Source organism: Zingiber officinale, chromosome 4A (genome assembly GCF_018446385.1).
Source record: "Zingiber officinale cultivar Zhangliang chromosome 4A, Zo_v1.1, whole genome shotgun sequence".
NCBI classification, from domain to species: domain Eukaryota; kingdom Viridiplantae; phylum Streptophyta; class Magnoliopsida; order Zingiberales; family Zingiberaceae; genus Zingiber; species Zingiber officinale.
The window spans coordinates 3672849-3790805 of NC_055992.1; the positions used below are offsets into that span (position 1 = coordinate 3672849).

Below are 117957 nucleotides of genomic sequence, written 5' to 3' on the forward strand. Positions count from 1 at the left end.
CCTGTTTGTCCATTCGTCCAACCGGCCCATGATATCCATTCGTTTGACCGACCGGGTGATCCGCTCGGCCACTCATTTGCCGACCGGGATAACCAGACATCTACCTTTGGCTAAGGCTCTTTCCGTAAGTCCTGACATTGACCGCCTTGACTTTGACCAATACCGTGTCAATTGACCCGTGAAAGGTGGGCTCCCCTTTATCGCCGCATCAATATCAAATATATTGACGATCTAAAATTTACCAAATAAAAAATAAGAACGAAAAACAAATTAAGCGAATGCAATGGATTTTTAGCTTTTTAAAAGAGAGTGATGCGTTTTATATTAATGAACTCCGTATGGATAGGAGAACCTTTGCGATATTATGTGATATGGTAAGAGATGTTGGGGATTAAAAGACAAAAGAAATGCATCTGTTGATGAAATTATGATATTTTTTATCTATGTTCTGCACATCACAAGAAAAATAAAACAATTAGTCTACTTTTTCGTCAAAGTCAAGAGATTATGAGTCATCACTTCAATCTTTGTCTTCATGCAATTTTGAAACTTCACCACATATTACTCAAAACACCAAAATATATACTCGAAGACTGTGAAGACAACAGATGGAAACCATTTAAGGGAATAAAATATGACAAATATTTAGTAACATGTTAGGACCATTATGTTTTAGTAGTCTTTCCAATTATTAACTTATTGGAATATTAAAGGGTTGTTTAGGCGTGTTAGACGGTACTTTCATTCCAGTGACACCTTTTACAGAAGAAAAATGTTATTGCACAAGAAAGGGAGGTATAACAACAAATGTGTTAGGAGTATGTTCCAAAATATGCAATTTATATATGTGTTACCTAGATTGAAAGGTTCTGCTCACGATCATCGTGTTCTTCGTGATGCTAATAGTAGACCTACTGGGCTTAAAGTTCCTCAAGGTATATAAAAAATGTCATGAATTAACCAACAAATCCAAATTTTAAATTTCAAATTAAGTTGTTTATTGTAGTCTTCCATTTAGTTTTGTTTTATTGTTGAAAGTTATTAGTACTTGGTTGGTGATAGTTATTACAATTCTTCTAGATTTCTTGCGTCTTATCGTGGGCATAGATATCATCTTAATGAATTTGATGGTCATCGACCCGAGACTCCGAAAGAATATCTTAATATGAAGCATTCTAGAGCAAGAAATGTAATCGAGAGGTGTTTTGATTTATTAAAGGGGCATTGGAAAAATCTAGCATCCCCTTTTTTTTCCCAATACAAACCTAAGTATATATTATTATTTCCTATTGTCTACTCCATAATATGATTTGCAAATTTATGAGTAAAGATTATTAGGAATCTATAGAAAAATGATAATCCCAGTTAGTCTCATTGACTATCCCTGGGATGACCGGATCTGCCCCACGGAAGTTTTCCATTGGCCACCAAGATAAATCGGGAAGTGCACGCGGCGGCCAACCCAGAAATCCAACATCCTTTGGGTGCGCCCCCCATTTGGAGGAAAATTTCTGCAAATATGTCATAGCTGGGGATCAAACTGCGGGTGCTTGGGTGACAACCTGAATGTCCTACCGCGACACCATAACCCTAGGGACACCTCAGGAATCTATAAAGGACGATGAAGAAAGCGAAGATGAGAAAAGTGATGATGATGATGATGATGTGGAATATATACGAACAATTGCCCCAACTGACTAGTGGAATGCGTTAAGGAATAATATGACAATTGAAATGTTTAATAGTTGGAAAAATAGAGTTTTTGATATGGGATGACTACTACATGTGTTTGTGCTTTTGTTGTATTTTGATTAAATCATTTTCAATGTTATATAGGATTTTGTATCACTCTGCAAGCTGCCTTATGTACCACTATACCTTTTTCAACAATATTTGATATTTATGTTTTTGAGTTGTTATATAATATATATAATTACATTATTATGCTTTTGGAATTTATATTTCTTGAGCCATAGTATGAAGAATTGTAGTACAATGGAGGATCATAACCAAGAGACAAATGATGTGGAATACGGAAGAGGCAAGAACAAGCGGTTTTGGACCGAGGAGGAAAGCTGGATCTTAATTAGATGTTTACAAGATATGGTCATTGATCCTCTTTGGAAAACATATGGTGGTTTTAAGAATAATTACATGAACGAGATAAGAAGGTTGATGGTGCAAAAGTTACCCCAGTTGACAAACAAACTGAAGCACATTGACTCTAGGATCAAGTATTTGAAGGGAAGGTATCATGCTACTTATGAAATGTGCAAGCAGAGTGACTGTTCTTGGAATGATGTTGAAAAAAAAATTTGCATGTGAATTTACATAGTATGCTAAATGGATTAAGGTATGCTAATTCATGTAATCAAAATATACATAGATGTATATTTTGATTACTTCGATGATGAGTAAAACGGAATACATGTTTTATAGGTTATGATTTGTGATTATGTTGTACCCTGTTGTTTTATTATTTTTTTTTTACAAACTCACAAAGATGCTAAGCGCTTGTATAATGTCTCATTCGCCTTACTTTACGGATTTGGATATTGTGTATGGCAATGATCGAGCAACGACAGATGTAGCTGAAGATCCACTTGTTGTTGAGTAGAATTTAGGAAATGCTGATGTTACTTTGCCTGTGATAGATGAGATTTAAATAATGAAATTGAATTTTTATCTACCATATAGTTACTGCCATCTAATTCTTCTAATGCACGCACTTCAAAAAAAAAATTCCTCATCAAGTTTATAAAACTTCAAAGAAGACTATGTTTGCACCGGTGAAGAATGTTGAAACTAAGTACAAGGAATTCAATGATGACGTTTAGGGTTTTATAAAGAGTCTTGATGGTCACCTTGACACAATGTCAACTTGGATGAAAGGTACAACCTCAAGAATGTCACAAGTTCTTGAATTGCTAGAAAAGCATGGGTTCAATGTTCCAGATAAGTACAAGGCTTCTAAATTAATTTGTTAAGATCCTTTGAATGTCGACTTGTTATTCAATTTAGATTCTGCTGAAGTGAGGAAATATGTGCTCACTTTAATATAACTATAGTCTGTTAACATCTTGATTTTCGAATTGTTATCTTCAACTATTGAGGCTGATGTTTTTTTGGGTATGTTTATATTTTGCTTAAGTCTCATAGTTGATTTTGCATTGAGACAATCATTTGGGTAACTCTCATTTTGTGTTAAACAAGTAGATGATGTTGAAAATGGTAATGAACGACATTATTACTAGTTTGTTTTTGGTAATATTTTGAATATGTTGCTTGATGTGCTTAATTTATTTCATTTTGGAAGCACTAAAGCAAGTAATCACAAATGACATATTATATATGTTGAGAGGCTCATAACATATATATATTGCATATGTTGAGAGGCTCATGACATATTGCATATATTGAGCTCATGTAAGTAATCACAAATCAAGCAAGTAATCAGGTGGTTGGAAGCACTGAAGCAAGTAATTACAGATGACATATTGCATATGTTGAGAGGCTCATGACATATTGCATATGTTGAGAGGCTCATGACATATTGCATATATTGAGATCATGTAAGTAATCACAAATCAAGCAAGTAATTAGGTGGTTGGAAGCACTAAAGCAAGTAATTACAGATAACATATTGCGTATGTTGGGAGGCTCATGACATATTGCATATATTGAACTCATGAAAATAATCATAGATCAAGCAAGTAATCAGGTGGTCGGACGACTCTCATAATGTATTTTAGTTTTTCTTTTGTTTAAAGTTTAACCATCCCATAATGTATTTTTTTTCCTTTTTCATGTGGTGGTTGTGATTTTATTTTTTTAAAATATGAATAATTATTTTTTTAGAAAACATTTATTTCAATTATAATATTATGGTAATGGTTAAAAAGGAAACAGTAAACTTTATTTTAATTATAATAGCATAGTAATGGTTAAAAAGAAAAAAAAGGAAAAAAAATAAATTAATTAATAATAAAAGATGTGGAATACATAAAAAAATAAAAAATAAAATAAAATGCATTTATCGATAATTTTAAGGTGACATTTATGTTATTTTTAAAATAGAGAAATTATTTTTTAGATATTTTTTAATGCATTAATTAATAAATGTAAAATTGAAAAGTTGTTTGATTCTTATTATTAATGTTGATTCAAAATAAATATTTTCAATTATAATCCTATTCATTCTAGAATTTGAATCAAATACAGAAAATGCAATCATGATTTGAAAAAAATGACTTCACTTTTAAAGGAATATTAATTAATTTAATGGTAGATGACTAGGTATATGAGTATGAGTTATTACTATCAGCTCATGTCGTCAAGGCTATCGTGAGAGATAAATACAATGACGTTAGCTTGAGCAAGCTTAGGCAGCTGACAATTAAATTTAATAGATATAAAAAATGCTCGAATGTTATCATGACCCAACATTTGAGAGAAATAACTAATATGATTTGAGAGTTAAAGATTGATGGTCTTGAGTTAACTAATGAAAATAGGTTCAGATAGTAATCCACTCCCTTCTTAATTAAATTAAATTTAAAAATTAAATTAAACTTAAACTTAAAAATTTAATAAAACTTAAAATTAAATAAAAATTAAATTTAAAATTAAATAAAAAGGAAATTAAAAAATAAAATAAAAATAAAAAATTAAATAAAATTTAAATTAAAAAATTAAATTAAATTAAACTTAAAATTAATTTAAAAAATTAAATTAAACTTAAACTTAAAAATTAAATAAAAATTAAAAATAAAAATTAAATTAAACTTAAAATTAAATTAAACTTAAAATTAAATTAAACTTAAAATTAAATTAAAAACTTAAAATTAAATTAAAAACTTAAAATTAAATTACAAACTTAAATTAAATTTAAAATTAAATAAAAATTAAACTTAAAATTAAATAGAACTAAAAATTAAAAATTAAATAAAACTTAAACTTAAAAATTAAATTAAACTTAAAATTTAAAATTAAAATTAAAATTAAATCAAAACTTAAACTTAAAAATTAAATTAAAACTTAAACTTAAAATTAAATTAAAATTTAAACTTACAATTAAATTAAAACTTAAACGTTAAAATTAAATTAAACTTAAAATTAAAAATTAAATTAAACTAAAATTAAAAATAACTTAAAATTTAATTTAAACTTAAGGCGGGACCCTCTGGTATTCGACTCCGGGTGCCCGGAACATGCTCCAAGCACACCGCCCCGCCACCCCACTCCAGATGCCTGGACCTGTTCGAGCGCCCGAACCATCCTGTAGAAGGGGCGGCAGGGGTGCCCCCAATGCCTTGCACCTCTATCTTTATTTTTTGCAAAGGCCTTCACCAGGCTTTAACACAAAAGGAATAAAATTTTAAAATTTTTCCTCTTCGTCCGGTTACTACGCCGCTACGGAACAACCGAGATCATCAATTCTAGTACTTTTAACGATGTGTCGGTAAATTTTCTTTCTTTCCTAATTTTTTTAAAAATTATTTTATTTTAGTATTTTATGCTTAGTTTAGTTTTCTTTAATAAATTAGGAAACGTTCTAATCTTGGTGTTGGACCCTCTACTGCTAGTAGTAACCCTAGATTTCCTACTGAGGAACTTAGGATTAGGTTTGCACCACTCAGCCCCGGCCCAGAGGCCGGGCCGTCCTAGGTGATTGCCCAGGGCCCCAAGTTTGGAGGGGCCCACAACTGTTATATATTTATATAATATATATATATATATATTAATTGTTTTAAGGATTAAGTTTTGTAAATGTATACTGTTACACCTGCTCTTCCGCCGTTGCACAAGCTGAAGGCTCAAGTTTTTGGAGGGGCCCATAATTTTAAATAATTATATATATATATATATATATATATATATATAAATTGTTTTAATGATTAAGTTTTGTAAATATCTACTGTTGCACGTGGTCTTCCGCCGCTCAAGTTCTTGGAGGGCCCACAACTTTAAATGATTATATATATATATATATATATATATATATATATATATATATATATATATATATATATATATATATATATATATATATAAATTGTTCTAAGAATTAGGTTTTGTAAACCTTGCACTGTTGTCTATTCTATGTTGCATCTGTTCTTTCGCCGCCGCACAAAGCTCAAGCTCTTTCAATTTCTACCGACGATCTCCTCTTTTGTATTCTCTCTACTTCTCAGTTTTCTCGTGGATTTTTTGTTTGCTCTCCTTTCTACCGGAGACTCCGCGAGACTGCGACGGCATCACAGCGAGTGAACGAGGTTGCACCTTTGCCACTTCTCTACACGGCTGCACCAGCACCTCCGGCACGCTGCACTTGAAGTTTTTGAGCTTACGGTGCGGAGGTTTGCGAGTTGCGGTGGTTGCGGTTGTCATCTACTCAACTTTACAATTTTATCTATTGAAAAAGAGATTTTAGAAAATCTTGAAATTAATAATATTATATAGATGATTTTACATCTAGAAAAGTTAGAAGAAGTCATTATAAATAATTTTTACTTTATGAAAAAAATTAAGGGTCTATTTTGATTGTTTCGCCCCGGGCCTCCTGATTGTTAGGACCGGGGCTGGCACCACTATCTATATGACTATATGGACTAGGTGTCTAGATAGATAGTTTTTATGTGTTTATGTATTCCTACTGTAGAGGTAATGGACTATTACAGTTTGCAGCGTCTGGTTTACTGTACCAGCTCAGTTAACATAGGTTTATATGTTGAACTGTACAATAACCTAGTTAGAATAGATGACCTTACATACACCACTAAGATAGCTAGTACTGATATGACACTATTCCCTACTGTCATCCGGACCTTTCTAGGATTACGTCCATCTGCATGCACTTTTTTAGTGTTATCCCCCTAGGGATCCACCATTTGGTGATCCGTACTCGTACATTACACTTGATACGATCTATTCATATTTTTTGGGGACAGAGCGAATACCCACAGTTACCCTATTTAGGTCAGTCTCCCTTAGAGTCTAGGACTATGCCCTTTATAAGATCTTAGTCTCTTGCATTTTACTGTTGACCGCTCGCGACATCGCAATGATGCATCATTTTCACTCATTTTTACTGTATGTCTTCTGTCATATATTAGATATAGATATTAGTTTACATATTTTTCATGTCATTCTTTATTCAACTGGACTCATCAATAGTAGATGGGTTCACATGCCCTATTGCCACATCTTGACCGAATACATTGCTTCTTTAAGTATTGATGTCATCAGAGGCGATGTCAGAGCCCTGACTGAGTTTGAAATGGTAGGATCAAGGAGCTTTTTTTAGGTGATATTCATATAGATGATGAGGGTGTCTTATATGGAGGGGGGTAGCACCAGCTTGACCCGGACGTCAAGCCACAACTAGATGTCGAGGGGGAAGAGGCAGAGGTGGATGAGTTCATGGTTGTGTTTTTTGGCGATCCCTCTGCAACACGTCTCGCCCCTCGCACTCTAGCCTACCGAGTTACCGACCTTGAGTCAACTGTGACTAGCCTTTGGCGAGATGTCTCCGATCTTTGACAGGACCTGTCCAGCTCTCGCGAGGATGACCGGACTTGCTACACTAAGTTGATAGAGATGTTGCGCTCTCTGGGTTCTGGACCACCCTCTTCATCATCATAGTAGATTAGGTAACTATTGTCTTCTTGTATTTGCCTTGATTATTATTACTATGCATTATACATTTTTAATTTACTATTTACAATCAGTTTTTCTCAGTTTATTTGTTACAATTAGGAATGTGTTTAATAGACTAGAACTCTTAATTTCAAAATTATTTTTTAAAAAAATTCTAAGGTCAAATTCTTTATTTATTTTTCTCAAAACTTCCCTTATTTTTAGAATTTTTAAAATTACTTTTAACTTTAGTATAGATCAAAACCTTTAAAAAGCATGCTTTTATAGATCTAGAACTTGAGCATCTCACCAACACACTAGGACTACCTTGTTTGAGTATTGTTAAACTTAGAAAGAGGTGAGATGCATAGACAGATTGTCTGGACTTAAGATACTTATATCAGTGCATCAATACAGGTCTAGCCATTAAATCCAAACTAACAGTAATCAGGTTAAGTTTTTCAGCTTAGTCAAACACTAACTTGATAAATTAACTTAACCTGATTAACTAAGTGAAAACTGTTATCTCCTGATAGTTAGTAAGTAACTAATAGTTAGACAGTTAAAGATATTTTTTAATTGTCTATTTTGAAATAATGTCAGGTTCAAAGGGAGGATTAATAACTTAAAAATTATTTTGAAAATTACTTTATTTTTTTTACTACTAGCATTTTCAAAATTATAAAGTTTGTAAACACTTCAACTTTATCACCCTTAGCATTTTTAAATGATAGCTTTATAAATCAGTTTGACCACTATTTAAGTTTTTAAAATATCATTTTAAAAGACATTTATGAAAAATAAGTTTTTCAAATGTTTTCAAAAGTTATCTTAAAACAACTAGCTATTTTTAAAATATTTCTTGTTTTTGAATTTTCTAACCTTAAAGGTATTTTTGCAAAAACTTTTCTTTTGAAAACCTTATGAAAAATTAATAGATTTTGAAAATAATTTTAGAATTTATAATCTTTAAAGTTATTTTTACAAAAATTTAGAATTAGCAAATTTTTATATCTTTTGGAAATCTTATATTTTGAAAACGGTGTAGATTTGGAAAATAATTTCAAAATTACCTTATTTTTGAAAATCCTGAATTAAAGTTTTTACTTTTAAAGATCACTTTATAAGATGTCTTTAAAGATTCTCTTCAAGTTAATTAACTTATTTTCTAAGCAGTTTTTAACTCACCCAAGTAATCCTGAAAATTTTCTATTATCAAAGTTTTTTTACTTAGCAAATTTTTTCCATGCATTTGTCTACTCCTATTTTTTGATAAATGTCAAAGGGGGAAGGTTAGGTGAATTAAGTTAGCAAAATACCAAGCATAACATCAAAACAAGACTAACTTAAAAATTATGTCATTTATTTTTGCATATTGTTTGTTCCTAACTTAACCTAGGTTGTCATTGTATCAAAAAGAGGGAGATTGTTGGTGCAAATTGCACTAACGGTCTAACTCATGTTTTGATGAATGATAAAGTAAGTTAAGTTAGATTTAATGTGATCTAATGATTTAACAAAGTGTACAAGAGAAGTCCAGATAGGTCGACGGGCTGACCGAATATCTGACAAGAAATCCAACTAGGTCGACGGGTTGACTGGATAGCTAGTACGAAGTCCAGATAGGTCGACGGGCTGATCGAATATCTGGCAAGAAATCCAGCTAGGTCGACGGGTTGACTGGATAGCTAGTACGAAGTCCAGATAGGTCGACGGGCTGACCGAATATCTGGCAAGAAATCCAGCTAGGTCGACGGATTGATTGGATAGCTAGTACGAAGTCCAGATAGGTCGACGGGCTGACCAAATATCTGACACGAAGTCCATCTTGGTCAACGGATCGACCGGATAGCTGGCATAAAGTCCAGACAGGTCGACGGACTGACTGATGTCTAGCAAAGTAGTAAGTTAAGATAAATCACTGGAGGAGAGTGATTTGGTGAGGACGTGTTCCCCGTTTGAGGGAACAATAAGCGTCGATCCAATTTAGATCCATTTGGGAAATCTAAGTCGAGAGCTTGACTAGATTCTAGTCTCGATGAGATAGAATTTAATTACTACTTTTGACTATAATTGTGCTAACACTTGTTTTGCAGGGTAATTTAAGTTTTATTGTCTCGGACTAACTTCATTTTGTAGGAAATAAAGGCTGCTGGAAAAGTTGGTCCGGGCGCCTGGAATGCCCAAAATCAATCTTGTCGTCAACTTGGAGCACATTGATTGGATGGTTGACGTCACATTCCAGGCGCCCAAAAGGGATTCAGGTACCCAGAACTGCCTATAAAAGCACCCTTCCGCCAGGAGCACAAAACACAACTTCTCTCTGCAACTACTTTCTTGTGCGTTGCTCCAAAGACGCTCCTACGATGCTGCTCAGTTTTTATTTTCCTTGTTATTGGTAACTGTTTTTTATAGTTCTTGTACTTATTGTGTAACTCTTTTATGAACTATTAATGAATTGTCCAACGAAAGCACTCTTACGTGCGGACCTTGGAGTAGGAGTCAACGAAGGCTTCGAACTAAGTAAAACTTGGTGTGTTAGCATTGTTTTCATTATTATTTTCCACTGCGTACTTTGACTTGATAACAATTTTTCAACTATCGCTATTCAGCCCCCTCTAGCGTTCTTTAAGATCCAATAGATTGAAGTCTGTTACGATTCCGCAAGTGCACGGATTTATCGTCAGTAATAAAGATTCTCGATCCCACGAGAACTGATTATAAGCACTAACAATGGTTCACTTAGGATTAGCTAAACCATCGATGGTTGTAAGTTATCTAAAGAAAAGAGATTAGGAAGCAGAAACGAGAACTAGTAAAAAGAAAGTAATTAACTTATTTTATGAAGAGTTCTAGGAGTTTGGTTTCATTGTGGTGATATTGATGTATTACGTTCTATCCTTTACTCATTGTCCATCAACATGCATTCGCCAGAAGCTAAAGCAACATTTTTAAGCACTAAATAAAGAAGATCCCTATGAAATTCTGTTATGGTTAACCCTTGTCACTAGAGCGCCTCGGTAGATCACAAGAACGCAGCTCTAATTGATGTCATTAAGGATAGAAATAAGGGTTTTGTTTTGTCTCTTACTTCCTTATGGAGAAGTTGCCTCTCCTTTCAAGGAAATAACCTAGATGTCTGTGAACGGGTTACCCCTGTCACTAGGACCCCTTGGGCATATGATCTAAAATACTCTCTCTACGAGGTTAGCAATCCCTACACAATCAATTAATACAATATAGAAATCTAGCAACAAGTCTCATGCATAGTAGTTGAAACAAAGCAAGCGAAATCATTCAATGAATAAAGGCGTAAATATGAGTCTTACATCAAAACCAATCCACAACTACTCTCTAATCCTAGAACAAGAAATCTACTCCATAGATGCCGGAAAAAAAATCGAAGATATAATGTAATTAAGTATAGAATCCTCAAACAAGAAGAGAGAAAGAGAAAGGATGCTTATCCAACGACGACGAGTGATCTTCAGATCCAATTCTTTGCTTCTAGAGTTGATGTGGTGATGAAGGATCACTGGACGGAGGTCCTGAATGGCGTGGAACAGTACCAAGGTAATTCTCCCTTTAACGGCTCGCTTCCCCCTCCGAGGATAAGGGTTAGAACCCTTTTTATAGGCTAGGGCACGGCACCGCGGCACGACCGTGTAGATGTGACACAGTTGTGCCTTCTTTTGCCTTTTGGCTGCGCTGCACGGCTGTGTCAATTGGCACGACCGTGTGGATCTGGGGCACTGCTCCGGGGGTCGTGCCGGGGGGTGGGGGGGGCACGGCCGTGCAGATTTGCACGGCCGTGCATGGATCCATCTTTGTTTGGCCGCACGGCCGTGCATTGTTCTTCCTTTGTTTGGCCACATGGCCGTGCGAGGTTGCATGACCGTGTTCTCTGCCTCATTCTGGTGCATCGACAATCACTATTTTTGCTCTGAAAGTTGTCTCTGTCAACACAAAACCAAACAAAGAGCAGATCTCCAAACAAAAGAGTATTTATGATGAGTATATGGTAAGAGAGACGATCATGCAAAGAATATATACGCATAAAGCAAGTGAATGTGCGTTAAAACATGTATAAACGATCATAATATTTACGCACATCAAAGTCAAAGGAGTTGACAGTTGCAAACTCAACCTATGTGGTATATGTATATTATTTCCATATGATGCCCCTTATGCTCTTGAGATTTGATGTAATCTGATTCCGTTACTAGTTTTTTTTATTTGAGTTATTGTATAATCTTTTTCAGTCAATGTGTGGAACTTCAAATTAATTATGTGTTAATTGAATGTGATTATATAACGAATGATTTCATAGTTCTTGGTATAGAACCGAATATTAATTATGGAATTAATGGTTATTTTTCAGACATTGTGGCAAAAGGCGAATACGCTCGCCCCCAGCGCCCCCGCCAATCCGTCCCAAGACCAACACGGAGGAGATAAATCACGGGTGGCTACTAGCCTTTGGAATAATGACTAGCACATAAGAGAGGTATTTATCTCGGCTTTGCCGAGATTCGAACCTCAGACCTCATTGTGGCAACACCTCATGCGCTAACCACTAGACCCATCCGAGGGGACTTATTATTTTTCAAACATTGCTCTTACTAGTGATGTTGATATTCATGATGAAATTTGGCATGCTAAATTAGGACATATAGGATAAAAACAAAAGAATAGATTAGTTAAAGAGGATCTACTTGACACTTATGCTAAGGTTAATTTGTCGATATGTGAGCATTTTCTTGCTAGAAAAGTAACTAGAAAATCATTTGGTAAGGTCATTAGAGCTAAATTATCATTGCAATTAATTTATTCAGATATTTATAATTTGAAGAATGTGAAGGCTAGACATGGAGGTGTTGGCGCAACGAGGCCAGCAAGAGGGAGGCAAATTGCCTGTCGAAATAAAATAAATACCTTTCCCATTCTTTCAACTCTAATTAAAAGCAACTATAATAATAAATAAAAATAACAACTTAAAAGACAAGACACAAGATTTACTTGGTTACAACCTACGTGGTTGTTAATCCAAGACCAATGAAAGCACTAAAAGAAAATCTCCTTCGTTGAAGGTGGAGAAACCTTTTACACTCATTGAAAGCTTAGAAAGTTGCTAGGAAATTAGAACAAGAGTTGATTAATTATTTCCTAGGTTCAGAGATCTTTTTATAGCCTTGGAAAAAGTTATCCGTGGCTGGACGGTGCCTCCAACAGGTTGGAAGATGCCTCCAGTGAAGCGTCAAAGGATAAAGCTTTATCCTTTGGTAACGGCTAAACTCAGCTTGGTCGAAGGCGCCTTCCATAGGGCTGAAAGAAGCCTTCGTACTGTTCATCAAAGGCGTCTTCCAGCCATGGAAGGCGCCTTCCACAGTGAAGGTGTGGAGGCACCTCCGGCAGTATTTCTAGCTTTCTTTTTGCTCTTCTGTTGCTCTGATCACTTGAGTGATCACTGCCATCCAAGATAGAGCTCACCAGAACTCATTTCTTGGTCTTCTCCTCGAGCAGGCTTCTGCTCCGACTTCTCGTCCCTCAGAACCTTGTGCAAATCCTTCTCGTCAACCAGTATACTCTTCCATAGCACCTCATCTCTCGACTCCCTTCCCATATCATCCTTCTCACTAGCTGCATCTTCCGCTCGACTTCATGTGTTCCTAAGCTCCTGCACACTTAGACACAAGGTTCAAACACAACAGAACCTAACTTAACTTGGTTGATCACATCAAAACTACCACAGGGTTCCAAAAATCTCTCCCTTTTTGATGTGCATCAACCCATGTTCAAGTTAGGAAAAAGTCAAATAAATTACAATAATACAAGTTTTGTAAAGAAATTGCAAAATTAAGTTAAGCATTAACATGCATTAAGTTACAAAACTAAAATGTGATTTTTAAAAAAGTGTCCCTTACTTCCCTAAACTTATACCTATTCCTTCCCCTTTTATCACATCAAAAAAATAAGGAAAAGTAAAAAAAAAGTTAGAAAATTTTAAAATTAATTTTTGGGGGGTAGTTAAAAAAAATTCAAATAAAAAATTCCATAAAGATATACTTTGACTAAAAAAACTTTAACTTGTTAAAAGATTATAACAGTTATCAGTTAGTCAACTAAATATTTATTTTAATAATTGACTTCCAAGCTGTGGCGAGACACTAGGTCTTCTTGGTTATTAGAGCAACAATCACTTTCTAGACAAAACCTCTTAAAGAAATTAAACATTTAATTTCTTTTCTAAATGCCCAAAAAATAATTCAATTCAAATATTATTTTTGGAATTCAATATAGGTTCCTTTCTACTGGGTTAACTAAAAAGTTGGGAGGTACATAACTTCTGAGAATTTTTCTAAGTCGTACTTGGTATTTTCTAATGTACCAGTTTACTCTACCATACTTTCTAAATTTTGGTTTGCTCAAACTTAAACATGCATGGTTATTTTTCAACTTTTCAATTCCTATTTTTAATTTATCATTTTCTAATTTAAAATTATCATGTATTTCTAAGGGACATGATTTAGCGAATTATCTTTTTAAGTTAATATTTTCTTTTTCTAATTTGTACAAATTTTTAGAAAGCATTTTGATAAAATTAAAAGGCTGCCTGGGAGATAGTGCATGTATCTCACTTACTTCGTGATCTGATGCTCCCCCTTCTTCGTGACTTTCCTCTGATGTTTCTCCTCCTTCATCGATGCTCATTTTCTGAGTTGCTTTCATCTTCTTCTCGGTGGTCATCCAGTAAGGTTAGTTCGGCGTATTCTTTGATCTCGGACTCAGAGGACGATGATTCATCCCATGTGACCTTTAAATTCTTGTGCTTGGATCTTGTTGGTTTTTTACCCTTGTCATTCTCCTTTTTCTATAGTTTAGGGTATTCATATTTGATGTGTCCTTTTTATTGCAGTTGTAGCATCTGACCTTCCTTTTGTTTCGATAATTTCTTTTTGTCTGCGACTTAAATTTATTAGATTGAATAAACTTATTAAAGTTCCTTACCAATAGTGCTACTTCATTTTCGTCGATGGATGTTTTGGAGTCAAGATCTTCCTTCTTGGCTTTCAAGGCAATATTGTTGTTCGACTTTTTGATTTCTTTAGAATTTGCACATCGAGTTTTGTGAAGTTTAAAAGTAGAAAACAAATTCTCTAGTGTATTTACCTCGAAATCCTTAGAGATGTAGTATGCATCTACTAAGGATGACCATTCTGGAGTTCTCGAGAAGGCGTTGAGAGCATACTGGATTGCATCTCAGTTCGTTACCGATTCTCTGAGATTGTTGAGCTGAGTGATGACTTCTTTGATTCGTGCTTGGAGTTGCGTTATATTTTCTCCATTGTTCATCTATATTTTTATTAGCTGGGTTCGAAGGATGTCTCGCCTTGCTAACTTCGCTTCTGAAGTGCCTTCGTGGAGTTCTAGAAATTTCTGCCTGAGCTCTTTGGCGGAGTCGTAGCTGCCGATTCGATTGACTTCCTGGGACGGAAGGGCACTCAGCAGATGGAACTCTGCTTTACCATTCGCCACGAAGTCGGCTTGCTCCTTCTTTGTCCACTGATATTCTTCTTTGTCTTTTGGAACTACAAACCCATATTTCATAGTTAACAGAATTTTAAAATATGTTTTAAAGAATACCTCCATCTGTCATTTCCATTGTGCGAAGTCTCCCTCGGTGGGTGAATGCTTGCACTGACCATCGTCTCATTGCTTCAGTCGGCGGTTAGTCCTTCTGAGATATCTTGGCTTTGATACCACTTATTGGCGTAGCGGGACCGACAAGAGGGGGTGAATTACCTATCGAAGTAAAACAAACACCTTTCTCATTCTTTCAATTCTAATTAAAAGCAACTATAATAATAAATAAAAATAACAACTTAAAAGATGAGGCACAAGATTTACTTGGTTACAATCTAGGTGGTTGTTAATCCAAGACTAATGAAAGCATTAAAAGAAAATCTCCTTTGTTGAAAGCGGAGAAGCCTCTTACACTCGTTGAAAAGTTAGAAAGTTGCTAGGAAAGTAAAACAAGAGTGGATTAATTATTTCCTAGGTCCAGGGGTCTTTTTATAGCCCCTGAGAAAAGTTATTCGTGGTTGAAAGGCGCCTCCAACAGGCTAGAAGGCGCCTCCAGTGAGGCGTCAATGCTTTGGCAACGGCTAAACTCAGCTTGGTCAAAGGTGCCTTCCATAGGGCTATAAGGCGTCTTCATACTATTCATCGAAGGCTCCTTCCAGCCATAGAAGGTGTCTTCCACAGTGAAGGTGTGGAGGTGTGCGGAGGCACCTTCAACTCCCTTTGAAGGTGCATCCAACAGTATTTCCAGCCTTTTTTTTTTGCTCTTTTACTGCTCCAATCACCTGTGTGATCGCGACCATCTGGGATAGGCTCACCCAAACTCATTTCCCGGTCTTCTCCTCGAGCAAGCTTCCGCTCCAACTTTTCATCCCTCGGAACGTGGTCACGTCCTTCTCGCCCATCGGTGTACTCTTCCACAACACCTTGTCCTTCGAATACACCGAGCTCGTCGGCTCCCTTCCCATGTCATCATTCTCGCTAGCTGCATCTTCTACTCGACTTCTTGTGTTTCTAAGCTCCTGCACACTTAGACACAAGGTTCAAATACAACAGGACCTAACTTTAACTTGATTGATTACATCAAAATTATCACGGGGTTTCAACAGGAGGTTCTTATTTCATTACATTTATTGATGACTTTACATGTTTTGGTCATGTGTATTTGATCTCTTATAAATTTAAAAACATTAGATTACTTTAATCACTATTTAAATGAAGTTGAGAATCAAATAGATCATAAGATTAAACTCTTACGCACTGTCCATAGGGTGAATATTTGTCTAATCAGTTCAAGACAATATATAATGATAATGAGATTATTAGACAATTAACTATCCTAAGAACTTCACAACAAAATGAGATTGTTGAAAAAAGAAATCAAACGTTTCTAGATATAGTTAGGTATATGATGGCTTAACCGAGTGCCTTTTAAATATGTTCCATTTACTCCATATAAATGTTGGACAGGTAGAAAATCAGGTTTGAATAATTTGATACCTTGGGGGTCAGCTGTCTATATTCATGATAAGACTCACAAATATAAAAAATTATGATCCAAGGGTAAAAGTGTATTTTTATAAGGTATTTTGATACCTTTAAGGATTATATTTTCAATTGTGAGCAACAAGATGAAACGATCTCTGAAATAAAGTCAAGAGATACTATATTTCTCGAAACTAAATTCCCAACAAGAGGTAAAATTGATAGAACAATTCCTTTATTTGCAATAGAGGAGGATAATATTTCTTTATCAACAAATCATATATCTTGAGAGATGTTTGAATCTAGTCAACCTAGTGGGAGTGATTTGTATGAATGAACATCATATTATTCTTTGAGAAGGTTTGACATTAAGAATGAGGCATTAATGATTCATCCAGTTAACGATGAGAAACCTCGAACAGTTAAGGAAACATTGAAATGCTCAGTTAGAGAAAATAGAAAGTTGCAATGGATAAAGAAATAAAGTTTATGAGAAAGAATCAAATTTAAAATTTAGTTGATCTTCCTCTGTGCCGAAGGGCTATTGGGAATAAATAGATTCTTAAAATTAAGAGAAAAGCACATGGGTCGATTAATCAATGCAAAACTCGTGTAGTTGCAAAAGGATATATCCAAATGAAAGTTATTGATTTTGGAGAGACATTTTTTTCTGTTGTGAAGTTTATATCAATACGTGTCATCCTAACTATAATAGCACATTTTGACTTGGAATTACACTAGATAGATATTAAAAATAGCTTTCCTTAATGACAATGTTGATAAAGAAATCTATATGGTATAACCAGAAGGTTACATTGCTAAATGTCAAGAGAATAAAGTATGTAAACTTAAAAAGTCTATATATGTGCTAAGGAAGCATCAAGATAATAAAACATAAGATTTAATATAGTTATTTTATCTTATATTTTTTAGATGATCAATGAAGATCATTGTGTTTACCGAAGAAATGAGAAAGAAAAGTTGATAATATATTATTATATGTTGATAATATATTAATAACTGGAAATGACATAAAATTTGTGATATAAGTCAAATCATGACTTTTATCATAATTTGGTATAATAGATATAGGAGAAGCTGAGTACATCTTAGAAGTAAAGATCATTAGAGATCAATTAAAAAAACTTCTGGTTTATCTCAAGAGACGTATATGACTAAGATGCTACAACACTTTAATATGTCAGATTGTAACATTGAACAAACACCTGTAGTGAGATACACTGTTCTGAGTAAAAGTAAGTATCCCAAAACTCTTGAAAAATAGCCGAAATAAAGAAAAAGAATCATATGTTAGTGTCATTAGTAGTTTAATGTACACAATATTGTACACGTCCTGATATAAGCTATGTTGTTGGCTTAGTCAGTTGTTTCTAGTCAAACCCAAGATCGAGACACTAGAAAGCGGTGAAGAGGATATTTAGATATCTGACAGGGACAATAGATTATTGTTTCTATTTCCAAGGATCTAAGATAAGCCTAAAGGGCTACACAGATGCAGATTGGGTATGAGACCTTAATGATAGAAAATCTATATCTGACTATGCCTTCTTGCTGAATTATAGCACTATTTCATGGAATAACAAGTAGATTTGTATAGTATTGTCAGCTATGAAAGTTGAGTATGTGGCTTATGCAACGATGGTGCAAGAAGTTGTTTTGTTGAGAAGGTTCAGGAAGTATCTGAAGATTACTAGGGACAATGGAAGTCCTGTTTCAATGTACTATTACAATCAACCTGCTATAACTTTTTTCAAAGATTCCAAATATCACAGTAAAGACAAGCATATAGAGATTAAATAAATATTAACGTCTCCGCTATGCACTTTCCACCTGTGTACCTGCATTTATCTCTCTCCATATCCGTGGGACCGGCTCTAGGGGGGCCGCTGATGTGGCGGTTCCACATTTTTTTTATATAGAGATTAAATATATTTTGTAAGGTATATTATTGATAAAAAAAAGATAATTATTGAGTATATCCTTACATATATTATACTTGTAAATCATTTTACTAAGTCATTGGCTAAAGAGTCATTTCGTAGATATGTAAAGTTTTTAAGATGTCGTAAAATGTAACAAATTATAAAGACAATTAGATATATAAAATGTCATAATATATTCAGTGTATATGTTGTTACATATTTGGATAAAGTCTCGGCAAGCATGTTGGTAGGTTAATATTGGTCTACTCATGTGGATAATCATCTCTATTTGTTTAGTATTAATAGAAGTAAGACTATTACTTATAGGAAAACCAATAAAGTTGTGAATGAAGATGTACCTATAAGTTAGGATCGCCTTGATAGTTGTATCAAGATTAGATCATTTATGAATTGATAATGATTGAAGTAAATGTACCCATTATTTATTGAACCTGTAAAATGTCATATTAGAATTTATGGGTTGAATTCAGGAGTAGACATTGCAAATGTCTAGATAAATATTTGTATGATGTTAGCTTTGAGAAAAATGCACTCTTTATTGGTAAAAAGAAAGAGATCGTAGCATGTGATTCATATCACATGTGATATGTGTTATATCGACAAAAAGAGTAGCTAGAGATTAGATCTTTACTTCTTTACTATGTGAAACCCTTGAATTATAAGTTAATCTTAATTTTAGCTGAGTGACTATTTAGCTGTCTACTTGAAGTTTTAACAGTTACTTTAGCATGTAACCTACTGACTATAGAAGATTTAGTCAATGGAGCATAACTAGGAAAATGACTAATTAGAATGAATAGATTGTAGCTAAAAAAGAAAATTAAAATAGATTTACATCCTTGATATTTATTCACTAGTCGACCAGTTATATTTTTTGTTGAATACATAAAATATAATTATGAATAATTATATTGATTAGATATATTGAATATGCTCTCGACATAATAGTTATTATGAGATATTAGAGATGTTCATATCGATGTAAATGATTTAATATAGAGTAAATGTAATATATTGATATATTCAATTTGTTTTGATGAGCAACTATGCAAAGTGTAACAACTTTCTTAACATCAATCGCTCAATATGTTTCTTATGGCATGAATCATTTTTCCTTAAGTATGAATTGAATGTTTTGATATGATATTTGTGACTTAATTCTTATATGATGTTTGTGACTTAACTTGGACGAGGGAAAGATGTTATGGACTTGTCCACAAAGCTCGCCCACTATTTCGCTTTTTCTATAAAAAAGGAGCTCGTCCAAGTTGAAGGAGTTAGTTGTTGATATCACAAGAGAAGTAGAACATCTAGGAACGAAGAGGGATTTGGTTTGTGCATGTTAAAAGACAGTTTAATTTTTCGTGATTACTCTTCTGACAATAAATACGGAGAATTCAGGATCTATCGTCATCAATCCATTATAAGTATTTTGTGATTCATGCTTTAGAATCTACCAAAGTATCTTAGTTAGAAAGGCAAGATTCCTATAAAAAAAAAAAATCAAGCGTTCAAATCTCAAAAATTTCAGGCTTTCTTCTTTTGACCGACACATATTCCGATGTAGTTTTAGTTGTAGATAATTATTGAAGCGCCGTTTTTATGATAATAAAAATAATAGTTTTTTTTATTAAAAAAAATCGCACAATATTTATATCGGACTATTATCTGCAAGTGACCGTGCGTGCCGTGCGCCCGGCAGCTTAAAAGGGCCGATTAGGCCCGCTCCGTGAGGCCCGTCTCGGCCCGGCCTGATGATAGGATTACATGACTAGGAGTCGAGGTAGGTTCCTCGGCAAGGGCATGGAAACGGAGAACGCGCCAGGTCCGTCGAAGATGGCGTCGAATGCGAAGGCCAAGCGAACTGGAGGAGGCCGGAGGGAGTTTCAATTCTGCTCGGTGTGCAGGTGCAACCACGACCAAGGGAATCGCCACAGGTACTTCCCCGGCCACGTCCGCGCGCTCACCACCCTCCTTTCTCGTTTCCATCGCAAGATCTCCGATCTCCGCTCCTTTGTACGAAATCCTTCCCTTCTTCTCCCCGAGCACGACGCCGCTCTCAATCGCCTCTGGTGCATCTTCTGCAGTTGTGATCTGCACGAGACAGACAGCCTCTTCGCACGGTAAACCCCTTCTCTTAATCTTACTTTCCCCTCATACAGTGTTGCTTAGGGTTTTCAAGGTTAAATTGGGGCATGTCCTTATGAAGATGGATGCCTTCGAGTACGCATGTCTGATAGCTGGGCTGTTTTGCAGTAGTAATGCGATCAGGCATCTGGCGAGCTCAATGCATCTGTTGAACCTGAAGAATTTCCTAGAGAAACACGGAGGAGGGATGGATCGGGTCGATTCTTTTAGGGTCTCTGAAGCAGATCTAGTGAAGGTAACTAACTTTTCTCTTTGGTCTAGAATGTATTAAATTGATTGAAGGTGGCCTAAGCACTGATATTTTTTTTTTAAATGTGCGGAGCACAATTTGCAAATAACCTTAGAAATAAGTAGAAACATTGTGATATAGAACAATACCTTTTGGTAAATTTTATAATTTACATTCATATCGGATGGAAAATTAATTCCGCCCTTTTTACAGTGTTTGTGGACCTTACACATAGTTTCTCTTATGGACTCCAGGAAAGCAGAAAAATCTTAAGCACTTGCAAAATAAGATTGCGTGTGAAACTAAAGGAAGTTACAACAGAACATGACCATTCATATATCAAGACACATTAGTTTAGAAGGAAAAAAGACCGAAGCATGATTTTAAATTTTGTCTTTGGTCATATCCTGCATTAGCATCGGCACTTTTCTACGCTATAATACAGTCTATACTAGTTGGAACCTGGCTTTTGCACTACATATTCTCTTCTTTTCTAAGTTACACCATATTGATATTCTATTGGATTCTATTACTAGTATTTCGTAAGTCAATAGAAAAAATATGTAAATCCTTAAGACTGATTGTTGATTTTCCTTATTTGGAATCAAATTGATCTTTGAAAATGTTTGTCTCATGTTCTGTTATCTTCTCACTGACTCTTTCCTAGGTTTCATGGTAATTTGTCAATTTGATCACTCGATGTTTTGCTTCAATATGGTTCTAAGATTCCATGGTTTCAAACTTTCATATTTCAAAGTCTTGTTTACCCTACCAAATTTCTCTATTTTTTTTTGGCAACTTGTGATGTTTTCCAACCTTGATCAGCTCATATGAAGTTCTATATCTTGAAGAATTCAAAATTAATTTTCTAAAGCTGCATACAGATTAGATTATAAATGAAAGGATGTTTCAGTTAATTTAGTTTATAATCGTTGACAATATATATATATATATTAAGATTAAGAATGTGCTCTCTTCATTGTTTTGATTTTACTTGGTAACTTTTTCATTATGAAATTACAACTTCAAAGGAGTATGAAGTTGAAACTGAATTTTCTAGCTTAATAACAAGCTAGATATACATTTAACCATTTTGCTATAATTAAAATATTCTCTTATCATACTGATTTTTCTGACTGTTTTGTCCAGCTTTTCTAATGCATGTATGTTATGATGATATTATGATTATATTACCGATTCTCTGAATTATGTATCATACCTTTATTTCCCACGTTAGGCGCTCCACCAGTATAGCTTTCTATTGTCTGCATAGCTTTATATTGTCTGTTTCAAGCTCCATACCACCCCTTATTGAGCTTTGCATTGCTTGTATTGCCTTGTACCGGTAGCATGCGCAAAAGTATCATGCATCACTTGCATCACAGTTGCTTTAGTCTCAACATAATGTGAAATGTTAACCATTGTCTGTACTGTCTTATACAACACTAGACTTAAATCCATAATCATAAATGCTTATGTTATTAGGTGGCATTCCTACACAAAATATGGTACCTTTGGCTCTCTGTTATTGGTACATACACTTATTCATTGTTGTTTTTAACTTCATGCAACATACTCTCGTTATTGTGATTTTCTGTTTTTCTGTTATTGTCTTTCATTGTAGGTGTTGGTGGAGCGCTTGAACTTCATGGACTGTAGGTTACAGTATTTTAGCCAGTGTTAAATTCAAATGTTTACAATGCTTTTATTTTTCAATGCATCTAGTTTCTTGATGCTTTTTAATTGTTATTTTATTATATTTCATCAGTCAATGCTGAAAGTGGGTTTTAGTAATTATATTATTATTATTTATCTATGTAGCAAAAATATTATATATTACATTCTTCATTTTCAATTTCTTAGTTCATTATATCCGAAATGTTGGTTTGCACATCATCACTTATGCTTGGAACATTTTCCTGAATTTTAAGTATAGTCAAATTGATCAAATTTATGATAAATTGTTAAATTTTAAATGCTTCCTGGTATGTATGCCTTAATGTTGCAAAACTAATGATTTCTTAGCGTTATAGCAACTTGGTGTAGTTTGCTTTCTACAAAGGAAAATGATAGTTACTTTGTAGTTTCTGCAATTGCAGTGGGAGAAGGGCTGTGAGGCTTTAAAAGGTGCAGTGCCATTTTCTTGCAATAGGACTATTGAACCATCGCTTGGCTCATCAAAAGATATCCAACATGCAGTTACCTCTAACATTGAAGAAAATTCTGTCCATTCTACTTTCTCATATATTTCTGATTCTGTTATACCTTTACAAAATCTTACCAATGAGAATTACGTGGAATACCATCCAAAAGTTAATGGATTCCCCATCAGTGGCTCCATTTCAAATGCTGCTACTTCCTGTTCAATAAGCATGGAGGGAAATGATGGCCTTAATAATGCCTGTATCTTTGGAAGCCCTTCAAGGCAATTATCAGGTCAGGATTCTTAAATTTGATATTTTTGTTCTGTCTCTTCATTTCTTAACTTATTTCATCCTGAATGATGTTATGTTTATTTCAGTTAGCACATCCACTTGCAATGTGAAGAACGTGATTAGACTGCCTCCAAACAATTCAATTGTAAGTTGTATCTTTTAGAATGTCTTTAAATTGTTTTATGATGGATGCCATATTCTTTCTTTCTAACATTTCAATGCACAGTGTGTTTTATTTCCGATAGCAAGCAGGACTAGTTCTTAATTAGAACTTGATCTGGGATTATCACATGATTCACACCTATCTCTTTCTTTAGAAATTGAGAAATATGAAGATGATTGGTATGCATGCGTAAAATTGCATGGGAAATAATGTATTATACTAGAAAGTCATGAATTTTGGATGGAACAAAAAGAAGCTAATATACTAACTTGATATTTTGACTATAGTGGATCAAAGACTATTATTATAACATATCCTGTATGCTTGGCTCTACCAATGGGTATCCCTGTACTTTTTATGTAAATACTTCATCTATCAAACTTGTAAAAGGATAAATCCACTACTCTCACTAACTGGACACTAGTATCGCCACTAATTCCACTTCTTCACATAATTAACTATCCTGTATATTACACTGCTGTTTCAGAAGTACAAACCCTTTGCTTGACACTTTATCATCTCCTTGTTTGATGGTGGGTGGTTAAGAGCCTTTTGATATGAGTGTACCTTGCTGGGGTTGGTGCACCTTTTGATTTAAGTTAGGCGGCAACTTCTCTAATTCAAATGTATTTTTATGTAGCAAAATACTGATGTTAATTTTATTTTGCATAGGATAAGCGAATTGGCTCTGCTGGAGATCCCAACCAGGGTACTCCTTGTCTCATAATTGCCATTTTCCTTTATTCTTGTCTCGGTCAGTGTCGACAGACCTATTATACTCGACCAAATTCACTTTCTTCTCTTTACGCAGTGTTGCCAGAGCCCACTCTAAGATCCTTGTCTTCAGAAGTCAGCCAACTGAATGTGCATGCCGGTGGTCCACCGCCTTGGTTTGAGATAAGCGAAGGCCAGGGAAGCAATGTAACGAAAGAAGATACAAATACTAACACACTAGCCTCTCAATCATTTCACTCCATGAAGTCAAAAGAGCTAAATCCAAAACGCGTGGGAGCTGCATGGGCTGAAAGAAGAAGAGCTGAACTAAAGATGGAGAAGAGAGAAATTGTCTCAAAGAGTTGGCTTCCGAATTTTGGTAGTGTGTGGCAAGAAGGTACCCGAAAGAAATCTCGAAAAGAATTTGAAATGAGAAATAGGATACATTCCGGTAATGAGAGCCCATCCGAGATTTCACCTAAGGTGCAGCCTTACATTAGCAAAAGACACCGCTCATCTGATTTGCCGGTGGCACCCGACATTTAATCCAGCAGTTCTGACTTTTACTTGGGATCAAACGATTCTCGGGCTCATCCCTCAGACCTTGCATTTTCTGGAGCCCTACGTCTTGGAGCTTTCCTCTTGAAATTTCAAAGAGTATAATGAAGTTTTGCAAATGTTGTTGTACAGCTTTCTATTATCTGTTTACCTGCTTCGAGACCTTCACATCTTGGGCATTTGTAGCCAAAACAGTTAGTGATGCGACTTAAAAGCTGACGTGTGTTGATCTTTCTAGCTTCTCCTTCTCTGGGATCGGAGGCGCAAAGAGGAGAAGTGGAATCGAAGGTGTCGTGCGTGAATCCTCGTAAAAAAACCCGAACGGGACGTGAAATTGGAGATTTTTAATTAAAAAAATAGTGAAAATTTAAAATTAATTTTTTTTTCGAAATTAATACGTGGATGAGCTAGTAACTAATTAATAATGAGGTTTAATATTTATATGGAAATATTTTAATTGTAGAGTGAAGTAAGTTTTTTTAACTGAAGAATACCGTTTTGTTGCTATTCTTGCTGGATATGGTAAAACTGCAATAATTAATTCTTAAGTACTAGTTTGTCATAATTTTATAGTTCATCATTAAAATATTATTAGAAATTGAATCTTAATCCTCTCTGAAATCTTTTTTTAAAATTTTTATCTTTGAATAAGTAATAAAAAAGAACATTTATATCAAAATAAAAAAAAATATTTGATTTGATTTTAAATTTCCTCTCATCAGTAAATAAAAATATTATTTTAGGTACCCTCACCCTGTAATTCTCAAAGAAAACGAGGGCATTTTGGTAATAATGGCTTTCGACGCGCATTATGGATCAGAGGACGAGGGTTTTGCCGTCTGCATCGCGAAAGTTTTCGCCCCTTCTTCCCTCCCTTCTCTCGCAGACGCATCGAACTACGCCGCCGCTTCCCATCCTGCTCCTGTTCGACCAGCCAAACCCTAGCCTGATTTCTTCCCCTTCGGACGCGCTACATTATGAAAGTGTAAATTCTCCCTTCCCCGAGGAAATCCTTTCGTTATCTTTTTGTTGATTCACGGTCGCGCATGGTCGTAATTGATGCGCCGCAGGTTACAGGCAAATGCCGGGGCGCTCACCAACTATGAGGTTCTCGAATTTTTACGCGGGAGAGGCGCGACGAGCGACCCTATGGGGTGCCTTGGTGCCGTTACGCCTTCCGAGTGCAAGGTGAGATCCGACGTTCTTTGATGTGAATTCTCCAACCCTGTTAACATTGCTTCGGTTATTGAGTGAGCAGGTCTATGATTGGCTGGTACAAACCGCTGCTTGCAATCAGACGAAGGAATCAATCGATGAGTTTTTGAATAAAGCCGAAAAGTTCAAACTTGCAAAAGCTGAGAAGCTCAATATCATAAACCTGCGGCCATCCAACCTAGCTATTATTGATCCGGTGTGTCTTTTTTGCTTTACTTTTTATTTTTCTGACGCACATTTATCCTTCAGATCATCAAATCATTGATCACGTGGATTAATTATTTACGTTCATGTTTTGATCTGTGCAAATAATTTTCATGCCATACCTCATCGAAGAGCATAGCATCATAGTATATTCACTGATTACCTCACTTGAAGAGTATGGCCTAACAAGTATTATTAAGGGCTATTATAATCTCCACTTCCACCTTCTTTTGTTCTTAGCTTAGCTGGGACAAAAATTCAGCATTAGAAGTTAGTTAAAGAAGTTGAGACTTTCACATTGATTAGGCAGCCAACTTAAGAAATCATATGCTTGATTTTATTGACTCTAACTCATGATAGATGAGGCTTACTAGTGTGGTAGGGAGCTTCTCTTTCATACCTTTTGTACACTGTCTATGACAAAGCTTTCTGTTTACAAATTCCTGAGAACTTGCATTAAATGTCTATTTAGATGTCGGTATATCATACACACTTAATAGTAAGATATAGGCATGTTCAATTTAAGATGCCAATTTCTGTGTGTAGAATTTGAAGAATGCCAAAAGGCATTGACAAAGATGATTCTAGTACAAGGAGGATTTTATAGTTGTTTCATGTGATTATTACTTAATACTTGTTATTTGTCTTCTATAAGACCTAAGCAAGGACAAGGTTTAAATGATATATGTAGGCGACATGTGGTAGGGCTATCTTTTATTCCATATGTAGTATGTGGACAAACATGTGGGGTGCATAAGTGGTTATTTTAAAGAAATTAGTCAAAAAGTTTAATTTTTTTTTAAGAATTTAATAAGAATAATATAATTGGCATCTACCATGAATAACACAATGAAAACCTAATGAGATATTCATTATTAACTCTTATCAATAGGCAGAAAAAAGTGTGAAACTAAAAATTTCCAAAGAAGCATAATGATTAAGTTCCTTATAACCATCACACTCTTTTCTCTCTTCATATTACAATGTTCTAATTAATTTCTATTGTATGATATAAGCGATCTTGAGATACTTGTTTGTCGAGATGACTCATTAACTGACAACATTTTGCAACTTAATGTTGCACCAAGCATGATACAAGTCTCCACTCTCTATTTAATCAAATAAACAGTCCATTTTACTCGTTGAATCTTTTACAATCAATGTTTCTCTTTTCCTTTTTACTTTGTCGATACTTTATGTTGCAATAGATTAGATATACACTTGATTAAGTTGTCTTTTCAGGTTTCTAATAGAATATACTTTTCAGTCTATTTAATATTTAGTTCAGGCTCTCTAGTGCTCATTGAGCTTAAAGGATTTACTTTAGGGTAGCCAATCATTAAGCAAAGTAGAAAAGCCTAAGTCAACTACTTGAGTTGATCTGATGATATGTTCTTGAAGAGGCAAGGTTTTAAAAGCACTTAAGCACACTTACTAGATTTGGAAGGGTGACACTGTCATATTGTTGTTCTACACCTTAGCGAAATCATGAACTGATTTTTTTATAACAATAATTCCTTTTGTTGTACACCTTAAAGAATCCTAAAATTTCATGTATCTTTTTCCATGCTCAACATATTGATGTTCAAACATTTCCTATTTGGAGTTTACATTGAAAAGACAATGCACTGAAATAAAGAGTAGGACAGATTTAAATAGGTTCGCGCCTATTGAATTGAACACTGAAGAATGAAGATGCATTTGTTCATTGCTAGGAGAAAGTTATGTATATTTCAGGCATCCTGTATAAGAATCAAGACCTTGCCTGGAAGTTGGAGCATATGTTGGATTATTCAAATTCCAAAAACTTTTTCCTAATGCAATATGCCTTTTTAGGAGCTCTTATCCAAATGCATCTGCTATTCACTTTTGTATTTAATTCAATACCGTGAATGATCTACTCAATTTGATCCTCAATTTGTCAATGTGGAACAACTTGTACCACAATTAAATTTTCAACTGGGCCACTTAACCTAGATCTTTACCATTATATATAAGTGATTAAGCTCAAAATATTTTGGTTCATCTCTAAATATCCTCCTTTTGCTCCTCGTATAAATTTATCTGTTGCTCTTTTACCTTTGCAGATTATAGAATACGGTGAGAAACGTCTAGCAAAAGACGAAGCTAAAGGGATAGACGAAGTTCAGGAACTTGTGGGTCTAGTGCTCGAGGTTTTACCACCGCCGCCGCCAAGACCTGAAGATGAGATGCAAGGTCAGGAAGAGATGCCCACTGAGAAACCACTGGAAGAAGATTAGTTTTGTTTGCAACAAATTCTTAGTTCAATGCTCATAAGCGATTGTACATGGATTTCATCGGGTAAGCTAACTGTTACACTGAATTAATGAAGTTTGATACTGTAAACAGACTAGTGTTAAGTTATTAATTGAGATGCTGTTTCTAATTTTCTTGGACAACTGAAATATCATTTTGGAGATTCTCGTTTCATTCAAGAAACAATACCTGTCAATAAATTATTGTTCCCTCAACATCAATTAGTCCCAATTCATTATTCTTCATTTTTCATCTGGCCTAACAAGTCATTATTCTTCATTACACCCGACGATCACTCCATCGGCAGCGGCCGATTGAAGGTCATCGAATCACATACCCTCGAGGAGGAACTTGCCGCATTGCCAAAGTAACAAGATGGCGTTTGATGAAAAATTTTCGTGGGACTGAGCCGATCATCCTAAAAATAGTCAATGAGATTAACTGAGATTATCATTCTTTAGGCCGATTTTATTATCTTGTCATTCGACTACTAAACTCCTCCAAACTCCTATACCTATTCAACTAGTTTGGCTCTTCCGCTACTAAACTCCTCCAAACTCCTATACCTATTCAACTAGTTTGGCTCTTCCGGATTCAAATCCTACAGAACTGCCACCCGATCCATCGAGGTCAGTGTTCACGAGTTTAACATTAGAGCTTGAGGATGAGATTGAATCAATTGCACTTGCAAGGTCAACTAATTTTGGATGGAGTCACAAAGGCAGATATTGATTTACAAAAGTCACAAGTAATTATATTTTCGGGTGGACAACAAAATAAAGTATATCCATTTCTCATCCACATAACGCAGCATTAAATTATGGGAGGAATTAATTTATTAAATGCAGAGTTGCCCATAACCATAAAATCTTCAACAACATAACCATTAATTATGAGAACAAAATTGTTCATACATATTTTGATAGCACTACAATATTTCGACTATTTCTCGTACTCCAATCTCTTCTACCTGGCCTTCCTATCGTTTCTATTCTTTTTTCTCATCTCCCTTTTCTCTAAATTGTATTCCTTTTTTATCATCATGCTGCGCATCGACAATTTAACTGCTGCAGCTGCTGCTGCTAAAGTTGCTTCTTCCTGAGTAATATCTGGAGTTCCCTGCAGTTCTGAGAGGAGCTTTTGCCCTCCTGGTATTTCATTGTCCTCCAGAACAACAGGATCATGGCTGTAGTTGAGTGATGGATCTTTTTCTGGAACAGAGATGACCTTGAGGCGGGTAGGTAAATGGGTTGCGCCCACCATAGGAAGATTCGATGCGCCCATAATCATCCACAAGCGTCGGGTCGAGGAACTCAGCACCAAACTGGTTGGGAAATAGGTCTCTTCAAAAGAAACAACCTACATGGAAGCAAAATAGTTAAAGCAATCTTTGGAACTCGCTTTTAGATGAATTTATTAGATGGAACTATGATCATCATTTTAGGAACATATGGAGTATGGTTTGACACCAGAAGAATGCATACATATAAGACTTGCTCAAAATAAATATAGCACATCGTGCAGTATAGTAACTACTACAGGCATTTGAGATAAAATTAGATTTAGAAATGAACCACAAAAAAAATCAGATACAAAACTATCCTGTAGTCAGAAGCACATCATTATGATATTACTTTTGCTCTTTCATTAACAAAAAGAACAGCCCGGTGTACAAAATCTTGCCATGCAGGATCCCGAGGAAGGATCCATTGTACGCAGTCTTACCTTGCTTTTTGCAAAAGGCTGTTTTCAGGATTCGAATCTGTGATCTTTTGATCACATAGTAACAACTTTACCGTTGCGCCAAGGCTCCCCTTCTTTCATTAGCAAGCATTTAGCAAATTAAAGATGAATATAGTGGAGGCATATGTTCTGATAAAATTATTACCTTGGCAACTGAAAGATTTCCATTTGGAAAATCACAATTCAAAAGTACCACTCCGTGCAAGCTGCAATAGCAAGTATTTCAAGATTTAGATAGCAGTGCATATGTAGCAACCAAAATTTCATCTGAATTACAAATGATATGTTTTAGTTCTACAAATCTACCCCATGGTTACCGGCTTAGCTACGCCCTAGGGGCAAACAATATGTTTTAATGAACTTACTTTTGAAGGGCAGCGACAATTATAGAACCGTCAAAAGAGGCGCAAAGATCAGTGACTGGTGAATAAATGTCCAGTCCATTGGATTGTAACTGTCCTGCCTTAAAAAGGTAAAGAAACAATAAATCATCATAATAATCGATTGGATGAATAAAAAAATAGATGGGGCCTGGATTCTCTTATGATGCATGGTTTAAGGATGACAATGGATCAAGAATAAATGCAGAAACTGAACAGATTCATGTCATTTGGGCATCCAGAAGCTGGAAACAGATGCACAACCTGATAACTAAAAAGAAAGTTGCTAGGAAAAAGAAACATATAGAAAACTGAAGAAAAGGCACATAGAAGAAAAGGCAAAATAAATAATCAACAAAAGGTTATTTCAATTCAATAAAGCATCAAAAATACCTCAAGGCATGTGCTCATCTATTTTTCTAATATAGGAGAAAATAAATGTTTAGTATCTAGTGTCACTTTAACCTTAAAATGGTGCACACTGGTCAATTCACAACAGCATATGAATCGAATGATGTGATGCAAAGACCCAAAGCAGAAAACTTTCAATTTGACAAAACATCTACTACATTTAGGTTACCAGCTGGCCATTTACTGCTCCCTCTATGAAATAACATGGCTTCCTGGACCTCTTCTAACCCAAACAAAGTTAGCTGAGAAATGCATGCTGAATTCTCATTAAGTCTGCGGAGCATCTTAAATTCACCAAACTTTGTAGTAGTCTACAGACTCTACCATGGCACTACCAGATGGAAAGGTAAAATGACAATTTCTAATTCAAGAACTGTACAACTAAATATGAATATTACATGCAGCAGAGGCTCCTCCCCATTAAAAAACAAAAAACGAGCATCACCTAAGTTACCTTAGCTCTAACTTCACAAGTAGCAAGCAGAGTGCCAGAAACAAAATCCCATAACCGAACCTACACAATGGAAAATGTTAATGGCAGACATACTTTGCATACTTCAGGTCAACAAGGTGCACTTACAGTTGAATCTCCGCTTCCAGAGAGAAGAAAACCATCAGCATGACCAAAAGGACATACAAAGGCAAGACAAGAAACAAAGCTGTAACAAGGACCCAAATTGATAGTGATCAGATTTTAAAGAAAAAGTGAGATCCTGTATTACAACAAGAAAAAGCTGTAACATAGAATTAGCTATGGAACAATTTAGCCAGCTTGCTTCAGATTAAAGAACTGACTATCAGTATAATGTCTTGAGAACATTGTCAGATTATTAGCATCAACATGCTGCCGTTTAATATTTCTTATGTGACCCGTTTATTCTTGTAGTACATTTGGCAATGGCCTGGGAAACACTAGAATATTAGTGAAGAAGACATCAATATCCAAATTGCATGGATTCCTTTTATCCAATTACAATAAAATTGCAAAAACATCCTACTTATTCTGGTATGCCAATTAGAGTAAGAACACCTGGTCCAGCTCAACTTGATGCCATGGTAACTGATCTCGGACTAGGGAATTGTGAAATTTTTTTAATAACCAAATTTGTGTCATTAAGTTGAGTGTGACAGACAAATTAGACTTCAATAACATATCATTGAGGAATTTTGTTGACTGTGATATAAAATTTTCTACACGTTAAAAATAGAGAGAAATCCAAATGAAATTTAGCCCACATGGAAGGCAATTTTGCATATAGGTATATCCAAAAAAATGCATAGGAAGCATTCATGTTAATCTCACTCTGTGTGACCAAGGCAGAAACTTTGTATTTCATGTGCACCATTTAGTGGTTCTTTAGGGAACCCAGTAACCTGCAAATGACAGTATGATAACACATACAAGGACATCAATTTTCAAAATTCTTAAAAACTACTACACTAATTCTACATATGACCAAATGAGCACAGGAAGAGTGTACATACACGAATTTTGAAGTCCCGATCTGCACTTACAATAAATCTATCGTCTGCTGAAAAATCCTTCAAAGAGAACAAAAGGAAAATAACCATAAACAGGTTTACAAACAAAATGAAACATACAACCAAACATATAAGAATCAATCAATTTAAGTTTTTAAAAAATACATTGAGGTCATCATCCATTAAAAAGGTTAAACTAGTTCCTTTGACATCTGAGATCTTCCAGATTGAATGCAAAAGAGCAGCTCAAACAAAAAAGAGTTTAGTCCACATTGAATTCAGGCTCAGGTCACAAGTCAACCACAAGGCTGAGAATTGTGGCACATCCTTAGGATGTCATGGTCTGTATTATATCTTTCTTTGCAGAGCAAAATCCAATGTACATTGTGCAAGGAACAAATTTATTTTGTAATTTAATTCTAATGTTTAAGTTTGCGAAATGCTTACATGGAAAAAAAACACATTTGCTGTTCATTTAAAGGAAAAGATATCCTATCCTCAGCTTGATCTTATTGAATCTAGTTAAGAGAATTTTCTAAGACATAAATCTTCTTTTTTATATTTTTATTGTAAAATATACATAGATATCAATAATCATGTGTTTCAAAAAGGGTTATTAACATGGCACTCCTCCCAGCTCATTAATGTGGATAACTTGGATTGCAGAACTGGAGAACCATCTCATGTCACTTGATATAAGTATAACCAATTCAATTGCAATGCTCCTATAGTAAATTGTAAATAAGAAATAATGCCATCTACTTCAAGATCAACAAATAAAACAGACTATAACATACAAAGGGAACAATGGGATCATATAATTATAATTATTATAAATAGTGGAATGTCGAAAATTAATACCAGTCTAGAGATAATGCTACAATAGTGACCAAGAATTGGCACAGGCTTGCTGTCAAATTTTAATCGTTGAACTTTTTCTTCATCAATTTCAATCAACCATACAACACCAAACTTATCAGCGAATGCAACATAATGACCACTGTGGCTAATAGCAACAGCGCTAACTCGTTTATCAGCAGGCCTGAAAATTGAAAATTGAAAATTGCAGCATTAAATGTCTCATCAACACAAACAATATATTTATAGAACAAAATGTTAAGCATTGAAAAACTCAACAAACCATGTCATATACAATAATTAATTTGTTGGCGCATTGACAAAGTTCACTGTATGGTTGATCAATAATAAAATCTAACTCTGCTAGTAATAACTCGCTCAGATTTTTGCACTGCACCACCGCCCATCACAAGATAACACTCAGAAGTAGAAGTAAATTATTACCCATGACTATTTTGTGCAAAACGAAGAGATGCATCAATATAGGACAAAAAGAAGGTGATAACCAAGTTCACAATGCAGCATAAACTCAGCCCTATTTTGGTCATCTCACCAGTGTACTTGGAATCTTAACTCTAAAGAGGAAGGGCAGGGGCAGTATTTAACAAACAGGTCATGACTCATGATCAGATAAAATTTTGATGTAACTATGAACATTCATGTAACTTTTACAAGTAAATTCAAGACACTGTTCACTGGAATCTCTAGAGAACATTCAAATACAAACTACATAAAAACACACAAATAACATTAATCACTTACACAGTCCAGATGCACCGCCAAGGATTTGTCACCCATATCTTGACAAGTTTGTCATCTCCAGCAGATGCAAACAATCGCCCATTTGCGCCAAATTTAATTGCTCTAATAGAATCTGTATGGGGAGACCCACCTGAATCATCTATTAATGAGACTGAGCAGTCACCTCTGTTGAGATTTGAATTAAGACAATTTTAAAAAATATCAGAGATGGGAAAGACATTATTGCTAAATTTTCCAACAAAGTTGACAATTCTCCAAACGGATGGTCTAAGTTAAATTTACCTTCACTATCAAAATAGTCGATGAAAATATTAACAAACAAAGAATTTATTAGCACCAAATGGTTTCAAAAAATACATAGGAAATTCCTAAAGGAAAATTCTTATTATATTGACAAACAAGACATAGATAGCAAAACTTAAAGAGCTCTAGCACTAGGTTTGTGCAACTATCCAAATCTAAATATCAGTATGCCCATAGTCTGAAAGTATTGATTTTATCTATTAAGATTTAAGAATTTACAAAGCTTACTCTAAATCGAACAGCCGGAGTTCAGATCCCACAGCAACGGCAACTGATTTCTCATATGGATGAATTGCAATAATTGCTGGAGAGACTTCACCATCCTTATTTTTCTCCTCTTCAATCAATTCATTTTCTACATCCTGTTCCCAAAGGGAAATGGCATTACAGGTCCAGTATCAAATTAAAAAAAAAAAAAAGCAGGAGGGGGGATAAACACCACATAATAATAATAATAAAAAAAATACATGCGTCTTTCTTTCCTCTTCTTTTAACAAGGACTGATTAACCAAGTTAGCATGTAACCCCCAAAGTTGTTAGGTGTACGATGAAAGAGCTGAAGTTAGTGTCTAGGACATAAATAATGTGGGAGAGCGTAAGGATTTATCCAAAATAACTTCTTTTAACCTGAGAGTACATCTAAGTAGTCTTATCTATCCAAGCAAAATCATTCTATCATAACACTAACCACAGCTGAACACCAGTTTCTATCGACCTCAGTTCGTGATTAAAATGAAAGAAAAGTTCACTTATTGACGACTCCTCGATATCGACCTCAGTCCGTGATCAGCTAGATCGAAAGAAGTGGCTAGCGGGAGAATAAAAGAGCAGAACAATCGACGTAGACAAAATTACCGCCGCGGTAGAAGCAACTTCCTCGCCGTCCCCGGCAACGAGTTCCGCCTCCTCTCCCATGACGCAGTCGAACTCGCCCACGGCGCTCCTCTCGTTGCGCTCGACCTCGCATAGTGGGGCGGGCCGGTTTGCCCTAATGTACGGGCCGCATCGCTCGCACCGATCACGTGCGCGGTACGTGAAAATTGAAGAGCAGTAACGGGTCGGGTCGGGTGGATCCGTCTAATTAAAATTCTAATTTTTTTAATTTTATTTTACAATTAATTTTACCAAAACGGCGTGTCGTCCACGTGTCACATCCCCAACGGCCTACTGAAGCCGGCCTCCAGAGACTGATGCATGGTTCACGTGCCGGATAGAGAAGCGGATTAATATTCCGATCAAATCTAAAAAAAACTAATTAACCATTTGTTTTAATTAATTAAAAGAAGAGATTAATAAAATTCGAAAAACACAAAACGAAATAGGGAATGGAAACAAATTTCTTTTGTGGAATTTCCATTTCGTTTCGGCTGTTGTATGAGGGGCAAAAGTGAGGCAGAGCACAGGCGAAGGTACAAGGAAATGGCAGTGGGGCTGCTGCTGCTGCTTCTGCTGCTTTTGCTCTTTCTCCTCCTCCTCCACCACCAGCTCCACCATTTTCTCGGCTCACCCATTCCCCAACAAAACAACAAACCAAAGCCCCATCAAGGCCACTTGGTTCTCCCTCGTATTTAAATCCCTCCCTCCCTACCCTTCTCTTTCTCTGGCCCATCTCCCTTTCCCTCTCTTACCCCCCTTCTTTCTCTCCATATATAGCTGGCCCGAGTTCGTTAGCCTCCTCCCTCCCAAAGGACGCTTCTTGCTGCGCCAGGCCGATTCCGGAGGCGGAGCGGATGGCGTTGTGCTGAGAAAGTTGGGATTTTGGACGCAATTGAGCCACGATTTCCTCGTGCCGCCTTGCTTACATGGGGAGGAGGGAGTACGACGGAGGCGGGGGAATGCCGGGATGGCTGTGTGGGCTGGTGGAAGAGAGCTTCTTCGTGGGTTGCCCCGCGCACGAGAGCCGGAAGAAGAACGAGAAGAACATCTTTTGCCTCGGCTGCTGCACCAGCATCTGCCCTCACTGCGCCCCCGACCACCGCTCCCACCCTCTCCTCCAGGTTCCATCTTAACCTGTGCCTCTCTTCTTCTTTTGATGTTGTTTCGTTGCTAAAAATGCCGTCTTTGCTACCTACTGTTTCTTCTCGAGTTCATGGTTAGAAATCACTTCTCAGGCAGTGGTTGAGGAATTGTTGATTTGACCGAGCTGGATTTTCTAAATCTTCGCTACTTCTAGCTCATAAAACTAGGCGATTAGGGAAGTTCCATGAAAATTATTTTCAAATGTTGTATGGCTTTTAGTATAAGCATCGGAAAGGAGGCAGGACTAGCCTGGTCGGAAAATAAGGGTTAAATTTAACTATGACCATCTTGGTTAGGTTTTGTTTGACATCAGAAAGCAGCAATTATTGCTGCTTATTTTGGTTCCTTGATTCTTCTTCCTATGCCAATAATTTTCTCCACCGCATGTAGTGCAGAAAGAGAGATGACATAGGAGTATAGTAACTGTCAGTAATGGATTTGCAGGCAGAGCTTCCCTGAATGGTGATGGCAGTAATGGCTCAAGCTCACATGTTGGTTGAAATATCAATTCATTTCTCTTTTGGTCATTGTTCTTTAATTGCACCCCAATCTCCTATACAAAACAGACGACCACAATTGCCACCGTAGACTAATTCGAGTCCTCTTCTAAACTCGACATGTTGTTCATTTCTCTTGCATGGGTTTGATCTCCAACAGCTAACCCACCATTGCTAACTAGACCTAGACCTGCCTTTTTTTCTCAGGATAAGTTCTCCTCCTCTTGGCTGCTTCCCTCAATTGTAGCCTTTCCTTCTTCTTCAGTTTCCTGCACATTTCTACGACTGTGGTAACTCTTTTGACCATACGACGACCATCATTCCCCCATTAAATCCTGTGTCCCTTTTTAGACCACCAACTAGCTTGGCCTATCCTCTATCTCGAGGGACGAGTTTACCATTTTACCTGCTTGAGTAACATGAGAGCAGTGCCTGCATTAAACTCAATTAATTGTGTAGGTGCGGCGCTACGTGTACAATGATGTGGTTAGATTGGATGATCTTGAGAAGCTCATAGACTGCTCATATGTTCAGGTTGTGTTCTTATGAATTAATTAGTATAAGTTTTTTGTTTTTATTCAAGTTGAAAGTTAATTTAGAGCTCTGTGTGAGACAGCCTTATACCATAAACAGTGCAAAAGTGATCTTTCTAAAGCCAAGGCCTCAATCGAGGCCTTCCAAGGGCTCTGCCAACATTTGCTTGACCTGTGACAGAATCCTCCAAGAGCCCTTCCACTTCTGCTCTCTCTCCTGCAAGGTACTACTTTCTCACTTTTGTAAAGAGGCTCCTGTGATAGATCCGTTTCATGGCAACTTTTTGTCTCCATTGATTAGTACAGTCAACGAAATCTTTCATGAATCATGAATTCAGCTGACCAGCTGCTACTATCCAAATGCAGATACACAAAAGAAACTTATTGTTACTGGTCAGAATATGAAGGCATGATGCACTACTATAACACTAATCCGATTGTTAAAAACATGTGTAGGTGGATCATTTTCTGATACAAGGTGAGGACTTGTCGAGCATACTAGTCGACGAATCCGAGATCGCCTTCTCTCACTTTGAGAACCTCAGGATGGACAGCTCCGACCCCCTCGAGGATGAAAGCCAGATGATCGCCGGTGGTGCGATAGTAGAAGAGCCACACAACAGCGACGGTGAGCCGTCCGACCACCACGACCATGGCAGGGGCAGCTCAGGAACAAAAAACAACAAGAGTGATGGTTTCTTCCCAAATCTAGTCCTATCTGCCAATAGCAACAATAACAACAACAACAACAAGAGGAGGAAGAACAAAGCTCCTCAAAGATCACATCTGTCCTAGCTAGTCTCATGGCATGAGAACAGAAATCCAAAAGAAATTTATCATTTTAGTCTGTGTCTGAGGAGTTGAACTTGAAACTGAGCACTTCCATTGCTGGTCAGGTGGTTGCAGTGGACCATGGTTGAGGTCCACAGTTGCCTACCAATTTTGCATTGATGCAATGGAATTAATAGTGCCATATATCTCTATCCATATAATATCTGTATCTATTTTCCATACTACGACAGTACTTCCAATCTTCTCAGCTAATCCACCGATCGAGGTGTCTTCTCAAGTAGAAATATCATATTTTTTTTTCTTCTTTGTGTTCTTCGTTGGTCTGTTGCACGGATTGGAGGACTGAGAAGTCTGCACACTGTAAACACTGCTGTTGTTGTCTTCTCCACGCAGCGATTCTGCTGCTAATCTTTCTTGCTTTGCACATGAACCCTAGTTTGTACTTGGAGGTTGTAGTGTGGTACACCGCGATAAAGGCCACTTTCATGATCTGAGAGCTCTATGGATTCTAGTCAAGTAGGACAACATGGGCACATCCAAATCAGGAGGCTCAGGGATATTTTAGAGCATTAATTGACATTGATTAAAAGATATTTGTCTCTTCTTCCTCTTTTTTTTTCTTTATTTTATTGACACCACAATTCTAGGATGACTATGAAAATTTTTTAGTGTCTACTAAGATAAATTGAAAAGCATTCGCAGTGAACGATTCATTAGTTCGACATTCTTAGGTCAACCGTGTAAAATCGAAACGAACAAGAGAGGGGTGGATCTCATTTTTAAAATTCTTCTTTTTATTTTTTAAAAACTTTTTGAAAACTCAAGTACACAATGGAGAAATAAAAGTGAGAATTATACATAGGAAAACGACACTTTTGTTTTTATTTGATTTATATTCTCGCTATTACTACTCCAAGATTCACGATCCCTTGAATCATTTCGATTAAGAAATCCACTAAATCCTCTCCTGAAGAACTTTTAAGTAGAGAAGTTGAATACACGAATGAAGAGAGTGTAACAGCTTACACTCTCTTATGCAAGTATAATAAAAACAAACAAATATAGTGTTTTACCATCATGGATTATAGGGGAAGATCGAAGCTCTGTGTCAATGTCATTCTGACTGTAACAGTTGGGCATAGTAGAGTTGCAATATAGCAATTGGGTGTAAACGACCTAGCAAAATCAAGTTAAAGTGCATAGAATAATGGATGTTCAGTGTTTTGGCCGAATGCCCATTTTATACAGAATTGAGGGCTCCTCCAATGACTAAGGGCGCCTCATGTAAAGCTTATTGATCCAATCCAATGCAATCATACGTTATCATCTTGATAACTTTTCTGATCCAGGATGCCTCCGATTGACTCAGGGCGCCTCAATTCTAGGTCCCTCTAAACAACCCAAGGCCCCTCCAATCCACTGGTTCAATACGACAATCTTTCGAAGGTCATAACTTTTAACTTGGGACTCCGACTCTGTCGATGGTCATGCATGCAAAATTTGAAGATCTACGCATGTATCTGCAATACAGAGTTAGAAATGTTGGTCCCTTGCAGTCGGAAAGAGGGGGTGAATTGCTTGAGAATAAAAATGAACCTTTCTTTACTTATAGCTTGATTAAAACTAGCACTTGTATAAAAAAAATTAACAAACTAATTAGGAAGAAAGAAGAGACACAGAAGAATTTACTTGGTTTGCAATCAGAAGATCACTAATCAAGATGTTGAAAAAGCTCATTAAAATCTCCTTCAGACGAAGAAACCTATTATAGTGTTAACAACTCATACAGTAGTAGAACAAACAAAGAAATTGATTACAAGTGATGATTTTTAGCTACTAGATTAGGGTTCTATTTATAGCCCTGATCTGGCGCCTAGATGTGGATAGAATTTTATCCACGTCGTACCAGATCGCAATAGGTGGTTTTACGATAAACTTTCTGGTCTGGGGCTCGAACCGGGCTGAACCAGCTCGACCAGGGGACGAGCCCGGGGCGCCCTGGGTCTGAGCGGTCCAAGTGCCTGGACCCAGTCTGGGTGCTCGGACCAAAGTTAACTTTCGGTTGACTTTTCGTTCGGGTCTTCTGCTCAGGCTCCGCTCGCTTGAGTGATTTCGGTCATCCGAAATAGGGCTCACTCTAACCCATTTTTCAGCCTTCTCGAGCAACCTTCCGCTCCAGATTTTCGTCCTTCAGAACCACTACGCATTTCCTTCTCGTCCACCAGCGTACTATTTTTCAGTGCCTCATCCCTCGAATGCACCTGTTGGAACCCCAAGGTTTTTTTTGGTGTGATCAACCAAGTTAGGTTAGGTCCTGTTATGTTTTGATCCTTGTGTCTAAGTGTGCAGGAGCTTAGGAGCACAGGAAGTCGAGCGGAAGATGCGACTAGTGAGAAGGACGACACGAGAGAGAGCCGACGGGCTCAGTGCGTCTAAGGGATGAGATGCTGTGGAAGATTGCACCGGTGGATGAGAAGGACACGCGCGGCGGTCCGAAGGATGAGAAGCCCGGGAGGAAGGTTGCTCGAGGAGAATGTCAAAATTGGGTTCGAGTGAGCCTTATTTTGATTGACCGAAATCACCCAAGCGAAAGAGCGAGAGGAAGAGAAAAAGAAGCTGAAGCCTTATGTTGGAAGGCATCTTCAAGCCTTCATGGAAGGTGCATTCCTTACGCATGGAAGGCGCCTTTAACTCATCATGGAAGGCACCTTCAACCAGGCAATTCTGACCGTTGCGGAAAAGGATAAAGTTTTATTCTTGGCCTCGCTGGAGGCGCCTCCCAGCCCTATGGAAGGCGCCTTCAGCCTACGGATAAGATTTTCCAGGGGCTATAAAAAGACTCCTGGATTTAGGAAAGAAGTAACAACTTTGGTATTCACTTTCCTAATCTTTTCTGAGCTTTCATTGTGTGTAAAAGGTTTTTCCGCCTTCAGCAAAGGAGATTCTTAGTGAGCTTTTATCTACCTTGGATTAACAACCATCTAGATTGTAACCAAGTAATTCTTGGCCTTTTACTTATTTTCTTTAAGTTGTTATTTCTATTTTAATTGCTTTGATAATCTAAGTCGAAAGACGAGAAAGGAGTTTTTTTTAGTGTTTCAGGCGACTCAACCCTCTCCAGCCGGCCTACCCGGACCAACAGCACCGAGCTTGTCAATTCTCTCCCGCATCATCATTTTCGCTAGCTGCATATTTTGCTCAACTTTCTATGCTCCTAAGCTCCTGCACACTTAGACACAAGGATCAAACCACAGCAGGACCTAACTTGACTTGGATGATCACATCAAAACTCCCACGGGTACTTACAAGAAAGATATATATGCATGATCACTTTATTTAGTCTTGGTCTCAACTTAGATTTTTCATGTTGGATCTAAGTTGGACCAGTACTTACAGTCCCACTGGGACTTGTTCTCATTGGAACTCTCTGCTCTGATTGCTTACCTGACTTACCCGTCAAATATCTGGTCTTCCAGACCTATTTGTACTTTCTCTGGTTCTTCTTAGTGTCTGATCAACCTGATTGTCTAAGACTTTCCTGCAACACTAAGTTAACACAATAAATATAAAATAATAAAGTAAAAGCAGTGTTAGCATCATTCAATATTCGTTGGTCTGCTCGACTGTGCATTTAGTCACACTCGTTTAGAGTTCACTTCTCCAAAACTTCTCATTACCTAGGATTACCTTCCCTAAAGTTTTCCCTTCCTTATATTTCACTCCTCTAAAACTTTTCATTATCTAAAATTACCTCCCCTTAGAGTTTTCCCTTGCTTAGGGTTCACTCCTCTAAGACTTTTCACTCCTAGGATACATTCCCTAGTATTTTTTTACATAATCTCTAGTTAGGATTAATCACTCGGTAGACTGATCACCCTTCTCTTACCTAACATCCAGTTAAGACTAGTCACTCATTAGACTTCATCCTTGCCTAACTTCCAGTCAGGACTTTCCACTTGACTAGGTCAACCTTGACCAAACTGTTGGAGCAATCTAGGTGCCCTAAGTTTTGATGTTTGGGCAAAGGTTTAAGTTAGGTTTATTGTTGTATTTGATATGCATTGTGAGTGTGCAGGATACAGGTACAACAAGGAAAGTCCAAGGGTGAGTCTTGGCGGTGTAAGTCCAAGCATGTAGTCTTGGCAACGTAAGTCCAAGTGTGATCTTGGAAAAGGAGGAAAGTCCAAGGATGAGTCTTGGCGGTGTAAGTCCAAGCATGTAGTCTTGGCAACGTAAGTCTAAGTGTGACTTGGCAATGGATGAAGTCCCGGAGGCGCGACCTCTTGGCAAAGGAAGACCCGACAACAATGACAAGGCCGATGGAAGCTCCAGAAGGCAAGACGTGAAGGATGGGGAGGCATCCGAGGGACGCAAGGCTGATGGAGGAGGCTAGAAGGCTAGGTCTAGGTTGGTCGGGCGAGAACGAGTGCTGAGTGAATGTACTCGAGGTAAAATCCTAGAATTAGGGTTTACTGTAGCAGCACTGTAGCGTTACTGTAGCAGTACTGTAGCGTTACTGTAGCAGTCGACTGGTGACTGTAGCAGTCGACTGGTAACGGGCAAATCAGGTTCTGATTTGTTCCAAGCTCTATAAGAAGGAGCTTGGTATGACCGGCCAAGGTGACGAAATTAGACTTGGTTAAGGTCTAATTAGTAGTCTACAAGTGCTCAAGAGTTTTCCTTGTGTCCAAGAGGTCTTGGTGAGTTTGTGGTGAGGTTTCTCCACCCACAAGGAGTTTGAGCTAGCCGGAGGTCTTCCGGGGAGTAATCCACCGACGGATAGGGATCGTCCACCTTACGGACACGCCGTGGAGTAGGAGCTTTATCTCCGAACCACGTAAATGATCGTGTAGCTTGGTTTGCATTCTTTCTTGTCTTGTATTTTGTTTAGCTTGTTTATTTTTGTATTATTCCGCTGCGCAAGCTAACAACGTAGGAAGTGAACAATTTGGGTGAGCCGCTATTCACCCCCTCTAGCGGGCACATCGGTCCTAACAATTGGTAATCTAGGTAAATTTTATTTATGCTAACTTGCCATGTTTTGTTTGCCTATCATATGTCATGACATCATATTTATATTTAACATTCATATTTTATTATGAAAAATACAAAAATACCATGTCATGTCATACATACATCATGTAACTATAGCTTGCTTTTCATTTTGAAAATTGCTTATTTTGATGTATGTCATGTAACATCATGCATTACTTTAATTCCCTTGTTATTTAAGGATAGATGGCATCTATTATAAATGGTAAATATCCCAACAAGAGGGATTATATCAAGTGGCATCCTAGATGGATGATCATGATTTTTACAATGCCTAGATAGAGATGCATGATCCCTTAGTTTAGGGCAAGACCAAATATACATCTCACAAAGAACTATAAGGTGACTTGTATGTGTTTTAATACACGTTAGATACAAGTGAGATGTTAAGATGGTGAACTAAACTCAAGATGTTGATCTAGTGCATCTTGTTGAGTTTTAGGTTCATCAAAACACATAGTTATGTGTCTTCCAATCATTGGGAAAGCTAATGTACAAGTCATGTGCATTGAGCCCAAAGAACGTGGTTGGATATTGGTTTTGAAAATGATTTCAAAATACTTTTGAAAAACCTTGGTGAAGACTATCTTTTGATAGTAATCATCATTGAAAAGTTAGATACAAATTAGGAGAAAACATTGAATTTTTCAAGAGTTGTGCCCTCTATTGCTACCACCAGAGAATCTAATGTGATGAATGGAGTGATGGATTGTGCCCTCTATTGTTTTCAGTAACTCTCTTTTTCACGGAGAATCTATTCCGATCACAATATATTCTTACTCCGCTTGTGGTGCTAAACTTGCTTCTTCTTAAGGGGATAGAATTATAATTATATATGTTTTCCATTTTTATCACCATTGATAAGCATTATAGTTCTATTTTATCTGATGTTGTAATTCTCTTTTAATATTATAGTTTTATTTCAATAAATACCATAATTATATTGTTCCATGTTAACCCTAATGACATCTAGGGACTATAGTATCATGATACTATAAAGATATTTAAATTATCATCCAGATATCTATAAATCATCGTATTTATAGACATTTTTTTCTTTAAATGAAAAACACAATCAAAAACTTTTACCTAGTGGCTTTTGGGACTTTAATGTAGTGGAAAAGCATTCAATCAATTTCTTTTGTATGGGATGAATCGGCCCATGCTTATATGAGTGATAAATTTCAACATTATTCGTTTAAATTGTTTATCAGGGACGGCTATATTCGACGGTCAATTGTTGAATGGCCAAGAACTTTGACTGCTTACGTTTGGTAAAGAGATTTTTTTTCCTTTAAATGTGAAGTATTCTATTGGAAAATGGAAAAAATCATGTTAGTTATTTTTAGATATGGAATCAAATTAGAAAATATTTTTGAAAGAATAGAAGAAATGTAATTATTTTAAAAGAATTGAAAATTTTATGTATGAAAAAAAAAACTTCTTACATAATTCGTTACTAAATAAATTTGCCAAAATAATTTTTAGAGTCATCAACAGCACGCCTTACCCTTTTTAAATTTACCAAATGGCATATTTTATGATTTGATTTTCACTCAATTAATAGGTATAAAAAGTGTTTGACAATTATAAAAAAAATTTATAGATGCCAAATTAGTATAAACTTTCCTCAAAAAATATTCATATTTAAATTTAAAAATTTTAATATTGTTGTCTATTCTTGTAGGAGATCGTCAAGGAATAATCCGCTAGACAACTGTCTTCTACGAGGTTGCTGGACGACAAGAGAGAGAGGCTGCGAGAGCTCAACTGTCAGAGACGCCAACAAAGTCTGGGAGAGAGAGAGAGAGAGAGAGAGAGAGAGAGAGAGAGAATATGAACTTCATGAGAGGCCCTAACTCATCCACTTCGACTTAAGTCAAGTATACGATAGGGAAAGGATAAAGAAGTACATTTAGAAGGATATGCTAGTAGTAACTGTTGGAAAAAATAATCTATCGTCGGAGATTTTTTGAGGACTTAATTGAATTTAAAATTATACAGAATTTAAATTCAACTTACAATAGAGATGAACTGAGCGGATAATCTCAGGTTGTTAGCAAGGGTTAGTTTTTGCTACATGACGAAAAGCGGTAGATTGGACTCAGTCGTCGAGGGGGTAGATCTGCTGAGCAATAGGTCTGTGTTGTTAAGCCGAGCAGTCGAGAGCACAGAGTCCGATCAAACAGAGCAGCCGTCCAACCAGAGAGACCGACCGAGCAGTACGATCGGGCGGCCAGTAAGGTCGACCGGGCAAAAAGGCTGACCAGGCAGTAAGACCGATTGGGAGGTACGGTCGGGCGGGTAAACAGGCCTAGCGAGAGGCAGGTCGGGCGAGCAAACAGGTCTGGCGATAGCCAGGCAGGCCGAGTGAAGCGACAGGGCGAGCATTCGGGTGAAGCGACAGGCTGAGCGTTTGGGCGAAGCGACAAGCTGAATAGTCAGAGAAGTTGGTTGGGCGGACGAAGAGACTGACCGGGCGAGTGGAGAGGTCGGTCAAGCGAAGGGGCCGACCGAGCAAGCTGACCGAGGCCTGCGAGAATCGCAGTTTCCTTGAAACAGATTTGCCCCACCTCCGACTGTGTTTCGAGACTTATTAGGGTCGTCTGTTTTCTAAGATACAACGGCTGACCGTAAATTCCACCAAGCACTGGTGGTCACAGCGAACTGAGAGACACCCGATTGCTATCATGGGCACTCTGCTGAGTTGCACAACAAAGAAGGAGGGAACACATGTAGAGAGCTTTTGTTACTTTTTTTCTTCTACATGTGATCGCAACTTTTTATATAGGCTGCTAGCAACTTACAATAGAGATGACCTGAGCGGATAATCACATGCTACTAGCAAGGGTTAGTTTTTGCTACATGCCGAAAAGCGGTAGATTGGACTCAGTCATCGAGGGGGCAGATCTGCTGAGCAGTAGGTCTGTGTTGCTAAGCCGAGCAGTCGAGAGCACAGAGTCCGATTGAACAGAGCAGCCGTCCAACCAGAGAGATCGACCGAGCAGTACGATCGGGCGGGCAGTAAGGCCGACCGGGCAAAAAGGCTGACCAGGCAGTACGGTCAGGCAGTAAGGCCGATTGGGAGGTACGGTCAGGCGGGTAAACAGGCCTAGCGAGAGGCAGGTCGGGCTAGCAAACAGGTCTGGCGAGAGCCAGGCAAGCCGAGTGAAGTGACAGGTCGAGCGTTCGGGTGAAGCGACAGGCTGAGCGTTTGGCCGAAGCGACAAGCCGAATAGTCAGAGAAGTTGGTTGGGCGGATGAAGAGACTGACTGGGCGAGTGGAGAGGTCGGTCAAGCGAAGGGGCCGACCGAGTGAGCTGACCGAGGCCTGCAAGAATCGTAGTTTCCTTGAAACAGATTTGCCCCACCTCCAGCTGTGCTTCGAGACTTATTAGGGTCGTCTGTTTCCTAGGATACAACGGCTGACCGTAAATTCCACCAAGCACTGGTGGTCACAGCGAACTGAGAGACACCCGATTGCTATCATGGGCACTCTGCTGAGTTGCACAACAAAGAAGGAGGGAACATAGTTGGAGAGCTTTTGTTACTTTTTTTCTTTTGCCTGTGATTGCAACTTTTTATATAGGAGTTCAGATCACCGTAGCGTTAATGGTCGATTAAATATCATTACTTGTCGAGCAGTGAAACACCGACCGTTTCACTTATTATCACTCGACCGTTCCGATTCTACATTAATCTCGAATTTAATGCATCTGTTATACAACAGTAAAAGGTTGGTTGTTCAGTTGGGCAAATTTTGTCCCGACCGGTCCAACATTCGGCGCGCAGATCGTGCCCACACACGAGTCAACATGGTTCAGTGTAATCTGAGCCCTGGATTTGCACCCCTGCACACCCACGCGTGAGAGAGAGTCTCTCCCCATGTATTGTTCACATCCTTAATGCATGTGAATCAATATAAACTAACCAACATGTCTTTAAGCTTCCAATGTGGAATTAAAATTTCATTCACAATAGAGCTTTTACCTCTTCCACCTCTTCTCCATTCATGCATATTCAACACTAACTTTGGAATGATTATGTGTGCACACACTTTTGTCCCTAAGAACGGGCTCCTTTTATATTAATGTCGTTGAAGAATGACATAGTATCTCTCCTAGTATTAATTGATGAAATGTCATACTCTAATAAGAAAAGTTTTATTTATATTATCATATCAAAGAGTCATATTATCATATCAGAGGGTCATGTCATCTCTATTTAGAAGATCATCTGGGGTCATGTCGACTCTTCATGTGTTATGATAATTCTCGTGTTGCATCAATTCACATGTTGTACATGTGCTATGTCAACCCATATGTTATCCCATGTGATATTGCCCAACTGGGGAAGTTGAGCCAAAGAGTTTGACATTTAATTAGTGGAGAGGCATCAGATCAGTAGAGCTAAGATGAATGAGCAAGGCGGTCGAATCAATGGATCCTAGATGATTGACTGGGGTGGTTGGATCGACAAATCCGAAATCATTGAGTAGGGTGGCCAGATCGACAAATCTAAAATAACTGAGCGAGATGGTCGGATCAACAGATAAAATAATTATACATGAGTATTAGATTGACGGGGCCAAGAGGACTGAGCAGGACAGTCGGATCGATGGAGCTGAGCCAACTGAGCTGATGACATTGAGTCGATGGATCTGAGTCAACTGGATTGATAGCATTGTCTCAAGAATATAGAGTTGAATGACGGAATGACTCGTCTTAAGTAGAATAAGTAGACCGAGTGAGAGTGCCCCATTGACCTATCATAATTTTAACCTCCCGGCCCTCTCAATTTGATTATTGACCTTTGTAGTGACTTCTAATATTCTGCACGTCATTATCAAAAGCTCTAGAGATCATATGGAGTACCATTGACTTCACCAAAAGGTAAGAGCACCTTAGTCCTGTACTAAACCCCTTTCCAGGTGTTGGACAATTGACAAAAGTCAACAGTTCACTTGCATTACATATGTTCCTTATGATTATAGATTTAACTTGTTTTGACTTTGAGTCATCAATCAGTCAACTCAAGGATCTATAGACCATCCAAATTGCTGCCCGAAGTCAATATCATCGACCAAACCTTCGAAACTCCACTCTTTACCCCACAATGATGGGGCACTAGTTGACTATGACCACGTACGCTGAGTTGCCATCTCAATCATTTTCACCATTTTCTTTCAACGGCCACAAAATCATGCACGTGGTTAAGATATCAAAAAGGGAAATATAATTTATCTAATATAATATTTTATTTTCATCGATTCTAAACACAATATTTATTTTTTATTAGAAATCAAATATTTGTAAGATTTTATCCATCACCTCTAAAATTAATCACTCAAAAAAAAAATATGAATAAAAAAATCAGAAATATATCAGCCAGAACAATGACAATCGGAATATCGAACGCATTAAATCATACAAAAAAAAAACAAATATTCGTCTAAAAGTATTCAAACTACTTTTCGGTTGGACCAATCTTTTTGTAGCTCACTTTTCGTTCAAAACAAAAAACGTTCGATCGAGACAAGGCATCTGCATTACAAGACATCCGATCCCTGATCTAATGGACCGAACCGGCCGGTTCAGCTCGGGTCTGGTGTGACTGTGCAAAGCACGGTTCGGACAACGGCGTTTACTATATTCTCCCGATGACAACATCATGTCAACACCAGCACAGTGCAGCTTCCCTTCCACCTCCAGACGCGAGCGAGGCTCACCTCTCGCTTCAAGCCCCATCGAGCTGCCCACCTTCCCTTTCTCTCAACATGAGCTCATCGCCATCTCCTTCTTTCGCTTTCCCTCTCCCCTATAAATTCTTTCCCATTCCCCTGTCTGATCCATCAAACTGAATCCAGTTCACCATGAAAAGGCCACTCTGTTTCAGTTCTGTTTCTTCGCTGTCTCTCTTGCTGGTCCTCCTCCTTCCTCTGGGAGGCTGTGCTTTGGACGACCTCTGTGACGGCGGCAGCCAGTTGGAGGTGGGCGGAGGAGACGCGGAGCGTCCCCTGCGGCTGAAGCTGATCGCCGTGGCGGCGATTCTGAGCGCCGGCGGCGTCGGGGTGGTGATTCCCCTGCTCGGCCGGTCGGTGGGCGCGTTCAGACCGGAGAGCGAACTGTTCTTCCTGATCAAAGCGTTCGCCGCCGGCGTCATCCTAGCCACGGGGCTCGTGCACATCCTCCCCGACGCCTTCGGCAGCTTGACGACGTCGCCGTGCGCGGAGAGGGCGTGGGGGGACTTCCCGGTGGCGGGGTTCGTGGCGATGTCGTCGGCGCTGGCGACCATGATGCTCGACTCCGCCGCCACCAGCTACTACGAGCGGCGGTCCCACTTCAGCAAGGCGCGGCCGCTGGAGGGGGAGGAGGAGGGCGGGGGCAGGGGCAGGGGCGGCGACGAGGAGGCGGCGGCGACGACCGCCGGCCACGGCCGCGTGCGCGTGCACACGCACGCCACGCACGGCCACGCGCACGGCGCGGTGGCGGCGGACGCGCCGGGGGAAGCGGAGCTCGCCGACGGCATCCGCCACCGCGTCATTTCCCAAGTACGCTGCTTACTTACATGCACGAATGAATTGAATTAGTTCACGGCGGAGTAATCTGACAATGGCCATTTGCAGGTTTTGGAGCTCGGAATTCTGGTGCATTCGGTGATCATCGGCGTTTCCTTGGGCGCATCTCAAAGATCCTCCACCATCAGGCCTCTGCTTGCGGCCCTGAGCTTCCATCAGTTCTTCGAAGGCATAGGTCTCGGCGGCTGCATAGTTCAGGTGAGACTAATCTCTACGAATCTCGCTTTAACATCGTTTTCGATTTTCTTTCCCAATAACAATAATTATAATAACTCTTAGGCAAAGTTCAGAGGCGGAACGACAGTGATCATGGCAGTGTTCTTCTCCCTGACAGCTCCGATCGGCATCTCCCTGGGCATCGCCATCGCCTCGAGCTACAACCGAGCCAGCTTCACTGCTCTCGCCGTGGAGGGCGTGCTGAATGCTGCCTCCGCAGGGATCCTAATTTACATGTCTCTGGTGGATCTGCTGGCGGCCGACCTGAAGAACCCGAAAATGCAGCTCAGAGGAAGGCTTCAACTGGGAGCTCACCTCGCTCTCCTTCTCGGTGCAGGTTCCATGTCCCTTCTCGCCAAGTGGGCATGATGCCGATGCTAGCTAGCAGTGACTGTCTGTCTGGTTCAAATCGGAAACCACCAAAACGATGATGCCTCGAGCTCTGGTCGGAGAGAAAAGGCATGGATTGGAAGAGCAAAATCTGTGCGTCTTTGGAGTACAGAAGATCAAGAAGAAAAATGAGGAGGAGGAGGAGGACTAGTTTTATTTAATTTTTGAATCAAAATCGAACTATTGGACAAAAGGGGAAGAAGCACATGAATGGAACATACATACACTCGAATTAACAGCACAGTCGCCATTGCTCGACAGTGGAGAAACCATGATAAATCAATAGTAATGAAAGAAATTTTAAAAAAAAGTAGGAAGGAGAATCAATGTCGAAGAAAGTGGGCATTGATCTCGAAACAAAAAGTTGCTTTAGAACGCAACGTTTTGCTACCGTCTGTATTCTCCTGTGAGCAGAAAGAAAGCACAGCATTGCCCCATAAATTGCAGCATAATGCAGAGGATACGGCATGAGAATGAGATGCTTCGAAAACCCACCTTTCGAACAGAAGCTTGATCGACAAGACTGAATAACAAAGGAGGGCTAAATTTCATATGAATGGTGGTGGATAGATCTCACACTTTCATATGAACATAAAATCAATAATTTTATTGTCTGGGGTTAGCGTCTCGACTATCCGTTTTCAGCTGTGTATCTGTATTTACCTCTCTCCATATCTGTGGGACCGGCTCTAGGGGCTGTTGACGTGGCGGTTTCATATTTTTATAAAATCAATAATTTCGTTGAACTAATTTGTATCTATTATTTAAATAGATTTTAAGGTTAATTTTTAATGAGTATGAAAATCTTGTTAAGTGGTTGATTTTCTCATATAAAAAGGAGAGTTGCGTTAAAATTAATTATTTTTATTTAATATTATATTAATAAGTAGATTTTAATTTAAAATGTTTTAAAATTTCATAAATTCATCAATCAATTTTTGAAGAAAATTGATTAATTGACCTAAAATTTTAGAAGTTTGATATTTATATTATTTTAGATGTTTTAATGAGTTTTTGATATATTTTACTAAGTCATTGTAGTTTGTAAGTTTACAAATTTATTATTTTCAATTTATATAGTGGAGAATTTAGATCAGGAGCATGAAAATTAAGAAAGTTTGCAAAAAGACATTTAAAAAATTTAAATGTGAAAAAAAGAGCTAAAACAGCTTTCTAAATTTTAAAACTTGAGTATAAATCTACTCACTCGATTCACTAAAAAAATTCATACGGTGTCGTATCAAAATTTTGGTATGATATAAATTTTATATTATTTATCTTAAATTTTGATATTGAAATGGTATATACCATAATGAAATATTAAATTTAATATGGATACTAATACTTTTGGTATACCTATAATATTAATGTATAAGTAAATATGATATATTAAAAATTTGATAATTTTTTCCCACTCCAAACATGTGCATGATAAAAAGTTAAAATTGTCCCCTTGGGACGGTGCGGTGGTTAAGACACCTCATGGGGTCAAAATTCGGCGTGACCGAGCATAACCTCCCTCATGTCTTGACCATTTGCATTAATGGCTAGTAGCCACCCGTGATTTACCTCCTCCGTGTTGGCCTAGAGACGGGTTGGCGGGGGCGCTGGGGCGAGTGAATCGCCTTTTACCACATGATAAAAAGTTAAAATTATGTCAAATCCGGAATATTCTTAAGTATTTTAAAATTTGAGTAAAAGAATTCAAAAAAAAAAATTGCTTAGTCAAACTCTTCGAGCTGACATGCCAATATTTTTGTTCACATGTCACACAAAAATTAAAATTCCTCTGGGAGATGTTCTTATAACCCTAATTTCGTTCTAATTTTTGAGATAACAAATGCACAATGTATAGTGCTATATCAAACTATCAATCCATAGAGTTGTAAATAAAGTCAAATCAAGTCCAGCTTTGAGATTCTAGTAGGGAAGATAATTTTTCTAAATCACATAGAAAATTTAATATCCAATCTTAATGGGAGAGAATATAGAAGAAATTTTTAGATCCGATTAAACGATCAAGTATTTGAGTATAGATATTTTTGAATTTAAGTATAGACTATGGAGATAGATATGGTAAAATTATATTCATACCCTACCTGATACCTGATATATATATATATAAGTCTTGTTTTTTATTAGTGATTCTGTCCGAGAGTAGAGACGATGGATGTTGGGGGCGTGGCGCTCCTGTTGATCGTTGGTAGACTTCTCGTCAGTGAAACCTGCAACCATAGCTGTCACGCCCCCAGAGGAGTCCTTACCGACAAAATTTCGGCAACATTTTCCCTGCACCAGTGACAATATGAAGCATAAGTACATATAACCACAGACATACTCATCAGCAGTATATAACAGCCCACACGGCTGGATAAATAACACAACCACACAGATTTAATATGCAGCCCACACGACTGAAACATAACACAGCGGAAATCACAACATATGGAACATCAAACACCAGAACAACTAACCGCAGGCCGACCCTGCTTGACACATAATCAACACATCAAATACAAGACAAACTCCATATAAAATATACAAATACGAGAACAAGTGCAAAACCAAATATGCGAACTGAAACACTAACGGTAGGAGTAGCTCAGTGTGACACGAGACTGGCGGACAGGATCTCTAGGCGACTCCATAAATCCTTTACCTGCTATCTGCGAAATAACTAGTTTATGAGGTGGTGAGTATAAAGACTCAGCAGGTAATAGACAGATAGTGCACGAGTATAGTAAAGAACTAGAGATACAAAGATATACGGTCTCGTAGGAAATATAACAGATACTAAAGTGATATCATAGTAAATGTCCATACCTGAAACCATATCCTACGCTAGTAAAGTCGGGAATAGTACAAACCTGCTACGGTACTGCTCATAACTACAAGAGCATCATGTGAGGTATACTACCAATAAGTATATCAATGTCTAAACACGTACCTCAGATATATATCTTAACCTATGTGAGCATATCAGCATAAGTAAGCAACAACAGCATAAATAAGCAATAGCAGCATAAGTAAGCAATCAGCAGATATAATAATAACAGCGTATGCACGGATGGTCACTCCCGCTCACCCCTCTGCACCATGACCCCTATATGGTTGAGAGGCCGGGACAATGACAGACTGTACACCACTCCAACAACCACTACTCTTGAGTGACCGAGAGGACAGTTGCATAATAGCTGAATAGCTACGTCTGCGACGGGGGTCCCTGCTGCCCACGACTCCAGCTATCACTACCCATGAGTGTACGAGTGGGGGACACGACAGGACAAGCGACACGCTCCAGCTACCACTACCCATGAGTGGCCGAGCGTGCAACCCTGGCCAACGACCCTCTCAACTACAAGGGACACATGGTCGCCGGCATGCATGCAATGACATGATGCGTAAAATGCAGCAGTCACCATCATATATATAAACAGAAACAGGTATGCTACATGAAGCCAGCATGCTCAATAAGAAACATGAATAAATAGCAGTCAAAGCAAGTAAACATAGTATCTGGTATCTATATATCCAGTATCTAGTAACTAGTATCTAGTGTCCGATATCTGCTAAATATCATGGATAACAACGAGAGACTGTATAGATACAGAAACGAGTAGCTCAAAGATTGAGTGGAAGTATCAAACGCAAGAAAAATAAGAGTGGAGTCAAGGTAAAAATAGTTTCTATCCAAAGATACCTCATGCACTAAGATCGATATATAATAAAGAGATAAAACAAGAAGTACCCGTCTTTAACTGTAGATCGTACCAAATAATCTCACGTTGAGATGTTCGTCTCAAATCAACATCCTGCATAATCATATAATATACAGTTTAGCTAGTTACATAAGTTACAACTAGCTAAACCCAAAGATCCAAACCCATAGATAAAACCCTAACCATAACTATTATTAATTATCCTTGACTAATTATTAGCTTCAATTACTCGCATTCGTGAATCATTTAACCTTCCCAACTATAATTTACAATCCCTTGATCAACAATCATATTATAACCATCTTCATCCACCTAATTAGATTAGGTTTATCATATCATCCAACCAATCCAAATATATCACACAATTACATATCGATTAATCCCCAACTAACACAATCTTCCTTTAGATTTAATCAATATCAACTTACTACCCAAAACCACCAATTAAACCCTTAATCACCTTAGGTTAAACAATCCCAAGTATTTCAGAATCAAATCAGCTGAAGCTAAACACAAATTAACTTCAATCACTTACCTAAGTCCGGAGGTGGTTGCTGGTAGTACACGACAGACAATCGAGGTCTACTACTGCTTCCCACTCCCTTCACTTGCTAGCCTTAATCTAATTCTCAACGATGAAACAGTGTGGAGAATAGAATTCCACCTTGAATCATATCAGGGGTAGGCCCGTGGCTGCTGGCAATAGTGTAAATATAGTATAAATGTGTTGAATTTAGGAAGATTTACATCTCCTTTTGAACTTTTTTATACTTATATATAAAAAAAATAAAAGGCAAATAAAAGGCAATTAGATAGATACTTTATTAAGGACTTGTATGTAAGAAAAATTTATATACCAGAGTGAAAATATATTTTTTTTTAAGATAGGAATTAATGAGGTAGAATAGTTTATTAGGAGCGAGTTCTGAGCAATTTTTTTTTAATTTTAAAATTTGAATCGCGTAATACTAATCTGCTCATGCGGGTTAAGTAAAATGCCGTTAATGAATGCCATTGCAAGAAAATATATTACGGTAAATAAAACTTGGTCCGGGCTTAACCCATCTTGGATTTGGTCAAACCGACTCACACGCGATCGAACCCGATCCTCACCCAATGACCACGACAACGCATACCACGAGTTGCATATAACGGAAAAATTATTTTTCTAAAATCACGGACAAACCGGACGGTTTTTCAGGCCGTCCGGTTTTCCTGGGACGGTTTACTCGGCCGAATCGCCGGCTCAGTTTTGTCTGTGACCTAGTTCATGATCCACTGGGAGGACCTTTCGGGTTAGATCGCTTCGGGTCCGATGCCCGAATCCGTATCTCATCTTTCGAAGAAGAGATTTATTTTTTATTTTTTTATTTAAAAAATAATATTACAGAAAAAGGGAAAACAAAAAGGGAAAACAAAAAGGGAAAAAAAACAAAGGAGCGAGCGAGCGAGTTCGATCGGTAAGAAACTCGGGACGAAGGAGAGCGAGGCGGAAAGCAAACCGAGCGCGAGATCATAATAAATTTTAAAGATTTGCCGGAGGAGGAGAAATAGCGCGCTGTGATTCGTTGAGATTTGTTTTTTGAATTCGACGGCCGCGCCGAATCGGGAGCAGCGGTGATTCGCTGAAGCCTCCCTCCGCCTCCATGGCGGCTTCGGTTGATAAACTGCAGCCTCCTTCGGGCTGCCGCGTCGAGGAGACCAAGACCCTCATCGCGTCCCTCAATCTCCTATCCCGCAACCTCCCCCTGCCGCCCGACGTACTCCGAGCCGTATCCTCAATCTACCATGCGGATTCTTCTGTACCTCCATCCAGGGAGGCCCAGTTGGAAAAGGAGAGTGCTCCGGCTCCGGAAGACGAGGTGGACAACGCGGACGGCGGCACTCCTTCATCTGGCGAAGAGGTCGTCTGGAAATCCTCGTTATATCGCTTGATTCTTATAGAAAATTATGGTTTTGATAGCAATGAACTTCTTTTTCGTTTTTGTTTGCTGCTCGACAAGAACTTATTTTGGAAAAAAAATCATCTTTTACAGAGTTGCTACGTTTTTGAGCATACATTTCTTAGATCTTTGGTACATGAAGTCACATGATCGTGAGTCAAAACTTAGATTATCATCCTTATAGAGGAATGCTCGCCAAAATATGAGAACAGACGGACCATGTATTTAGGGTGCATGTGTGATTTTTTTTGGGTTGAACAACTGATGTTCTGATGCACGTACATCAACGTTTCTAATTGTTAAAAGTGAGATGTGCGAGTATGTGGACATAAAAGATTAACATGTGAAAGTATAGCATTCGGTTCGAACTTTGTCTCGGATTGCATTAACTAGATTTTTAGTTTTGATTGTCTTGATTCTAAATGATGTTTTTGTCCTAATTCTTACGTGCAAAAATGTGCACGACATATCTGTTAAACGACATGATTTCTATTGACATAACATATGGTGGCTACGATAGGATATCATTTGCCGTTTTATATTTTCCATAAATGCTTTATAGGGAACTAGAGAAGTTTGTATAGTTCTGTGATCAGCGAACCAGGTCACAAACTTACCAATCTTGAAAAGGAATGGAAAACTTTGTATAGGTAAAGGTGCTTGCTAAACTGATGGTGTCCAATTTTATTTCTTATTTTATTAGTCATAAATGAAGTTGTCCTTCGTATCATAAGATAAGAAAAATGCTACATGCATAGTTAAATTAGAAGTGTGAAGGAAGTTGGACTCCATTACGAAGAAAGTAGATTCTAGCCTTCATTATTTCTATTCAATATAAGAAGTCGATATATTCAATATAGACTGTTGGCATACTGTGGTCATCATTTCCAGTTTATATGTTCATTAAAGTGGTCATGAACTTGACATATTCAAGTCTAAATCACTTTCCAAGATTCAATCTGCTGATGCTCTTTTGGCAACTCCAACCCATGTATTGAAAATTTCTCAAATATATAATGCAAGTTTAGAAGGTGGATATGAGTAGGAAAACTCAACTGGAAATGAGTGATATCCATTTACAAAATAAGTGAAAGTTAATTCAGATATTACAAGCAATTATGTTTCATTATAATAGTATCATCCTCATTAAAATAGTTGGCATCCAAATCCAACTTGAACATATATTGAGAAGGGAGTCTATGACTCAAAGTAAAAAGCACACCCTATATATTTGGTTCATCCTCCCTCGAGAGAACTTCTAGTCTTCTTCAAAATCCATTTTCCTTCATAATACTTGTGATAATTTTTCTGTTGCCCAGTACTGACAATTTGTATAGTTGCCCTCTCTTTTTGGAGAATATATACTTCCTCATTGAATCCTTTGATTAAAAACAATGTACACTTTATACATTTCTTTACAGATTCCTGCAGATTCAACTAGTGGAACATTGATTTCAGAGCTAGAAGATGCATTATTGAAGCAGAAACTAAGTCATATGTCTTCTTCAGCATTGAGAGAAACACAAGAAAGTCGCTTTAATAGTTTAATTCAACATCGCCTTACAGAACTTGAAGGTAATTTGATTTTCCTACCATGTTTACCTTTGGGCAAAGCAACTAATTCAAGTTCATTGTCTTTTCTTGAGAATTTTGTATAAAAATTATGTTTTTGGTAGGTAAGATACGTTCTAAAATGTTGATGTCATGCTACATTCAACAGTCTTATATTATCTCTTTTTTTTTTCCTTTGAAAAAAAAAATATTGCAATGTTTTTATCACCAGAGGTCTATATAGAAAATTATGACTCTACATCAAGGATCAAAGGTTTTGTCATCTCTCTTATCTAATAATAACAAGGAAATATTTTAATCTTCAAATACTTGGAAAGAGAAACCACCAAGTCACACTCTTTACTATCTATTTTCTCGATGGAGAACACAGTTTGATGACAGTAATAAAGATGACTTTTGTCTATAGGAAAGGCTGATAATTTTTTTTTTTTTTTTGCAAGCAAATACTTCTTGTTTCTTATTGCTGCTGTAATGAGAATTTTGTAGAGGAAAAGGACACACTCATACTAAAAGGTTTTGATCTTTGTGGGATAGACACTACTGCAAACTTTTAATTTAAAAGAAAAATATACAAATCTATTAATCTTAACCAGCATGATTGTATGATAGACTTGGTTGTGACACCTATTACTTTGTTATTTATGATTCTTCGGCTTAAGAAATATTGAAATTTCTGTTTATTCAACCTTTTAGTAATTTGGTTCTATATTTTAAACATGACATTTTAGTTGCCTAATAACTAGGACATATCCATGATGTCAAAGAAACAACCACATGCCTTCTCTTTTATCAACAAATATATTTTTTCTTTGGTTTTTCAGAGTTACCAGTGACCATGGGGGAAGACCTACAAATGAAGTGTTTGCTTGAGCTTTATGGCTTAAAGGTAACAACAAAACCTTATCACTTATCAGTAATTCTGAGTGTGAAAAAATTTTTCTCTTTCAAAATGAGTTGTCTTTATTTTTTATTCATTTTGTTATGCACTCATGTCCCAGATTGTCTCCTAATTGTTGTTTGATGCACATATTGTGTTTCTCTTTTGTGACTTTCCATGGAAAAAATGGAATTTAATTTTAAGCTTTGATAATTTATGATGAGGGATTTTTTGCATATTTACTCGAGTTTGCATGTACACTTACAATAAAAGAGCCAATTAATCATTATTTCTCAATGAATTAATAAATAAGAAATTATAGGCTTGTTATAAGAAAGTCAACCATCTTCATGTAATAGACACATTCCTCCATCTTATTGTTGATGGTCGTGATCAGATTTAGTTCTTGAGAGTATTCAAAATATCCTTGAGTTTTAATAAACCATGAAATTATACATTGGCCTTTTAGATCATTGGAAAATTTTATCAGTGGGCCTTTTTTTCTTTCTTTTTTAGTTTTTTTGTATTTGTAAATTTGATTAAAATGCTATGATGGATGTGAGAGATTATTAGAAAAGATGTAATAAAAATTCTTGATAACTTTTATCAAGGACCAATTGGGCATAGCTCTAATAAAGGATGATTTTAGTGTGAACAGATTAAGATTATAGACATCTTTAAAGATAACTAGTAGATTGTATCATTGCATAGTTAGATAAGCTAAATCAATTAAAAATTTGAAGGCATGAGGGATACAAGGAGCGGCTATAGAAAAATCTAACTACAGGGAGCGGCTAAAGAAAAATCTAACTAATGTAACTAAAATGGTTTAAGAGATTTGAATATTATTAATGATGTAATGCTACATTGAGTTCAATGGAAGTAGATGATCCATGTGGTTAATCCCAAATAGTTGTAAGACGGGCTTAATCATAGCGATGATGATGATGGTGTGGTATTTGGAAATTGTAAACACATATTTCATTGCTTTCTAGTGATGACTGTGCCAATTGCATGAGTTGGTATGGCTGGTACTTGGATTACTGCAGCATTTGGTTACCCATGCCAATTGTTTTGTTGTTTGTACCAAATAATTGATCTAATATTTATTTTAAACAAGTATGGTAGATTAAGATCTCTCTTTTAGACAATTTAACTAGAACTTGTTCAATCTGACATATAATCTTTTTTTCCCTGGTCCGTTAGCTGGGGAATTTGCATTCTCAAAAGTCATGTTGATTTATTGCTAGTGAATGTAAAGGTTTAAATATGTAATAGCTGATATGAATCTACCCATTTGAACTTCTCAAAGTTAATACATTAATTATGAAGTCTGAGTTGCTTGTGTCAAGTGTCTCCCTGTATTTTTTCTTGTTCTGATGACTTCTATAGGGGACTTACAGATATGAATTATTCATTGTTGTTACCGGTTATTCATTGTTGTTACTGGTCACTGTTACTAGAATCTATAATAGTGAGTTGATATTAACTGTTATAACTAAACATCCTCATGGTCAATATTTCTTTCGTCTCTTTGGCAGTTAGTAGAATTGCAGAGGAAAGTGCGTTCTGATGTCTGTGCAGAATACTGGTTGAATGAGAAATGTGCACACCCTGACAAACAATTGTTTGATTGGGGAATGATGAGATTAAGATATCCTTTTAGCATGTATGGTATTGGTGACAGTTTTCGAATTGAAGCTGATGATCGTCACAGGAAGAAAAGATACACAGAGGTTATATTCACAATTAGTAAATTTTAGATTTTTTTTTTTCAGTTTTAATGGTCAAATGCAATTAGTTGGAGATTGCCTATTGTTAGACACAGAAGAGTGACTAAATTTTCTCCCATTAAAAATTTTCACTCCAGAGGATGTCGAGGTTGGAAGAGGATGAAAAAAACCAGGCAGATATCAGGAAGAGGAAATTTTTTGCTGAAATTCTTAATTCTGCCCGTGAATTTCAGTTACAAGCACAAGCTATTCTCAAAAGAAGAAAGCAACGAAATGATGGAATTCAGGTCCAAATAACTATTTCTCTGTTTTTGAACTTCTCAGTGGATGAAACCTGTTGTTCCAATTCTAAGCTGGTTTTTCTAAGAATCTATTACTTAGTACAATTCATGCAATGAACTTATAATTAAACACCCTTCTTCTATTCCTAGAGAGATTCTAGAAACTTCCACAAAAATACTTCTATATTCATTTTTCTTCTTTTTGTTTTTCTACTTATTTTTTAAATTGCATTATGAGCGTATTTAGGCATGGCATGCTAGGCAAAGGCAACGTGCCACACGTGCAGAGAAATTGAGGTTCCAAGCACTGAAAGCTGATGATCAAGAAGCATACATGAAGATGGTGGAAGAAAGCAAAAATGAACGCTTGACGATGCTTTTGTCGAAGACCAATGAACTTCTTGTGTGTCTTGGAGCTGCAGTACAGCGGCAGAAGGACGCAGATGGCAATGAAGCAGCCAAAGACTCAGAATCTGAAAAGAATTCTGTCTCTAATTGTGAAACTCCAGGGGAGTTGTCTTTAGATGATGACAATGATTTTATTGATGCTGATTCCGGTCAATTTGAAAAAGCAAACGATTTGCTCGAAGGACAGCGCCAATATAATTCTGCTGTTCATTCAATACAGGAAAAGGTATATTATAAGAAGTCATATCCCATATTCAACTTTCTTTGTTTTTGTTTATCAAAAGATACAAGTTGATTTGTGATCAGATGGCTTCTAGGATCAGCTCATTATCACTGATCATGCTGCTTACATTTATAGAACTACAGTACTGGCCTTGTTGGTTAAAAAAAGTTATGAGAGTTCCTTACGCTTAAGTTTGTAAGTCCAACAGAAAGTGTTACAACTTTAAAAGATACTTCTGAGTCTCTGGCATGACATCTTCTGATACTAGAATTTTTTTTTAACTGGAATCCATCTAACAATACGAATTTTCTATGTTAGTACATCTCAATGGCTAATACGCTACATTTAACTATACTTTTTGATCTACATATGCTAGTTATAAACCAAACTCCTCTGGGTCGCTGTAACATAATCAAGTGTATTATGAAACATGTTATCTCCTCTCGTGTTGCTGCTTACATGATAACACTGCTGCTTAATGCAATAAAACTTTCATATGATAGTTAGAAGTTTGCTTTGTTGCTTCAGTCGCTACTTTGTTATGAAGTTGAATTTTGAATTTAGCATGTTTTTAATTTCCTGAGGCATGGAACTAAACAGAGGGTGCTTCACGTGTGTTTCATACAGTATATAGAATTGTGTTATTAGCAAAGCATGGTTGTGGAATAGAGTTGAAAGAACTTCTGGTTGTTGTCATTCCCTGATATTTGATGGAACATGGTCGTTGAAATTAATATTGGTATCTTCCAAAAATTAGGCATTGGTCCTTCCAAAAAGTAGCTGTTGGTCAATTGGATGGGTAGATTTGCTTGGATTAAATTGATAAAAAAAAACTATACATATTCCTGTGTTATGCTAGTAAATAATTATTATTGTGATTAATAGGCTGAGCTGAACTTGATATATTATCAGAATTGATATGCCTATTATTATTGCTAGTGAAAGAATAATATAGTTAGTTAAATAATCCATATAAATTACAAATATTATAAATAGAATTGATATGGTATTACAATTAATATTTATTTAGTATTAATGAATCATGCTCCACTTAGACGACCAATAAATGCTCCAGTTAGGCGATGTGAAACTATGATAAACATGCATATCAAACGAGGAAGAGGAAGACCAAAAAAGACTTGGTTAGCAATAATAAAACAAGATAAAATTTATTTAAATATAGATGATGATATAATAGGAGATAGAGCTCAATAGCGTAAAAGGATTCATACAGCCGATCCCACCTAGTGGGAAAAGGTTTGGTTGTTGTTGTTGTTGTTAATATTAATGAAATAATAAATTAATAATACTAAAAATATCAATATTTATTACTCTACGTTAATTTACAAATGATTAATTTAATTGATGGTGTTATTATTTTCAATATCAATCAATTAGATAACTTAATTAGTCTTCTAATTTTTAATTATTTCAACACTAACAATGATACAGCTATTTACAATATTAATCAAAATATTAGTAATATCGATATGACTAATTAATATAGAGATTTGAGGAATGAAATAAAATTGGGGTTTATGGTGGTAGACAAAGGGGAGAATGTGCCATTATATTAAACTGGTGGCCTTCTCTAGGGGATTGAAGAAAAGAAATCTTAATCTTTAGAGACCATACTTCGATAAAAGTTGAGAAAATTTCTATTGTTATTATTTAGAGACAATCATGACATGATATACATAGGACTTGCTATAACATTCTATAACCAAGACACCTAGTTTCAGATTGAACCCGCAAGATACATAATTAACAACTTAAATCATCCAATAACTCTAACACAAATATTTATAGTCACTTTTTATTTAGGTGTCAAAAAAAAAAAAAAGGGAACATAACTTAGTGATTCCAATATAAATGAATTGGTAGAACAAGAGGGATGAATGATCAATGGGTAGGTTAGGTCAATAGTTGGAGGTATAGTTTGTTGTCATTCTTCCATATATCCATGGGTAGAGCTAAAGATACAACAGTTAAACAAGGTGATACAATTTAAAGGTAAAATGGGGAAAAATTACTAACAAATGAAAGGTATCTGATGGCTCTTGATTGACTAATAATGATGCCCTCAATGGAGTTCATTGGCCAGGGAATTATATTTAGATAACCTTTACTAATGGTTTCTTATTACTTCCTGATACTCAAATTAGTAATTTAGCGCTGTATTACTTTTAATTTTATGAACAATTCACCCCCTCTAATTGTGCATTTCTGCCATTGGAATGTTAGAAATCATGTTTGGATTCTGCAGGTAACAGAACAACCAACACTACTTCAAGGTGGGGAGCTGAGACCTTATCAGATAGAAGGACTTCAATGGATGCTTTCGCTGTTTAACAATAATTTGAATGGTATTTTGGCTGATGAAATGGGTCTTGGAAAGACAATCCAGACCATTGCACTCATTGCATATTTGATGGAAAACAAGGGTGTCACTGGCCCACATTTGATTATAGCTCCAAAGGCAGTATTACCTAATTGGATTAATGAATTTTCAGCATGGGTGCCCAGGTGGATAGTGTAGCAATAAATTGTTCTAACATGAATATATGGTTTTTTTACTGACAACATGGTCAACTTTTTATTTGTCTCCAGTGTCACAGCAGTACTGTATGATGGGCGGCTAGATGAAAGGAAAGCAACGAGGGAAGAATATTCTGGAGAAGGAAAATTTAACGTGATGATCACACACTATGATCTGATAATGAGAGATAAAGCTTTTCTAAAGAAAATTCACTGGTACTACATGATAGTTGATGAAGGGCACCGCTTGAAAAACCATGAGTGTGCTCTTGCCAGGACGCTTGTGTCTGGGTATGCTCTCCAGTTGTAATTTCATTATGTGGCCTAGGTTCTAACATACACTGTTGCTCAAGATAGTTTTATGGTAAAGTTAGATTTTTTTTATTACTAATAAATCACTGAAGAAACATAGTTATATCGAAATAAAGTGCTTCCACTTAGATCTTAATGTTCTGACATACACTGTATTTGCTCAACATAGGTATATGGCAAAAGTAGATTTTTTTTTATTACTAATAACTCGCTGAAGAAACTGTTGATGTGCAACTTTTGATCTCAGGGCAAGGTACTGAATACGTGTTGATAGTAGGTAATGGTAAAGCATCTATGCAAGATGGTATTTTATCTGCCATACAGATGGGAAGAACAATATTAGGTTGGAAAATATCCATTTTTTTCATTGTTGTTTTTATTAGGAAAACTAGGTGAGAAAAGTGACTAAGTGAGAGCTGGAAGATCTCCTTTCTCTTCTTTTCTGCTTCTTTAGCCCCATTTTTCTTGTTGCCTGATAAAGGCGAAATGCATCTTCAATTCATAGTGGAGCTTTTATGCCCCCCAATGAGTGCGGATTAGTTCTGGGATGACTAGTCCATGTATTGTTTGCTGCTACACAGTCCTACAGTGGAGGAGTTGTGATTCATGTGGTCGATATAATTATGCCAAAATTTGGAAGTCTTTTCACTAGTTCCCTACATTTCATGGTTAATAGATCTTGAGTTAATATAATTGTATGCATAAAGCATTGGTAGATGTGGAATGAAACATCTGATGGTTACTTGTTAATTCTGTAAACCTGCTAAGCACACATTTAGAAGGGGTTTTCTACCCTGTTGTGGGTAGTTTATCTCATGGTTTGAAAATTTTTCAGTTCCATTCAGCATGAATGTAACATCTCGTTGTGCCCATGGATCAAAACCGAAATGAGACTAGCAGTCTAGCACTACTGATAGATCCTTCACAAACTCTATAGCTCGCAGTTGCTCGCTGTCTATTCGCTACCTGCTGTTGTTGCTTCACTTCTCTGCCACAGGCTGCATCTAATGAGTGTGAAGGATTGCCACTGTTGCTCTGCTCCTTTCTAAAACATAGAATAATTAATCCACAGCCCATTATATATTAACTTGTAAACACAAAACCCATTAACCAATTAAACTTATTCTTAGCCCTATCACTCAAAATGAGATCTTTACTCAGGCAAGCGAGGACATACTGGTTCACGACATCAGATGTAAGCCTTCTCTTCTTCTTCCTCTTATATATATATATATTTTTCTCCTGCTTCTCCTTCTCATCGATTCCACTCCTCATCAGTGCCACCAACACCATGTCTCAACATGTCAGCACAACACCTATACAATCTCATTCAGTTGGAGATCGAAACTCTAACCTCGAACCAAATTTTAGACTTTGGATTTAACATTGTTTGGTACCATTTTGAGTGTTTTTTTTTAAATAATAGAAATTTGATCTCTTCAAAATATTTTATTTTCTGAGTTTGGTTTGCTTGTAGATAGTTTTTCTTATGTATAAATTTATCTTTGAAGTGATTGAAATACATTCATGATGAAACTCCAGATTATTTCCAGTGTAATTTAAAATTTTAAGTTTCATTTCTTATCAGCTAATCATCTCTCTATAATGTCCTATTTGATGGAGGGTTCTTTTATTTCAGATATCGTATCCGCCGGAGACTCCTTTTGACTGGTACTCCAATACAGAATAGTTTACAGGAGTTGTGGGCATTGCTTAACTTTCTTCTACCGAGTATATTCAATTCAGTACAAAATTTTGAGGAATGGTTTAATGCACCATTTATGGATAAATGTGAACTTTCCCTTACAGATGAGGAAGAGTTGCTGATCATTCGCCGTTTGCATCAGGTGAGTAACCACTATATTATTTCTATTTGGTATCTTCTTCATACTATTAACTATAACACAATTTTGAAATCTCAGGTTATAAGGCCATTTTTACTAAGAAGGAAGAAAAATGAGGTGGAAAAGTATCTCCCAGGGAAAACACAAGTCATTCTAAAATGTGATTTGTCTGCATGGCAGAAAGCATATTATCTGCAAGTCACTGATCTTGGAAGGGTTGGACTTGAATCTGGTGAGTCAGGCTTGATACATACATTCTTCTGATGACATTTTCTAATAATTCTTCACCTTCTAATGTACAGGTAATTGTAATATAATTTTGATGACTTCTGGCTTCTGTCTTTGTAAATTCCAGATTGGAATTTGTGTGAATGCAAATTATAAATAAAAAACTCGAATTATTGATATTTAAACCATAAAATGAAGCTTTTGAACTTTGCAAGGATATGTTTGCAGTGTCTCAAGATTTTGTTTTCCCAACTACATCTGGCAACAATCTGGAACCTTTTTTTCATATGAACTCTATTTAGGACAATTGGCCATTGATTTAGTACAGATAAACAATTTATTTATATAATTTAACAAGGATGTTACAGATTTTTTTTAGCTTTGGTGATTAAAACTTATGGTAAGCTGAAAAATCTTAGATTTTTGTAATGCAACATCAAATGAGATTAAAGAAAAACAAAAGGGAGATAAAAATGTTGGACTCGGTAATATCTAATTGAATCTTGAAAAAAGGTCAACTTCACAAGATCAGTATTTTGTTTGGTTAACTAAATTATTCAATAAAATTTTAAGAAAGTTTCATATGATTAGAATGATATTAAGATTTAATTAGTTGAATAAATTATTGAGGATTAAGTGGAAGAGTCACACCTTGGAATTTTAGGAAAGTATTGCTGTAGCAAAAGGTGGTTACGCTTACCCCATACACCCCTCACAACCCATCCTCAGGTTATGTGAAGGGTGGTAAATCACGGGTTAGCTTATAGCCGACCACCAAGTGGCTAGGGGGTGGGGGGTTTTTCCCTAAGGGTATGCGGCCACCGGGAATTGATCCCTTATTCCATTATAGTAATTTTGTCACCCTCTAGTAGGCATCCCGTGGGGACTAATTGTTACAAGAATAAGAGGTAACATTTGTTTTGGGGGGGGGGGGGGGGGGGGTTGTTTGGGTTCTGACAATGGATGTAGTTTTATGTCCTCCAGATCAATTATAGATAATAAGTATTTAATAAGACAAGTAATAGAAAAATATTGATAATATATGAATGATTTGCTCATAAATTTTATCAACTTAAAAGAAAAGAGAGAGGAAGGAAATATAATTATTATCATTAGTGTTATTGATAATGCAATAAATTATTTTTCTGTAGTTGTAGGTTTATATATGTATCAGTTTATGTTTCGGTATTATGCTTATTGATGAGTCTAGATGGAACAAACTTCAAGCTTGAATTTTTGAGAGACTTTAGGAAAGTGTGTTTCATGCTTATGGGTCACTAGCAAAACATTATACATGGTCTGATAACATACCTAACCCGAAACATGTAACAGAGACAAAATCCGAAAGTAACATGAGATGGCCCAAATAGATAAGTGGGCGGACATGAATTAATCTATTTATCAAGAAAATTTGTTTTAAATAATAATATTTTTTATGTGATTTATATTCAATTCTTTAGATGGATTAGATAATTTTACACTATAAAATTCTGTTTTAATAAATATATAATTATTTTATATAGTTTTTTAGTTACTTGAATGACACGACTTGTTTATGACATGATTAGCACAACACGACATAAATTGCAACCCTTACCCGTGGATAAGGAAAATTGTGAGGGACACAGATGAGGTAGGGAAAAAAAGTTAAGGAAAATTTTCGATTTGGAGTTTTAGTCAGTAACAAGGGTGGAGTTAATGTCTGTCAATAAGGAAAAAATTTGTCACATCCAGATTTGGGTCAATATTGAGAACAAAATTGACAGGGACTGAGAAGAAGACTTGCAAGTTGAAGCCATTTTCCTCTCTTCATGTTATGGTGTATAATCTTCCTCTTCCTCCAAGCCATCATCAACAATGAGGGGGTGTTGACAGTGATTGCCCCCATAGACGAGAGTAGTAAAAGGTTAATTAACTTATTATCTGTTTCATTCAGTTTTAAATGGAATTAGATTGTTAATTTTTTTAATAAAGATGAAATACAAAACTAGACGTTTTGTCATAGATCATGAATAACTGTTCCTTTAATCATATTATGCTATTACATAAGGTATTACTGAATCTAATATATTTTATGATATAAAATACTGCCTTGATCGTTTAGGTTTGGTTTTCTACTCTTCTCTGATATGTTGTGTATTTGACCTCCATTTGCTATGCAGTAATTATCCTTTGCTACATTTTTCATCCACTATTTGCAGGAATCAAGTCAAAATCTCTTCAGAACTTATCAATGCAATTGAGGAAGTGCTGCAATCATCCATACCTCTTTGTGGGGGACTATAATATGTGGCAAAAAGAACAAATTGTTAGAGCATCAGGAAAATTTGAGTTGCTTGATCGATTACTTCCGAAACTGCAGAGAGCTGGTCACCGAGTGTTGTTGTTTTCCCAGATGACAAGGCTTATTGATATTCTAGAGATCTACTTGCAGTTATATGACTTCAAGTACCTCAGGCTTGATGGCTCTACAAAAACTGAAGAACGAGGGAAATTCCTCAAACAATTCAATGCTCCAGATTCTCCATATTTCATGTTTCTGTTGAGCACTAGAGCTGGTGGTCTTGGGCTGAACTTGCAAACTGCTGATACTGTCATAATTTTTGACAGTGATTGGAACCCTCAGATGGACCAGCAAGCAGAAGATCGAGCCCACCGTATTGGACAAAAGAAGGAGGTGCGAGTCTTTGTTTTGATTAGTGTTGGATCAATTGAAGAGGAAATATTGGAACGTGCAAAGCAGAAGATGGGCATAGATGCTAAGGTTATCCAGGCAGGATTATTCAATACAACCTCCACTGGTCTGTTCTCCTTGCACTGTGTTAGGAACTCATATATCAATCTTTATTAATGATCATCTCTCTCAATTGAATTTTAACACTCCTGATTATTATTTTTGCATTGTGCAGCACAAGACAGGCGACAGATGCTGCAGGAAATAATGCAGAGAGGTACAAGTTCACTTGGGACAGATGTGCCTAGTGAGAGAGAAATAAACCGTCTTGCGGCTCGAACTGAGGAGGAGTTTTGGTTGTTTGAGAGGATGGATGAAGAGAGAAGGCGGAAGGAAAGATACAGGTCAAGGCTGATGGAGGAAAATGAGGTGCCTGATTGGGTATTTCACAACACTAACAATGACAAAGCCAAATTGCAACTAGGTCAGGGTACACAAGGCAGCAGTGAAATCATTGGAAAGCGATCTCGCAAGGAAGTGGTATATGTTGATCTACTGAGTGATGTTCAATGGATGAAGGCTGTAGAAGCTGGAGAAGATGCATCAAAAATATCTTCTAGAAGGAAGAGGAAAGAACACCCTTCTGATGCATGTGAGTCTGTATCTAACAATGTGGACCAAGAAAGTTTGTCTGAGCAAAAGAATATTGGCAGATCTATATTTGACGATGATATCAGTAATGATTCACCGATCGTGTGCAAGTCTGATCTATTTCACAACAAAGATGAAGGTGAAAGTGATGCCAGCAGTTTTCCTGACAATTTTACTTGGAGAACCCACAAGAGAAAACGGTCAACCCATGGCATATGTAGTGGGCCTAAGATATGAAAGCGTCAAACATGATCCGTAATTTAGTTGCAATTGTCTGGCAGCAGTCAAAAAAATATATTAATCAAAGGTGGGTGCTAACTTGCTCATATTGCAAATTATTAACATTTATATTGATGATGGTGAAAGGACATGATTTTTTTTTAATTATTTTTCCTTGTTTTGATAATGATTCATCTCTGGCCCAAGATTTGTTCATTTACCTGCATCTGTTTGTGTAGTTTGTATTGTTAGTTATCTACACAGAAACAGAAAGTAAGTTTTTCTTCTTTTAAAGGGAGAGATATATGGAAAAAGGTTGGCCATGATTGTCATGTCTTCCTTGTGATCTGTAAGCTAAGTGGATGTTGTTCTTAGTCATAAACAACTAAAAGCTAGGGGTTAGCTATAAACTTGTGTGCTGTTATCATTGATACTTCTGTATCTGTTCTTTCTCTTGTTGATTTCATGGTTAAATCTTCTGGTTTGTCCTATCAGCAATGACACAACACTTGTATCTTTTCAAATGCAGCTAAGGATGCACAAATGCATGGTGTTTTTTCAGCCTGTCAAATTGTTGCTTGCAGTTGCTGAAGAAGCAGTCATGAGCAAATCCTGCCAAAATACATGGTGCAAGAACACACAAGTTGTGTTTTCTTGCCTTCATTGGTTTTTTTAGCTGGGTTCAGAATTATCTTCTCTACATATATGCAATTATCAAGATCGAACCTGAGAAATGAACAAGCATGTGATCTTCATTTGTCAAATGGTGTCTATTGTTTTTGATCTATTCATATGTGCCAAGCTTATCATGAGAGGTCTGGATCAGTCATTTTGTTTTGATCAGACAACTTGCTTGCAAAGCATTTTTTTTGTTGGACCTTTTGTTTTTCATATTTAAATTTGTTGCATATTAATACTAATAGAGGGACTGAATTCAAGTAAGTATTTTGAAATTGGAAAAGAAACATAAAATCTTACATTTTATTAGTTATTTGTTGCATTTTTTATATAAAATTTGACTTATGAATTGAAGAACTAAATTATTTATTTTTAATATTTTATTTTTAAGAATTTTATAATTAATCTATAAATAAATTTATAGAATAATATTTGTTTCTAAATGATAAATAATAGTTCGTTTTTTATGTTTGTTTTGCAAAGTTTGCTTGATTAATTAGTTTGCAAGAATAGCTTGTCATGATCATTTAATTCCATTGGATTAATGTTTCTAATGAATTCCAAGAAATTAAGTGACATGACACCAAATAATTTTCATTAAAATATAAAAATTTATCCACTTGTATTGAATTATAAAAATTAAAATATAAAAGTTTTGATTCGTTATGAGGATAAGTCCGTGCCATTCTGCAAAATGGTCTGCTATATATATTATTATTTTATTGAGAATATGTTCACTTTACTAATTAATTTTGATGAAGTCTCAAATAAAATTATGTTAATATCTTTTTTTACACTAAAAATAATTTCAAGGTTTATTAATATTTTTCATAATCGTATCAATCTGGGATCTAAAGTTCAAGATTCAGCTATGATGTATTATTGAAAATTTTTCTCATTAATCAATAAATCATTTAGAGTTTGAGACTCAGTTGTGGGGTATTATTGAAAAATTTTCTCATTAATCAATCAGGGATCTAGAGTTCGAGACTAACTGCGACGTATTATTGAGATTTTTTTCCATTAATCAATTAGAAATCTAGAGTTTTCTTTAGTCTCACTTCTTAGAATTAGTAACATTGCGAGCAGAGAAATTTCTATAAATATCTTGTGTCGGTGATGTTAGAAAGCCTAATTTTTTCAGAGACTAACTTCGATGTATTATTGAGATTTTTTTTCCATTAATCAATTAGAAATCTAGAGTTTTCTTTAGTCTCACTTCTTAGAATTAGTAACATTGCGAGTAGAGAAATTTCTATAAATATCTTGTGTCGGTGATGTTAGAAAGCCTAATTTTTTCAGTTTTTTGGCTAATATCAAGGATAATATTAAATTATTTTTTTATAAAGGGGAGTCCGTTACAATAACTTGGTGCTGGGATTCTCAAGCGTCATCATAGCATTGCACTATTGTATGGGGTTGACACACCCTTAACTAATTTATGGGTGATATTTTAGCTAAGATTAAGTGTAATATTTGTTCTTATCAATTTATTATCTGATATAAAGAATTAAATTAATTTTTTATGAAAAAAAGTCGGTTACCCGTATGCGTTCATGTATTATATTACACACACAACCAAAGACGGAGCCACATATAACTTGGGTGGAATAGTTGCCCCAACTCAATTTTTTATAAATACCCCTAGAGGTGTATATAATTATAAAAATATTAGAGTCTTACTAAAAAAAATAAAAATAGGGATAATACTTGTAAAAGGTTTAAACTATTTTTTATAAGTCAATTCTTCTTCACTCTGATCTCTCCCTGCATTACCCCACTTGGTATAAGGGGTTCATTCGTACTTAATGCTAATTTTTTTTTACTTAGAATTTAAGTTAATAGGATTTAGGTTAAATAAGTGAAAATTAAAAATAACATTAAATGCTCATAAATATAAATAAGTGTGCAAGATAACAAAACCAAGATCGTTAGATGTTACACATCAATTCATAAGCAAATAGTGTTAAAAAAAAATAGTAGCTCGAAGCACGAAACTCTCGCCATGCGAATTCTCAAATAATGATCCATTGTACGTAACTTTATCTTACTTTTTGCAAGAGACTATTTTCAGAATTCGAACTAATGACTTTTTGATCATATAGTAACAACTTTACCATTACACCAAGACTCCCCTTCATAAAATATAATATTTAGGTTAAAAGCACATAGTGTTAATTTTTTAAAATTTAAATTTAAAATATAAGATATAATATTTAGGTTAAAAGAAATATTTTTTTTTAAAAAAATAATTAATACTAAATGCTAGATGGAGAGGTTAACAACTCTTTACAAAATCTAATTCTTGGATCTCTTTAAAGAGATAATAAGGTGAAGGATTAAGATAAAGAATGCAGGTCAAATAGCTAAAAGAGTTCAGTAGAAGCGCGTTTCAAGGTCTTGCATAAAAACAATTTCTAATACTGTTGAATTCATTGATTAATGTATGACGGAGGAAGTCCATCTCATTACATGACACCAAACCATGAAGGGAAGAAAGGAAAGTCTCTATGGCATTTTGCTCTTGCAAGAAGAAAGTAATATTTGTATGACGCTGGATAAAGGGCCGCAACTCAAAAAGTTCGAGATATCGAACACTAATTACGTTTTATTAGGCGGCTTTTTTCTTCTCCAAGAGTAGCTCGATCATATCGGCAGCGTGTTGCACCGTCGAGATGCTCTGGGCGCTCTCTTCCTCCACGCTGATACCAAATTCCTCCTCCAGACCCATCACAATCTCAACCTGCGTTAGAAATTTATGTTTGTCAACAATGTGACTATTCTTAGAATTTTGTATATCTTTTGAAGAATCAAGTAGAAAGTAATGTAGGAAATTTTCAATTCTATGAGAGTTACAGTGTCGAGAGAATCAGCCCCAAGTTGAGAGAATATGGATTCTCCGGTGACCGGAGTGTCATCTGCGATCGCCAACTGCTTCCTCACTATGAAGCACACCTTCTCCATAGTCTCTGGCTTGGCCTGTTCAAAGAATCGGATGGTATTTAATACAATTTCATGGCGCGAAGGAATGACAAAGACATGGTTACAGTGGTGTAATATAATTTGTGCATTGTACGTGATTCCAACAAAACTACAATGAGATTGTGGAAACATAAAGCTATTTTTGAAATGCATAATGATCCATTAGGGAAAAGATACAATAACAACAGGCGAATCCGAAGATAATCTTATGGCCAACTGTGTGAACTTATATCCCTAGTAGTGTCCAACAGTCCAAGTCTTTGAGATCTACTATTAATTTAATTAAACAAAATTCTATTTAATCCCGCAGACTCCTATGCCTCCAACCAAGGTGTGTTTTAGTTAATCATGAAGTATAGGAAATAGTGACTATTCAATTAAAAATTTGACAACACTTTGTGATCTGCTGCTGCATAGACAATCATTATCATCTCAACCCTATGTCAAACAACTTAAGGAAAGAAAAGAGAAAAACAATCACTTGACAAAATTTCTTGGCATTCATCATTGATTCAACCCGCACAACATATAATACAAATTATGAGATTATATAGTACCAACAACTATGTTGGAACTCTACTGATTCAACTTGTCTAGTTATAAATCCATTGTTCATGTCTGAACATATTTATCTTTTTAATCTATTTTCTCTCATCGAAAATACATCTAACTGCTTCCGACACTTTTTTAGCTTTTCTAGAACTCCATGGATCCATCATAAAAACTAATTCATCTGCCACAAGCAATCTAATAGTCTGACATAAAGTATGACCAACCATATAATAATTTCATAGAATCTGTTTAGTCTACAAGGCACAACCTTCTTAAAAGACTCAAATTTATTCTTCTTTTAATGCATGTTCAACCATTTACTCTACGGATAAGAGTAATTAAAGGTCAACTTTGTAATGATAGCAAGGAGTTCCATGTGATGCATGACATCAAACATTGAGGGAAGAGTATTAATGTGGCATTTCACTCCTTGGTTATATTCTTGGTGTTCAAGGCAACTGATGGGTGTTTATATAAATATATATATAGTTGTCATCAGCACATCATTCAACGTTAGTTGTTGTATTCCCTAGCATATTTACAAACTAGCAATTATTTTTATCGCATGTCATTCACGCAATACTGTAATCTGCTTGGGTCGACTACAATCATAGTTGGTAAAGTGAATGGCCCGAGGATAGTCTACAATTGCCTTTGGGGCTCCTAGCGAATTGTGAATGACTATTCAAAACTAAGACTACGAAAGTACAAAGATCTACTCTCAGCGGATTACAGCGTGAATGGACTCCATTCACTCTACCCCTCTCCCTTATGGTTGAGCCTATCAGGTCTACGGGGATTACAGTGTGAATAGCTATGAAAAACTATGAAAGATTTGACTCAATCGATCCCTAGCAAGTCGTGAATGGCTTTGGGCCATTCAAAACTACCAAAGTACAAGGTCTACTCTCTCCCTCTCCCTTATGATTGAGCCTATTAGTGATACCCTAACTTTTAAGTCGAGCCATCTAAAGAAGCCCTTGTAGTCGGCCCTAAATTACGGTAAAGCGAGCATCTAAAGAAGTGCATGACATCAAACATTGAGGGAATAGAGTATTAATGTGGCATTTCACTCCTTGATGATGTTCTTGGTGTTCAAGGCAACTAAATATGAAATGATTTAAGATGATCAATCAAATTTACTAGCTCTGACATTTTGAAACTAATTATTATATTAAAGAAGAAAGTAACTAACACAGTTCGACGATAAAGGGAAGCATTAACTGGTGGGCGTCTATATAAATATATATATAGTTGTCATCAGCACATCATTCAACATTAGTTGTTGTATTCTCTAGCATCTTTACAAACTAGCATTTATTTTTGTCGTAGATAAATTACTTTTAGAAAAATCTAAAAAAAACCTAAAGAAGGATCTCAATAAATAAGCAAAATGACATAAGGCATGAGAGAATGCTGCATGTACAGTGCACACAAACAACAAAAAAGAGCATACAGCGCAAGAAACTCTGAGGCGAGGTGCCGAGCGGATTGAGACAGAGCCCTTTCTTTGGTTCGTGAAGGAAACTGATTTGAGACCAGAGATCCCATTAGATACCTGCAAAACAGGGAAAATATACATATGGCATTCTACAATGATTAAAGTTTTGGCTCAAATTAGAGAAGCATAAATATCATGGTGCATCATGAGTTTTGAAACTAGACTGAATGAATTCAAACGATCTCTGCAATATACAATCACCACATTAAGTGTATAAGTAAACAAGGACAATTGTAGTGTACTGAAAATAATTATGTCAGAAACGTGGCATTGCAACTACATCACAACAAACGTTACGAATGTAATCGGCTAGTGACAATTGGAGCAAACAGGGAAGGGAGGACCAATAGTAAATTATGAAGGCATAAATATAAAGGCCAGATGAGGTTAGCATGGCAAAGCAAGTAAACAATGAAGAGATGTTGAGGGTGTGATTCCTTATCCTCCTTAAATTAAGAGGTTTCTCGCTTAATGGAATTTGTCAATCAGAGATGAAAATTGGTAATGTAGATTTCGTATAAATTAAATGTTTATGCACTAGACATCATACCATTGGGATTCAGAGAAAAAAGGACGAGAAGGTTGACAAGGAAGAGAGGCAGAGAACATGGAATGATCCAATAAGACTTCAGCTAATCAACATGGAATGATCTACAATCGTCCAAACAAGAGACACCTCGTTAGATCTTGATTCAAATGGCGATATCGAAGCTGCCATGCTCTCAAAACATCTTTTACTCTCATTTATAATGATTATTTAGGATTTCCAGCGAGAAACTTAGGAAGAATGAAAAGGGCAACGCCTTCTCATCAGATATAAATTATTGAAGATTCCAGTGTGACAGAAAACTTCTCTGATATAAAAAACGGTTTTATTTCCTGGAATATGAGATGAAGTTCTCCTTTCAGATGATAAAGTTCAACCGAGACCAGAAATCTAAGAAAAAAGAATTAACAGCTACAAGAAATTATTCAATCCAGACATAAACCCGCATTACCAAGCAATGTACATGGAGAACAGATTCCATCTTATTGTTGATATAGTTGTTTAATTAGCTTAAAAGTCACAATCAAATAGCATACAGATCCAAAATCAAGGCATTCTACTCCATCTGATAGCTCAATTCTGAACGTAAATCAACCGTCTGTTTGCAATAAGAAACAGACCATGAAGAGATTACAAATGGAAAAAAAAAAAAAAACAGTCATTCCATTCGTTGTATCGCTACCAAACCCCTGCATGCCAAGAAATCATAAGGCGAATAACAATAGAACCCAGATCCAACCAAAAAACCTCGAAGAAGGTAGCGAATATAGAAGCAAATTCAGATCAAGCGAAGAAGAGGTGGATAGCGAATCCTACCTGCAGCAATCGCCGCGGCGGACGAACCGAGACCGCGAACGCAGTTCCAGCGACTGATGCCATCGGTCAGCGAGCGGAACGGAGACAACACGAAAAGGAAGCGAAAGAAACGAAAAAGCCGCTGAGTTGATCACGAAGTGCTTGAGAGATTAATGCAGAACTCCGTATATAAAGAGCGGGCCAGCTTGGGTATTATCGACATGCAATGACTAAAGTGCCACTACTACTGTTGTTACAAAGTCGGAAAACGGCGTGGTATTATAGTCATTTCACGAGGCGAGGGCCTACCTAATTTATATGTGATCAGGTCGAGCTCGCCTACCCTACTTTAAACGTGTATGGGACCTAGATCTTGACGGTCCAATCATCCTCTTTCTTTTGAATCAACGGTTGTCGTGGAACGCGATGGGCGGGGGAGGCGCCTGCTGCAGCATTGGCTTCATCGAACTCGAACGAAAACAGCAGGGACGGAAGGTTCGGGATCGGTTGCCGGATCCAAATCCGAATCCGCAACTCCCTTGAATAATTAGGTATATTAATGCTTTGAATTAAGTCCTCTTACTCTAGTTTTGTAAATTGTGTCCTCGGGCCGGGTATCATGGTCAAATCCTCTAATGATAAATCAAAATATCTGAAATTCAAAATTTAACTGTAACATATTAGGAAGAATTTTCTTCCTAATATCTTATTGTGTCCTCGGTTGTGGGTATCATGTCACATTTCTTTAAATATTTTCATTATTGATTATCATATTATTTACTTAAACATTTAAATATTAGATATTGAGTATGATTCATATATATGTAATGACATACAGGGATTAAAGAATAGCAAAAGACTCATCAAGGGAGAAATAAATCTGCGAGTGAAGAATGGAGCAAAGGTTACTACAGTTACCATTGGAACATATTTATTAAAATTTCCTAGTGAACTTATATTAGAATTAGATAATTGTTATTTTGTTCCAGCATTAATAAAAAATATTATTTATATTTCTTGCTTAAATAGACAAAAAAATTTCATTTAACTTTTAGTAGCAATTATGGTTATATAACTTTAAATGACATTCTTTATGACACTGAAACTTTATGCAATGATATCTACGTGTTAGATATATCTAGTGACGTACTAAATATCGAAAAGAGCAATAAACGCGCCCGAATAGATAATCAATTAACCTCTTACTCGTGGCATTGTCACCTTAACCATATAAGCAAGAAATGCATGTATGAATTGTAAACGATTGCAGTTCTCGAATAATTTGAATTAGATACATTTGATACATATGATTCATATTTAAAAAGCAAGATGACAAAGTTACCTTTTTCTTGAAAGGGTGAACGAGTTGATGAGTTGCTTGGGCTCGTACATACCGATGTATGTGGACCAATGATAACTCATACATTAAGAGGTTATAACTACTTCATTACTTTCATTTATTGATGATCACTCTCGTTATGAGTATGTGTATGTAATGAAACACAATTCTGAAACCTTTGAAAAGTTTAGAGAATTCAGAAATGAAGTAGAGAAATAACTTGGTAAAAATATTAAGATACTTTGATTCAATTGAGGTGGTGAATATTTAAGCCAAGAGTTTATAGATTATCTAAGGGATAATACTATATTCTCTCAATAGACTCCGCCTTATACGCCACAACATAATGGTGTATCAGAAAGACGTAATCGAACTTTATTAGACATGGTTAGATCAATGATGGATCGTGCAGATCTTCCCAAGACCTTTTGGGGTTATGCACTCATAATAGCTATTTACTTGCTAAACAGAGTCCCGACAAAGGCAATCTCAACTACTCCATATGAGGTATGAATTGGTAAGAAACTTCTCATATCTTATTTGAAGATATGGGGATGCCCTGCTTACGTGAAGAGTACTATATCAGATAAGTTGGACGTCAAATCTAATAAGTGTTTATTTATCGGATACTCTAAGGGCACTAAGGGTTACCAATTTTATCACTCCTTAGAACAAAAGGTGTTTGTTTAAAGTATGCTACCTTCCTAGAGAAAGAATTTCTCTTATAGGAAGCAAGTGGGAGTATGGTTGAACTTGATGAAGTTCAAGAGACTCTAATAAATACTAATGAGATGTCTAGTTAAGAACCACAACCGATTATGATATAACATCCTCGTAAATCAGGTAGAACACGCAATATTCCTGAGAGATATGGATCTCTCGTAAGAGAATTGAATGATGTGTTACTCATTGAGGATGAGGAGCAAGCATCCAAGAGTTGAAATATCTGTTTTGATGAGGCGATCAAACAGTTTGATTTCTCATAAAATCCAGACGAACCTTGTGTGTATCAAAAGGTTAGTGGGAGTGTAGTCGTATTCCTAATATTATATATTGATGACATATTGCTTATAGAAAATGATGTGCCAATTCTACAGTCAGTTAAAGTTTGGTTGCCCAATACGTTCCCCATGAAAGACATGGAAGAAGCAACTTACATCCTCGGGATAAAAATTTATAAAGATAGATCGAAAAAGTTACTTGGTCTTTGATAGTCGACATATATAGATAGAGTACTAAAATGGTTTAGCATGTCTGAATCCAAGAAATGTTTCACCTATATGGCATGGAATTCAACTTTCGAAGTCTATGTGCCCACGCACAGAAGACGAGAGGAGTTGCATGGATAAGATACCTTATGCGTCCGCAATAGGATCTATTATGTATTCTATGTTATGTACAAGACCCGATGTATCATATGCTCTGAGTGTTATGAGCAGATACCAGTCTGATCCAAGAATAGATTATTGGGTGGTTGTCAAGATGATCCTTAAGTACTTAAGAAGAACTAAGGATATATTCTTAGTTTATAAAGATGGTGATATGACCATACGCGGATATACAGATGGTAGTTTCCAAACAAACAAGGATGACTTCAAGTCCCAGTCTAGATTAATATTCATATTAAATGGAGGCGCAATTAGTTGGAAAAGTTCCAAGCAAGACACTATTGCAAATTCTATCTATGAGGCGAAATACATTGTAGCTTCAAAAGCAGTAAAGGTAGCGGTTTGGATCAAAAAGTTTGTTACTGAACTTGGAGTGGTTCCATCCATTATTGAAGCATTATCTGCTTACCGTGACAACACTGGAGCCATTGCACAAGCAAAGAACTCATCAGTGATCAAAACATGTGCTTCGCTATTGTCATCTGATCAAGGAGATCGTTAGTAGAAAAGAAATACAACTTAAGGAAATTCACATTGAAAGGAATCTAGTGAATCTTTTAACAAAGCCTCTACCACAAAGTGAGTTTGAGAGTCATGTCTGTGCTTATACTTTAGGACACTGTGGTGATTGGTTTTAAGCCAAGTGAGAGTGTTAGAATTTGAAGGGTGCCCTAAGGTAATCACCTTACGTTTTTTTTCTATTTATTTGATAAGTATAGATTCACTATTTGAATACATATTATATGTTTGATTGTTTTAAACTCATTTACTGAATATCCATAATATAATTCATAGATGAGAGAATTTGTGATTAGATCGCAACTAATAATTACCTCTATATGTGCAATTATGAATATATTAAAATTTTTCTAGTTGTCGAATTGATGTATTCGGACACCATCAATTCTGTAAGACTAACACGGGTTATACTCCATGGTTCGGCTAAGCAGCTGTTTTCTCACTGGCTGGAGACATTGAGATGTCGAGAGTTAAATGTGGATGCTGGTTACGGTAACTAGTTCATTGGAGTACTTGCTATAAGACTTCATATGGTTCTCTACATATATATAGATATGTCTGTGAAGTTCTTACTGCAGCACAAGCGTAAGTTTCCTTCGACTTGAGGTATACAAGTTATTTTGATCATGGAGACTTATACTTTGACATCTTAAGCAAGTATCTCATTGAGGTGTGGACCTGAGATGATTTGGTATAAGTTGAAGTGCCCGAAGGTGCTTGGATAGCCACAGAGGATTCACCGCTCCTTGCGAGGAGACGTATACCCTATGACCACTCGTCAGGATTATTACTCAAAGTCTTTGGCCAAAGCATCACATGTTAAAAGTGTAAGACTATTGTACACATATATGAGTAATTTGAATCTACAGAACAAGGAAGCATTACTTGGGCTAGGTGTGACGTAATCAATCTAGTGGGGACAAGACACATAGACCATGTCCTGAACCAAGTGGGTATAAGACGGGTGAAAGGAACGAGACACGATTCACTGTAGCTGCTGATGGGTTTAAAATTAATTCTAAAATCAATTATGATTTTCCGACTAATTGGAGATTATGATGTACTACTAGATGTCACTCATGATCGTTTTATAATTAAGTAATTAATTATGGACGATCAAGATAAATCGAAAACCTATTGGGTCATACGCACTAACGAGTCTCTAAAAGACATAAAATAAGTTAAAGAATATGATTCTTAGATCAAGAGATAAATGTTTGGTTGGACCATACATAAGACATATGACAATATTTGTTGCAATGGAAGCACGGATGAGCGACATCTCTTATGAAAGAGTTTGATCATATTTGGTTTAATCATGAATTAGTCATGAACCAATTTGGTTTAGTTGTGAACCAAACCAAAGGGTTAATGGGCTAATTTTTTATTAAGGGATAATGAGTTGGATTTGTACTTTCTAATCCAACTCATTAACGAGGGTTATATATTGATGTGGTTGCAAGAAAATTATACACATGAGATCATTAATTGACATATAAGGTTTTTGGAAAACCTTAACCCAATTTCCCTTCTCCTCTCCCTCTCCCCTCTCTCTTTACCGCCACTAACAAGGAGAAGCCTTTCTGTTGGTCCGGGTCGGCTGGCTGGAGAGGGTTGAGTTGCCTAACACATAAAAGCTAAACACCTTCTCGAACTTTTAAGTCAAGTTAGCAGCAATAGATAAGCTAAAATAAATAATAGATAGCATATTTGAACTCCTTGCAATCCCAGAAATTTATAGAAACTGAAATATGTGCAATCAGAACTCTCTAGGTAGGGATGGCAATGGGTCGAGTTCGGATCAGATTCTATATCCTTTGTTCCCATACCCATCGGGTATAGGATCTCCGATGGGTATACCCATACTCATTAAATGATCGGATATCTTCTATAGTTATAATTTTTCTTCTTTCTATCCAACTATTATCATTCAACAAAAATATATTAAAATTAACAACCTATTAATATATATATATATATATATATATATATATATATATATATATATAATTAAAAAAATAGATTAAACATCTATATAATCTCCTCCTAATATCAACAAAAATAGTAAGTTGATTTTGAAAAAAGAAAATTTTCTTTAATATATGTATATATATTATTTAATCGGGTATTTGGGTCGGGTATCGGGTATTGATAGTCCCTCCATACCCTCCTCCATTCGGGTCGGATGTCGGATTCTCCATCGGGTTCGGGTGAAATTGTCATCCCTATCTCTAGGTCCATGAGTAGGTTTCAGTCGAAACCCACTCATGGACCTAGAGAGCTCTGATTGCATCTATTTCAGTTCCTGTGAATTTCTAAGATTGCAAGGAGTTCAAATACGCTATCTATTATTTATTTTGACTTCTTGGAGGTGTTAAAATATAATAAAAAAGAATCGCCAAAATTTTTCACGTTAGGCCTGATATGGAATCATATTAGGCCCAACGTGGGCCTGATATCATTTCATATCAGCCCCAACGTGGAGAATTTTAGTGATTCTTCCTTATTACATTTTAACAGATCTGAGAAGCCGAAATAAACAATGAATAGCATATTTAAACTCCTTGCAACCCCAGAAATTCATAGGAACTGAAATGGGTGCAATCGGATCTCTTTATGTTCATCCGTGGGTTTCGACCAAAATCCACTGATGGACCTAGAGAGCTTCAATTGCACTCATTTAAGTTCCTGTGGATTTCTGAGGTTGCAAGAAGTTTAAATATACTATCCATTATTTATTTTGGCTTATCAAAGGCGCTAAAATATTTTTAGAAGAATTTACGTGCAAAAGAGAGGAAAAAAAAAGAGGAGAGAAAAGAGAAGAAACATTACATGCATAGGAGGAAAGAGAAGATAGAGAGAAATGATAGAGAAAATAAAAAGAGAGGTAATCAGGAGGGTAGAGTGGTAAAAGCATTGTAAAAAGGTGCATATTTTATTAAATAACAAAGTAGCATGTGTGTTTTAGTAAATTTGTAAACTTGAATATGCCTTTTGGAAAATTGACCTACGATCATTGTTGTTACCCGTTTTAAATGAAAAAGAAGTGAGGTAATCCCTTTTATTTCATCCTAGATTTCGTAATAGGAATTATGAATATTCGTCACTTTTTATTAGTTGCTTGAAATCCCATAGTACGCTTCTAGTTATATAATTCGATAATCAGAACTGTACTATTTGGTCAGAATTTGACGGATTAGAATTGAATTGTAATACATATATGTAATTAATATATAAAGATGATATTATTAAAATATTTTTCATAATAACTTATAAAATATATTCTGATTGATTAGATTTTAGTGATTTAGTATTGTCTGATATAATTATATTAGTAACTATATTAACTCTTTTACAATTTACCTCTGAAGATATGAAAAAAAAATCTCCCTAACACTCCAACTAGGAACAATATAGAAAATTGAGATATGTTTGACCAATGCTTTTGACCATCACAACGGACAAAAAAGCATTAAAGTCGAGTCATTAAATCAATATCTTAATTATTTTTCAAGCAACTAATCTAACTTATTGAGTGGTGGTCACATGCCTTCCTTCTTAAAGTATTTGGGTGGCGCATCTCATGCCATGCAAATATATTATTTAAAATTATGCATAAATTTATCTCCCTAAGTAACTATCAACTGAATCCATAATTAATACCTATCAACCACCAAAGGCACGAGAGTCGCTGTCAGATTTAAAATTAGCAAAAGAAATTTGCCATCACAAGTCTAGATAAATTATTTCGAACGTTTTTAAATTTATTCTATAATTAATGAGAAATTTTTTAGGATGATTAATTAATTAATTCGAAGGATGAACAAAGAAGAGATAAATTATATAAAAGGCAATGCTTTTTATTATGTGTGCCTGGACTGCCTGCCGGTAAACCAATAGGTATAGCTGTTGACCAAGACTTTGTTTTACTATTTTTTTCCTATTATTTTTTTACATTAAAAAAATCTATAATATTTTTTTCTATAATCTTTTTTTATTTCTTTACAACGAATTTATACGTGCAGGGAGTCATCTATGAGCTATTCAAATTTTGATCGAAAAATATTCGTTCAAATTTATCTGATTAAGTTAACGAGCCGAGTTCGAACATGATTTCGAGCTCGAAAATATTATCAAACTGAGCTCGACTTTAACAATATTTAATTCATGAGCTTATGAATATATTTGTTTAGAATCTCACAAACATATTTTTGTTAAGAGACTATATATATATAACTAAGCTCATTTAATTTTAAATGAGATTTTTTCGAGCTAAGCTCGAGTCGAACTCGATCTTAAGAACTAAAGTTTGAATTAAATTCGAACTATTTAGTTTTATTAAAACCGAACTCGAGCGTTAAAACTAAAGCTTAAATCAAACTCGAACCGAGCTCAAATTTAAGGATAACAATCAAGCCTGAGTTCGAATCTTTTATTGTTTGAATCAGCTTAACTCGTACCGTTCTAATTACTTAAGACTCTCAGAATTAAAATTAGAGAAATATCTCTTAGCTTTGCCTCAAACCTATGAAAACAAACATATAACTACTAACGGTCTCAATCCAAGGGCAACAATCGATTCATTATGGTGGTAAAAGGTGAATATGTTCATCCTCAGTGCCCCCGTCAATCCATCCCAGGGCCAACACAGAGGAGGTAAATCACGGGCGAGTGACAACTACTAGTCTTTGGAATAGTGACTAACATATAAGAGAGACATTTATCTCGACTTTACTAAGATTCGAACCTCAGATCTCATGATGATAATACTTCGTATGTTAACCACTAAATCCATCCGAAAGGATATGTAAATCCGTGTCATTGATTGATTCGATTTAATTAAAGTTTTAATAAATAAAATAATCAAGATTTTTCTTTTTAAAAAAAATGAATTAATCGAATTTCATCAATTATTTAAATTTAATCGAGATTGCAGCATTAAATCCACCACTGTCCTCTATACTTTCCGCGGAGCCCAGCTTCTCCCATCAGATACGGCAACCAGCGGGTACAGCCGTCCTCAGGTGCGTACGGGCTTACGCGCCACTCCGCGCGGGCCCCAGCCTTTTTCTCTCTTTCGTCGCTGCTTTTGCCGTACGGAATTTGCCGCCTCTCGATGTCGTCGTTACCCGAATCGGCATCCATTACGCTGGAATTAGCATCAATAAAATATACTACACCACGGAAACGCACTCTAACACGATTCCCTTCCTGGATCCAATGAAATGGAATGAAATGAATTATTAAACGGAAAGAAAGAAAGAAAGAAAGAGCAATTTTTTCATGTAATTATCCAGATAAATAATTAATTTGATAAATAATAATAATAAATCATAAAGAGAGGGGAGGGACAGCTTGCACGATCCCGAACGGCCCCTGTACTTGGGACGGGGGGTACCCATTGCGCCCCCACCCTTCCGCTGCCATCGCCAGGTAACGCCTTCTCCAATCCCCAACCGCCATGTGATCCTCCTCGTACACTTTTACCATATAGCCCTTTCGTTTGAACAATAGAGATCTATGAGGGCATTTTAGTCATTTGGTTTGTTTATTACGAGATATGAGCACTCGGTGGAGGCGGTAACCGGATCAGGCCTCGCTTCTTCGGCTCTTCGTCTCTCTCTCTCTCTCGTTTGCTAGAGAGGAAGGAATTTGAAGGGAAACGGATCTGCTTCTTCTTCTTCTTCTTTGAGTCATGCGATCCCGACGAGGAAGAGACTCGCTGCTCCGCCGGCCGACCAGCTTCTCCGACGCTCCTATCTTCCCCATTCTGCACCCCTTTGTCCCTCTCCCCTCCTTCCTGTTCATCCCCACCTGATGCTCTCGACGTCCTGCTGAAGCAGCGATGAATAGGCAGCCACCCTGCGATTGCGACATGGCAACCGTGTTCCCCCTCGACTTGCTCGCCAACATCCTCGACCGTGTACCCGACCCCCGAGACCGCAAGTCTTGCCGGCTCGTCTGCCGCGGGTTCCTCCGCGCCGAGGAACTCCATCGGCGCTCGCTCCGCGTCCTCCGCCTCGAGGCCCTCACTGGCCTGCTCCGCCGCTTTGCCGCTGGACTTGAGCGCCTCGATCTCTCTGCCTGCCCCGCCCTCGACGACCGCTCCCTCTCTGCAGCCCTCGCTGCCGGGGTGGATCTGTTGCGGCTCAGATCCGTAAGCCTTAGCCGCGCCAGTGGGGTTGGGTGGCGAGGCCTGATGGCTCTCGTGGATGCGTGCCCGCACCTGGAGGCTGTGGACCTGTCACACTGCGTCGGGGTGGGGGATCGGGAGGCCGCCGCGCTTGCGGCGGCCGCCGGGTTGAAGGAGTTGCGATTGGATAAGTGCCTCGGGCTGACAGATGTCGGGCTCGCGACGGTGGCGGTGGGGTGCGCCGGACTGGAGATACTCGGAATCAAGTGGTGTCTGGAGATTTCCGATATTGGGATCGATCTGCTCGCTAAGAAGTGCCAGGATCTGAAGGAGTTGGACATCTCATATCTCAAGGTAACTTTCCAGTTTCCACATCGAATTTCCATCGATTGTCATATCAAAAAGATATCTTTTGATCCCCAAAATATTCACCAAGGAGATCATTTGAAAGTATACTAGTTAATCTCCTTTATGTTGTTTATTGTAATTTTTTTATGGGATTTATATCTCAAGTTTTCAACTTCGCCTAGTAAGATCTTTCCATGCAATACTGGTTGTTAGCCAGTATTAGTTACTTATCTAAAAGGTGTTTTTTTCCCCCATTTGGTGGAGATCTCATGCGTTGTCATCTATTTCTCTTTTCAGATTACGAATAGATCGATCAACTCCATTTCCTCTCTTGGCAAGCTGGAAGTTCTGAATATGGTAGGATGCTCCGATATAGATGATGAGGGATTACAATCTCTAAAGCACCGAAACAACTCATTACGGGTAAGTGTTGTTGAATATTGTTCCTTTTTTTATTTCGAGCGACAGTCGTGGCTCTGTGGGAATCACCAAGCCAATGTATTTGAAGAGAAGCATAGCAGTTGGTTCCTGATACGTTTAGTCAATAATACTAATGCAGATGTTGATAGTTCAACCAATCGCTTGGGATATAACAGACAATGATTTTTGTTTATATTTTATTGCAGAGCATCAACGTCTCTCGTTGTGAAAATGTGACTTCTAGTGGCTTAACCTCAGTGATTGAAGGAAGCAATTGTCTTCAGAAACTCAATGTTGGAGATTGTTTTCCTGTAAGGTTTAGACACTTAGAAATAAGCACAATTTACTTGAAGAAAAGTCACAATACTGTTTTTCTTCTATGCTAGTGTTCATGTGGAAGTTGTACATCGCAGGAGCTGGCGCCGCTCTTCCTTTCGAAGTTGAATGGTTTGAAGGATAGCTTGACAGTATTGAAACTTGATGGTTTTCAAGTTTCTGCATCAAGTCTTAAGATAATTGGTCTGAACTGCAAGAACTTAGCTAAGATAGGGCTTAGCAAATGCCAATGGGTGACTGATGAGGGGATCTGTGAGCTTGTAGCTAGTTGCGTTCACTTAACAACTATTGATCTGACATGCTGTCGTCTGCTTACAGACAAAGCCCTTATGGCTATAGGAGATCAATGTAAACAGCTTCGATGCCTCCGATTAGAGTCCTGCAGTTTAATAACCGATAAGGGTCTGGAATATATTGGAACTTGTTGCTCCAATCTTGAGGAGATAGATCTCACAGACTGCAGTATAACTGATACTGGTAAGTTATTGTTCTCATCATTGTTGAATCATGAATAGCTTGTGTTTCTATGTTTCTAGTTGCATTGTATTAATTTCCATCTCTCTTCCAGCGATGCAGAATTTGTCTAGGTGTTCAAAGATGCTAGTCTTGAAACTAGGCCTTTGTTATATGATTTCCGATGAAGGCCTTGTTCATATTGCATCCAACTGCAGAAAGCTTCACGAACTTGATCTTTACCGGTATGTCTGTTTTCATATGCAATACATTCAACTTCTGCATGTCCTTCAAATCTGAAGGAAATTTCAAACAAACTTGACTGCACAGGTGCGTTGAGGTTACTGATGATGGTTTAGCTGCCATAGCAACTGGTTGCAAGTTGATACAAAAGTTAAACCTCTGCTACTGCACGAAGATATCTGACCGAGGTCTGAAGCAAGTCAGTCATTTGGTAGACCTTCGTGATCTGGAACTGAGAGGTTTGCCTCACGTTTCAAGTTCAGGCATTGCAAAAATCGCCATCGGTTGTCGACGCCTTTCTGAGCTGGATTTGAAGCGCTGCAATTTGGTAAATGATGAAGGTCTATTTGCTCTTGCCCAGTATACTGAAAACCTCAGACAGGTTAGTAACTTATAATCTCAAAAATAAAAACTAACTTATTGTATGTCGAAGATCTTAAAAGAAGCTTGTTCGATCTAATTCAACAATCTTTTTGCAGATAAATATATCATACTGTCCAGTTTCAGGCATGGGTTTGTGCATGTTACTTGGAACTCTGAAATGCCTACAAGATGTGAAGTTGGTACATCTCAGTCTTGTGCCAATTGAGTGGTTTGAGATTGCCCTGAGAGCTTCCTATGAAAAGTTAAAGAAGTTGAAGCTCCTCACCGGAATGAGGAACCTCCTTTCGCCATTGCTGATCGAGAAATTGCAATTAAGAGGGTGCCGAATTCGATGGGTCGATAAACCTCCGGCCGCTTGCTGATAGGCAAAACAAAACCCTGTTGATTGCTCTGTGTCTGCAAGCTGTGCTGCTTTCTTATTTTTTGATCGAATAATTTCCATTTTGATTTCTCGAACACACTTTTTAACAATGGATATTGCAATGAGTTCATTAAAGACGCATCATACAGATCTGTTTGTGATCATTTTCCTTAATTCTGAGCACATGAGATCATTAAACACTCTAATTCCAATTAATTAACTCAGTCAAACCTTAAGAGCATGCCAAATGCAACCAACTCACTTTTAATGTTCTCCGAACTCTGTCCGTATTCATTTTTTCAAAACTTCTTTTAACCAAAAAGTCTTTAAATGTTCCCCTAGACAATTGAAGGTTAATTTCATTACAGCCGATAACTTCATTACAGCCGACTGATTAGAATCAATTGATGACTGAATTTGTTGAGAAATAAATAATCTTTAGTAATTCCTAAAGTGTATGTCCTGACAATAAATATATTTTATCGATCAAAGTAGAGAAAGCTGTGATACAAAAGAAAACACTACACAAGTGCATTTACTCATAAAATCGAAACCTTTTGTTTAACCCTTTCGGGCTTAAATACTAATCCATAGAGCAATAAATCCGAGGAGATAATTTAGAAAACACTGCATCAGCCAAAGATTTTTCAACGCATCAGTGTGTGCTAATCCGTTCGCTCAGTGCGATATTGAAGGACTATTTGTCTCTGATCACAACGTAGTTATGACCATTGACCTTCTGTATCTTGGATATTCTGCGGAGAATGTCAGCAAAGATTTTCTTGTCCTGAAAACATAAAAAGAATGAAAACACCATTTGAATTAGTTTACTAGAGGTAGGGAGGGTTCTTGTTATAAATTTCAAGTTGGTTGATGATGTTCTTAGTTTTAAGGTCACGCAATAAGATTGATTTCAATGCCTAAAAGTGTAGGTCTCTTGAATAATAGACAGTCAGATTAAAGGATTCTAGTGATTGATCCAAGATTTGGAATCGCAAGCTTGAGTTTTGTATTTGTATTTACAGCAAGTAGCTGTTTATCAGTGATAGAATCAGATAATGAAATGTACCTCCGGAGCTTTCAGTCTGGATTTGAATTTTGCAACTAAATCCTGTGTCGTCACAGGACCACCAGCAGCAACAACAGCTCTAATTTCCTCCTCAGTGACTGCTGCTGTAGAAGGTGTCGATGAACCAGGTCTAGCAGTTGTAGATGGTGGTTTTGTGGACACACTAGGTTTAGATGAATTGACAGGCTCATCTTTAACAATTGACTGACAAAGAGGAATCGCATAATTGGTAACCGCAAATGCATAAGAAAACTAACAAGAACGTAAGGAGATACATACATTTTCCAGCTTCACCTTCTTTGCAGGCACAGAATTATTACTACTACTACTCTTCTCGTCGCTACCAGGTTTCCTCTTTGCTTTTGATGATTTAGATGCAGATGGAGTGGACCGGCCAGATACTGGGGGAGGTGTTGCCCTGGAGGGAGTACTTACTACTGGTTCATCCTTCGGAGTATCTTTTTGTTTTGGTGCTAACACAGGGGACATGCCAATTTCATCATCCTAGAAATGAAAGATGATTTCAAGAGTTAAAAAGAGTCCCAAACAATAGCATAGTCCAAGTTCAATGACAACAATCTACATTAATAGTAAATCAAAGTTGACAAATATCTTGCATTTCCTCCTAGCATTTGAAAGAATAACTAGAGATGAGTAGCTTCTCATATTTGAATCAACAAAAATGTTGGTTACTAACAGCCTGATTCAAGTAGCCAAGTATGTAGCCAATAGAGGACGATCACCATAAAAAGACAGCATTTGATTCAAAAATGAGAAAAGGTGAAGTATGTGAGAACTTGAGACCATGAAGTCCCAGAAGAGCTTAGTCTGGGAAAAGCAATCAGCCGGATGGTATAGGAAATAGATATATGTATTCCAGTCATGAATAACAAGAGTTTATTTAATTTTAAGTCTTTCTCAAGCCTATTCAATATTTTCAAGAAAACTAAGGTAGTTTGGTGGAATATATCTTTTGGATGCAAAAACAGTTAATATGAATTTGACGCCATATTTACTCCCACATGGAGTTATGCGCTAGACCAGGGATTTACAAAGACGAATTCATTTTGCGTATAGCTGGCCCCAACAAAGTCATTTGGTTGGTTCCTCCTATACCTATTAATATTGATCGTGACAAATGGTGCATTCTTATTAGAGGAATGGTGAAGAGTAGGAATTGGCTGTTTTTATGAAGGCACTGCTTTAAAGCTCACATGTTACCAATTACAGATAGTTTGAGTTATACTTGGATTTAGGTAGTGATGACGAATGAGTCTTAAGTGAAAGATTGTGAGGACCTAATCTGCACTTGCAGAGAGAGCTTATAAACTTAAAGAGCTATGATATTCATAAGGAAAATTCTTAAGGATAGACACATACATGATGGGACCCACCATTTCACTTTTTGTGGGTCCCATCATTTATGTGTCTATCCTTAAGAATTTTCCTTAAGAAACTTCCTTAAGAATATCATTTCTCAAACTTAAATGAGCAAAAGTATTACCAACTCGGACTTCAAGATTTTGGATCAATTGTTGGGCCTCAAACTTAATAAATTAATTTCTCTCATCTGATTAGTTTGTTACAAATGGCGTTAAATCAAAGCTTAACCATAAACATGACAAAGAGTGTGGAATGGTTTCTTGTCTGATGGCGAAGGCATTAATCAACCTCATATATTGCCAATTAAGCATTTCGGGTTATGTTGACCTTTAGATCTTAAGGATGATGTAAACCATTAACCGGGGGCGATTTTCACTCAATGAAGGTCATAGTTATGAGTTAATAAAGGAGATTACAAATGAGCGAACTACTATAAACTTAATATTAGTGAGAAGTTCAATAGTTCAACCAATCAAGTTGTTGAATCAATTATCTCATCTACATGGCTGTTAAGTTATATAAATGACACACAAGTAGGTGCATAAATGTGCTTAAAATAGTGCATAAATGTGCTTAAAATAATATATCATGCAAATCAGTTAGCAAGACATGTAAAAACAACTGTAGTATGTGCATGAAAAGTGTAGGCAATATACATGTGTTTGTATACAAAAATGCAAGTGGATAAAGAAAACTGTGCTTACATCATCTTCTTCTTCCTCCTCCTCACCCTCAGATTCATTTAATCCAGCAGCTTTTCCAAGCAGTTTCTTTAACTCCTTCCCTGATTTACTCAGACCACCATCTTCTTCATCCTCATCCTCCTCATCCTACGAGCATTCCAAACAATAGATCAGTGTAATTTTCCTGAGAATTTCGTAGAACACCATCAACAAATAGGAGCTTTTATGAGAAAGGAGTCAGAGCTTCTGAACTATACGAAACAAGCAAAAAATACCAACTGCTCACTATTTTATGTACATGTGTGTGAGCACCATGGAAATACAACAAAGATTATTGACTAAAAATCAGGGTGTCCCATATATATATATATATATATATATATATATATATATCAAAAGGGCCTCCCATCCTATTTTTCATATAAAAATACCCTTATTTCATTGTTGTTATAACAACTATGGTCATAGATGCTATAACAATGAAGCGATTTTAATTAAACTTGAGCAATTTAGATCAAGTTGAAAAAGAATAATTTGATATACCAGTTCTCCATGTATAGTAATTTTGACTAAGTTGAAACAATTTTTCTCTATGTTATAGCAGTTTGGGCAAAGTTGTTACAACAACGCTGGAACAATGATATTTTCAAGATGAAATATGATGAGGCACACTTTTGATGTGTATCTTTTTAAATGGAACACCCTTTTGATGATAACAAAAATAAGGAGCGTCCTTTTGATTATTGCCTAAGATTATTTGACCTAATCTAACTGAAATGAAAATTTGACCAACATCATGAGTACAACATGATGTCCTGTTGAATGGTGATTTATGATTGCGTCAAACAAACAAAGAATACATAGAACAAGAATTAAAATAAATTAACAAATCCAAATCATAAAGCAGCAATATTTCATGTAGAATGGTAATTCATGCACAAAAGCAGTAAAATATCTCATGAAAAAAAAAGGACAGACAACATATATGAACTCTCATTATGAGAAGCAGTTATTAGCGACAGAATCACAAGTAAATAAGCCTACAAAGTGAAATGTAGTCTATCAAATCTTCTCAGCTAGCAATTTTAAGACATTCAAAGATAAGTCAAAAGGAATCCAATAGTCTATGCAACAATGAATACTAGATCAAACACCATAAAATCTGAGGCAACCAACCCGCATATAGCAACCAAAAGCCCACAAATTCTCATTTTCAAATATTTTACATAAGAAACCTGCTTAATTTCGGGTGGAGCAGGAATCTCGGGAGCTAAATCTTCTCTTTCCTCAGGATCATTACCGACAGCTTCATCATCATCTGTGAAGGTCTCTTCATGTTCCCAGTCATCACCTAAAGATGCAAAATCAATATGATCCATGAATAAATGCACCGACACATGTACCAAAATCATCAACACTAACTTTATGAAAGATTAAACATATAGAAAATCCAAAATTATTGAGTGAAACTAACAGGCACCAATATACAGGTACTTTAATAAACTCAAGCAAATTTAAATGTGTGACAATCAGCATACACTGAAACAATGGAAATGAGCAATCATCAATGAAAGAAACTAAGCTGAGAAGTAGCAAAAACATTGATCCTCAACGTGAGTTAAAGGTGTCACTGGAAACCAGTCATTTCCAGCTAATGAAAGGATAATCAGCTATGAAAGACTTGCCACTTGAAAAAGTTTCAAAAGCATTAAAGAAAATGCAAACAAGCCACACTGATTCATGTTGGATTTAAGGCAAAGAAATGAGAACTCAATATAACCTATACAAGTATTAAATGACAAAGAAAATATGTGGAATGAAACAATAAGAGTCTTGCCTAGACAAACTTAGTCCAAGAATTTCTTTATCACAAGTAAAAATAAAAGTGCCCTCACCTTGTTTTGTTTTGTTAGATCTAGTATAGAATTATATTCTTTATGGCCATGATGTGATGCATATATACTGCAACCACACGAAAGAAAAAAGCCAAGAGAGGGTATAAAACAATTTAAAGTCATTTAACCAAAACAACTATAATATCTTCTCAACCTAATAAATCTGCAAGCACAAAATAGCATGCACTAAAATCAGAAGCAACAAAACTAATCAGAAATCACATTACTATGACCCACCTTTTTCGATGTCATCATCATCTAAATCAAAATCACCTCCTTTAGCACCTTCTTCATCATCATCAACACCCTTTTTGTTAAGTCCAAGCCTATTCTTTCTTGCCTCCTCTTCTTCCTCATCTTCATCGCCCTTGTCAGAGTGATCTCCTTCATCATTGCTCTTCCCTTTCTTTGCTTTATTGCTTCCCTCAGCCTCAGCTTTGGTGATACCTTCATTTTTCTTCAATTCACCAAAAGCAGCAGCGCCATTAATTGCTGCCTTCATCATCCACCTCTCATATCCAGTTGCATTATGCCTCCTTTTGTTCATTTTCTCTTCAGCCTCTTCTAAAGTCAATTGTTTGTATTGTGCAATCTTGGTAAAATTGTACCTATAGATACATATAGAGTCCCCATAAGCTCCGAGTAGAAATCACCAAGAATGTTCACGGAATCCACCTTGAATGCATACTTGATATGGAATGAATGCAATTTTAAGGGACAAGGGCAGACCAGCAATGTGATGTTAATTAACTTACAAAAGAAATAACAAAAAAAAACAAGAGAAATAGCAACAGAGAAACAACAATTGAGAATCAAAGGAAATAAAAAAAAAATATTTTCGTCCTAGAGACCAACTCATACCAGGAACCAGCTGGAAAAGCAAGAAACTCCTTTCCTTGCATCATTAACAGAAAATAAGTAGCAGTTGAAGATTGTGAGCCCTCCAATTGACCCTGAAACTGAAACTGGCCAGTTTCATCTTCCAATATCCACGGTTTGTTCTTGTATTTCTCCTGCACCATTATAGTGAAGTCCCATACATCAAGAAAGGAATAGAAATACAATAGGAATAAGGCAATAGGAATAAGGCAAAAAGTTATCAAAGATATTACAACTATCCAAATTAAAGATGTAGTGTGCACACTATAATCTAATTCAGAGACTTCTTTCACAATACATGGAAGAACTAATGCCCTATGTTGTGCCTAAAGAATGTTCACACATTTCCACAATAACATAATATCATCCACTTTGGACCTAAGCCCTCATGACTTTGCTCTTAGGTTCTCCCCAAAAGGCTTCATTCCAATGGAGATATTCTACATCCTTTTAAACCCATGATCTTTACCAAATATTTCTAATGTGGGACTTTAATTGAACCCCAACAATCTTCCTCTCAAACGAAGGACAACAATTACTCTCATGGTCCGGGCCTCCCTGCGAGCATCTAGTCACTCTGACCTGCTCTGGGCCTCCCTGCAAGCATCTGCATCTGGTCACCTTGACCTGCTCCGGGCCTCCCGCGAGCATTTGGTCACTTTGACCTGCTTCGAGCACCTTGACCTGCTTCGGGCCTCCCTGCGAGTATCCGATCATCCTAACCTACTCACTTCCCCGTAAGTATCCAGTCATCCTGACCTGCTCCAAGCCTTTTCGCAAGCATCCAGTTATCTTGACCTACTTAAGGCCTCTCCGTGAGCATCCGGTCACCCTGACATATTCCGGTCACTTTTGACCTTGCTTCGAGCCTTCCCGCAAGCATCCGGTCATCCTGACCTACTTCGGGTCTTCCCGCGAATATCTGATTACCCTGACCTACTTCGGGTCTCCCCGCGAGCATCCGATCACCTTGACCTGCTTCAGGTCTCTTCGCGAGCATCCAATCACCCTGACCTACTCGCCTCTCCGCAAGAATCCGGTCACCCTGACCTGCTCCAGGCCTCCCTACAAGCATCCAATCATCCTGACCTCGTGAGGCCTAGACCCTCATGGATTCGCCCTTAGGCTCTGATACCAATTGTTGCGCAAAGACAGGGGCAACACCTCTCAATCTCGTGGTTCGGAAGAAGAGGAAGAGAAAAAGAGATCGCGCGGAGCAACAAGGCAAAGACATGCAAAAGGAGAGCAAACACGAGGAAGGAAAAGAAGAAGAGAAACGAAAAGTTACCGTGGTTCGGCGATGTGTCTACTCCACAAAAACGGCCGAAACTTTATTAGAATTCTCTCACACAAGAGAATCATATCCATTGATTCTTGTGATTGTTGTTGTTACCAGATCCATGTTGAGATTTGCTCCTACCACACTCTTGGTTGTTATTTACCACAAGTCCTTCTCCCTGAGAAACTTCATCGCTTGTTTTTTTTCCTTTGGTGAAAATCCAACAACGTACCTGTGATCTCCTCCAATTTGAGAGTTTCCTTACCCCACGTCACAGTAGTAACCAAATTCTCATACGTAGAAGATAAAGGTAGAGAATTCAACAACATCAACGCCTTGTCTTCGTCTTCGATCTTCATATCAACCCGCTTCAGATCGCTCACAATCTGGTTGAATAAGTTGATGTGCTGGCTCAGATCGGTTCCTTCTGTCATTTTCAGCCCGAATAATTTCTGCTTAAGATACAGCTTATTTGTCACTGACTTTGACATATATCGGCTTTCCAGTCTTTGCCAAACTGCTACCGGTGACTCCTCATCCATAACATGGTACATCACATCATCCGTAAGACAAAGCCTTATTGTTGTCACTGCCTTTGCCTAAAGTTCTTCCCAATCTGATCTCTCCATACTTTCCGATTTTCTTTCTCCTAGCGTCTTCACCGTGCCTTGTTGCACCAACAAGTCCTTGACTTTTCTCTGCCATAATCCGAAGTTTCTGATCCCGTTAAACTTCACCATATCAAACTTCACAAAAGTCGTCCCCAACATATTAAAGAAATCCGTCAAAACCTGTAGCTTTAATACCATTTGTTGTACCTAAAGGATGTTCATATATCTCCACAATGATATGATATTGTGCACTTTGGGTGGCTTTGTTCTTGGGCTCTCCCCAAGGCCTCATTCCAATGGAGATATCCTACATTCTTTTAAACCAATGATGTTTACCAAATCTTTCCAATGTGGGACTTTGAACCCCAACACCCTGTTTACTCTAAGGATGAACAAGGAAAAGGATGAATTATACAAGAGTTGAGAGACTTTCCCCTGTTTACTTGATGTAAAATTAATTAAAGGATGGATTCTAAATCCATAGTTAATCAATTTCTCTTATTTTTCATCAACCCAAAATTGGGCATTCCTTGCTCTCGCAACTCTAGTAATTCTGATGCAACAAATAACTATCGGTTCCGTTTTGCGGAGAAGCGATCTTCTAAATCTATTGATTCCCTAGAATGCCTGAAGATAGGCAACCAAACTCGATGTATGGGAAAAAAGGCATGGTCCCAAATTCTTATTAATAAAAAACTCTCTTAAAAAACAACTAAACAAGATGCTTATATATACCCAAACTCCTGATTGCAATACAAAACTACCAAAAATACCCTAAATGCCAAAAATATAAAATTACTAAAATTAGTAAAAAGATGTTCGAAGCCTTCGAAAAGGCCCTAAACAATTTTTTCGGATTTGAAATTTGACGGTTAAGGGTTCCAACAAATATAGATCTATGAGAGAGCTATAAGTGAAAAAAAAAACATAGCCTTATTCTGATATATGGCCTTCGAAAATTTGCTATGTCATTCCCGCATCAGTCTTCGATAGTTATCCACTACATCATTGTCAAAACAAGCTTCAATTTGGTTGGTCGACGCATTAATGTCTTCTCGGTGACATGATTCCACCGGATCAACTTGACTCTAATACCAACTAAAGTAGCGGATAACTATCAATTTCATTGATTTGCACACGAATACCATATTCTTTTAAACCCTGTTGATTACGTATTATACAAGGAGATAGACAACCAAACTCGACGTTTGGGAAGAAATGGCACGGCCATAAATTCTTATTAATCAAAAACTTGCCAAAAACAATTAAACAGGTATTTAAATAGACTCAAACCCTAACCCTGCGAAAGACAAAAATACCCATAAACCCTAGACTTGAAAAATAATAAAAATAATAACAAAAAAGGATAAAAATATTCGGAGCCAAAACAAGCTTTGATTTGATTGGTAGACCATCCTGTGGTTCATCCCGAGTCATAAATTATGGGTTCTCTACCAGTTTGCTCTGTCGTCCCGCATCATTTGGTCTCGACCAAGGTAGCATGCCTTTGTGCACTCTCCAGCAATGTTGGTGCAGCACCTTCATGACTGTTTAGCGGAATCAAATATGCATACAGATTCATGCTTAACCCAACTGATTGAGTAGTATAGTCAACAAGACAACAACTAGGGATTTTCCAGATGTTCAACCTTAATTGATGTAACCTACAAAATCCAAGGTTGTGAGCAGTTCTTTGTCTCTAATATATTAAAATAAGAGCATTAGAATTTTTTTTAAAAGACAAAAATATTGCTGAGTATAGATATATATGTCTTCATGCTTTGGTTAGGTTGTAATAAACTTAGATGAAGACTCAGTGCATGCACTAAAATCAATCCTATTGGGATACAAAATCTTACAACAACAACAACAACCAAGTCTTATCCCACTAGGGTTCGGCTATACGGATCCTTTTATACTATTTAGCTCTATTTCCTACTTATATCATCATCTATACTTAAATAAATTTTATCTTATTTTATTATTGCTAATCAAGTCTTTTTTTTTTTCCTCTTCCTCATTTCATATGCATGTTTGTCATAGTTTCACATCGCCTAATTGGAGCATTTATTGGTCGTCTAATTATATGCTCGTACCATCTTAAATGGGTCTATCAGAGTTTTCCCTCAATAGATGCAACTTCGACTTTCTCTCTAATGTTCTCATTTCTTATTCCGTCCATTCTTGTATGTCCACACATTTACCTTAACATCCTCATCTTTGCAACTCTTATCTTCTATTCATGTGCTCGAGTCATAGCCCAACATTCAACACCATATAACATAACAGATTTATCTGCGGTTTTGTAAATTTTCTTTTAAGTCTTATATTTTACGGTCACATAAAACAACCGACGCTCTCCTCCATTTCAACCATCTTTCTTAACCCGTCATCTCCTATCTTAACAATTGTCTCATTACGCCAAATATTGTTAAACTTAAAATCTATATATTCTGTTTTTATTCTACTAAACCTAAAACCTTTCCCTTTTAATGTTTCCCGCCAAGATTCTAATTTAGCATTTACTCATTCACGTGTTTTATCTACCAAAACAATATCACCTACAAACAACATACACTACGGTAATGTGTCTTGAATATGTATAGTAAGTTTGTCTATAATTAATGTAAAAAGATAGGGACTTAGAGCAGATCCTTGATGTAATCCGATCTTTATTAGAAATGGTTCAGTTACTCCGCCTGAAGTCTTTAATCTAGTCGTTACGTCCTAGTATATATCCTTAATTAGTTCAATATATGTTACGCTAACACCTATCTTTTCTAGAATTCTCCATATAATATCTGAACTCTATCATAGGTTTTTTCTAAGTTAATGAATACCATATGTAGATCTTGTTTTTACTCCTGATGTTTTTCAATTAATTATCTAAGATGTTTAGCTTCTATTGTCAACCTTCCAGATATGAATCCAAATTGATTTTCGGTCACCGTGATCTCCTTAATTTTTTTTCTATTACTTTTTCCAAAAATTTCATGGAATGACTCATTAGTTTAATACCCCTATAGTTTGCAATTTTGTATGTCTCCCTTGTTCTTATATAAGGGAACTAGAGTGCTTATCCTCCATTGATCAAACATTTTTTTCGTTTTCAATATCATGTTAAATAATTTTGTAAGTCATTCAATACAGTGTTTCCCTAGGCACTTCCATACTTTTATCAGAATATCATCTGGTCCAACGACTTTTGTGCATCCCATTTAAAGCTTATTCTACTTCTGAAGTTTGAATTCTACGATAAAAATTTAAATTTATCTGCTTATTTGACCTACTTAAATTATCTAAATTAAGTTGGTCACCTAAATTTTTATTAAAAAGTTGATGAAAATACCTCTTCCACACTCTTTTATTTCTCCATCGTTTATTAGTACCCTATTCATCTTTAATACAAATATATAATTCTTTATAAGATATTCATTTTTTCTTCATTTTCTCTTATACTTTTTCATTCCATCACCAAGATTCCTTACTTAGTGGTGCACGTCCCTTTGACTCACCGAGTACACTCTTAGCTATTATTTTTAACTTTGAGACCATCTTATCCCATATCGTATTAGAATCACCGTATATTTCACCTAATGCTTGTACTCCTACCTTCTCCTTAAATATATTTTACTTCCTATCCTTTTAACTTCCACCACTTAATTCTAGGAGTTGTATATATATTTTTTCTATTCAGACTATGTTTGAGATGTATATCCAACACTACTAACCTATGTTGGGTAGTTAAGCTTTCTTTAGGGATGACTTGTAATGTTTATAAATCTTTTTATCTTTCTTCCTAACCATAAGAAAATCAATTTGCGATTTATTATTCCTAGTTTTGAACATTACTAACTATTCCTCTATTTTCTTAAAAAATATATTAGCTAATATAAGGTTATATGCTATCGCAAAATTTAATATAATTTACCTTCCTCATTTCTCATTCCAAATGCATAACCACATGTACCCTCTCATATTCCTCATTTTTCACTTCGACATGGTAATTTAGATAACCTCCTATTAAAATCATTTCATTTGGTCGAATGTTTTGTAATATTTCATCTAAGTCGTCCCAAAACCTTAATTTGGCAGCTTCATCTAATCCTACTTGCGATGCATATACGCTAATTTGTTCATAGTTTCTTTCACTACTATTATCTTAAGGGCTATTATTCTATCTCTTTTTCTAACTACTTCTACAACTTCATCCTTTAACGAACTATCTACAATAATATCCACTCTATATCTTGCTTTACTCTTTTCTGTGTACCATAAGTTAAAACCTAAGTTCTCTATCAATTTTGCCTTCTCGCCAACCTATTTTGTCTCTTGTACACACAAAATACTAATTCTTCTCTTAATCATCGTATCTACTACCTCCATTGATTTACCCGTGAAAGTTCCTATGTTCTATATTCCAAATCTTAGATTATTAGTTTTTCTTTCATATTTGTTCTTATCCAACTTATGGTGTGAGAACTTTTGTCTATTTAACACTACACCTAAGTTCTCATATAGATGTAGCAGTCCTTGTCGATACACCACAGTCAGACCATTCAATGCGAACTCTTACATATTTAGCACTACACCCAAGTTCTGGAGATGTAACAGTCTTTGCCCAGACATTACAGTCGAACCTTGCAACGCGTTTCTTCTGGGAAACAACCTAGCATTAACATAATAGTTTAATGAATCCATTTATTGAATATTTATCATAGTTTTAACATTAGTTGATAACCTAACACAACCATCCTCCTTTATCTAGGCTTGGGACTGACCATGACTGTTCGTCACAGACGGAGTTTAATGAATGGATCAAGGATCCAAGACAATAAGAATTGACAATTTGGCTTCTAAACCATGACTATCTTATATTCTCCAACAAGCAATAGCTGTGAACATTTTTCAAGCACAGTAAGATAAAAAAAAAAAGAGGCCAAGTAGGTAGAAAAGCATGGTAATGAATAGACATACCCGCAAAGTGTCAGTTAGTTGACGTCCCTGAAGACCTTCTTTGTGGAGAGACCACCTATTTTCTGCACTATTCTTTGAAAATGGAGGCAAGCCGGAGACATACCTTCCAATATAGAAAGCCTTATCAGTGCTAGCACTTGCCCGTACATTGTACTCCTAAGCATAAGATGAAACGCAAAGTTACAATTAAAGAAAGGTCCAAGCAATGAACCAATGTAAAATTATAATCAGAAAACACTCAATCATTTCCTAAGGAGCTCATTCAGAAAATATACAGTTGATGATACGTAGAGGGTAATACATAAGACTCAATAAGAATATTGCCAGATTTTGTAAGGAATGCCAAATAAATAAAAGACGAGATATAGAGTTAAAAAAAGGCAGATCTAGTCATGGATAAGTGACATCATTTTTCTCTTAAGTATTAACTACTGAATGAATGATTTTTCAACCGTTGTTAATTATAAAGGCACTAAACCTAAACACAAGGCATGCTTCGAGTTTCCTTTTTTTACCAATCAAACATAAAGTATGAGGGAAACTAGACAGGAATCCATTCAAAAACCCTAATCTTCGTACGCAAGGAAAACTGACAGAATCCGAACAAAAACGTAGGTTCTAACACGGATCAAGCCCACACCCGGATCAATTGGGTGATGAAGGCGCCGCAATGCTGGCAGCGGCCGCGATTGGCCGCCATGCTCTTGCCGCATGAAAGACACAGCGTGGTGTGCTTGCAACCGCTCCCGTAGAGGTCGGACGCCGAGCCGCAGCCACTGCAGCATGGCTTCAGCACCAAGTCGAAGCTCATGGCGGCACACTGCAAGACGGAAAGATGGAACAGGCCTCGGCTCTCTTCAGGCTCGATAACGCTGTTAGTTGCAGAGAAAGAACAGAAAGCCGCCTTGAGTCTCTTACTGGAGTTCAGCTCGGTAGGGTTACGAGGATTGCTCGGCGGAGGATAGAAGAAGAAGAGGAGGAGAATAGAGGCGATTAAGGAAAGACTAAGGATCGAAGACCTTTCGGAACACTAGACAAGGAATGGGGATCGACCAGAGATCAGAAAAGTTGATATATCAATTGGGACGCCTCATTTTTGTAAAATATTAAAAAGGCTCCCCGTTTTAGTTTTTTTTCATGTCAATTTACCATTACGTACATAAAGTATTATTATATAAATTTTTTCTTAAATTTAATTAAAATTATTCAATAATAATTGTGAAGTTAAGATTAAACATTTTTAAAAGGGTAATAATTGTTGGTAATGGTAATAATTGTTGGTCCATGTAGGCTGATAAGAGGAAGGTGAATTATCTATAAATATAATTTAGAATTTTTCTTTTGACACACGTTAGTTTAATGAGAAATAAAACACACAAAAAGAAAACAAGAGACAAAAAAAATATTTGGTTATAATCGTGGAGGTTGTTAATTGAAGATGATGAAAGCTCATTAAAATTCTCCTTCGATATAGGCAAAGAAGTCTCTTACAAAAAGTAAAAGCACAAACAACTTAAACACAGAATTACGAATGAAGCACAAGTGTGTGTTATCTTGAACTCCTAGGACCAGAGCTCTATTTATAATCTACTAATCGAATTTGTCCGTTGGCTGATGTGGCAGCTCTGGGCATTTAGAGCAAGTCAAGGCGCCCTAGTGGTGTACCTCATCTACTTCGCAACGACTCTTCAACGACTTGATGATAATATTTTATCCTCGCTTGGGTGTCTGGATCGGTCCGGGCAGTTGGATTGGTGTTGACGTGGATTCCGAATGTCATCCTCGTAGCAACTTCTCGATGGGGTGCCTGTTCCGGACCAAGGTGGTCCGGGTGCCCGAACCAAGTCCAGGCACCTGGATAAGTCAATTTTATATTGACTTGTTCGACTGTTACTCCGGTCGCTTGGGTGATTCTCTGGCATCAAGAGTTGAGTTCACCCGAACCCAACTTCAACCTTCTCCTTGAGCAGATTTTTTTCTTCCCAGCTTCTTGTCCCTTGGAAGCGTTGCACAATCCTTCTTGTCCGCTGGTATACTCTTCCGCAGCTCTTCATCCCTCGGATGCACCGAGCCTATCAACTTACTTCCATATTATTCTTCTTGCTAGCTGAGTCTTCCGCTCGACTTCTTGTGTTCCTAAATCCCTGCACACTTAGACACAAGGCATAAAAAACATAGAGCCCAGTTGATCACATCAAAACTCACTAGGGGTTTTATAATCTTCTCCTTTTTTATGTTCAACACAAGTTAAGTTAGGGTAAAACAAATAATAAAATAAATAATTATTGTAAGTAAATACAATAAATTAGCAATTATAACATTTTAAAAAAATTGTAATAAAATCTTAAAATGTATACTCCTAAACTTAATCTCTAACCTTCCCCCTTTGATTAAAAAATATCAAAGAAAATATGAAAAAGTTTAGAAAACTAGTGAAATTTTTTCTAAATGTGTAAGACAAAATTATCAGTTATATGTCTTTTTACCATAATTAAGTTCAAAAAGAATAATTTTTAATTAATTAATCATAAGTTTTTGTAAAAATAATTTAAAAATTATTTAATGTGTCGAAAATTTTTAAAATTTTTGTCAATAATAATCATAGTAATTAAAAACTATGATAAAAATTTAAGTGTAGAACTTTTTATTTTAACCTTAGAAAATATTTTTAAATATTTAAAAATAGTTTTCGAATACTAAAAAATCTGATTGATTTTCATATATATTCAAAATACAATGGTAATTAGCCAAAAAAATAAAGTTTTTTAAAATTCATCTTCAAAAAATTTTAAACTTTAAATTATATTTTTTTGATAAAAATTCATAAAAAATATATAATCGTCGAAAAATCCTAAAAAAATTTAATACTAACTGTTAATTTATTTTTGCATCACAAGAAAAAATTTCATATTTTATTTTTGCATCACAAGAAAAAATTTCAATATAAAATATGAAGAGTAGGTATATAGACTAATTGATTTTGTAAATAATATTTAAAATTAACATAAATTAATATTAAAACATGTATAAAAATTAATTTTAATCAAGTTAAAATGATTTAGGAACCCAAAATAAATTCCTACTTACTATATAATTTATCAGAAATTTTTGTGGTATATAATTTCTAGATTTTTTTCCTAATTTTGCCCTTGTGAAATCTAAAATACCAATTTAACCCTGAAAAATTTTAGAATTCTGAACATTTGAATATGCATAATTCTATTTCAATATTCTTATTTGCTCTTTTAAGTTAGAGTTTTCCATTTGAATTTTGTCAAAAAGTTCTAATGGACATGTTTTAGGTAAGTTTATTTTTTAACTCCTTATTTTCTATTTTTAAATCCATACATTTATTTCGTAGTTTGCATAATGATCTACATAACATCTTTATACCTTCATACAACTTATTAGGAGGTAAGAGTCGTACCTCACTTATCATGTCGGACTCGTAATTCGAAGCTCCTCTTTCATCAATCATCTTAATGCTCATTTAGGATGAGTTTGCTTTATCTCCGACTTCGTGCAATTCTAGAAATTTCTCCCAAATTTTGTAGCTAACTCATAGGCTCCGATCGGATTAACTTTTTATGGCGGTAGAACTGTAAAATACAGCACCTAAATATAACCTTAAGGGAATTTTTAAAAAATTTCTGAAAATTTTTTGGAGCTCGTATGATGAGTTTAAGGGGATCAATTATGGGTCATGGGAAAGCCTGTTTAAGCTACCCATTTAAACGAGGAAAAATTTTATTTTCCTTTTTCCTTTTTTTCGTTTTCTTTTTCTTCTCCCATCGCCGAACCCCTCACCCGACTGCCCCTTCCTCCTCTTCTTCTACTCTTCGTCTTCCCCACCGACAGCGCCGCCTCGCGCCGCTTCTTCTCCCTCGCGTATAAGGTAGTGGCCAAGAGGAATCGGGCACTTCTTCCCAATTCCTCTTCCCCATCTCTTCCTTTCATCCGCCGAGCCACCGCTGGCCACCTTGCTTTCAGCCCCCCAACGCGTCGAGCAGCGGCCACTGGGCATTAACTCTGACGGTTCTTCCCTCGCGCTACTACCTCCGTTCCTCTCCCTCTCACTGTGGTCATCTCTCCGTGGAAACCCCGTGCCCTACAAATCCGATCGCTCGCCGCTGCATCCTAGCACGGGACGATCTTCGACCAAGGGCAGAGATTCGAGTCTAGATCTGTCTCTGCGCGCCACTGCCGACCACCGGATCGGGCTACTCCAGCCTCTCTGAGCACTAGCCGATGATCCACCATTGACGACTTCCTCCTTCCTTGGTCCACCATCGACGACCATCCTTCTCCTTTCTATTGGATCCCCGTTCTTGCCCTCGTTGGCGCAGATCTGCTATCGATCTCTCAGGTAGGTCAGACTGTCCAATGCTTGCTGATTGTATCCTGATCTTCCCCTTTCTACTGTCGGTTTATTTCTCGACTACTAATCTTTTAGCCACTTTCTAATTGGTCTTCGGTAAGGGGAACGTTGGCTGCAACATCTCTTGGAATATAGCTACTGTGATTCGGCAGCAACATCTCGTGGAATCTAGTTACCGAAATCCAACAATAACACCTCTTAGGACCAGCTACTCTGACATATTTGCCTGTGATCAACCGGAGGGGTTTGGTGTTTAGGTAAGAAGTAGAGGAATTGTTTCATTGTTGTAGAGTACCCAGGTTTGAAGCTAGGAAAGGTTAGGGATGAATTTTACTCGAATTTATTTAAGTTTAGGTTAATTATGTATAGATTTTGATCAAATTGAATAGTGGAAGGGTTAGGGTTAATGGAGCTAACTCTAATTAACTTGTGAGTTATATTTAGTTAGAGATTAAGTAATGGATTTAATCTAAGCTTCGGATTAGACTCGATTATGTAGCTAACCTAGATATAATGAAAGAATTAGGGTTCCTGGTAAATAAGAACTTGGTTTAGCTGATTTGATATATATATGTGGGAGTAGCTAAATTAAATGTGTTGTTACAGGACTCTGATTTGTGACGAGCTGCTTTACGTGGGGTTTATTTTGGCACACGTTATTTTTGAGGCGGGTACCTTGACTTATCTTTTAGATATTATCATTTGATATGCATAGTATATTTTAATGAATAGTAATACTTATGTTACATCTGCATCGGTACGCCATTACTTGATTCCTTCATCATGCTTATTTATTACCTGTTTTGCATCCATTACCCTCTTGATTATTTATGCTCATAGAGATAGTGACATATCATGTCTTATGATATACCAGACTAGATATTTATCATATCTGATATGTGTGCCTAGATCTTCTTATTTGAGACATTTATTTTTGGTACATGTTTTATGGAAGTAGATGTGGTCAAGATTTGCATGCTTAGTGTCATGCACTATCTCGCATGATTGCATGCTGAGCGATTGTCGGCTCCATTATTGTTGAGCACATCGCTAGTTACATGGATCTGCATACACAACCACTCATGGGTTAGTGGTTTTTATTTAGGCAAGGTGTGTTGTAGCAGGTTGCTCTGTCAGTGCTCCGCTGGTTCACTCATGGATAGTGTGACGCAGCGTTGTAGTAGGACAAGGATCCCTCCTCTGGACTAGCTCAGGGAGATGAGAGCATTGAGCTCCCCCACTTATGATTTGGGGTAGGAGGATAGGTGTGTTGGTGTGGTTAGCACTAACGATCCAACTCAAGTCTTGATGAATATGTTAAGTTATTTTCATATTGATCTAACACTTCTACAAACTGTACAGGAGAAGCCCAAACGGGTCGATGGGTTGACCTGACATCTAGCACGAAGTCCAGCTAGGTCAACGGGCCGATCGGATAGTTGGCACGAAGTTCAGACGGGTCGATGGGCTGACCAGACATTTGGCACGAAGTTCAGCTAGGTCAAAGGGTCGACCGGATAGCTGGCATGAAATCCAGATGAGTCGAAGGACTGACCGGACGTTTGGCAGGTAAGTGGAGGTAAGTCACTGGAGGGAAGTGACTGTGAGGACGCATTTTTGGGAAGGTAACATTAGGTGTCGATCCAACTTAGATCCATTTCGAAAATCTAAGTTGAGATCATGACTAGATTCCGGTCTTGAGGAGATGGAATCTAATTACTACTTTTATTACTCTTATAACTTAACTATGCTAACACTTTGTTTTGTAGGATATATAATTTACATTTGCCTCTAGACTAACATTTTCTTGCAGGAAGGAGATTGTTGGAAAATACGGGTCCAGGCGCCCGGAGGCAAGTTTTATCCTCCAACGCGCGTCGACATGTGGAGCTTCATGGTTGGTTGGGCTACGCCACACTCCAGGCGCCCGGATGGGATCCGGGCACCCGAGCCTCCTATATAAGGAGGGTGAGGCCTTGAGCACAATACAACTGAACACAAGATCTTCCATTGCTTGTTGTGCTCCTGTAACGCTGCGAAGCTACTCCGACAACAAGAGGCTCAAGCTTTTTCTTTTCAGTGTTGTCAGTATTCCTTTCTAATAATTCCTGTACTTAGTTTTTGCAATAACTTTGCGAATTATTAGTAATTGTCCAATGAAAGCACTCAACGAGTGCGGGCCTTAGAGTAAGAGTCGACCAAGGCTCCGAACCAAGTAAAAAGGTTCATGTTAGCATTGTTCTGTTTTCGTGTTTTCCGTTGCGTACTCAATATTCTTTTCGATGATTTAAATCGATATTCACCCTCCCCTTTATTGAATTACACAATCCAACAAGTAGTATCAGAGCAGGTACCGCTCTGAATTGGTGCAACCACCAATCGAGCAAGGGGGATTCTTTTTTTAAAAAAGTAAAATAGATATCATTTGGGTTTAAGAAATATCCTTACGTCTTTCGTTTTTTTCCCTCCAAAATTATTTTTGAAAACATCATTTTCATCTTTTCACCATTGGTCGGTATTAGCGAAATATCGCATTTTCAAAAATTTATAATAATATTTTTAAATATTTTATTATAAAAAAATTATTATTATTATTATTTTCACGCATATTTCTTTATCTCTCACACTGCTTACCTCAAGACAAAGTTTTAGAAATTATTTCTTGTTTATTTTTTTTTGCATATACCAATGTCTATTCAAGAAAGACAGAGCATCCACGAACCACCACCATACGATCAAGAAGATTTCAATTACTAGAGGCGAAGAATAGAATGTTTCTTAGGAAGTCTAAACTTTGATTATTGGCTGATATTGAGAAAATCTTCTTAGAACTAAACAAAAATGTAAGTAAAATTATTTATTTTATGCAGACTAGAAAAGTACAAGAATGCACATGAGCTTTGGACCTAGTTGATCAAGTTTCACGAGGAGCCGATGGAACTAGAAGATCAAGTCAAAATCAAATCTGGACTCGAGTCAAATCCAATCGAAAAGCCTACTGAATTAAGGGTTGCGCTCAAGGTTAGTAATATTTACCAAAATATCCCTGCTAGTAGTAGTTTAAAAAATATGCATGTTAATATTTCTGAAAATATACGTGAAAATAATGTATTTGATAATACATGCAAAAATACCCCTAGGATTTTATCTGATAAAATAAATCTAATTAATTAAAAAAATTCAGAAAATATGAAAATAATTAATAACCCTAAAAATTCAAATGATAACCAAATCAATTTGAATGACTCTACCTCTAAGAAAAATTCAACTAATAATATTAAAAATATTATTGTACATAAAAATTTAAATAAATTAACACATTCAGAAAAGTTAAATATTAAAAATTTAAATTTAAACTTAAATAATTCTGAAAATTCAAATGATAATGATGACAAGGTCAATATTGATCTAGATAAAATTAATAAATTTCTTAAAAAATTATTTAATAATCTAGACAATATCAATCCAGAAAATCCTATCCAAATCCAAGATAATTTAATTTAAAAAAAAATTAAATTTTAAAGACAAGACTAATCTAATAAATTCAACCAATCATATTAACTTAAAAGGCAAAGAAAATATAAAGATAAAATCAAACAATTTGACAAAATCAAAACTAAATTTAACAAACTTAAATGTTAAAGATAACATGTTAAACAAAGATAATCTAGAAAATTAAAAATTAATAATTAATAAAAGGTTAAAAGATAAACCTTTAAAGAGATATAATTCAAATAATTCAATTAATTCAAAATTAATAAAATCTTAAACATTAAATATAATCTTTTTAAAGAAGGACAATTTGACCAATTCAATTAATTCAAAATTATAAACTTAAATTTAAAGTTACAAATTAAACATTAAATCTTAACTAAAACTAAAACCTAAATCAGATCAATAATTCAGGGGAGACTCCAGAATATTTGATACCTCCAAAACAAACCTACCTGACAGGGTAACCAAAACCAACCTATCCGATAGGATAATTAGGATTAGTTCAAAGGGATAATAGTTTAACTTGACCTACGGTACTGGTGAAGTTTTGGATAATAATACGTTAGGGAAGCTTAGTTTATGCATGTCTAGGAAAATATGACTTCGACCTGGTGCATTTAGTTAAGTGGAACTAACCAAAGCTACCCCTTACGGATCCTAACTAGTTAGACCATAGGGTGTATTAAGTTCAGTGGATAGCACTATTTGGAAAACATTGAAGGCATGGTTACTCTAATGATGTCCAAGTGACTCTAATAGTTACTCGAAAGCTAAACCTGAATCTAACACAAATTTAAACCAAACCCTAAAACTGAACCTAACTCATCTCACAAAATTATAGGTTTTCCTGATTGAAAACATAGATCAGGTAAGATGACTAAGGACTTCGAATCAAATCGAACCGAATCGAAACAAATCGAATCGAATCGAACTAAATAAATTAAATTAAGTTAAATAAAATAAAATTAAATTAAGTTAAATTAAATTAAACTAATTTAAATTAAAAATCATATACAAAATTATTTAAAAATCATTTTAAAAATTATTTAAAATTTCTTTTAATTTTTTTTAAAAATTATTTAAAAACCATTTTAAAAAATTTAAAAATCATTTTAAAATACTTTTAAAAATTTCTTTAAAAATTATTTAAAAACCATTTGAAAAACTTTAAAAATCATTATAAAAATTATTTTAAAAACTTTAAAAAACATTTTAAAAATTATTTAAAAATTATTATAAAAATTAATTAAAAACTATTTTAAAAACTTTAAAAATCATTTTAAAAACTCTTTTAAAAACTTTAAAAACATTTTAAAAATTATTTTAAAATTATTTAAAAAAATTATTTTAAAAATTATTTAAAACCCATTTTAAAAACTTTAAAAATCATTTTAAAAATTCTTTAAAAAACTTTAAAAATCATTTTTAAATTATTTAAAAAATTCTTTTAAAAATTTTAAAAATCATTTAAAATTTTATTTAAAAATCATTTTAAAAATTATTTTAAAAAATTCTTTTAAAAATGTATCTAAAAATCATTTTAAAAATCCTTTTAAAAATTATTTAAAACCCATTTTTAAAAAAGTTTTAAAAATTCTTTTAAATTTATTTAAAAATCATTTTAAAAATTCTTTTAAAAATTCTTTTAAAATCATTTTAATAATTCTTTTAAAAAATATATAAAACTATCTTAAAAAAAACCTTTTATAAATTCTTTTAAATTTATTTAAATATCATTTGAAAAACCTTTTAAAAATTCTTTTAAAAATTATTTAAAAATCATTTTTTAAACCTTTTAAAAAATTCTTTTAAATTTATTTGAAAATAATTTTAAAAATCCTTTTAAAAATTCTTTTAAAAATTATTTAAAACCCATTAATTTTTTTGAAATTTTATTTAAAAATCATTTTAAAAATCTTTAAAAATTATTTAAAAATCATTTTAAAAACCTTTTAAAATTCTTTTAAAAATTATTTTTAAAAATCCTTTTAAAAATCCTTTTACAAATCTATTTAAAATACTCTTTTAAAATTTATTTTAAAATCTTTCTAAAAATCCTTTTAAAATCTATTTTAACTTAAAAAATTATGTTTTTAACTTAAAAATTAGTTTAAAAATTTATTTTAACTTAAAAAGGATTTCAAGTAAACTTAATGTTAAACTAAATCCTAATGAAATTATTAACATTTGATTCTAAACTGAATTAAATAATTAATAAGTAAATAATTGAAGTAAAAATTTCAAAAATTAACTACTCTAAATTAGACTTGACTTTAAAACTTAACCTTAATTTAACTCAATCAATAAATACGATTGATTCAAAATCTTAACCTTAATGTTAATGTTAGTCAAAATCTTAACTTCAATGTATTAAATCATAATTAACAATTGATTCAAATTGAACCTTAATAAATTAATGCTAATTCTAAACTTAGCTAATACTAATTAAGCGTAACTTAAGTTACTTAATCAAAACTTAAAGATTAAGTAAATGAAAAATAAAATATAAATTATAACTATTATTTTTAATCCATTGATATTAAGTCAATTAATATGAAATTTAATCTGATAAGTCAAGTAAAATAAAAGTTAATCAATAAATTATTGATAATGATTAACTATTATTAAGTTTGTAACAAATTACTTATTACTTATTATTGAGAATAATTGTTTATTGATTAATTTTAATCTTATTTTTATCAAACAATTATACCAAGTATATAGAAATACTTATGTAAAGAATATACTCGATAAACATAAGGGTTACTAACACTGAATTTCTTAAATACTTAGGTAGAAAAATTTGTTAAGGCTTTGAAATTTAACCCAAGCCTTAGCTTAACTTAAGAGGGAGAGATAAATTAAGGGGGGAGTAATAAATTCAGGAGAATATCAAATTTAGAGAGAGAATCATTTTGTAAAATAAAAAAATTAGTCTCCTAAAGTTTATTTAAATTTCTCAGATTGCTTTTCTAAAATCCTACCTCAATTTTTCGGGTAAATATTTTCAAAAGTTTTATTTTAAAGTTATATCAGATTCAGGAGGAGGATTAATTATTTTTCATACTTATTTCTCATTAGTTTGAAATTAGCTTTTGAAAAATATTTTCTTAATTTGATTTTAAACTAACCTTTATAAAATTAAGTTTTTATTGGATCCAATTCTTTTTGAAAATTGGTTTTGAAAACATATTTTTGGAAATTGATTTTGAAAACATGATTTTACTTAGGTATAATAGTTGGTTTTGAAAATTGAATTTTCCAAACATAGTTTTGAAAATTAATTTAAAAAGTTAGATTTTACAAACTTAGTTTTGAAAATTTTACTTAGTTTTGAAAATTTGATTTGAAAATTAGACTTAGCCTTAATAATCTCCCTTTTGTAAAAAAATGCTATATTTGAAAAGTGTGTTTTAAATTTGCAAAGCTTATTTAAAAAATTAGGTTAAATTTGCAAATTTTATCTTTAAAAATTACTCAAAATTTTTACAAAGTTATCTTTCAAAAGTTATCTATCTAAAGTTTAAAACTTAGTTATTTTTTTTTGAAACAACTAAAAGCTAAGGTTTTAAGTAAAATATTCTATGTTTTCTACTTTAGACTCCCCCAAGTCAATTTGACTTTAATTCTTTGATTTTCTTTTACATCTGTGTTATTTTTTGATGAATGTCAAAGGGGGAGGGTTAGGTGGCTTAAGTTAGTTAAAACAAATCAACAAAATATAACTTAAAAACTAACTTAAAAACCTTATCATTGCTTGTTTACTTGCATATTTTTACTAACTTAACCCAGGTTGTCATTGCATCAAAAAGGGAGAGATTGTTGGTACTGTGAGATCTCGAAAAATTTAATTAATAGGGTTATTTGGAAAATAGCCTTATAGAATTTTTTCAGAATTTTTAGAAATTTTCTAGGAATTTTTCAGAGCTCGTATGACGGGTTTTGAGGGGATTAATTAACGGGTACGGATAAAGCCTGTTTGGGATACCCGTTTAGGTGAGGAAAAGGTTTAATTAAAAATTCCTTTTTATTTCCTCAACCAAACGACATTTCCCGAATCGAGCCCTCTTCCTCCTCTTTCCCGATCTCCCCTCCCTTCTCTCTGTTCTCTCTTGCGGACAGCCGACGCCGACGCCGACAGGATTAGGGCTCCAACTCCAGCGATCGTTGGTGTCACTTGAGGAGGAAGCTTCTGGATTGAGCTCAGATTCGACCGACGCCTTTCATCTCCGGGCTGCAAACATTCGCGTCTTCTTGCGCCGATCACTGAGGCCATTGAATCGAGCGAGATCCACTCAGTCGCCGATGTGGAAGAGAAATTAGGGCTTCAAGGGTAAGCAATTCGAACCTTATCCCTTCTATTTCTCCGATCTGTGCCCTAGCATTGCCTGTGATTCCCCGATCTCTTCTCTGGCTGACGGCGAGGTCCACAAGGTCGCCCTAGCAGCGATCTTGGAGGTAGGTGATTAATTAGGTTGTGGTTTGAATTAGTGATCTATGTTTTTGATCCTCATTTTTCTTGCGGTTGAATTAGGTCACGGATTGGAGGCATTGAAGATCAGTGAGTTTGTTCTTGAGCTGTCGGGCAGAGTCTAGGTTTGTAATTGATCAGTGATGATCTTCCGATTGGGTGATTTCTTCTGGAGACAACCTTTTGAGGTAAGTTAGGTTTTTAATTAGGTTGGTGTTTGGATCCGTGATCCCCATGGCTTGATCTAATTACTTGCTATAATTTCCAGATCAGCTTCTTTGCTGTGTTTGAGGTATCGGTTGAAGTGGGAAAGAATTCCAACAAGTGTTGTATTCTATGATCGGAAATTGAGTGTTGTGGATCAACAAGCGTGGCTGTGAAGTTTTGTTTTGTGCTGTGGTGTTCTTTGATCCTTTCTTGGTTCCGGCAGCACACCAACCAACAGCCTCCTAGTTCCAACATCAACAATAGCTGGGATTGAGGTAAGGTGTAGTGATGTTGATACATGATTAGAGTGATTGATTAGTGTATGTAGGTTTTTGATTTTAGATGTAGATCATGGTTAGATTTGATTAATCTAGATGGTGATACATGTTGTAATTAGTTGTTGATTATGTGTAGAATTAATCTAATGGAATGGTTAGGGTTAGGGTAATTAACCCTAGTCAACCGTTGGATTTCTAATCTAATTGGTGATTAGGGATTAAGTAACTAATCCTAATTAACCATTAGATTTAATTATGTAGATTGAGGTTGTGTTTATTAGGGTTTTGACCTAATTTAGTTTTAGGGATTTTATTTAGCTATTAATTTGGATTTAGCTAAATAAAAAATATATATATTGTTTGTTGACACAGGACTCTGATTCGAGACAGGCGTCTGGACCTTGGATTGCTTGATTGTACCTTCTTTTTGAGGCGGGTACCCTTTGACTTATCTCTTGATAGCGTCTTATGATATGTGCAGTTTATATATACTTACTAGTGTTGGTAGTTAGTATTTCCTTGGTTTAGTTTAGTTGATACCTATCATGTTTCTTCTGTTAGTTGCTTTATATTAGAACTGGATGCTTTTATCTTTGGCCATGTGTATCTATGTTTATAGAGATGAGTATGTATATTATAGTGCTCCACTATACCGGATTAGTTGCTTTACATGTTTGTTACGTGCTCTTGGATTCATGATACTTATATCATTGTTATATGTGATGTTCTTGGATTTATGCTGTTTATATCATGGTTATAAATGTGTTTATCTTTTTGGCACCTACACATATGGAGGAGGATATGTCCAGGTATGACATACTGTAGCCGCATGCACCATATTGCATGATTGCATGCTGAGCGATTGACGACTCCATTATTGTTGAGCTCGTCGGCCGGCTACATGGGCCTGCACACAACGTGACCACTGCATGGGTAGTGGCAAAGCACTCAGGGTGTGTATGGTAGGTTGCCCGGTGGTGCTCCGCTAGGACGCTCATGGGTAGCGTGACAGGAGCGTGGTAGCACGCCGGGGTCCCTCCCCGTCATTGTGTACCGGGAGATGAGAGCATTGCGCTCCCTCACTATGTTTGAGGTAGGAGGATAGGTGTACTCCGACAGCATCCCGTCCACTCGGTCACTCATCAGGGGTTGTGACGATATAGTGCACGATTGTCACAGCCTACCCACTCGGTCTCACCATTGTGTGTGAGATGGCTGAGCATGGCAGTAGGGGTGACCAGGACATGTCATTTGCATCATATGCACAGATTGCATTATTTGTGATTGATGCATTTTGGTGATTGCACATGATTGACATGCATACAGGTTATTTGCTTTTACTCTGACTATTTTTATCTGTGTATGTTCACAGTCAGTTGCACAAGCCTCGCAGGTGAGTATAGTTTATTTCAGTTATGCATTTTCTTATTATTCTTGCTATAGACTGTACTTTATGCCTATTGCTGGTTATTACAGTTTATTTCAACTATGCATATCTGTTATACTGTTAGGAGACTGTACTTAGGTTGTACTGTTAGGAAACTGTACTGTAGGCTCTATGGTTTAGTGTACTGTACCATAGGATATTACTGGTAGTTATATGTTGCTGTACATATCTATTGGATTACTTGCTGAGTTCTTTGAACTCACCCCGTTGTTATTATTTTTCAGGTTGAGGCCGTCGGGAGATATTCCAGTCGCTAGCCCCATTATCGCGAGGATTTTCTTTTTCGAATTACATTTTACTTTTGCATCTTATATACGTGTATTGTGGGTTTGTATTGTGGACATTGAATATTCAGGTTTGCTACTTTTGTTTTCCGTTGCGGATTTTCTCATTACTTCGTGGATTTGTTTTCTTCGTTGTAGTGGAGTAGGATGTTTACATATATCTTCGAGGATTCTTTATCGTCATTTCCCTATTAAACTGCGTGGATTGATTTTATGTTGAACTGTGTGGAATGTTGATATAAACTACGTGGTTTGTTTCTTATTTGTATTGTATTGTTCCGGCCGTGTGTGGCCGAGGTATAGATATATGTATTCTGGATTCATATTGTCACCCGTACAGGGGAGATGTTGCCGAAATTTCTTCGGACAGGGACTACCTGGGGTGTGACAATTTATTTGGTATCAGAGCATGAGTTACGATGCTCTGTATTTTCTTTTTATCTGATACCAATTTATTTGGTATCAGAGCAAGGTACACGATACTTGCTCTTCGTTTTGGATTTTTGAGATTTATCTGATACCAATTTATTTGGTATCAGAGCAGGTTTATGATACCTGCTTCTGTGTTATGGATTTGTGAGCTTATCTGATACTAGTTCGTACGACTTTTGCGAGCTTATCTGGATATTTTCGGATTGTACGGATTTTCGTCGATTTTATCGTTTCGGAATTCCGTGGAATTTTGATGAGGTTTTATTGGTTCTATTTGGTGCTAAGCAGCGACAGGACATCTCTAGACGACAAACAGGTAAATTTAGGTAATTTTATAGATTTTATACCTGTAGTGATATCTGGGTAACATTTTGTTGCAGATATGACACATACACGTGTTCCGGTACTTAGACGTGGTCGCACACGTAAGAGGCCGATAAATTCTCCTGAGACAGAGTCTCCAGAGAGATCTGCTAGGGTCGAGCCTGTCCGTCAGGGACAGACTCGTCGGGATATTATAGGCACGTCGGATTATAAGATCTCGACAGTTCCGACTTCAGAGGTACATACCTCGACTGTACCACTAGTGGTATCACCTTCAGTATACCCGACACCCCCTCTAGTCGTGCCTACTACTGTGTACTTGAGGTACGAGATGAGGCAGAGATATGGTGGGACACACAGCGCTTGATTATAGACGAGCAGCATATACCTGGACGAGATTTAGAGAGGCATTCGAGAGTCAGTATTTTCCCCGGGCCGGCAAGATTTTCTGAGTCTTCGACAGAATAACCTGTAACGATCCAATTTTTCCTATTTCAAGTTCTAAAAGTTCATAAAAATATTTGGAAATACTTTTAAAATATTCTAGAGATTTTTAGAAATTTTTAGAGTATTTTTACGTAATTTTTGGAGGTCGTTTAGTAAGGTTACAAAAAGAAAGAAGTTTGGATAAAAAAAAATGTTGAAGGTGAGACTCGAACCCAAGACCTTGACCCGAGCTGAACCTCAGCCGAACCCAGCCCAACCAACCGGTCTGCAGTTATTTTGTGAATATATATGGAGTGAAATGTATATATGCAGTAGTTGGAACATTTAAAAGAAATTCGAAAATGAAAGGCGCGGCTGAGGGATCGAAGCTACGATCTGTGGCTTCGGTTAAAAGCCGGTTAACCAGCTGTGCAGGCGAGTTTTTGTTAATTAAGGAAAGAATGGGTTATATTTAAAGTATAGTTAGTAATAGAAAACCTAGTTATAAAGGGATTAGGTTTTCTTTCTTGCCGAGAACCCGATTTTTCTTCTCTTCTTTTTCTTCACGCGCGACAGCGTTCCTGTGCTCGGGCGGAAACAACGCCGAGCCTA

General features: G+C 36.2%; 9 protein-coding genes, 1 long non-coding RNA gene and 1 pseudogene across 12 annotated transcripts; 8 read left to right on the forward strand and 3 right to left on the reverse strand.

Annotated features, from left to right (window-relative positions):
• Positions 1-20448: 20448 nt before the first annotated feature.
• LOC121969317 (TITAN-like protein) lies at positions 20449-25159 on the forward strand. The gene is made up of 6 exons (XM_042519341.1): positions 20449-20791; positions 20925-21051; positions 23145-23481; positions 23567-23625; positions 24316-24352; positions 24455-25159. The coding sequence occupies exons 1-6, from the start codon at positions 20472-20474 to the stop codon at positions 24901-24903; spliced, it is 1329 nt and encodes a 442-aa protein (XP_042375275.1). The 5' UTR covers positions 20449-20471; the 3' UTR covers positions 24904-25159.
• A 577-nt stretch (positions 25160-25736) lies between these two features.
• LOC121969318 lies at positions 25737-28754 on the forward strand. Its single transcript, XM_042519342.1, has 4 exons — positions 25737-25900; positions 25986-26103; positions 26174-26326; positions 28422-28754. Exons 1-4 carry the CDS (start codon positions 25893-25895, stop codon positions 28593-28595), a joined length of 453 nt encoding a protein of 150 aa, XP_042375276.1. The 5' UTR covers positions 25737-25892; the 3' UTR covers positions 28596-28754.
• Positions 28755-29468: 714 nt separating this feature from the next.
• Positions 29469-35561, reverse strand: LOC121969319 (tRNA (guanine-N(7)-)-methyltransferase non-catalytic subunit wdr4-like). Its single transcript, XM_042519343.1, has 11 exons — positions 35406-35561; positions 34779-34912; positions 34248-34412; positions 33489-33669; positions 32631-32687; positions 32449-32519; positions 31726-31804; positions 31600-31659; positions 30720-30817; positions 30500-30560; positions 29469-29970 (listed from the first exon to the last, which is right to left on the reverse strand). Exons 1-11 carry the CDS (start codon positions 35463-35465, stop codon positions 29578-29580), a joined length of 1359 nt encoding a protein of 452 aa, XP_042375277.1. The 5' UTR covers positions 35466-35561; the 3' UTR covers positions 29469-29577.
• Positions 35562-35862: 301 nt separating this feature from the next.
• LOC121973073 (protein RGF1 INDUCIBLE TRANSCRIPTION FACTOR 1-like) lies at positions 35863-38664 on the forward strand. The gene is made up of 4 exons (XM_042524667.1): positions 35863-36547; positions 37526-37600; positions 37683-37823; positions 38056-38664. The coding sequence occupies exons 1-4, from the start codon at positions 36353-36355 to the stop codon at positions 38392-38394; spliced, it is 750 nt and encodes a 249-aa protein (XP_042380601.1). The 5' UTR covers positions 35863-36352; the 3' UTR covers positions 38395-38664.
• Positions 38665-49130: 10466 nt separating this feature from the next.
• LOC121969320 (zinc transporter 4-like) lies at positions 49131-50862 on the forward strand. Its single transcript, XM_042519345.1, has 3 exons — positions 49131-49993; positions 50069-50218; positions 50300-50862. Exons 1-3 carry the CDS (start codon positions 49316-49318, stop codon positions 50603-50605), a joined length of 1134 nt encoding a protein of 377 aa, XP_042375279.1. The 5' UTR covers positions 49131-49315; the 3' UTR covers positions 50606-50862.
• A 4918-nt stretch (positions 50863-55780) lies between these two features.
• Positions 55781-69905, forward strand: LOC121969321 (probable ATP-dependent DNA helicase CHR12). Of its 2 annotated transcripts, XM_042519346.1 has the most exons (12): positions 55781-56249; positions 57710-57863; positions 58682-58746; positions 60279-60473; positions 60608-60757; positions 60999-61385; positions 63649-63908; positions 63993-64211; positions 65872-66079; positions 66155-66308; positions 68506-69105; positions 69214-69905. In XM_042519346.1, the coding sequence occupies exons 1-12, from the start codon at positions 55992-55994 to the stop codon at positions 69864-69866; spliced, it is 3303 nt and encodes a 1100-aa protein (XP_042375280.1). In that variant the 5' UTR covers positions 55781-55991; the 3' UTR covers positions 69867-69905. The 2 variants fall into 2 exon arrangements, with proteins under 2 accessions (XP_042375280.1, XP_042375281.1); XM_042519347.1 differs by lacking the exons at positions 55781-56249; positions 57710-57863; positions 58682-58746 and having other exon boundaries at positions 60283-60473; positions 61013-61385.
• A 1910-nt stretch (positions 69906-71815) lies between these two features.
• Positions 71816-71959, forward strand: LOC121974111 (annotated as a pseudogene).
• A 981-nt stretch (positions 71960-72940) lies between these two features.
• LOC121969322 (acyl carrier protein 1, chloroplastic-like) lies at positions 72941-77061 on the reverse strand. The gene is made up of 4 exons (XM_042519348.1): positions 76925-77061; positions 75517-75618; positions 73383-73505; positions 72941-73269 (listed from the first exon to the last, which is right to left on the reverse strand). Exons 1-4 carry the CDS (start codon positions 76985-76987, stop codon positions 73138-73140), a joined length of 420 nt encoding a protein of 139 aa, XP_042375282.1. The 5' UTR covers positions 76988-77061; the 3' UTR covers positions 72941-73137.
• Positions 77062-85717: 8656 nt separating this feature from the next.
• On the forward strand, positions 85718-88991 carry LOC121969323 (F-box/LRR-repeat protein 3-like). 2 transcript variants are annotated; one of them, XM_042519349.1, is made up of 7 exons: positions 85718-86636; positions 86928-87053; positions 87257-87361; positions 87437-87863; positions 87955-88084; positions 88170-88464; positions 88562-88991. In XM_042519349.1, the coding sequence occupies exons 1-7, from the start codon at positions 85995-85997 to the stop codon at positions 88826-88828; spliced, it is 1992 nt and encodes a 663-aa protein (XP_042375283.1). In that variant the 5' UTR covers positions 85718-85994; the 3' UTR covers positions 88829-88991. The 2 variants fall into 2 exon arrangements, with proteins under 2 accessions (XP_042375283.1, XP_042375284.1); XM_042519350.1 differs by having other exon boundaries at positions 87464-87863.
• A 296-nt stretch (positions 88992-89287) lies between these two features.
• Positions 89288-102666, reverse strand: LOC121969324 (transcription initiation factor IIF subunit alpha-like). The gene is made up of 9 exons (XM_042519351.1): positions 102244-102666; positions 101604-101759; positions 94719-94870; positions 94095-94465; positions 93198-93313; positions 91984-92109; positions 90176-90400; positions 89897-90100; positions 89288-89614 (listed from the first exon to the last, which is right to left on the reverse strand). The coding sequence occupies exons 1-9, from the start codon at positions 102412-102414 to the stop codon at positions 89525-89527; spliced, it is 1611 nt and encodes a 536-aa protein (XP_042375285.1). The 5' UTR covers positions 102415-102666; the 3' UTR covers positions 89288-89524.
• Positions 102667-113907: 11241 nt separating this feature from the next.
• LOC121973074 lies at positions 113908-114825 on the forward strand. The gene is made up of 4 exons (XR_006109362.1): positions 113908-113934; positions 114011-114135; positions 114216-114429; positions 114805-114825. It is a non-coding gene; the product is annotated as an uncharacterized LOC121973074 (long non-coding RNA).
• The last annotated feature ends 3132 nt before the right edge of the window (positions 114826-117957 follow it).

Bases quoted from the DNA above. Each gene is read 5' to 3' on its own strand.
- LOC121973073 (XM_042524667.1), top strand. From the start codon at position 36,353: ATGGGGAGGAGGGAGTACGACGGAGGCGGGGGAATGCCGGGATGGCTG. The intron at 36,548-37,525 runs GTTCCATCTTAA...TTAATTGTGTAG, and splicing joins GCTCCCACCCTCTCCTCCAG to GTGCGGCGCTACGTGTACAA. The intron at 37,824-38,055 runs GTACTACTTTCT...AAACATGTGTAG, and splicing joins TCTGCTCTCTCTCCTGCAAG to GTGGATCATTTTCTGATACA.
- LOC121969319 (XM_042519343.1), bottom strand. From the start codon at position 35,465: ATGGGAGAGGAGGCGGAACTCGTTGCCGGGGACGGCGAGGAAGTTGCT. The intron at 33,670-34,247 runs GTAAGTGATTAA...TTCAATTTTCAG, and splicing joins TGGCGGTGCATCTGGACTGT to GCCTGCTGATAAACGAGTTA. The intron at 30,818-31,599 runs GTAACTTAGGTG...TACCTTTTTAAG, and splicing joins CTTGTGAAGTTAGAGCTAAG to GCAGGACAGTTACAATCCAA.
- LOC121969317 (XM_042519341.1), top strand. From the start codon at position 20,472: ATGGAAACGGAGAACGCGCCAGGTCCGTCGAAGATGGCGTCGAATGCG. The intron at 23,482-23,566 runs GTCAGGATTCTT...TGTTTATTTCAG, and splicing joins CCCTTCAAGGCAATTATCAG to TTAGCACATCCACTTGCAAT. The intron at 24,353-24,454 runs GTACTCCTTGTC...CTCTTTACGCAG, and splicing joins TGCTGGAGATCCCAACCAGG to TGTTGCCAGAGCCCACTCTA.
- LOC121969322 (XM_042519348.1), bottom strand. From the start codon at position 76,987: ATGGCATCAGTCGCTGGAACTGCGTTCGCGGTCTCGGTTCGTCCGCCG. The intron at 75,619-76,924 runs GTAGGATTCGCT...CCTGTTTTGCAG, and splicing joins CGCCGCGGCGATTGCTGCAG to GTATCTAATGGGATCTCTGG. The intron at 73,506-75,516 runs GTATGCTCTTTT...TTCTTTGAACAG, and splicing joins GCCTCAGAGTTTCTTGCGCT to GCCAAGCCAGAGACTATGGA.
- LOC121969320 (XM_042519345.1), top strand. From the start codon at position 49,316: ATGAAAAGGCCACTCTGTTTCAGTTCTGTTTCTTCGCTGTCTCTCTTG. The intron at 49,994-50,068 runs GTACGCTGCTTA...GGCCATTTGCAG, and splicing joins GCCACCGCGTCATTTCCCAA to GTTTTGGAGCTCGGAATTCT. The intron at 50,219-50,299 runs GTGAGACTAATC...AATAACTCTTAG, and splicing joins TCGGCGGCTGCATAGTTCAG to GCAAAGTTCAGAGGCGGAAC.
- LOC121969321 (XM_042519346.1), top strand. From the start codon at position 55,992: ATGGCGGCTTCGGTTGATAAACTGCAGCCTCCTTCGGGCTGCCGCGTC. The intron at 61,386-63,648 runs GTATATTATAAG...TGGATTCTGCAG, and splicing joins TTCATTCAATACAGGAAAAG to GTAACAGAACAACCAACACT. The intron at 63,909-63,992 runs GTGGATAGTGTA...ATTTGTCTCCAG, and splicing joins TTTTCAGCATGGGTGCCCAG to TGTCACAGCAGTACTGTATG.
- LOC121969323 (XM_042519349.1), top strand. From the start codon at position 85,995: ATGAATAGGCAGCCACCCTGCGATTGCGACATGGCAACCGTGTTCCCC. The intron at 86,637-86,927 runs GTAACTTTCCAG...TTCTCTTTTCAG, and splicing joins TGGACATCTCATATCTCAAG to ATTACGAATAGATCGATCAA. The intron at 87,362-87,436 runs GTAAGGTTTAGA...CTTCTATGCTAG, and splicing joins ATGTTGGAGATTGTTTTCCT to TGTTCATGTGGAAGTTGTAC.
- LOC121969318 (XM_042519342.1), top strand. The intron at 26,104-26,173 runs GTGAGATCCGAC...TTGAGTGAGCAG, and splicing joins TTACGCCTTCCGAGTGCAAG to GTCTATGATTGGCTGGTACA. The intron at 26,327-28,421 runs GTGTGTCTTTTT...TTACCTTTGCAG, and splicing joins ACCTAGCTATTATTGATCCG to ATTATAGAATACGGTGAGAA.
- LOC121969324 (XM_042519351.1), bottom strand. From the start codon at position 102,414: ATGAGCTTCGACTTGGTGCTGAAGCCATGCTGCAGTGGCTGCGGCTCG. The intron at 101,760-102,243 runs GTGTGGGCTTGA...TCTTATGCTTAG, and splicing joins TCATCACCCAATTGATCCGG to GAGTACAATGTACGGGCAAG. The intron at 90,401-91,983 runs GTAAGCACAGTT...TTTCATTTCTAG, and splicing joins AGGAGGAAGAAGAAGATGAT to GATGATGAAATTGGCATGTC.